The sequence below is a fragment of the Camelus ferus genome, chromosome 17 (genome assembly GCF_009834535.1).
Source record: "Camelus ferus isolate YT-003-E chromosome 17, BCGSAC_Cfer_1.0, whole genome shotgun sequence".
NCBI lineage: Eukaryota > Metazoa > Chordata > Mammalia > Artiodactyla > Camelidae > Camelus > Camelus ferus.
In genome coordinates this window covers 27221377-27341219 of record NC_045712.1, presented here as the reverse complement: position 1 = coordinate 27341219, position 119843 = coordinate 27221377, and the positions used below count along the sequence as shown (strand labels likewise).

The 119843-nt window shown below is 44.4% G+C and overlaps 3 protein-coding genes, 3 non-coding genes and 1 pseudogene across 16 annotated transcripts; 3 read left to right on the top strand and 4 right to left on the bottom strand.

The window, feature by feature from the left end:
• Window positions 1–1000: 1000 nt before the first annotated feature.
• KIF9 (kinesin family member 9) lies at window positions 1001–44405 on the bottom strand. 6 transcript variants are annotated; one of them, XM_032458649.1, is made up of 22 exons: window positions 44272–44398; window positions 43039–43288; window positions 39558–39655; window positions 37880–38045; window positions 36014–36120; window positions 33825–34049; window positions 26443–26526; window positions 26254–26346; window positions 25337–25484; window positions 24195–24259; window positions 22098–22175; window positions 18941–19009; window positions 17981–18085; window positions 16716–16771; window positions 15855–15945; window positions 15264–15397; window positions 13524–13700; window positions 12091–12305; window positions 9196–9372; window positions 8777–8892; window positions 8260–8364; window positions 1001–3587 (listed from the first exon to the last, which is right to left on the bottom strand). In XM_032458649.1, exons 2-22 carry the CDS (start codon window positions 43073–43075, stop codon window positions 3537–3539), a joined length of 2397 nt encoding a protein of 798 aa, XP_032314540.1. In that variant the 5' UTR covers window positions 43076–43288; window positions 44272–44398; the 3' UTR covers window positions 1001–3536. The 6 variants fall into 6 exon arrangements, with proteins under 6 accessions (XP_032314540.1, XP_032314542.1, XP_032314541.1 ...); XM_032458651.1 differs by having other exon boundaries at window positions 39558–39651; XM_032458650.1 differs by having other exon boundaries at window positions 43039–43285; window positions 44272–44380.
• Window positions 31113–31216, top strand: LOC116657334. Its single transcript, XR_004312455.1, has one exon. It is a non-coding gene; the product is annotated as a U6 spliceosomal RNA (small nuclear RNA).
• Window positions 41809–41880, top strand: TRNAP-AGG. Its single transcript has one exon. It is a non-coding gene; the product is annotated as a tRNA-Pro (tRNA).
• Window positions 44406–44527: 122 nt separating the features above from the next.
• KLHL18 (kelch like family member 18) lies at window positions 44528–92281 on the top strand. Of its 6 annotated transcripts, XM_032458660.1 has the most exons (13): window positions 44738–44874; window positions 48496–48640; window positions 49824–49927; window positions 57166–57275; window positions 70013–70143; window positions 71497–71637; window positions 78339–78537; window positions 79733–79893; window positions 81112–81248; window positions 83042–83279; window positions 86458–86562; window positions 88173–88284; window positions 89020–92281. In XM_032458660.1, the coding sequence occupies exons 5-13, from the start codon at window positions 70079–70081 to the stop codon at window positions 89404–89406; spliced, it is 1545 nt and encodes a 514-aa protein (XP_032314551.1). In that variant the 5' UTR covers window positions 44738–44874; window positions 48496–48640; window positions 49824–49927; window positions 57166–57275; window positions 70013–70078; the 3' UTR covers window positions 89407–92281. The 6 variants fall into 6 exon arrangements, with proteins under 6 accessions (XP_006173534.1, XP_006173535.1, XP_032314551.1 ...); XM_032458659.1 differs by lacking the exon at window positions 57166–57275; XM_032458661.1 differs by lacking the exon at window positions 48496–48640 and having other exon boundaries at window positions 44739–44874.
• A 9660-nt stretch (window positions 92282–101941) lies between these two features.
• LOC102514492 (15 kDa protein B) lies at window positions 101942–104974 on the bottom strand. The gene is made up of 4 exons (XM_014557973.2): window positions 104795–104974; window positions 104051–104155; window positions 103281–103397; window positions 101942–102636 (listed from the first exon to the last, which is right to left on the bottom strand). Exons 1-4 carry the CDS (start codon window positions 104972–104974, stop codon window positions 102544–102546), a joined length of 495 nt encoding a protein of 164 aa, XP_014413459.2. The 3' UTR covers window positions 101942–102543.
• A 1112-nt stretch (window positions 104975–106086) lies between these two features.
• TRNAA-UGC lies at window positions 106087–106159 on the bottom strand. Its single transcript has one exon. It is a non-coding gene; the product is annotated as a tRNA-Ala (tRNA).
• Window positions 106160–115298: 9139 nt separating this feature from the next.
• LOC116657329 lies at window positions 115299–115476 on the bottom strand (annotated as a pseudogene).
• Between the last annotated feature and the right edge of the window lie 4367 nt (window positions 115477–119843).

The following is a 119843-nucleotide window of genomic DNA, read 5'->3' as shown; positions in this document are numbered from 1 at the left end:
ATGTTTTCAGGGGGGAGAGCAACTGAGCATTTAGGGTTTTGGTTAGTTTGTTTGTTTTTGAGCATTTAGTTTTAAACACAATGATTTATAGATGTCTTAATAGACATTCAACTGGAGATGCCAAGTTAGCTATACAGGCATACCTTGTTTCACTGCCCTTTGCTTTATTATACTTCACAGATACTGTGTTTTTTACAAATTGAAGATTTGTGGTAACCCTGCATTGAGCAAGTCTACTGACACCATTTTCCAACATTTGCTCACTTTGTGACTCTGTCACATTTTGGTATTTCTCACAATATTTCAAGCTTTTCATTATTATATTTGTTATGGTGATCTGTGATCAGTGATCTTTGATGTTACTAATGCAAAAAGATTACAGTTCACTGAAGGCTCAGATGATAGCATTTTTTAGTAACAAAATATTTTTAAAATAATATATGTACATTTTTTAGACATAGTGCTATTGCACACTTAGTAGACTATGGTGTAGTGTAAACATAACTTTTATATGAACTGGGAAACCAAAAAATTCATATGACTTGCTTTATTGTGGTATTTGCTTTATTGCAGTATTCACTTTATTGCAGTGGTCTGGAACCAAACCTGCAATATCTCCAAGGTATGCCTGTAGAGGTTTGGAGATCAGGAGAGCAGTCTAGGCTAGATATATAAAATTGAGAGTTGGCACATGGCTGATGTTTAAAGCCACAAGACTGGACGGGATCATCAAGAGAGTGATCTCCCTGTTATCTCCTCTGAATCTGTGATTAGATGTATACTGGATCTTCTCATTCTGCCCACCATGTCTCTTATCCCTACTTTCAGTTTTCTTTCTCTTCCTCTCTATTCTACAATTCCTGGTAATTTCTTCAGATCCAACATCCAGGTCATTACTTCTCTCTTTTACTGTTTCTAGTCTGTCATTTTTAACTTTTAGAGCTACATTTTCTTTATTCCTAGGAAGTCTTGTTTTTAAAAAATATGCACTGTATTTTGATAGCCTTTATCACATTTTTTATTCCAACTTGTCTTTATTTAAAACGTACATATATATTGTATAATCTTTATCCAGTAATTTATCTGGAATTCTTATAAGTCTAATCTTTCATTGTGCCTCCTCCGTGATAGGTTGTTTCCATGTACACCGTATGTACATGCATGTGTATGTGTATTTAATCTTTGGAGCTCACGTTTACTAGGGTTTGTGGAAGTGCTGTGTAGCTGGGTAAAGGGGATGTACAGTAGTTTTTTTTTTTAATTTGATTCTACTAGGTATTTCAGCCATGGGCTAATTTTTATGTTAATTCCTTAGCCTGGTGGTTCCTGGCCCACACAGTGTAAATTTGAATCCCAAACCTGTGCATGGTTAGAAATTCTCACAGGATCTATTCTCCCTCATCCTTGGGGAAAGTTTCCTTACTGTTTCTCCATGTCAGCAGGGGAACTTTTGCTAGCTCATCTCTTCATCAAGTGCCACCTTTATGCAGGGGGTCTCATTTCCAAATTCCTATGGCACATGGGCCAAAGACTTATTTCTCACACTTATGTAGACATTAACGCTCAAGAGCAACCATCCGCTCACATACCTTCTCCTGGCTCTAGTGGACACAGCTGGTTAACATGCTGACCATTCTGGTTTTCAGTCCTCCAGCTCCTCGCAGTTCCCTTTCTTTTCTGCAAATTTAACTTTGCAGTTAAAAGAATGTTATACTTTAGCCGGCACCTCTGTTTGTAGCCGGAGTGTTTTCAGGTTACCTTATCTGTCACATTGACGGAGTTGGAAGTCCCTTCAGGGGTGATTTTGATGGTCAGATTAGCTCAGAGGGTACTATTTTCTAGAACCCATTTTTAGGCCCATTTAAGTGAACAGAATGCCTCCTAACTCCCCATTATGTTGGAGGTGTCTGCTCCTGTGCAGAGTTTGCATGGAGGGTGAGCACCATCTTCCTTTATTCCTGTGGCTCTCCCCACACTGATGATCACATTTCCATTTGCACCAGAACTGACCAGAGAGGCTTATGTGGGGAAGCATGAGCTAGAGACAAATAGGACCAGCTGCCATGACAAAGGCCCAGCTTGCCCCGACCTGTAGGCCCCCAGGACTGGCTGTTCAGGAGTTCTGTGGAGGGACATCCTGTGTGCCACATGCCATTCTAGCCAGTGATGGGGGATGAAGGGAACGGGGCATTGGTAATGCCTCAGACAGCTGTGTCCTGTGACCCCAACAAGATGATGTACCCCCTGTCTGCTGTGTCCTATTTCCTGAGCTGCCCCAAAGACCTGGGAACCCAAAACAGGTCCTGGTAAGGGCAAGGGCAGCCAAGAAGGGAAAGAATCAGAACTCTCTGTCCAAGGCCTCCGACAGCTAAGAGGATGAGTAGAGCCTGGACACATCTGTCTGCTTGGCCACAATTAAAGGAAACATGAGGACTGACCAACAAGGCTGTGTGCACATCATTAAGTGCTGGTCAGTGACAGCCCCCATGTGTCATCTAGGGGAATGAAGTCAGGGACTTCAGAGCTGCTCTGGGAAGCCTTAGCATAGCAGGAGTCTCTAAAAGTTGCTTCAAATTTCACACAACATTGTAAAATGACTATAACTCAATTAAAAAGTTTAAAAAATAAAATTAAATTAAAGTTGTCTCAAGACCATTGTGTATCAGTCAGTGAAAGAGAAAGGGGTAGACAGGAGAGAGGGCAGAGACTTCAAGGAAAGCCTTTCAGCTTTCTCCCTTCAATTAAAGCCCCATTCGGCTGCTCACCGATGGACTGAAGAACACAATCACTAGGTCTTTGATTGGACAGGTGCCATTTAGTTCAACCTTCCATCTGATGCAGGTTCTGCCATCTCCTTGCCAGACAGCCTCCCACCATGGGGCTCTCACTGCTAAGTTCATGGTAGGACTGATCTCATTTTAAGCCTCTTCTTATTTTGAGATAAAAATCTGCCTTTCAGTCATTTCCACCTACACCCCATCCTCTCCTGGTTTCTGAGGAAGGAAGGCCTCCTGCCTTCATTGGCTCAGGAACACAGAGGATGCCCTGAGACAACCTATGAGGGAGCTGTGGGAACCAAGGCTTCGCAGACCCAGGTCATTCCCAGGATGGCCATCCAGGAAAGGAATGAGGTTGACCAGTGGAACAGAGGCCTGCTGGGGGAGCCTGGCTGAGCTACTTTTTCGCTTTCTTACTGGAGACTCGGTTAGGATCCCATCTGTTTACAGGGAAGACATCCTCCCAGACAGGAAATTAAATAAAGTTCTTGGATGAGCACTGAAAGTCCAGACTAGAAAGCTATTTTATCCTGTTTCTGCACATAAGACAGTGAACTGAAACCAAAAGTACTCTGTGAAGATAGGCAAGAGTGTCTTTTGAAGGCTGTCCCTCTTGGCAGGCAGGCCATTGTGTGTTCTCTGTGCTGGGCCCCAGCCTTGGAGCAGAGGGTTGGAGTCTGGGCAGGTGCTTTGGCAGCTCCACTAGAGCAGGCAGGAGTTGCTGGGGGTGTGGTCCTTCAAGGCACTGGCGATGAGCCCTTATTTCCTCTGTGTCTGCTGGAAGCCCATCATGGTTTTCAAATAATTTTGCTGGACACAGAAAAGGGGAGAAAACAAGAGTTGATTAGGACATGTGGACTTAGGGAAGACTCAGAAACCATGCCATTTACATCTACCCCATCATTCTTCCTGCAGACATCACCATTTAGGTACAAGGATTCCCTCCAACTAGCCCTAACTCTGTGAGAAATAATGTTCCATTCAATCCTTTTCATTCTTTTATCCTAAAGAAAGTGTGTAAAGCTGTTTTTAAATGGTGGGGCAGGCATGCTTAAAAGGAGACATCATGTTTCAAGGGCCCCCTTGAAGGCTTCTGACAAGAATTAGGTTTGAAAAGATAAGAAAAGGGTTCTTTCTCTAGAAGATGGGGGCCTATATACTCTGAAGGGCCCTCTCTCTGCAAATCAACTAGATGTTCATGAATCCTAGCCTTCTAATGCACTGCTAAGCTCTCAGAAAGCTGGTGGAGAAAGTAAGCTGAAGCTGAATCAGTGGGCAGTAACCAAGCAAATGCTAAAACCAACTTGGAATATGGAGGTGAATCTCAGATTCCCCACACAGTGAATCTGAACAGAAACTGAAGGTCCCATGTTAAGCTGGAATTCTTTCTTTTCCCCTAATTTTTTATTGTGGTAAAATACGCATAACATAAAATTTACCGTCTGAACTATTTTTAAGTGTACAGTTCTGCAGTATTAAATACACTCCTCATAATGTTGTGTAACCATCACCACCATCCATCTCCATAACTCCTCTCATCTTGTAAAATGGAAACTCTCTGCCCATTAAACAGTAACTTTCCATCCCACCTACCCCCAGCCCCTGGCAACCACCATCCTTTCTGTTCCTACAATTTTGACCATTTTGAGTATGTCATATAAGTGGAATCTTACAGTATTTGGTTTTTTTGTTTTGTTTTTTTGTGGATGGTTTATTTCATTTAGCATAGTGTCCTCAAGATTCATCCATGTTGTAACATATATCAGAATTTCCTTCCTTTTTAAAGCTATTAATACTCCCCTTGTATGTATATGCCACATTTTGCTTATCCATTCATCTGCTGATGGACACTTAGGTTGCTTCCACATTTTAGCTACTGTGAATAATGCTGCTAGGAACATAGGTGTACAAATATATCTTTGAGACCCTGTTTTCAATTCTTTTGGGTATATACCCAAAAGTGGAATTGTTGGATCATATGGTAATTCTGTTTTTTATTTTTTATTTTGATTTTTTATTTTTAAATACTCTTTTTCACAGCAGTTATACTATATTTTTCCACTTTTTTACTCTGGCAAAATACACAAAATTTATCATCTTAACCAGTTTCAAGTATACAGTTCAGTGGTATTAAATACATTCACAATGTTGTGCAACCATCACTACCATCCATCTCCATAACTCCTTTCATCATCCCAAACTGAAACTCCATACCCCTTGAACAATAACTCCCCATTTCTCTCTCCTACCAGACCCTGAAATTCACCGTCCTACTTTCTATCTTTATGATTTGACCACTCTAAATACCTTATATAAGTGGAATCATACAGTGTTTGTATTTTTGTGACTGGCTTATTTCACATAGCAGGTGTACCATCTTACATTCCCACCAACAGCACACAAGGGTTCCAACTACTCCAAATCCTTGCCAACATGTGTTATTTTCTGGGTTTGTTTGTTTGTTGACAGTAGCCATCCTAATGGGTATAGAGTAGTATCTCATAGTTCTGATTTGCATTTGGTTTGTGACATTGAACATCTTTTCATGTACTTATTGGCAATTTGTGTATCTTCTTTGGAGAAATGTCTATTCAAGTCCTTTGCCCATTTTTGAATTGGGTTTTGTTTTTTGGTTGTTGAGTTTCAGGAGTTTTCTATATATTCTGGATATTAATTCCTTATCAAGTTGGAATTCTTGAAGGAGCTTAAAATGGTCCTGGATTGGTTATGCCCCATGGCTAAAGGCAAAAGTAGGTCAAACTCTTTCAGGAGGAGAGTAATTTCACCTTATGCACTCAGGACTCCTAGAGCTTCTTAAGTTCAATCACATTTATGGTCAACTGAATTTCAACAAGGGTGCCAAGACAATTCAATGGAGAAAGAATCATTTTTTTTCAACAATTAGTGCTGGGAAAACTGGATATCCACATGCAATGTTTGACCTCTACCTCACATCATATGCCCCCTCCTCTGATCCCAGAAGGGGTAGGCCTCTCTGTGGTCAGAAGAGGAAGCCCCTGCATGGTGGTCACAGCCAAATGATCTCTGAGACTGGGCTGCCTAGGCCTACTTTCTCCTACTCCATTCTCTCCCATAGAGCTCTACCTACCCACAGAGAGATTTTCATGGACAACCCTGAAGGAGCTCTTTGGAATCAGCCAATATGGTCCATGGAAGCAATCTGGCCAGGGTCTCCTTCCCCAGCCTCAGTGGTTGGGTTCCAGCAAACCTTTCCAGAGGGGCAGGGCCCTGTCCATTGATTAGGGCCTCCCTCTGGGGACCAGGGTTAATAAAGCTTGATGTTCACAGTATAAGGCTAAGTATAAGGCTACCTAGGTAAAGCCATCCTCTGTCCTGCTGAAGGAGCCCAGGCAACTGGGATGGGCAGGTGACCCTGCCTCAAGCCACAGCTGATTACTCTAAGAATGTACACTTAACTCAAAAGAGTCAATTATGCAAAAGAGACACAAAGTAAGTGGTCCAGGTGATATTGGGCCCTGGGACTATGAAGTCTGGGAAAATAAGAGCATGCTAGGGCCAAGAATGAAGCTACAAATTGGGAGGTGGGGTGCAGAGAACAGATAGGCGAAGGAGCAGACCTCAGGGAGAAACTAAGGCCAGGTCTGGAGGGAGAAAGGCCTGGAGGAAGAGGAGCCTGGGGCCTGCTTCCTACAGATGAGTTCTATGTCCCGCTACTCAAAGTGTGGTCCTAGACTAGCAGCATGGGCATCATCTGAGCACTTATTAAAAATGCAGACTCTCAGACTCCACCCTAGAACGGCTACATCAGAATCTGCAATCTAACAAGACTCCTGGTGACGTGTACACAGCACAGGATGAGAGGTGCTACTCTATGAGACCTTCACAATCTGTGCTAACAGATCCCTTCACTCAAGCCTCTTTGAGTGGGCTTCAGCTCCTCACAGCTATCAGCATCAGTAAAGGTATCAGCTTAACTGTAAACATAAAGAATGATCTCAGTCAGGAGGAGGGCTTTCTAATTACAACACAAAATCCAGAAGCCAAGAAAGAGAAGACTTCATAAAATTCAACAAAATAGCTACAAAAAAACATAAGTAAAGTCAAAAGACAAATGACAAACAGGGGGAGATATCTGCAACTCATATAATAAAGAGCTATTTTCCCCAATATATCAGAGTTCCTACAAATTAATAAGAAAAAGACCAACAACCAAGAGAAAAATGGGCAAAAAATATGAACAGGCAGTTTACAGAAAAGAAATTAAGATGGCCCTTAAACATATGAAAAGAAGCTCAACTTGACTGATAAGAGTAATGCAAATTAAGACTACACTGAGAGACCATTTTTTTACCTTTCAGATTGAAAAAAAAACACAAAAAGTGCGATTCTACATCTTGTGGGGTAGCTGTAGAAAACAAACATCCCATATATGCTCCTGGGGGGGCAGGGGGTGTGATGGGTCCAGCTCTAGGTAGGCAATTTGGCACCATCCATGAAAAATCCTTTTGGCCAAGAAATTCACTTCTACAAACAAGCCTCTCACATACATTGACTCCTGTGTGAATTCAGATTTGTACAAGGTTAATTATTCCAGCAATGTCTGTCACAGTAAAGAAACAGAACCTCCTAAAAGTCCCTAAATATGAGATGTGCTAAATGAACTGTGATACACCCTGGCAGTGGAGTATTACTATGCAGAGTGAAAAATAACACAGCAGCACCGATGGGTAGACGTGGGTTGATCTTCAGGATATACTGTGAAGTGGAAAAAGCAAGATGCAGAACAACATGCAAGAAGAACTCTAGAAACAAGTGATGGTGGTTCCTTGTCAGAGGGGACTGGTGGGAGCTGGACTGACAGGGAACTGGGTATTAGTACTTTCATGCTTTTTAATGTTTAAACGGAACGAATCACCTATTGGAAGTGTAAATGAGTACCACAAAAATGTTTTTTAAAGGATGAGTTCACTTGCCGCTGCCACTTGCTGTATAAGAACTGCTTCTGGGCACAGAAAAGCACACAGCATTACAGGCCATCTGTGTTCTAGCGCCAGGCTGGGCCTCAGCAGAGTGGAGAGCCTCTGCTCCAGCCCAACCTGCTCAGGAAGGAGAATACCAGGCCTATGTCTACTTTGCCTCAGCTGCATGTGGTCCTCTGGTCCCCTGCTACCTGTGCAATGTGGCTCCCGCTGAAGAGGTTCTCTCCAATAGGCAGTGGCCTCAGGGGATCCCCAGGACCTCTCTTGGGCTGTTAACCACACATCGGCTGGCTTAGCATTCACCAGCCATGTCCAGGCTTGACCATAGTGTGTGGGACTCCTGTTGGGTCCAGCCCAGTCCCAGGACTCTGGAGTTGGCAGAAGACTCTGCATGACTCCGGATTTCCCTGGGCTGGCATATTCCTCCTCTGCCTCTCTAAAGTGGGGAGTATAATCCTGGGTGTCCTGGTAACGAGGTCCCTGAGGCCTTGCCTTCTGGAGACGTGAATCTCCCCAGTTACCTTCTGTTCTGTCTTGACTTTGGCGTTGTAGAAGGAGATAGAATCAGGGCCCTCGGGAAGCACCGTCTGCTGTAGCTGGTTGAACTTGTCCTGGTCATCTTCTCCCTAGAAGAGGCCCAACTCAGCACAGTCCCTTCAGCCTGGCTTTGCTGGGATCCACCCTGACAGGGCCTGTGGTGGGCATCAGGGCTGCACCTTGCTGGGTCTGCAAACCCTCACACAGGGTATCTCACAACCCCTCAGCCCCATGTTTTCCAGTGTCATCACAGACACCCTATATCTGCCACCTGAGCAGGATGAGCCACTCAAGAAAGGTGGCAGCAGCAAGTGATATTTCTGTGTCCTCATCCTTGGTAACTGAGAAAAGATCTGAACTTGCCCCCCTGCCTGGGTCAGCTGGAGGAAAGGCTGGGAGAAGCCCATACACACACTTTGTGGCAAGAACATAGCACAACGGGCACTGCCCACTGCCCCTGTGTTCATCCACCATCCCCACCCCTGCCCTTGTACCACTCACCAGAGACACAATCCTGCTGACAGGCATCATGCCTGGCCTGATGCTGCAACCTGGCTTCACTGCCACCTGCAGGTCCTCAGGGACGAAGAAGGACTCATTGTACCAGATGTCAAATTCTGCACAGGGAGATAGCACTGTGAGTTGTGGAGGAGTCCCTGAGAAAGCTGGTCAAGGAGGTGTGTGCCTGTCTGTCTTGTTCCTGTCACAGGCTTGCCCTCCATTCCTGCTGCAGGATCTCACCCTTTCCCATCTCCATCTCCTGCCCTCAGAGTCCTGGAAACACACACATCTAAAGCCCCTGCCCAGCCCCTGCCTCTGCCAGAGAGAAGTTCTGAAACTGCTTCTAGAACCCAGGCAGTGGCCCTGACCTGTGCCTCCTGGAATCTCAGGTGGCCGGCCAACCTTCCCAAATGGTGCACCTGTAAGTAGGCGGTGGCGACACTGATCCACCAGGTGCTGGCAGTACTGGATCTCAGCCCTGAGGTCGCGCAAGTCCTGATACTCCGTACGGTACTGCTTCTTGAGGTCTTTGAGCTTTAGGATCAGCAGAAATTCCTCCTCATCGATGATCATCAGCCCCTTGTTCTCATACTCGCCTGCAGGGGGATGAGGAGGTCAGGGAATGAGGTGCCCACCTGGGGAGCGGGGAGGAAGGCATTCGGAAAGAGAGGACAGGGCTGGCAAGGCATGAGGAGGCCAGGCTACCAGGACGTGTCTCATGGGGAGAGGAAGCTCAGATCAGAGGATCACACTGGGATTTTTAGAACAAACAGGAGGGGTGGACAGAGGAAAGGGTAGAAATGTCCCATGTTCCAAGCTTCTTTTCATCTTAAACATCGTTAGACAAAGATATCCAATAATCACCTTTATTATACATGGATGTTTACCTTTTTGTAAATTACATACATAGACTGCCACCTCTGGCTAGTACCTCAAGGCACCTGGGTAAGATTCCTTATTTATATCAATAGATGTAAACCCAGCTGTCTTCTTGATGATTTCAGTGTTCACCAGCTACCTTCTTGTTAGAGACTATTAGACGTGTTTATCATGCTGGGTGGCTGTCAGAGAGCTCCAGGAGAAGAGGGGTCAATGGTGCTACTAGTCATCTCCTCCACTCATGATCTCTCTGCATAGACCTTTTAAGGTCTGTCAGTTTGATGAGGGTTGTTGGGTTAAGACAAAATAGCATGGTCTGTAGAACCACTCACCTGGCTCTTCACTGCTCACAGCACCTTGAAAGTTCAGCAAAGGCATCATGTCAACCCCCTCCAGAGTATGGGGCTTCCATCCCCAGAAACCCTGGAGGGTGAGTCCTGTGTGTGACTGAGGTGTATGGCCAGGGTGCACAAGGCAATCCCAGGTACTGGAGGAAAGCATTAGCACTTCTGCTGATGTTTACAGGGGAAAAGTAAGGCACATTGTGTCACTGATACCATAAATGGAGAGGCAAGGGTTCCAATTCAAGGCGTCTGATATGAGGGGGTCCAGAGTCACCCTCACCAGGTCCCTCAGTGCAGAGCAACCTGGTTTGTGTACTGTGGGCCATCTCTGATGTGGTCACTTTGATAAACACAGATCCTTTACAGAGTTGAGTCTTTTCAGTACTCTGCTGAGATGGGGAGTGACGCCATCTTTTGTACTATTCAGAGGTTCTCTATCTTCAAAGAAAAAACTTAATGAGAGTTGAACTTAAGATGACTTTTTCATTTTTCTTTCATGAAAGACTTATTAATGTTTTAAATTCACTGACTGCTCTAGGCAGATAAGTGGCTACCAGTCAAGGTGCCAGCAGATATTTAAAAAAATGAATTTACTTGATCTGTTCCCTCAAGATGAAGGTATTTTATTCGATGTTTTAACAACCAACTGGAAAATAAATGCTTTGTGGGGAAAAGAGGAAAAAAATTTTTTGATATTGAAAAAATTTTAAAATATTTAAAATATTGTTTATCTCTTCTTGATCTCATCTTTTAAAATATCCATTTTCATGTATAGTGAGGGGCAAATGATATGTCAGCATAGCATGCATATGTGTTATTTAATATATATAAATATGTAATAAACAGTTGCATATTCCAAGAAGGTATGAGCAGAAGGGACAAAGAAGTGCTTCTTGTTGGTCTTGCAAGGCCTTCATTCTGGAAGCTCTGGGTCGGGGGCATGTCTGGAGCCACCATCACCTGCCTTACCCTGCTTCTCAAACCCATGGAGGGCTTTGCCCTGTGGAATTGTCTGTTTGGTCTGTAGGGTACAAGCAGAATGGCTCCAAGCATTTGGAAATACAGTTTACTCTCTGAAAAATGAATGAGTAAAATGCAACCCCTGTGAGTGAGAAGATCCCTCTGACCAGCAGAAAACCAACTGCCATCTGGAGATCCCAGGTGATCAATGAGATCATTCATGAAAGCCAGCCCAGAATAGGGTTGTGATTTACGAGGGAAAGCCCAGTAACTGGTGGTATGCCCTGTCCCTTTCTATGAACAAGGGGGTGACCTCTGAACCAGCAGTCTCACTGTTGGGATGGTCAATCATTAAAATGCAGGTTCCAGACCCTGCTCCAGATTGTTGAGTCAGAACCACTGGTTGGAGCCTAGGAATCTGCACCTGACCAGCCGTCCCAGATGCTCACTTAAGCTTGAGGGTTCTTGGTGCACAGTGCAGTGTGGGCAGTGTCTGCCACTGGGACAGGGCACTAGGTCAGGGTAACCAGGTGAGCACCCTCTCCATGCAGGAGTCCCTGCTCTTTGAGCCTGAGGGTCACCCCACAACCTACCTTAGGGGGTGAGACTTTGCCAGGCCAGCATGGGTGTTGGGGGTTTGGCATGAGGAATGGTCTTAATGAAGTTAGTCCCTTGGCCCCTAGTATCCATATTCTCATTTCCCTCCTCAGTTTCTTATGTCTTGACCAGCATTCCCACCCCAAGCAGACTACCATAGGCATTGAGGAGACCACACCAGGACCCATGGACCTTGTGGGGGTCGTCAGCCACCCATCTTCCTGAGGAAGCCCCTACAAGACCAATGACCTGTTTCTCCATGAGCAGCAGCACATAGCAGATGAAAGGTCCAGCACCTGGGTCTGAGATAATGCAATAATGCAGGACCCACAGGCAGAGGCTAGCTGACACGGAAGGACTCTGTGACTCCCCAGGGCTCACTAGAGCCAAGTTATGATGCAGGGATGAAGGCTGCACCCCAACATCTCCTGCTAGCCCCCTTCCTACTCAGTCCTCCAGTGCCCAAGGCTGGCCCATTTGGAATAGGATGACTCAGATCCCATAATCCCTTAGCTATCTTCCCATCATGTTTACCTTGCTTCTCCCGTAGTGACTTCTGGAAATTTAGCGCCTCCTTGGTCACGTCAATCTCCCGCTTGATGGCATTGATGCGGTGTGTGGTCTCACTGGCCTTTTTCCTCCTCTCATTCAAGATGGATTTGTTTTCTTTGAAGATGCGGTTGATCTCACTACCTCGCTCGTTCTTAAAGTCCTCAAAGGCCACAGGCTTGGAGGGCGGGGTGCTGGGCCTGAAGACGGAGGGAGAGGAGGAGGAAGAAATGAGGCAGTTGTCTTTGAGCAACCAGGCACTTCACCTTTCTTCCCTGGGGCTTCTGTGAGCAGGAGGTCAGAATTCCTGGGCACCACCTACCCCAGACGGGAGCTAAACTGTATGGGAATCATTCTCCCATCTCTGTTTTACTCAGCACACAAAGGCATGTGACTATTGCAGAAAATGAGGAAAGCAAGGAAAAGTAGAAAAAACAAAACAAAAACACGCACACGCAAAAACAGAAAACAAAAAGAAACCACTCACTACCTATTGGCAACCACACTTTGATGTATCTCCTTCAGGGATCTCTTTGATAAAATTTTTAAATGTTTGGGGTCATGCAGTATATATAATTTTATATTTTACTTTTTTCACAGAAGCATTCTTTCATGCTATTAAAAACTCTTTGAGGAGTCTGGTTAATGAGATGTCAGATGAAGTGTTGTACAGGGGAAAGTAGATTGTCTGCAACTTACTTTGAAATCCATTAGGTAAAAAAGATGGGTGGAGGGTGAAGAGAAAGATAGATACATGATGAAATACACATAGTAACATTAATTGTAGAATCAAGAGAGTTTTCACTATACAATTCTTTCAGTTTCTCTGAATGTTTGGAAATGTTCACAGGCTGGGGAAAAATTCTTCATGTGCATCTTTGTACTTTTCAAGGGCAGAGATAATAATTCACTTAGTGCCCTTTTCCTAATGTTGGCTACTGAAGGTGTAACCAAAAAAAAATTTTTTTTCTTTGTAAATTAGTGACACAATGAACATCTTTTTGTATAAATCTTTGTCCACATCTCTAAGTATTTCCTCAGGCTAGACCCCTAAAAACTTAATTTCTGACTCACCAGGAATAGGAATTAGGTGGCTGGAGGAAGGGGTCTCATACCTTGAGAATTTTGTATCTTTTGAATATATTACTTATCCAAAAACATGCAAATTTAACTATTTAAATAATTGCTATTTGGAGGGTCTAATGATTCTGTGTATAATTACGTATCTTGGATGACTCGTGGTCAAACCATTATGATTGTGTATAAGCCACTGTGTTTCTTCTTTTTGGACTGTGCTCCTAGTCTTTGCTCATTACCCCCTATTTTATTTCTCTTCTATCTGCAGGTGCTCTTCCCTTGTTGAAGATCACATTCTGGCTTTGTATGATCTAGGGCAGGAGCTAGCATTAGATGGTCACCTGAGTGGGCGTAATTCCTCCTTTGGGGAGTCTGAAGTATTGGAGGTCTCTCGGTCCCGCAGAAGCATGTCTTTGACATCCCCATCCTTGGAGGATGGGGTCAGCTGGGACTTGGAGGCGGAAACTTCCAACTCCTTGCTCACAGGGCTGCTTGCACCTTCCTTTCTTGCTGAGGAGCTGGAAGGAGAAGGCAGAGAGACCCCAGGCTCAGTCATGCAGTGAGGGGTCTCCAGCGCTGAAGGGAGTGACCTCACTCATCACTCAAACACCAGAAGCCCCATCCCACTCAGGTCCTCTTAACCTAGGCCAAAAGGTAAAGAGTACAACCCTAAGCCATGCAGATGGGGAGGAAGAGAGCATCTCTCCCTTTTGTCAGAACAAGAAGCCTCCCTCCAGCAGTCTGGGCAGTAGACAACTGGGAAGAATGGGCAGTCTCCAGGTTTGAATGCATGACAACCTTTAGGGTGGGCAACAGGCTCTAAGGAGCATCATAGCTGCTGAGGTATTAGTCACACAGGCATCCCTGGGAAGAAGTGGCAGAGCCCCCACCCAGGGTGCATCTAACTGCGGACCAACAGTAAAGCAGGACACATCTGCCCTGCTGCTCTGACAAGTCCATGACCTGCTTCTCCCCGCCTCCATCAATGGTTCCAGGAAAGTAGCCATCCTCCCTCTCCAAGTGATGGCTCCCGAGATCCTCCCTCCCAGAGAGGCACATGCAGGCAGGACTGTACTGCAGGAAAGATGTCCACAGCTCTTCCCACTGTTTCTTTCTCTTTTCTTCTTGCAGCAAGTGTGGCTTAGGGGTCCAAGCCTCAATCCATCTATTACTGCACTGATTACCCAATGGCAGAACAGAGGGGGTGGGGCTGTGACTGCCCTTCCTGAAGAGGCAGTAGGAAGCCAAGGCATCCTGCTACCTGACCCCAGTCCTGCATGTGACAGTTTTCTTCTACAATCAGCTTTGGCCCATGACATTTTACAAGTGATAATAATGGTAACAACATATTTCTATTGAGTTCTTCCAAGTACAGGGACTGCATTTACTCACTTATCCTCACAACCACGCCAGTGACTTTGATGCTATTATTATTATTATTATTCCCATTTTAGGGATGAGGAAACAGAGGCAGAGAGGCTCTCCTGCCTCACACAAGGTGACCCCTTGGGTGAAAGAAGTACAGCACAGAGACAGGAGCCCAGGCATTACCTCCGGAGCTGGTGCTCTTGTCCACCACGACATTCCAGGGAGGCTGGCTCATTAAGGGAACATTGACCCTCTTCCCACCCTGCACCCACAAACAAGTCTTGCCTGAAAGGGGAATTGGGAGTTTTTAGGTGACAGGGGTGCCAATCAGCTGGGTCACAGAAGGAATTTGGTGGTGCGGGATGGGTTTCCACATGCAGTACCGGAGGGCGAGTGCTGGCAAGCTTCTCACTTCCGCTCTACCACTCCTCAGCAGTGTGACCTTGGGATGACTTCCCCTCTCTCAGCCCTGGCTTCCTCATCAGTAAAATGGAAACATCAACTCCCACCTCATGGAACTGCTGTGAGGATGACAGGTGATCAGCCCCACCCCTGGCTCCACAGATGCTGCTAGTACTGGCAGGAGTGACATCCATTGTGAGCAACCAGTAACTAAGATACCAGGAGGAAGGGAGGGACAGCTTTTGTCCTCCCCTTTACCAGCCAGGCAGGGCCAGGTGCTGAACAGCCAGAACAGCAAGAAGGTCACTCACCTGAAATGCTCTTTGAATGTCTTCTTGGACTTGGATTTCTTCCCAGGTTTGGTAGAGAAAGGGGCAACTCCGAGTCCAAAGCCTTGCCCGTCAGGCTCGCCGACTAGGTGGCCGTCAACGTCTATGAGCCCTGCCTGAACAGAGGCCAGTTACAGGTCTGTGGGTTAGGTTAAGGGTGCAGGTCCCTGGGGGCCCAAGTCCAAAGGCTTAGGTGGGCATGTTCATCCCACACACTGCGATGTGGTTCCTGCTGATGTCAGCTGCAGTCTGTCCCCAGAAGAGCTGTCTCTGACCCCCTTCCCAATTGTCCACTTTCTACATCAACTTCTATCATGATCTGGTGTCTCATTCCATACACTGAGGCTCTTGAGGCCTGTTTCCAACCTACTCTGGGAACTGGTCTTGTCTCCAACTTATGGAGATCATTTTGAATTCATATGTGGTTTACTATTGCTTGAGTCCCCCATGCCCCTGGTGTTGCATCCCACATCTGCTCTAATGTAGGATCTGACTGCCTCTGGAAAGGTCTGGGAATGGAAAAATCTGTCCTCCTCCTGTCTCCTCTTGTTGGCAGGAGGTAACCGTGCTTACCTTCTGGACAGCAGAGATGGTTGCAAAGTCATTCTTGTCTACAAGGGTGTACTTTCTGCGCAAAGAGGATTCCACTTCCTGTTCCTGTTGTCTTGGGAGAGAGAGCAAAAGAACCCCTTACACCTGGGGCCATACTGAACCCACAGGGGCAAGAACCAAGTACTGGAGTTAGAAGTCCAGTGGCCCCTTGTGATGGAGCCACACCCCCCATCATGAACCAGACCAGACCAAATAAGCTCATTCTCAGCTCCCCACTCCCCAGTGCACATACCGTCCAGTCCCCAGACCTGCTGTGGCCACCCTGGGTGCCAGGCACAGTTGCTCTAAGACCTTTAATAAGGACTGTAAGCCTGCCTTGGGACCAGGCTTTCCCACCCATCTGTCTCTAAAAGCCCCCTCAGAACCACATGCCAGCTATCACGTGATACCACCCACTATGGGCCAGTCGGGCTACAGGTACATCTGTACTCAAATAAACCACAAATGCCTCCTGAGGTGGGGAGGGAGTGCAGGAAGTATTCAAAATACACTTCTCCAGCCATGCTCAGGACTGGCACTTCATAAAGACCTCCTGTCCAATTAACAAACTCAGGAAACCAGGGACAGCCTTCTCTCTGAGGAGCCGTGGAATGGAGGGCTGTCCTCCTCACTTCCCCCAGGGGAAGGGAAGGGCAGGAGGATCTGAGAGCTCAGGGGCAGAGACTGTCTGGGACACCAGGGGCCTGCATGTACCCAGAGGACTCGGATGTGACTCCTCACACACCAGAGAGAAGGTGGTGTACTTGGAGGCTAGCGCCCAGACCACAGGGAATAAAAATGGCAGCCTGATGTAGGAGTAGGGTGGATGGGTAGGTCCCTTACCTCAGAACCACCCGGAACTGGTTGAACACCTCTTGGATTTGTCTGAGGTTGATAATCTGGTAGTAAAGAAAGCAAGGCAGAGGTTAGACCAAGGGCACCATGGGACCGAGGCTGTGTCTGTGTTAGTAGAGAAACCAGGACTTTTTGGCTAATCCTTGGACCACCTGTCGTGAGAATGTGACATCTGAAAACAGCCCCTCAGCAAAGTGGCAATCAAGCCATCTTCAAGAACAGAGAAATACCTGATTAATAGTTTTAAAACTATTTACTGAGGCTATAAAAATCACCTTTTCTGAGTGAACATCTCTCTATACACTTAAAATGATTCTAGTTCTTGAAAATGCTAAGAAAAATTTTAAATAAAATTTATTGTCCTCCTGCTTCCAAAAGGTGCCATTATAAATCTTTCTGTGTGGGCACAGACACACACACACGTGTGGCTGGAGGAAGGCCATCAGCCTCCCTCTCAGCCCCGTAGCCTGCCAGTATTACCACAATGCCTCTGTCAGCGGGGGGCTGCCCTTGCTAGGAAGACCAGAAGAGGCTGCTCCTCAATTGTCCCAGGCCTGCCTTTTGCAGCGGCTCACGGTAACAGGCCAGGCCAGGGTCTGCCCATGAGCTCCCTGATGAGGGACTTGCTGGCCTGTGCTATAAAAACAGAATGCATCTTTCCACCTGAGAGCACTTCCCTGTGTGCTGTCTCCTCCTTGGCCTACTCCAGCATGGGCCCTGGGTCGGGGAGGGGGACAGTCTTCCTTATAGACAACCAGCATGACCATCATCCTTTACTGCCTTCACTCTGCCTGGCACAGCCAAGCACCTGAAATGCTACACCTCAGTTCATCCCCATTTGAAACTTTCCCTCCCCACTGCACAGGTCAGGCCACCAGAGTACACGAGGTTGAGCATTTTCCTGAGGTCACTCGGCAAGGAGACAGCTGAACTGGGATTTGAGCCAGGGTAGCCTGGCTCAAGGGTCTGCGCTTGTGCCCTGAGTGATGGACCCCCTCCAGTGTGTTCAAAGTTGTTTAAGGCCATTGGCCACTCTGTAGGGCACCCCTAGCCCTGCAACCCCAAAATGTGAATGCTGAGGCCTCAGTGGGCTGAAGAGCCCCTGAGGCCAGGAGTCCAGCACCACCTACCCTGCACCCCCTGTACCCACTCAATGTGAGGTTCTGAGGTTAGCAGGACATGCATCAGGGTGTGGCTGGGAGAGGGAGGCCCAGGCCAGCTGGGCATGGTGGTCCCAGGGAGGGGATCCTTACGTCAATCTCATCCAGCGTCCCCTCCAGGTACCTCCGCACCTGGGAGTTGATCTCAGCAATCTGAATTTCATCCATGGGGTCATAGTTCACAAGAGTGCGATTGGCCTTGGAGGAGAATAAGGAACATGTTAAGTTCCAAGCACTGGAGCCCAAGCAGGGAAGGCAGGGACCATCCTGAGAACCAAAGTAAGGAGATTGGGCACAGACTTTGGCCACCCAAGCTGGTGCCATTCCCTTCATCACCAGGTCCTGGTGGGGCCAGAACCACCAGCCAGGTACTCACTCAGGTCTGCAAGGGACAACCAAGTGGGGCAGGGAAGGAAAGGCTGCCCAACACAGGGCTTGCTACTCTAAGCAAGGGGGTTCTACTGGTTGAGTCTCAGCAGACTCTGTAGGATGAGGGTCACAGGAAGGAGGGGCTGCCTCTGCCTCATGGCTCCTCTGGACAGTAAGCATCAGCTCAGACAGCCTATTGGAGGACTTCTGCCCCCATCCACTGTCTTCATGGCTCCCTGCTGCTGCCCTTCCCCCACCAACTAGCCTGCTCCACCTCCCCTGACCTTCACCCATCATACTGTCTATCCTTGTACCCCTACCTGCCAGGCGTCTGGCCAGTGCCCCTCATCCCCCTGCCCATTGCCTGGCTCTGCTCCCTGACTATCTGACACCCACATCTTCCTGTTCTTCCAGTACCCCTGCCCTCCAGACATCCCTGGCCCCCAAGTCTCTCTTCCCCACCCCAATCTCCATTCCCTCAGTCTCCCTGTCTACTCAGCCCCTTTACCCATCTGGCCCCCTGTCCACCAAGTCCCTCTGCCTGCCCACCCCACTGCCAATCCAGCATCCATGCCTTGATGCCTTGCCCCCTCCCTACCTAGTCCTTCTGACCAACTGGTACCCTGACTACAGTTCCTCTAGCATTCCAGCCCCCGCCCTCCACCGTAACCTTTAGCCACTTACCAGGCTGTCATGGATGGCTAGCTCCTGCTTGAGCAATGCCAGCTCCTTCTCCAGGTTCTTGACCATTCGCTGCCAGGGAAACATATTAGGGTGGGGGGAACAGTGAGGACGGTCAGAGAGGCCACCTTGCCTCTCCCATATCACGTCTACAATTCCCCACACTGTGCTGGGACATCCTGGCCCTTCCTGGTAATCTATGGAGTGTGATCTCAGCATTTAAACAATTCCCTCCCCACTGGTGACTTTTCCCCAACTGGGTGAGTTTAGAGACTGAAGGGGTGGTCTCAGCAGTCCCCTGACCTCTGCCTTTTACCACACAGGAGACTGAGAACAGAGTGAGCACAGGCAGCCATGGGGCCACCTCAAATCCCAGCTCCCAGGAGCTACAAGATATTTTCTGTCCACCAGGGTAATGGCCCTCTCAGTGCAGCCCATGCATCCAGGATGCTTTCCACCCTTATCCTTCCCAATCACTGCACAACTATCACCGTTTCTTACTGATAATCAGGTATGCCACCTCCAATCTATTGCTGCTACAGACAGTGCTGCAAAACATCTTCGTACTTCTATCTTTGTGTCCTTATAGGTGCTCTACGAGGCTCTGTGTGGTCTGCCCCCTTACTCCTTTCCTACCTTCTCCTCCTGCTCACTCTACCCCCACCAGATTGGCACACTCCTGCCTCTGCATTCCCTGTTCCCTTTGCCTGAGACACTTTTCTCCCAGGTATTTCCATGGCTTACTCCCTCACCTCCTTCAAGTCTTTGTTCGAAAGCTTCTAAATTAGGCGCACCTCAGTCATCCCATGTCATACTGCAATCTCCTTACCACCCCCATGCCACTCTTTTTTTAAGTCTTGCTCTAATTTTTTTTCATAGCATACATCACCAACATACCCTAGAGCAGTTCTGTCTAAAAACTTGCTAGAATGATGGAAATGTTCTATATTTGTGCCACAAGCCACATAAAGCTATTGAACACTTAAAATGTGACTAGTATAAATAAAGAAGTGAGTTTGTAATTTTATTAACGTTAACTGATTTCAGTAGCCACATATGAGTAGCAACTACTGTATTGGACAGTGAAGCTCTAGAATTTATCTGTCTTGGTTTTAAGAAAAGTTATATATATATTTAAGGGGTATGACATGATGTTTTGATATACATGTATACAGTGAAATGATTATTGCAGTCAAGCTAATTAACATACCATCTCCTCATCTAGTTACCATTGTGTGTGTGGTAAGAGCATCTGAGATCTACTTTCTTAGCAAATTTTCAGCATAACGTACAGTGTTATTAACTATAGTCACCATGCTATACATAAGATCCCTCAAACTTACTCATCTTATAACTAAAAATTATACTCTTTGACCAACATCTCCCCATTTCTCAGCCTGCCCTGCTCCTGGTAACCACTGCTCTACTCTGTTTCTATGAATTTGAATTCTTTAGGTTCCAGACACAAGTGAGAGATTATGCAGTATTTTTTCTTTTGTGTCTGCCTTATTTCACTTGGCACAATGTCCTCTAGGTTCATCCATGTTGTCACAAATGGCAGGATCTAGAACTGACCTATTTCTTATGTTTATTATCTCTCCCTCTCCCACTCTCAGCAGACTGTCAGCTCTTCAAGGACAGAGGTTTGTATTTCTGTTGGTACACTCATGTATTCCAAGTACTTAAAAAAATGCCTGGCACATAGTAAGCACTCCGTAAATTTTAGCTGAATGAATAAATGACACATTTCTAGAAGCAGAATTGCTAAGTCATTTTGCAGTTGATGATACTGCCCTGGTGTCTTTCATATAAGAAGCACAAGGGACTTCATGCTGAGAACCTTCACTGTGAACAAAATGGCTTCTTTTAGTTGTCAAAAAAGGTCAGTTGAGGGGGCCCCGACAGCTAGTTCTCAGGCCTGGTGACCAAAGCATGACCAGTCTGTAGCAAGGGGTCTTGGTATCCTGGTGGCTCAGTGGCAAATCAGGGCACAAAGCCTGACTCAAGACACACAACTGGGGTCCAGATTCTCTGGACAGCCTCAAAATGGTCCTTCAGATGGACTTCCTAGAGGTGAGCAGGAGAGGCTTGGTGGCCAGCCCCATCTCCATCCCCTCCTCCCAGCTGAGGGATCTCAGCTCTAGAAAATGCACCATGCCCCAGCTAGGAAAAGTCTGGCTGTGCTGCTGGGGACCTCCTGCTGGATGACTCTGTCAAATGTGGCATGAGGAGCTAGGCTTAGACCTCTGGGCCAATCAGGTGATGTGTGGAAATGGGCCATCTGCTCCCATGGGTCACCAGCGTCCATGTTGCACCCTGAGAGCATGAAGACCACTCCTCCTACTGCCTGGTAGGCTTTGTGGCCTGAGGGGAGGGGATGGAGATGAGTAAGGGCTGGCCACCAAACCATGGGGTTAGATCCACAGAGCCCCAGGGGCTGTTACTTTCCTTCAGGATTTAGAATCTGGAAAGTTTAGGAGTTTGTCATGGGTTTAGGCCACACATCTGCTCCTCTCCAGTAACTACTCCATAAGTTTCTTAAAGGAAACCCAAGTTATTGGTGTGTTTTTACTTTACTAGATGTTGCCAAAATACTCTCCAGAGTGGCTGTTGATTACACTTTGACCAGGAATAAATAAGCATTCCTGTTTCTGCACATACCCACCACTGTTTTGCATTGTCAGAAAATTTCTAATTTTTGCTAGTCTGAGGGTGGAATTCCACTAAGGTTTTAATTTGCATTTCCCTAGTTAATGGTGATGCTCAGCATTCCCTCTGATTGGTCAGCTCTGTTTGCTGGGAGGGATCACTCCAACTGGGAGGAAAGAGGTTCTTTAGTGACCCAGCTAGATGAGTCTGAGAGATGGTCCACACCGATTTAGCTCAGAAACAGTTAGCTCTATACAGAAACCGATGGTACGCAGAGGTCTTGAAGCCCCATATAAAAACTGAGTGGGAGCTCTTTCACCTTTGTGGCAGCCTCCAAGGGGGTCTTCAGGGTCTCCGAACACTGGCCCATCCCATAGTGGAAAGGGAGTGAGCCAGGATTGCATGGGTATCTTTGGTTGAGGCAAGAAAGGAAGCCAGGCTCGTGTGATCCAGGCACCAAACCCATACACCTCCCCCACAGTGAGATGACTGCCCATAAGCCCCTTCATACCTCAGCGTCATACTTTTCATTGATGGCAGGTTCAGTGGTGACCAGCTTCATCCTGCTGGCGAACCGCAGTGAAGACAACTGAAAAACAGATCAGACCTGTGTTCTTGGCCAGTTACTGATGAGTAGAGATATTTGCAAAACAGGTAAAAGGAGCCCACTAGGAAAGACAAATCCCTGCACAGAGGCATGCTCCACAGTGGACTGAGGGGGTCCCCTGAGTCCATGGAATGACGTCTGGGGGGTCCTGCCTGAGTCCCTCTCAGGGCACAGGCAGTCAGGTGTAATTATGGCTGGGAGCCCAGCAGGCAACCACAGAAGCAGGCACTTGGGAAATGGCCTCATTGCACTAATGTCCCATGAGGAGTGGAGGGCTGCTCCCTGGCAGCAAGGAGAAGCCAGTGGTGGCAAGAGGCAGGCCTCACACCATGCTGGGTTGACTCCGTCATACACACATGCAGTGAGTGTCACTGCATAAAGCAACACAAACCATGACAAACAGTTTGAAGGTTTTCAAACATTTGTAGAAGAGAACCATGAGCTTCCACACCCCTAGTATGCCTTTATCCCAAACCCCTGAAACCTCTCCAGCAGCATCTTGGGGCTCTGTAGGCTCAGTCCCGAGCAGGATCCCCAGTGGCATTGGGACAAGACTCTGGGGACGGCAAGAACTAGGAGAGTTGCTTCCTGTCTGGTGACATCTCAGGGGATAAGGGGATAGAGGGTCTTCAATGGTCTTGGAGAACATATTTCTTAAGCAGGCACCTATGAGGCCCAATATTCACATGAGTTCAGTGAACTCTTGGGGTTCACTTGTGCTTTGCTGTACTGAGACCAGTAGGGTCCTGAAGCCTTCCTCTGGGGATGCTGTCTGCATGTCAGCTGAGCTACCCTCCTCCCTGGCCTCTCAAGTCCCAGGGTGTGTGGCAGAACTCCCCCTGGAAGCCAGGATGGTCCCTAATGCACAAACCTGGGTGGCGATGCAGGAGCATTTTGTTCTGCAGTGTCCCTAGAAATGACCTGTTTCACCTAAGTGGATTCTCCAGATGACTTAAGTTTGCCCTGAATGCCCACATTTGAGCAAAATGTCTAGGGAGAGCTTTCAAATCTATCTTACTTATGAAGGGTACGGAGGAGAGGCAGGGAGCCCCAGACTGAGTGCCCAGCTGTGTGGACTCACCTGTGTCACTGCCTCAACCAGAATTCCTGCCTCTGGTTCCCGTAAGCTTCTTCTCTCCCCAGATCACCTGTGCCCTGATGCTGGGTTAATCTCTCTGAGTCACAATGCTGGCCACAGTCCTAACCCACTCAAACCCTGTAACAACCCCAGCCACCTGCAAGAGAACAGCCAAGGCCTCAGCCTGGCCACCAGGGCACATCCAGCCCCTCTACCTTCTTCTTCTTCCTCCCCTTCCTGAGCTCCCCACTGCAGTGGCCAGATGTTCCTGGCACGGGCCACACTTTCAGGCCCACAGTTTCCTCTGCCAGGAACATCTCTGCTTTCCCTACCACCGAGCCAGCTCAGTGCCCAAGCTTCAAGAAAAATGCCCCCTCCTCTGAAGGACTCCTCCATCTGGGCCTCTCTAACTACTTAGGGCCAATGTTGGGGACTCCAAGGCCTAAGGCCACATATGCCTCATCTCTACTGAGCTGCTCCCCCCACTGCTTTGCACACGGCAGGTGTTCGACCCCTTTCTGCTCACACCAGCCTTATAACCCCAGTCTGGAATCCTGAGTTGTTTCCAAGATTTTTAAACATGTGATTATGAAGAATGGGGAATCAGCTATCCTCCTTGATTCCAATTCCCAGGAGTAGCACCCCTGAAAGCATGGTCCTTGCCCCACAAAGCTGGCTCTCAGCCTTCTCTCCTCACACTAGCCCCCACACTGAGCTTGCCTCCTGCCTTGCCTCTTCCTCAACATAGCTTCTGCCCCTTGGTACTTGCATCCTGGCTGGGCCCCCCTCAGCAATTTTGGCTCAGACCCATCCCCTGGGTCCCTCCACCCTTAACAAAGTCTATGGCTGCTGTGCCAGCTTACCCAGCCCTCACACTCATGAGGAAGGGTTATAACCCTGCTGAATTGGCTGTCTTTACATACCGTCTCTTCTAACTGGGCGGCTTCTCCATAGATGTTTGTCACGAGGACCAAATTGCAGTTTCCCCCTGCAGAAAACAGGACACAGAAGGGCCATGAACCATGTGGACTTTCTGCCAAGAGATTTCTCTGAGGCTAGTGGGGTCTATTACAATCTGAATGTTTGTGTCCCCTCAAAATTCATATGTTGAAGTCCTAACCCCCAATGTGATGGTATTTGGAGGTGAGGCCTTCAAGAAGTAATTAAGTTTAGATGAGGTCATAAGGGTGGAGCCCCATGATGGGACTACTGCCTTATGAGAAGAGCTCTGTGTCTCTTTCTGGTCTCTCTTTTCTTTCTCTCTCTCTCTCTCTACCATGTGAAGACACAATGAGAAAGCAGCCACCTAGAGACCAGGAAGAGAGTTCTCACCAGGAACCATTCCCGCCAGACCTTGATCTGGGACTTTCAGCCTCCAGACCTGTGAGAAATAGACGTCTGTTGTTTAAGCCACCCAGTCAGTGGTATTTTGTTATAGCAGCCTGAGTTGACTGAAACAGGGTCAGAGAGGACATGTGCAAGCATGCACGTGGCTGGGAGGCAAGTGGAGGAGGGAGAGAAGAGGGAGAGGCTGCTGTCTGTACCTAAAAGGAGAGCCAGGGGAATGGCAAGGAGAAATGGCCTGGGGCAGGGCAGAGGGCTTTGGGCCAGGGCTTTGCTCAGAGGGGCACTCAGTTAATAATCACACACCAACTATGTGTCATCAGGCCCAACACGAAAGCCTGGGAACCCAAGGATGACAGGACACAGCCCCAGCTCCTCAATCGGAGGCTGTAGGGAAGGGAAGACATCATGGGAGAGGCCCTCTACCTGGGTCTTCAAAACAATGAAGGATTCTGTCAGCTGGTTCAGGGATGAGGGGAGATGATAAGGTATTCCCAGTAGAAGCAAAAGCTTAAGCAAAGATTCTGAGGAGTGAACAGAATGGCATGCTGTGGGTGACATCAGAGGGCACTATGCTTGATTCTGCCTTTTCAAGTGTGTCTAAGGTCACTGTGAAAGGCTGCAGGTAAGTCCACGCCACCAGGAGGGAGCAATTCCATTATCACCAGTAGCAGATGTGGCAGACCTGTCCCTCCTCCCTGGGCACCAACCACACCCTCACCTAACGAGTCCTTCAGGGCGTGGGTGAGCTTGCACTGCCGGAAGGGGATGTGGTCTCGCTTCTGGTCCCCAAGGGCAATGATGGCCTGCTCCAGGAATGACAGCGACTTGTTGATGTAGGTGGCTTCCTTCAGGACTCGGCCCTCTGACTACAAACCAAAGGTCAGTTCCTCTTCAGACCAACTGGAGAGGCTGCCCCACAAAGAACACTGCAGGTCTGTGGGTAGGCCAGAGCCTCCTTCCCAGAACCAGGGTCTTCTCTCACTGTCATGAGATTGTATTCCATCTTGGGCTAATACAAACCCTCACAGGAACATTCACGCAAATACTCATGTGAATGCTCATGCGAATATTAATACTTATGTGAATATTCATATGGATACTCACTTAAGAGTCACACTAAATGAATGCACATGGGTATATTTGTGTAGACACTTGAGCAAATAATCCTGGCAACTTACAAACATTCATACAATACATAAACGCATTCATATGAATACACATAGGAATGCTCATCTGAATGCTCTTGTGAATGCTTATGCTAATACACTTCATCTGAATACTTATGTAAGATGAAATACTTATGCAAATATTCATCATGTGAAACTCACACTCACACAGAAAAATGCTAACATGAGCATGGAGCATTTACTGAGCTCTGCCTGAGTGCTAGGTCCTTGCTAAGAATTTAGGAGCCATCATCTTATTCAATGTTCACAAAAATCCTGTCAGGTAGGAGCTGCCTCTCTGATGCAGCTGTTTCACTACTGCCAGTTCTGTCCCTCCAGCTCCACTGCGCCTAGCTCAGGACTGTGCTCACAAATGCCCAGTGAGTGATAGCCCACATGCACAGGCACTAAGTTGGAAACCAGGCCATGGCTTGTCTTGTTAAGGAAGAACTTCCTGCTCCCCACTTACCCCAGACTTCCCCAGCCTTTCCGAGCCTGCTAGATCCACCAAGTTGATTTTGGAAGTGATGTACTTTTCATTTGATAAGGTCCGCGAATGGGCCTATGAAACACCCAAACAGAGGTTAGACTGCCACAGTGAGCAGGTCACAAGGGGATCAACTGCCCCTCCCAGGCTATTCAAAGAGCCTGCACCTACCTCCATGTAGATGGTGAAAATGCAGTGTGACCTAGATGAGCTCTTGTTCATCGTGTGGGAAGCTATAATCCTGTTGGTCTCTCCCTGAAGAAAAGGGAAAACACAGACGTTTTGAAAAATTAAAATAATAAGGCATGGGGGGAAGGTATAGCTCAAGTGGTAGAGCGATGCTTAGCATTCAGGAGGTCCTAGGTTCGATCCCCAGTATCTCCAATAAATAGCCTTACTTACCTCCCCCTCCCCGAAAGAACCCAAAAAACAAACAAAAACAATAAAATAATAAGCTACTGGGGTCATTTTTCAACCATATACAAGTGATCTTTGTATCACTGCAATCAGCCAGGCCTTCCAGGCGAATCTCATTTATAAACTAGTAGAAGAGAAGACAAGTTGGAGTCCAGTCCTGCACTTTCACTTCCTGCTAGAGATGTATGAATTTATACAGCTTTCTGAAAAGCAAAGTGGCAGTAAGAATTAAGAGTCTTAAAAATGTTCATGAATACTGAATCATAACCAACCTACATATCCAACAACTAGGGAATGATCTATCTGTACATGGAATGTTATGTAACCAGGAGAATGTTGATAGTTTTTAACAACGGAAAATGCAGAATCATAGCAAACTGACTTCAACAGCACAGTAAAAGAACTGTACACTACAACAAAGTGGCGTTTATCTCGGGATGCAAGGATGCTTTGACATATGCAAATCAGTCAATGTGGTACACCTCAGTAACACAATGAAGGATAAAATCCTATGATGGTACAATCTAAGGAATACAAAAGCAATCACAGAAGAAAGAATAAACAAATGCTACTACCAAGATGTTTATAATGGTCACTTCTGAGTTTGGGGTTTATAAGTAATATTTTTATGTATACAGGTTTGTGCTTTCATTTTTTTTTTACAGTGGATGTGTATTAATTTTGAAAATTAGGAAAAATCAATATTTGTATTTTTAAAGGGACAGCAGGTCCTTGCCTCTAAATCACAGGATTGGGCACTATGACCACAATACACTTAAAAGGAGATATGGCAGAAGGGGCTGTTCTTAGAGAAAAAGATCCTTGTGGGAGGGACTCCCTCCTCCTTATAGGCCCCTGGGAAATGCTGTGAACAAGCTCCAAATCAGTGATGCCACATTCCTCTCCCCATCCTCCTTCAAAGAGGAAGGGAGGCCTTGGACTTTGGAGCGGGCCTGGCTGACCCCCAGGCTCTATCTCTATAGCCTCTCACTGTCTACTTGTCTTTCAGATTCACTGACATCTGCCAAGAGTTGCAGGGCTCACTTCACCTTTATCCTTTAGTCCTCTCTTTCTGAAGTACCCTCTTTGCTTGTCTTTCTGGCTTCTAATTAAGCAAACTCTGGAGGCCAGAGAAGTGCCTTTTCCTCCACAAAGAGTCCCTTGCTGGCTGTCCCCACCCTGGCCACATCCATCCAGGTGTCTGTCACTCCTGGAGCACAGCTCACACTATGTCCTGGTTGTCACTGGTTTCCCTCCCACCCTTCCCTGTTCAGTAGTGAACTCCTTACGACTCCCATTTAACCTTCCACCATCATTGCCCAGCAAGGATGTGGCCCTTGAGGAATTACTGTTGCAAACAAAATGCCTGGTTCAATTCTAAATATGAGTGCTTGAGCAGTACCAGTCATGCTTTTGAACAGCATCCACTGAGCACTTATTTTATGCAAGGCCCTGTGGTCGATGCTCAAAGTGCCTGATCCCATTTGGTGTAGTCACTATGGAAAACAGTATGGAGGTTCTTCAAAATTTTTTAAGTAGAACTACCATATGATCCAACAATTCCACTTCAGGATATTTATAAAATAAATGAGTCACAGGGATGTGTGTACAGCATGGTGACTATTAATAATACTGTATTGCATATTTGAAAGTCACAAAGAGTTGCTCTTAAAAGTTCTCATCACACACAAAAATAATGTGTGACTATGTATGGTGACAGATGTTAACTAGGCTTATTGTGGTCATCATTTTGCAGTGTATATAAATATTGAATTATGTTGTACACTTGAATCTAATATAATGTTACAAGTCAATTATAAAAATACTTGATCCCATCTGATTCTCATAACAACCCTTGGGATAATGATAGGTTAAAAAAAAAGTGTCTCCACTTTTACAGATGAGCAAACTGGGGCTTGGAGAGATTCATGGTTTGCTCAACACTAAGGCTTCAGAGCTTGAAAGAAATCTGGACTTGAGCCTAGGTTCCCCAATTCCAAGCCCTACACCTTTTGCACTGTATCTCAGCCCAAAACTTAAAGGGGCTTCTCGCAATACAAGGGACTAAGTGTTCAGAAACCTTCCTACTGCAAATCACCTAAAAATAGTAGACAGAATATTTTAAACTTCCTTTTGAATGCATGGCTGAGATTGCAAGAAAGTAAGGCAAAATACCTAGGGGCCAGACACAAAGCAGAAGCAGGAATCCAGGAATTATAAACAAGAACCAATGTTCTTAATGTCCTGAGAGCAACCTGCAAACTGGGTGTTGTCAGACATTCCTTGCTGAATTTCTTGGTGTTTCTCTGAGCAATGAAATTGACCTGTTATAAAGATAGAGAAAATCTCCTCTTTCTCCCAAAGCTCTTCACATTCTGAAGGTGGTAGACCTGGAGCCACCTGTCTCCTTCCCCATCTCCCTCCACTTCCATCCCCCTACCCAAGCTGTCTGCTCCAATACAAAGGGTAATAAAATCTTTCTTCCTCCTTCAGAGCCAAATGCTTAACTTTCAGTGCAGAGGCCTTCCCCTCCTTTCCCAAGAGAGAATTTACTTACATTCCAAAATAAACCACACGCTCTCTCTCATTCTCCCCTTTTGTCCCTATCTGCCCCTCTCCACCTCCAATCTCTCTCTATCCCCACAGAGGAGAAGAGAAGTAAATGTAGCAGCTCCTATATAAACCCTGAGATTCACAATTTTGAAATTCCTCTCCAGTAAGATAGACACCCCCTCCCTTCTGTAAACATATGTGACATCTGCCTTCACTGTGTTGCTCTATGGGGACCTGGGGTGTAGGAAACTGTGCTACAGTATTATTAAAACCACTGCGACCACTGTGAGGCTGAGTAATAAAGGTCTGATTTCTGATTCAGAGGCCTGGTGTTTCTAGGTGTCTTTGTCTATCTGTGCATGTGTGTGTGTGTACATGTCTTTGTGGGAGGGGTCCTTCACAGGTTTGGACTCAACACCGTGTAATGTAACTATGCAGATGAAGTCAGAAAAAGGTTTGGATCTACCCAAGGAAAAGTGTCTGCTAACCCATGTCCCTGAAGTCTATAACTTTTAGCAAAGGGGAAATAGAGGAAAATCTGCTGCAGAAAGTGGAAAGGAGGGAAACTATTTCAGCACTGGCATTATCTCTGGACAGAACAGGGAAATATATACATATACATATACATATACATATACATATACATATACATATACATATACATATACATATACATATACATATATATTCCAAGAATTTACAATCACAGCCTCAACCAAACATGAGATTGGGGCACAAGTATATACTACTTTAAAGTTCTGATAACCTTAAAATAAACATCTGATTTAAAAAGGCCCTGGATTGGGAATGTCCCCAGGCACCTGAAAGAAAAATCTTCTCTAAAGTAACATATTCTCAACCCAAGCATCAAAGAAGACCCACTAATAAAGGTCCAAGGGAGTAGAGCTTATAATCAAATCACAAAACATAGATGGAAACAAGGTACCATAAGCAAGAATCAGAAAGAATATCTGCAGAAGTGACTCTCAGAATGTTAAGATAGTGGAATTATTAGGTAGAGAATATAAAATAAGTATGTTTACCATGTTTAAAGAAATAAAGGAATCAAAAACACAGGAAATGAACAAAATTCTATAAAATAACTAGCAAGGTTTATAAAGAACAACATAGAACTTTTGGAAACGACAAAATAGAATACTTTAAATTAAAGAGAAGATTAAATACTAATCTGCAGAAGAGAGAATAAGGAAAATAGAAAATAAATCTGAAGAGATTACCGTTCTGCTTTCTGGTTCCATGTGGAAGAAACTTGAAAGTCATCACTTTATCCTAACAACAAGTAAAAAGCTAAACACACTGAAAAATCAACAACCCTTCTTAAATCTGTAAGAGAAATGAGGTCACAGGGCAAATCGCTGACAAAATTGCAGAGACAGACAGGCAGATACAGAGAATGACATCTCAGACCAGAACTGTCCATGGGAACTTGTGTTAAGAATTTCCTTTTATCCAGTACTTTATGTCCAGCTATCAAGAAAAAATTACAAGACAGCAACAGCAGAATACACATTCTTCTCAAGTTGACATGAAACATCACTAAGATAGACCATATTTAGGGCCATGAAACACACCTTAACACATTGAAGCGAATAGAAATCATACAATGTCTGCTCTTAGACAATAATGGAATTAAACTAGAAACCAATAACAGAAATATAATTAGATAATTTCAAAACATCTGAAGATTAAATGATACATTTCTAAATAACACACGGGTCAAAGAAGAAATCTCAAGAGAAATATTTTGAACTAAATGAAAATAAAAACATGACATCAAAGTTTGTGGGATGCCATGAAAGCAGTGCTTAGAGGGAAATTACACTGCTGAATGCATGTATTAGAAAAGAAGAGTGCTTGCTTAGGCAGCACATACACTAAAATTGGAACCATACAGAGATTAGCATGGTCCCTGCACAAGGATGACACCCAAATTCATGAAGTATTCCATATTTTTAAAAAGAAAAAAAAAGATCTAAAAATCAATCATCTAAGTTTCCATCACAGGAAATCAGAAAAAGAAGAAGTTAAATCCAAAGTAAGCTGAAGAGAAGAAATAATAAAAATTAGAGCAGAAATCAATGAAACTGAAAATAGGAAATCAATAAAGAAAATCAATGAAACCAAAACCTGACCCTTTAAAAAGACAAATAGAATTGGTAAGCCTCCCCAGGCCAACTAAGAGAAAAAGACAACATAAATCACTAATATCAGAAATCAAAGAGGGGATATCATTGCAGATCCCATGGATATTAAAAGGATAATATTATGAAAAAGTGTAAGCCCACAAATTTGATAACCTAGATGAAATGGACCAACTCCTTGAAAGACATCATCTGCCAAAACTCGCAGAAGGCATAGACAACCTGAACAGACCTGTATCTATTAAAGAAATAGAATTAATAATTAATAACCTTCCAAAATAGAAATCACAGGCCCAGATGGATTTACTGGTGAATTCCACTGAACTTTTAAGTTAGAGATAAAAGGATAAATAACAAGAAAGAAAGGTTAAGAGACATGGAGAACAGAGTGAAGAAGACAGAAGTCTGTTTAATCATAATTCCAGAAGGAGATAATTGGGATAAAAAAGGACGAAGTAATATTCAAAAGAATTATGGCTGAGATTTTTTTCAGTTGATAGAAAAGACATGAATCCTCAGATTCATGAAGTATAACAAATCACAAGAAAGATTGCTTCCCATCAGTGACTGAATATAGCAGGGATACTAATACAGATCTGTTCTTACTTGGCCAACTTTGGCTCAAAGATTCCCAACTTATTTACACTGAACCTTCTTTACACCGCATGGCAGTCTAGGATGCTTCTACCCAACTTTCCCTCCCTTCACTTGAGGTAAGACTAGCATCATGGCTTGATGGTTATCCAGCCTTACCTGGCTCCCTTCCTACTTCCTTGACACACAAATTTCCCCTCATAAAATCTTTGCACATTTAATCCCATCCTGACATCTGCTTCTCAGAGAACCCAGACTAACATAATTTTAAAAGACTGTTGAATAGACCAACAGTTGACTTCTCACCAGTGACAATGGAAACCATAATTTTGCAATGATATCTTTAATGTGGTAAAAGAAAACAAATGCTAAAATAGAATTTTATGTCCAGCAAAAATATTTTTCAAGATTGAGGGGAAAAAAAGCAAGCCACAGGAAATAGAAATTATTTATATACATATAACTGCAAAAAGAACTAGTTTTCAGAATATGTAAAGAATTTATACAAATAAGTAAGAGAAAGAAAAAGGATATCTATAAAGAAAATAAAAGACATGAGCAGGGAAACCCAACTGGTCAATAAACACATGAAAAGGTCCTTAATCTCACCAGAAATCAGGGAGATGCAAACCAAGACCACAGCGCGAAACAACTCACGCCAGTCAGATTAGTCAAAATTTTAAGGTCAGAATAATGAGGATTCTGATAACCTGTTGTGGGAGTACACCCATTATGGAAAACAGTTGGCATCATCTAAGAAATCTAAAGCCATACATATTCTATAATCCAGCAATTGCAGTTCTTGGCTTTACCTAGAGAAATTCATGCTATGTGCACCAGATAAACATACAAGAATGTGCAACCATCAGCACCACTCTATTTTAAAATGTTGCATCACTCCAAAAAGTTCCCTCAGGCCTATTTGCAGTCACTTCCTGCCCTCTTTCCCAGGCAACCACTAACCTGCTTTCTGTCTCTATAGATGTGGCTATCCAGACATTTCAAATGAATGGAATCACACAACAGGTGATCTTTTATATTTCTCTTACTTAGCATTTTTTGGAGATTCATCCATGTTGTAGCATGTATCAATGCTTCATTTCCTTTTATTGCTGAATAGTTTTCCATTGTATGGATGTACCATATTTTGTTTATCCATTCTCCAGTTGATGAATATTTTGCTTATTTCCAGTCTCTGGCTATCATGAACAATCTTGTTATGAATAGTTGTATACAAGTTTTTGTGTGCACATATACTTTCATTTCTCTTGGGTAGATTCCTAGGAGTAAAATTGCTAGGCCCTATGATAAAATTAATGTTTAACTTTTTGGGAAACTGCCAAAATGGCTGCATCATTTTACATTACACCAGCAATGTATGAGTTTCAATCTACATGACTTTTAAAAGAATAACATATCCCGGGAGTTTTTTTCATTGATTTGTAAGAGCTTTTATATACCAAAGACATTAATTCTTTTTTTTCTATATTATAGATGCCCATGATTTAATGTAAACTAAAAAAGAATAAAAAGGACAATTTCAACTAAGTAAATAAAAAACACTGCACAGGAAAAAAGACTGGAAGGAAATAAGCAAACCTACACATTACTGTTGCCACATGTGGAAAACAGATGAGTGAATTCATTTTTTGCTCCTATATGTTTTCATTACTATCTGAACTTGCTAAATGAGTATATATTAATTTTCATTCTGGTTATCAAAGTGAGTAAAAAACTAAAAAGGAGGGAGAGAGGAAAAGGAAAAAAAGAGAGGAGGGAGGGAGGAAAGAAAGAGAGGAAGGAAGGAACCCTTAGACTTCATCTCACCTCAAAAAGAAGGCTGAATGCATCTTCCTCCTGACTTGTGAGGTGAACTGACAAGCCCTTAATGAAGACCCCCTGAGGATTTTCCACAATGGTCATTGGTGTGACCGAGGGTCCAACATAGGGTAGAGTGGACAGGAGGTCAAACAGGCTCTCATTATAGATTTCCAGGTAGGAAACACGCACAGTGATGGCATGCGTGGGGCGTTCTTCAATCATCCTAAAAACCTAGATGGGAGATTGGACAGAAGTCACCAAGAGCAGAGCTCCAAATACCCATCAGTATTAGGGGAATTTCTTACCTTAGGAGGGAATCCTTGCACTAAAGGAATTCAGAGTCTAGTGGATGTGACGATCATCAAAAACAACAATTATTAGTAGCTCCATCGGGTGATATTTATTATCATATTGTAGGTTATTGAGGCCTAACTTGCAGATTGAGTACAGCCTCAAGAAATAGAGGCATGGTGAACAGAAAGGACTCAGAAGTGAAGGTATCTTCTTTGGTGGAGTTTTACCACATATAATCCTCTTTGACATCCATTGCTTAACTCCAACCACATAACTCCATTGTGATTAGAGCAGAGCAGGGGTAATACCCATCTATGCTCACTCAGCTAGTAAGGGAAGAAGCCAAGCCAGAACTCAGCCTTCTCAACTCCTAATAACTCTCCCCAGTTCGTATCATCAGGTGACTTTGGGCTGGTCCTTTCCCCTCTCTGGACCTTAACTTTCTTATCTGTTAAATGGGGAGTTGGGCTGGATGATCCCTGAAGTACCCCCTTGCTCTAACAGTCTAGATCTATGCTGTCCAATATGGTAGATACTAGCTCAGTGGCCACTGAGCACTCGAAATGCGGCTCATGCAATGAGGAACTCAGTTCTACACTTTATTTAGTTTTAACTAAAAATATAAAACTAATGCTAAATTCAGTTATTGGTAAACATTTAAGTATGTTTGGAACAACTTGGGTTTATATATCTGCTTTTTCAGCTGTAAATTTCGTGAAATCTAAATACACATGTAGAATTTGTTTTAAACTTTTCTTTTTTAGGGGGTGGGAGGAACTATGGTTTATTTATTTATTTTTTAAGTGGAGGTACTGAGGATTGAACCCAGGGCCTCATGCAAGCTAGGTATTCATTCTGCCACTGAGCTATACCCTCCCCACCAAATCTAAATACAGAGCCTACTATTTCTGATGAATATTTAGTGCCTAAATTGAAATGTGCTGTTAAGTGTAAAATACATATCATATTCCAAAGACTTAGTGTAAGGAAAAGGAATGTAAAATATCTCAATAATTCTTGTATTGATTACACTTGGAAATAATATTTTGGCTATATTGAATTAAAGTATATTATTAAAATTAGTTTCACCTGTTTTACTTTTTGACCTGTGGCTACTGGAAAAGTCAAAATTGCATATGTGACTTGCATTATATTTCTATTGGGCAGCGCTGGGCTAGACTATTAGAGTCTAAGAGGCTGAGCTACTGAAGCTTTGACAGTGGGATGTTAAGGATATTGCTTCAAAAAATTACAGCATGGATGGTTATACACTAGACAGACATTTTCACTTCTTACAGGACAGAGCTTTAAAACCTCAAGATGCTTTTAGGGAAAAGTCCTTTGCCTCCCACCTCCAAAAAGAGGGTCCTCACAAAACCCAGACTAGCAGAACTCAAAGGTAAGCCCTTCTGTCCTATCTTAAGTCACACTTCCCAGACCCTCAGGGCTGACTCAGTCCTGAAAGCTCATGCCGTGCCTTGCTTCTACCCTTTGCTCTTTTCTGGGGCTGAGGTGGTGGAAGAAGCCAGAGCAGGCCAGTAAGGAAGCTGTGCAAGGGTCCATATCCCTCTCATTAAAACCAGGAAAGAACACGGTTAGGACTCCTAATTCCTCAATTACAAGGTCACAGATCATCAGAATAGCAAGAAACCAGTCAGCATGTCCAACTCCCTCTTTCACAAATGAGGAAGCAGGCTCAGCGTGAGTATAGGTCAGAGTCTGGAAACCAAACTCCTGGTTTTCACACACACCACCCACCACGTATATCCTGTCTCCCCTACAGGCTGCAACTCCTTTGAGGCCTGGACCCCTCTTTCTGCAGGAGCTGGCCTGGGATGGGCAGCATCTGGGGTAAAGACAGCGGACCTGTGTGGCATCCCACCCATAGGCCCACTCTCTACCTGTTGTAGCGCACGAGGGAGGATCCCCCGGTGCTTGTAATTCTCAGTTGCCCCCGTCATGGTGTATGTCTTGCCAGCTCCCGTCTGCCCATAACACATGATGGTGCCTGCAAACATTTCAAAACACATCTTGGTGACATCCAGGAAGATAGCTCCAAGGTGAGTTCTCCTACCCTGCAGCATCCCCAGTGCCAGCCAGAGCCCTGGTGTGAAGATGGCCATCAGGAGTAGCCAAGGACATCAGGAATTCCTGCCATGGAGGCAGCGGGGGCAGGGAAACAGAGATACAAATGTTCAAAACACAGAAGGCTTCTCTGAATCTGGGGTCCATTGTAGTGCTCTACTCCTCAGGATTCTGAGGAGAGCAAGGAATCCCAGGGAACAGAGGAAGTGAGGATTTTCCTAGAAAGACAAGGGAGATAAGTGCACTAAACTTCAGCCCTTCTTTAGCAAGGTCAGGAACTGCCAGGTTCTCTGGGCTGGGCCTCCCTGCGGGGCTGGCCAGGCAGGAGGAAAGAAGGACTTTCAAAATCACCAGGAAGAGATGGGAGTGAAAAGGGCATTTCCTTTGTAGACTGCAAGTTCCCACAGGACCAAACAGGGCTGCCAGGCCACTTAAACAGAGCACTGTGAGCAAGTCCCGATCTAGTCCCATTGCCCTCTCCGGCAAGACTTTCATTTGGACCTTTCATGTGCTCTGGGTCTACCATCACCACCAGGCTGCTGGGACACAAACCGGTCACCCTGGGCTCCAGTTCCTACCTGCTCTTCTTCCTGGCTTGGGCAGCCTGAGCCTGACCCCATCCCAAATGCTGCTTCTGGGCATTTTCACAGCAGACCTGCCCAGGCAACACTGGGCTGTGGAAATCAGTGTTTGCCCTTGCCACGTGGATGCTCTAGTTCCTGGGATTGGTAGATTTTTACACAAGGGGCCCTAATTCAGCATCTGAGCTGGAGTCAGAAGCAGTGTCTAATAGATATTAATCCTGCACAAAAGTGCAGGAAGTAATCAGCTCAGCCGGGACTCAGAGCCCATTTATGGCTCCACAGCACCCAAAACTCTTAACCTCCTGGGGTCTCTTAACCTCCCTGGGCCTTAGCTCCTCTGTCTCCACTTCCTCAGGCCCCCGTCCCCTCAGGACCAGTGAGGACCACACCTATGTATCACACACAGAATACAATATTTGGGCATCTACACTGAACGGATTTTTAAACAGAAGATCTAAAACTTGCAAACAGGGAACATTCTAGTCAGGAGCCACCAGACTATGCAGGGCAAAGTCTATAAACTGTGATATATTTTTTCTAAGGACTTTTAAATCTTTTCAAGATTTTCCCAATAAATTTTAATTTGTTAAGAAAGCTTTTTTTGGTTAAGCTTTTAAGAAATATCAAGCTGTACTCAAGTTTTTAGTGAAATATGTAAATAATCCCATACTAGAATATGAACAGATTGATTGTGCTGGTAGAGTGAATGGAAATAGCTCCTAGTGGGTAACCAAGAGAAAAATGTTTTGACTACATCAAATTTACCATAAAGACATTATGTTAAAAACTAATATTTGAGGGAGTGGAAACAGGATAATAATTGAATCCCCATGACCTAGACAGAGCCAGGCTCATTAAATCTTCCTGTGAAGGTAGGCTCCCAGGACCACAGATCAAGCCATGCCCACAATGTCACTGAGCAAATAAGTTTTCCACCATAAGAACATGGAAATAGACAAATAAGCAAACAAAAATTAGCAAGTGAAGTTATATTTTATTTTATTCACCATAAAATACTTGCACCTCATACTAGGGGGTAGGTGGGGAGGGGATCTCCGCAGATTCTTATGTAAAACAAAAGTTAATTAACTAAATTACCATTATAGCCATCAAGGGCCTGAGAAACCACGTCCTTCGCAACTGTCTCATAAACCAGGTCCTGGGAGGCATCATGGAGAACCCCATCCAGCTTGAATGACCAGTCTGTCTGCTGGTTATTGACAACTCCTCTCCGAGTATCTTTTTTTAAGTGAATATCAATGGTCTAGGAAGAGAGAGAGAGCGAAAACTTGTTATGAAACTGGTATAAAAAAGTCACTGATAGCCAAGGCCTGACCTGGAAGGAACTTTAGGAAGGTTTACTTTAGGAAGAACAGGGACTCCCATGTATTCTGGACGATCTTTGGGAGTGGGGAAGGAAGCTCCTGCAGGGACACCACACCCCCTCAAGGTGGAAGGATCAGGAGACTGGAGCACTTGTTAGTTTCCACACCTCTCACCCTAATTTACAGGGTGCTGTCTGTCTTGGTTCACCCCATCTATGATATGGGGTCAAGAACATTTACCATGTTCTCATTAAACAAGCTTTAGACAAATTCAGTTAAGCACCAGGAGGCCTTCAATTGGGCCAGAGAGAACAGTGGGCTTGGTGACAGAGGTCTGGGCTTGAGCCCCATCTCTCTGGATCCTGGCGGTAAGGACTTCCTCAGCACTGTGGTGAGCACCTACTCCCACATACATGCTATGGGCCAGTGTGAGTAATGATGAAATGAGGGTCACAGAACAGGCTCTGGACTTCTCAGTTACTCACTGGTATTAGAGTAGATTGAGGGTGACTACCTTCTTGTCATCTGCAGATTTTTAGATGTAAAGATTCCTAAACAACTTTTTTTTTAATGTTTTTCATCCCTCTATAGCAAACCACTGTGGTAGCAGCTGGATCAGAAACATACTGAGTTAGGTCATTGGTAGATTCCAATCTTTGAAATGGGGGCTTCTGATATAAACAGACATTCACTGGAATCTTATCCTGGATGCCCTAATCCAAAGCCAAGACACAGCCACATGCAGAAAAAATATCAACAGAGAGAGGCTTGGTCCATTCAGGTAAGAAATGCTCTGTGCTTCAGTGTTCACTGAAGCCATGTCCAGCAGGGTGCACTTCACAAGGCTGCAGGTGAGTTTCCTTTTGACTGCTAGGACTTTCGACTCTTGAGAAGGTGGCCTTTGAATTCCTCCCTTAAAGAATGTCTCAATGTTGCCCATAGGAGATCCACAGACATCTGCTGAATGGAACCATCCCATACTCTCAAGGTGTCTGAAGCCTGTCATAGGCTTCTGAAAACTTCTCAGGACACTGGTAGGGACATGGGGATGGATAAATCTTTCCAGTTCTCTTAGTAAGAGTTTCGCCATCTGCTTTGGTAAGTTTAACAGTAATCAACTTAAGACATTCCTACTGTACTTCCTGGGAGATTGTATAATGGCAGATCTGGTCACCAGAAAGTTTTGTGAGTGTTGATAAGTGTTAGTCTTGTGTCAGATACAAGGATAAGGTAAACTTACTAACCAAAAAGGCAATTTAAAATGGGAGTTTCATGAGCTTCCTCAACAGCATTGTAGGGGAGTGCTTTGGACTTGAAGGACTCTAGATTCCATCTGAACTTTTACCAATTCTGTCTTGGTCCTTAAAAGGTTGTTTGCAAACAGGGTCATACTGTAGCAAGCGGGTACAGAGAGATGCCCAGACAGGTGAAGGCAAACACACTGCACTTACTTTGTTGTCATCTCCATATGTGATCATTTCATGAGCAAAGTCATCGGTGGGTTTGACACGGACAAACGCATGAACTTTTTTCCTAGTACCCATTCTAGCTAAAAAGAAGACAGCAAACATTTTCAGTAGTCAATCATCAAACAACAATTAGAAGGGAGGTGTCATTCATATCAGAATATCAGAAAAGGGTGATATGTGGTCCATGTTTTCCTCTCCCACTGAGAGCCAGTCTTCCTTTTTACCCCCTAGCATTCTCAGTGCTCTGCCCACAGGCTGCTGCTCCACAAGACCATGTACTTCCTACTTTATAGGGGGTCTCACCATTTTCCACCAATGACCCCCTAAGAGACTGAAATTCAAAGCAAAAAGAATGCTCCCTTCAGTGGCCTAACTTTAAATATGGTTTCTAGAAATGTTCTGAATTTGAGTCCACTTATACTTTGCCTTATTCATTATATTTTCCTCTAAAATACTATGAAATGAATTAGAACTGATTTTTTTTCATGAACATACCTTACTTCAGATGTAGCATCTCCTCCTCTACCTCCATTAGACTAACTTAGATCAGAAAAAGATTCCCTGGAAGTATATTTAATCTAGCCTATATAGTCAAATATCCTTTTTTCTCTGCCACTCCATTGAGAGAAAAATCACAGTCCCCTACCTCCTCTGCCTCTCCTAAAACCTAGCTATGTATATACATTTTCTTTCAGGTAGACACACATATATTTGTATTCCTTCATTTATAGTACCACAAATAATTACCATGTATAATAAAATGTTAAAATAAATGTTGAATGTAGCATCATCAAATAGTATGAAAGCTTATAGATATAACTGACAGGGAGGTACATAACTTTCTTATTATATAGAGTTGTCCTATAAGAGAAAAGACTTTCTCAAGGGAAGGGCCATAAATACCATAAACACTCAAGCAAAGTCAAGATGCCAACTAGTAGAGATGCTACAAAATGGATTGTTGTATTGCAGGGAGAGTTAACTGATCTCTAATATCCTGTCCAATTAAAGTATTTCATAAACATTTTTAAAAATTCAATTGTACACCCTCCAAATGATAACTAAGAAAGCTTACATTTTATTGGCTACTAGTCTCATTGGTCAAATTCGCACCAGGCCCTCTCCTGAGACTGTCTGGGTAAACCTATTTAATACTATTACAAGGTAAATTCTGGTTCTAACCAGGATGGATATAGGGTGGATATTTGGCGGGGAAGCAAAGAGGGTTCTTAAACAGAAGTAATAATTGCACTGATTTTTATTGCATTAAGGGGGACTTAAAACTTAATTTGCTTTTTAGGTGCCTCTTATACACTGATGACAAAGGATTAAGTATTGAGAGAAAATGTCAAAAGCTCTGTGGAAAGCTAAAAATCCATCTGTAATCATCACCAGTTGTGATAAATCTAGCTAAGTAATACTAGAAAACAAGTTAAAGGTCTATGAAAATATGCCAAATAACTTAATTGTTCAAAACTATTGGGCAAATTAACATAATACAATTTTAAATTGTTCCAAGATGAAACATTTCAAATTTTACATATAAGTTTTTCTAAGATAATTCTAATTTTTTTTCTTTTTCCTTTCTAAAATATAAGTTGAACAATAGCATCAAGGAGTTTATGGCCATGTAGTCCTAAAACTGGGCTCTCAGATTTCAGTAATTTCACTTTTATGGAACCATGAATACAAGGAATGTTAAAAACTCATTTAGAGTTAATGTGCCACAATACACAAAACAGACTTTGAATCGAGACAAGACCTGAGGGTCAGGACATGTGCTGCGACATACACTTCTCTTTTGATGTCCCTGGTTGGGTTGGGCCAGTTCAATAAGAAATGAGGCATTTACACCTAAAATAACCTGTACTTTCATGGGGCAGAATAGGGGAGTTAAGGCTAAAGAAAACTCCTGGACACTTGAAAAAGCCAACCAGCAGAGGAATTACTGATTTTATGAAGAGTTAGGGAAACATGAGGCATAGGGAGGTGACTTGATTTCATCTTCAAACTGGAAAACAGCAATATCAACACAGTTGTTAAGGGAAAAAAAATAGCTTGCTCGTGCTATTGCAAAGCCTCTAACAAATAAACTGATAAGATGTTTAATATTTTTAAAAAGCTAATTTTCAAGATGGACTGTAAAGAAAAAGTCACGCATGACAGATTTCTTTTAATTAGGTAATTATTTCACTTAAAAAAAAGCACATTAAATAAAGAATATTAACAGGGGGAGGGTATAGCTCAGTGGCAGAGTGTGTGCCTAGGATGCACAAGGTACTGGGTTCAATCCCCAGTACCTCCACTAAAAAAAACTAATTAAAAAATAATGAATAAACCTAATTACCTCCCCTCTAAAAAAAAGAATATTAACATGTTATAGATATTATCTAAGAGAGGTTAAATGAGTGTTACCTGATAAACATGATTCCAGATATTTAAAATATTAATGTCCCTCCACATTTCTAATTACAACTTGTGATCACCACTTGATTTCCTCTCACAATTATCTTAACTATCATGAAGTGGCCTTAAGTATCTCTACAGAAGCAAGTTAAGTAGAGACAAGCCCTGCCCTTTCAGTTTACAGCTTCAACAAGTGGGCAAAATAAAACTCTAATCCCTATTACCAGCCCTTCAGATGTCAAAGCAAATAATCAAACATGTTACTTTCATATTTGCCTGCTGTAGGGTGTGTGACCACTTCTCACATTCCTCAAGAAATTATTTTATGGATGTATTTTCCAGGCCACTATGGGATTTTTGAAGGCCAAATTCAGATCTTTTAATTTTGAGAAAATGAATCTGAAAGGTATTCATGTGAGTAAGAAGAATGGCTTGTCCAATTTCAGTTCTAAAGTTTTTGTTTGCAGAATTGAGCTCTAGAAATACAAAGTCACATATAGCTCTAACATGACTCCCCAACTGAGGAAACTGAAGAGAGTATCTCATCTTCAAGTTCACTTTGATCTAGGCTATTGGAAAATGGAGAGTAGGGGGGAGGTGTGTTTGGACTCAAGCAAACATTTACACTCCATCTCTAAAGCTCTGGGAACCATTCCCCAAACCAGTCCGAGGGCTCATCCTGCTGCCCAGGAAAGCTAAGATGCTGCCCAGGGACCATGAAGGGCAGCTCTAGGGGCGGATGTCCAAGCCTCCCTCCCAGCGGCCCCTACCCACTGACAGCCCAAGGTCAGCACAGGCCAGTTCCAAGAAAAGCCCTCCCCTCAGAGCCTGTCCCTTTTCTGCCCAGCACTTTGCCAACATGCACATGCACATGCAATCATCCTACCTGTGCTTCCCAAGGCCCTCCCCATGCTTACACCCATGGCTCCACCTGTGCCACGAGCCATATCCACCTAAGGCAAGCCCTCTCTGTTAACTGCATCCCTCCTGTGAGTTCCCTACCCAGTGGTCCCTCAACACCCAGACATTTGGGGACCCCATGCCATCTTGCACTTACTGAAATAACGCTTGTCACCGTTCTTACGCCGCATCATATGAGTGGGTTTCAGCTCCCAAATTAAATTATAAGCAGCTTAAGGGGCAGGACTGTGCCTTTTATCTCTTTTGAATCCCCCCTCAAAGTCCAGAACAGTGCCCAGCACAGGGCAGGTGCTCAAGAAAATGGTGATTGGTGGTGATGGTCATGGTCATGGCTGGAAGTCAGAGGGTGGCTCAATCTCCACATGTAGGTCCATCTTCAGTCACTACTGAGAGAGTCCCAAAGGGCGCATGATGTCACTCCCCTCCCACACCACCTCCAATCCTGAGCCCACAGCCCTTCCAGGAGGACACTTGGTTTCCAGGCACCACGGCAAGAAGCCAACTTCAGCCCCTCACCACACTCTTCCTTTTTGTAAGTCCTTCCTTTTAGTAGGGTCTTTCTGCCTCAGGACCTAGTAGGGAATGCCTCTCTCTCATGGGCACCACCCTTAGATATTTCTGGTGTAAATAAGAGAACCGCTGAGGCCACCAGAAGACCTTCCTGCTGAGAGGCTCATGGTTTTCTCATTTGTTTTAGGGGTGGGAATGAACAGAATCGCCACCAAGCACCCCTGAAAGCTCGGTAAAGGGAGAGGACCAGGTAGGACCCTATCTTCCAGAGCTTCTGTCCAGAACAGAGTCTTTCATGTTGAACTCTCATAGCCACCAGAGAGGCAGCAGCATCTGAACCCCGCCCAAATTCGGTCCAGGTGCATTTGCACCTAGCCTTGAGCTAAACAAAAGACTCAGATCCAGGTAGAACTGACCTTTCCCCCTTTTCTAACCCAACATGCTGGATGCCTATGTGGAGTCTGGGAGGCAGTGGGACCTTGGGACCATTCCTGTCCCTCTCTAAAACGGTTTCCGTGTCTGTAAAGCGAAGGATTGGGGCTGGTGATCCCGAAGCCCCTTCAGTTAGAAAACCGACGAATACAGAAGGGTTCAGAAGACTAGAGGTCTGTAAACCTCAGGAGCGACGTAGGACCCTCCTGGAGCTAGGAAAGTTAGATCCGAAGACCCTAAGCCGCAGCTAGGCTGAAAGTGTCCCCGCGATACCGCCCCCTCCCCGGTCAGGGTTTCACAGATCAGCGAACCAAGCTGGGGGACACTCGGGCTGTGTTCAGATTTCAGCAACTGCTTGCCGCCCAGGCGGACAACCCCCTTCCGGCCTCCCTTCTCCCAACCCCAGCGGCGCGCGACCCCCGCTCACCGCTCGGGAGGCAGAAGCCCTCCAGCAGCACGACCGCTGCGTGAGCAGAGACCCAAAACCAGCACACTGCCGCTGCCGGGCTGTGTACACAGTCGCCGTGGCAACGGGCCGCTTCCGGAGATCCCGGAAGTACATCGTGGTGGCGGAAATGAGATCCGCGGTCCTCTGCTGAGTTACAGGCAGGGTCAGGGCCGAATCAGGAGGACGCGAGATGGGACCAACTAGTCTAGAAAGACTTCGGCAGCTGCAAGCACGAAGTCAGGGTCGGGGTAGCGAGGGAACTAAAGATGCGCAAGAACCAGGAAGCAGGGTGGCTGGGCTTCCGGCGCAGAGTAGTCTGAGACTACGGCGGCCGCGCAGGCCCGTCTAACTCCAGCCCTGCGCTCCGGGCTGCTGTCCGCACGCGCCCTCGCCCCGCCCTGCTTAGTCTGGAGTCGGCCGGCCAGGCCTGCGCAGTCGCGGCGTCCGGGGAAGATGGTGGAGGACGGCGCGGAGGAGCTGGAGGACCTGGTGCACTTCTCCGTGTCCGAGTTGCCTAGTCGCGGCTACGGCGTCATGGAGGAGATCCGGCGGCAGGGCAAGCTGTGCGACGTGACGCTAAAGGTGCCGGGGGCTGGACGGCGCGAGGCTGAGGGCCAAAGGACCCAATGGGGAGGGAAGAAAGGTGGGGGATAGGGGAAGAGAGGTCTAGTGCGCAGAGGGGTGGGGAAAGGAGGTTGGAGGGAGAGCGAGTAGGGGAGAGAGAGATGCCACAGTGGGAGAGGGGGATTGGGGCCGAATGGGGAGATGGATAGGGACAGCCTCTTAGCCCTTAGAAGGAAAGGCTGAGAACGGCGCCGCTGAGGCCCTCAGAATGGATGGAGACATTGGGGTGCCTGCCTCCCTTTTCTGTTACACAGACAAGAGAAAATGGACTTACAGCCCCTCTAGGTAAGAAGGGGCGGTGGCCGTGGCCGTCTCTACATTCTGACGGGCACCGCGGAAGCACCTTTTCTTGCCACCATAGACGTTTCTTTATGCCCCTCGAAGTTAGCTGCGCTGTTGTAGAGGTGTAGGCTTTTCCTTAGGAGTCATTCCTTGCCCTTGATTGTTAGATTACTTCCTTGTCTCTTAAGAGCTTTTAACCTCGGATCTGGAAATCTTTTGAGGTGGGCACCTATCCTTCCCGACACTGAAAGGCACACTCCCAGCACCACCACCTCAAAGGTCTCGGAGAATGGATTGATGGGCTGCGTGGGGAGAGGGATTTCTTGACCACCTGTTCCCTGTTGGCATTCTGGGCACAAGAGCCAGACTTCGTCCTGTGCTTTGCATCCGTTCCCACTGGAGAGGCATGCTGTGCTACTCCTTAGCTCAGCTGCTGAGCCACGTGAAGAAGCCCTCCAGGTGGGGAGATGCTGTTGCAAGCCGTGTTCCGTGGTGGGCTTTGGCTAGAAGGCTGCCAGCATTTGTGAAGGACTCTGTTGGAAAAAAACAAAACAAAAACAAAACTATGTAGAGATCTCTTTGTTCTATAGGGTTAAGGAAACTTTTCCTTTTTCACTTATTTGAGTCAGACCTCTGGAGACAGTCGAGTAGAATAGTTAAGAGTGCGGCTTTGGAGATAGAAGGATTTGGATTACAATCCTAGGTATAACCTTGGGCAAGTTACTTAATCTCTCTAAGCATCAGTTTTCCAAATGTAAAAATAAGGATGATTCCTAATTCTTAGTATGAAGGTTAAATGAGAAAATTTGTGGTATTATTTGCATAATGCCTAGCCTAAGGTTTTTGTCAGTCTAAACCCCTCCTGAAGGAGATTAGTTTTCCTGGAGAGGAGTCAAGTGGACTGAGAGGGAAAAGCATCTTTAGTGTGGAACCAAGAGGTCTGAGGAAAATGAGCTGGACTAAAGGAGGAAGAGGAAGTAAATATAAATGAGAAATTTTTGTCCACTGTGATTGCATAGTAGTAGACTTTGAGGCTACTAGAGATTTGTAAGCAAAAGAGTGATCTCGTTATGGCACTAACACTTGGTGTGAGTAGACTGGTGAAAAGCAGTAATGGGGGAGAATTTTCAGATTAAGATTTAGGCTGTAAGGGTGAGCCAGGGAAGACACAGAGAAGTGAAAAAGGCCAGATCGCCTGGGTTTGAATCATGGCTCTGCCACTTATTAGCCATGAAAACAGCACTGGTGATTCTGTTCCTTCATCTGTAAAATGGGGATTGTCACCTACCTAGTAAGATTGCTGAGGACTCCACTAGTTAATGCACTTAAAACGATCATGTAATGAATACTCAGTAAGTAGTAGATATTTATGAATAATAACTTAATGGGGTAAACGCATATGTTCAACCTGCCACTTTGAATTCATTTTAGCTTCTGATTAATTTTGGATGTTTCATCTAAACATTATGTTCATTGCCTTAAAAGAGTTTGCAAACCATTGATCTACTTGAATAGCTTGCATTTTACAGATAAGGATCAAGTCCACAGGGAGAACAGGCTTGTCCAAGGTCACAGATTGAACTGAGCAGAGCTAGGACTAGAGACTAGACTCCTGGAGTCTGGACTCCAGGTCAAGTGTTCTTTCATGCTCTACTGTTGCCGCTTCTATCACTGACATGACTGAACTGATTTCAGCTGATAGCATGTGATTTAATCTACCTCAAGTCAGTTGTACTCATCCTTTACAACATGTCACCTTTTCTATCTTCCCAAGTTTTAGGGAGAGTGTGACAGGCAGCATTAGCAGGCATGTCACTTTCTCAGAATTCACTGCCAACTCCTGAACCTTGCTTAATTTTCTTTTTGGGAAAATCTGTTGTTTAAATTCCTTGGGTGCCTGTTGGATAGTTAAGTAGAGGCATAACAGAAAAGAGTAATATATTAGATTTTTCAATCACATTCTGTATCTTTGGTGACTTGAACCTCTTTGAAAAACTGAAAGTGCTGAACCCTCTCAGAAAAATGCACATACTTTTTCAAACATGCAAAATTTTCCATTTGGTCATGGGAGCAATTCCCATGAAGCCCATCTTTGGATCTTGGATGATGAATCAAACTGAATAGTATTTTCCTATCAGAAAAAGCCATGCTACTTCTCTTTGGCAAGTCATTTTATCTTAAAGTTTAGGAGGGTAGTAGTGCAAGACTTCTTGGCACCCTGTAGCATAAGGCTTAGTCTGAGTAGAGAGGTTTTCATCCACAGAAGTTCTCGTCTCCTCTTCTCAACAATTGGTTTCGTCTCCTTTTCCTCTGGGCTGCCAGGAGCCCAGTGCTCAGGCCTCATCTGTCTATTCATCTGGGTCCAGCAAATTTGGCAGACTCCCCAGATGCAATGAGTGTTCTCCAAACCTCTTCTTATTCATGAGATTTATACCTACCAGATTCCTATATTTCTATTCTTCTCTCACATACTCCTTTCTTTTTATTTGTGAGAGCAGAATGGGATCACCAAACCTGCATACTATTCACTGACCCATAATCTTAGAAGAGGGAGGAGCCTCCTCTCCACACACACACACACACACACACACACACACACACACTCACACACTTTGTTTTGCAACCACTAGTAAATGGTTCCTCAAAGATCTGCTGGCATCAGTCTTCCCAGCATTTTGCCAAGGCCCCTGCCAAAGTTTTGAACCCACATCTGAGCATTTAGCCTTCAAAAGGAAATGTCTTTTCCGTGGGTGAAAGGCACAGTATTAGAATACTTCCTTTTGACCCACTACACTCAAGTACACAGTTTTCACTGAAACTGACTTCAAGAGCCACACATTTGAGTCTGGAATCTCAGCTAATTTGTTGTCACACTCATTTTGTGATGAAAGAGTAGGTGGAGGAGGATATGGAAGTGAGGGAAGGACTTGTTGATGCACATCATTTTTATGTTATGTGTAGTGTAGAGAGTTACGCAGGTATAATTATAGAGCTGGAATAATCAGTATGAAAAGGAGGCTTAGAGGTCCTCTATCAAAGCCATCCATTTTACGGATGAAAAAAACCCTGAGGCCTAGAGATATTAAGGGATTGCCCAAGGCACAAAGCTGTATTATCTGAGATCCACCACAGCTGTTTGTTGGTGGAAGCGATGCTTTTACATCCTTTGTCGGATTACTCACCTGCCTGCTAATGGTACAAAGCAGAGCAGGGGACAGACAGCATCTGCAGTGTCATCTTTGAGCATGGAGGACAGTGATGTGTATGGCCAGATGCAACACCACTGTTCTATTTCAGGAGAGAAGACAGATGCAGGCTTTTTCTGCTATTCTTCTGGACACATGAATTTTTGACTCCTTTGATTTGGAAATGACTCCTGATTGGGAAATACAGTGCTTCTGAATATCATGCATTCCTGGGACTTTCTTCTGACTTTTTTCAGGTAGTTGTGTTTATTTTCAGCATTGCCTCTTTTTAATGAGTAATTAGAACTAAAGGGAAGAATGTGCTCCTTGATGAATTCATATTCATCAAAAAGTCAGTTTTGCTCTTTCTTCTTCTTCGAGTTATGCTGTGGGTGATACTGTTAAAGTCGGACACTGATGAGATGTATGAGAGAGCTTGATGCTGCCTCACACGTAGGTGGGGAAAGAGTTGGAGGTATCTTGGAAAATCAGTTAACTAGCCCGGCAGTATTCATGAGGTTCACCCTTGGGCTGCTGGAGCTTGGCTGGCTAGCTGGGTGTATTTCAGAAGCCTGTGTCTGGGGATGCTTCTTACTGCAGGTGGTTCCTTTACTGTTTTGTACATGAGACTCCATTGTTTGCACCTTGACCACTGCCTGGTTCAGTTTGTAGGCTGGTTGATTGAAAATGAGACCACATTGTTTTTCTAGAGGTGCGTTCCTAGCCCCTCCTAAATTATAAACCTGGCATCTACCTTCCTCCTGTGGTTTGTTAGGGTTTGACACTCCCTTTGCCTCTTTGGCATGGAAAGCAGCCAGCTTCCCCACAGTTAGTTTAGACCTTTTTCTACCCAAACAACTGATCATATCATTACTTGTTTCCAGCTGGGAAGAAGAGAGAATGAATCAAAATGTGTGAACCAAGAGATGGCAAGCATTTTCTGTAAAGAGCCAGACAGTAAATATTTTAGGATTTGTGGGTCATACAGTTTCAGTTGCAGCTACTCCACTCTGATGTTGTAGCACCAAAGCAGCTGTACACGATACATAAACGAATGAGTCTGGTTGTGTTCTAGTAAAACTTTATTTACAAAAACAGGTGTGGGCCAAACACGTTCATATACTGATACAGTCTTTGTAAAGTTTAAGGCTTTTGGAGTGGATTACACTTGCTTTATTGCCCCAGTATGTGCTTCTGTGGTTTCAGAAACTAGAAGCATCTCTTGTTAAAGAGTGCAGGTAAACCAGAAATGAAAAACTCTTCTTCCAGATCACTGCAGGTGATCATGGAACTATCCTGGCTGGTGACTGAATAACTGTCGTAGGAGAAGTTTTTGTTCTGTTTGCATCTCATCTTTAAAGTCTTGTAACTCTGCTGAAGCTTGAAGCAGACTATTTCCAAAGCATTAACTAAAGACAACATGCTCCCTTTCTGTCTCAGTTGAAGCTGAGGATGCTCAGCTGCTTGCAGAATGGCAGGCCAGAGGAGACCGTGATGGCTCCTGTGTTCCCGTGGACCTGACGGCTGTGTTCAGGGCCGTGAAGGTAAGGGCCAGAGTTTGGGCATTTGGCAGGCAAAATAGAAGATCAGTAGTTCAGATATGGCCCAATATGTCTGGGCAGTGTGCTGCATATCTGATGAGAACATGCCTTTCAGAAAAGAAGCTCCAAGTGGGAGGGAATAGCTCAGTGGTAGAGCTCATGCTTAGCAGGCATGAGGTCCTGGGTTCAATCCCCAATGCCTCCGTTAAAAAAAATAAGTAAGTAAGTAAATAAATAAATTACCTCCCCCTCCCCACAAAAATAAATAAATAAGCTCCAGAACAGATATTCACATGACATACAAGCGTGTTCATAACAGCATTGTTCACAGCAACCAAAAGATGGAGGCAACCCAAGGATGCATTGATGGTGAATGGATAAACAAAATGTGGTATGTTTTGTTCCATTCATACAGTGGAATAATATTGCATACACGCAGTGGAACATCATTCAACCCTAAAAAGAGATGGACATTCTGACACATGCTACAGCATGGGTGAACCTTAAAACATTATGCCAAGTGAAATAAGCCAGTCACAGAAGGACAAATATTTTATGATTCCACTTAAATAAAGTAACTAGAGGAGTCAAATCTGTAAAGATAAAAAGTGAAATGGAGATTGCTCAGGGACTGGGAGAGGAGGGGGTGGGGAGTGAGTGTTTAATATGTAGAGTTTCATTTTAGGAAGGTGAAGAAGTTCTGGAGATGGAGGGTGGTGATGGTTGCACAACAGTGTGAATGTACTTATGCCACTGAACTGTCCACTTAAAAATGGTTAAAATGGTAAATTTTATGTTATGTATATTTTACCACAATGAAAAAAAAAAAAGATAAGCTGGTGAAGACTTGTTACCAGGTGGGCAAGTGAGATTGGATTGCTTACAGTGCAGTGGGGCTGGAGAGACACTAAAGAGAATTTGTCTCTGTATCCAAACCCACTGATCAGAAACATTTCACACTAAGGAGTGATCTTTCTTTAGCTTTTGCAATAAGCTGCTTCAGCTGTTGAGAGCTGAATTTTACTAGCTCAGCCCTGTGGCTGCACTTCAAATGGTCACTTAAAAGGAATCAACCTCTAAGAGATAGACATTTAAGTGATGCACACGTTATAAGCTTATTTTTCCCCTGGGATGATTTGTAAAAATCTAAATGTATGTGACCTTGACAGAGCTATCTTGAGGATCAGTGAAACACATTGTGCTAACCTGTCTTCCAACTAAAGGTTTGTTGGCGTAGTCTGCAGATTACAAATGACTTTCAAATCTGTATTTCAACCCCTTGTTTTGTCCCTAAACACTCAACTTGCATTTCCATTTGTCCTGTTGATCCTCATACTCATTAAGTCTGAAAATGAAGCCTTTTTCTCTTCTAAACTATATTTTCTTTTGTTCCCTTCGTGTAAGGATCGCACACCATCCACCTAGTCACATAGGATTGAAACTCTGAGGTTGGCTTTGATTCATCCTCTCTCTTTTACACATATGTTGTGGCATTTATCACAGTAATTGCCACATAATTATATACAGTATTATAACTCCAGAGAGTGGGAGCTGTGACTGAATCCTTTACTGAGGTGTCTGCATGACAGGTGCTTAGTAATCCACTGTCCTAATCCAGACCCTCTCCACCTTTCACCTAACCTGGGCTTTCTTTACCTCTGGCAGTATGCTGAGAATTCTTCCAGACCCATTAGGGGAGGATGCTGGTACAGTCAACAGATTGTTTTTCCTCAGGCTCAGCTCTAATCACGTCATTCTGCTGCTCTGTGTGGCTTCCCTTTCATTCCCATTTGACAGGTTATCAGCAGATATGTCGGTGCCCCCCATGAGCCCAGCACTGTCCTAAGTGCTGGGGCCACAGCAGTGATCAGAGTTGGCAAAGCCTGTGTGAGTGTTAGCTGACCTTCTAGGGGGTAGCAGATAATAAATAAGTAGATATAACATGTCCAGTGACTCATGCTGTGCTGTTTTTGTTAGAGGGACCAGAGCCAGGCCCTCTGAGTAGAGATCTGATGAAGTGAAGGAGGGATCCCTGAGCATAACTGAGGGAAGAGTATTCTAGGTGGAGGGAGTGATGAGCACAGGTGAAGCAGGAGCACAGTTGGCACTTTGGGGAAACAGCAAGCAGCTGGTGTGATAAGAATAGAGTGACCCAGGAAGAAAGTGGAAGGACACGAGGTCGGAGAGGTAGCCCCCAGGCCCAACATAGTTCCTTGCACAAGACAGTATGGCTCAGGAAGTAACTTGTTGAATGAGTGAGTGATTGGATGAATTAATGAAGCTAGGCAGTATTTATTTGTGAACGAAGAATCAGGGCAGGACAGGGCAGAGTGGGTCTTAGAGTTGTACCTAAGAGAGGTACAATGCATTTTCCATAGTTCATGAAGCAAGCACAGGATTTCACGGGACTTTGCCCTTCTTGTCCCAGTCAGGAGAGATGATGCTAACAACCAGAGCAAGAGAGACCAATTCTGGCTTGTTCTGGGAGGAATGTCTGTTCCATACCACAGAGAAAATCAGAGGTCAGAAACTTGTCAGGCAAGCAGGAAGTAGAACAGAGCTGCTCAGCTCTTGGTGGTTTTTAAAGGCACTCCTGCCCACGTTGGGTAAAGTTTGTCTTTTTTCCACATGTCATAGGCTATCACTTTAAGTCAGTGAGACATCTGGGCAGGGCTGTAGGGTAGTGGGAGTGCAGGAGCAGCAGGTGGTGGCTGGTTTTCGGTAGGATTAATGGAAGGACTGCTGATTTAACTGAATCTCTGATTATTCTAAGCTGCTCACAGAAATCCGTCACTGCCGTCTATGAGATACAAGAGGGAGAAGCTTAAGGATGTTCTGTTGGTGTTGACTGCCACTCCTGGGTGACTTTTCTAGGATCTCCAGCAGTGTTCTTGATACTCCAGTTCCTCCAGACTTGGCCCCTCTCTTCCTTTCTCTCCTAGATGCCCACGTTTTCCACCTGATGACTCGCTTAAGATCTATGCTCTCCAACTTCTGGTCCTTTGCTCCAGTATTCCTTTGGCTTGGAGTATCTGCTCCCCTCTGCCAGCAGAGTCCTACCCACAGCTTCAAGGCTCCTTTTGTATTTTTCTCTTCTGAAGGGAAGAGAATCGTCCAAACACTCCTTCTGTTCTCGTAAAGCACTTTACATTTGTGTCTGTTCAGCATTGTCTTGCGGTCACAAGTTTGCACAGCTGCCTCCCTGCCAGGCTGTATGCTTCTGTTGGGCAAAGACCCGAGCCATTTTCTTTCTTTTGCCCTGCTGTGTCAGTGGAGAGTGGCTGTGTGAAATCCCAGCTCTCTCAAGACACTCTTCTCATGTCCCTCCAGGTGCAGTAATCCCTCCCTCTTCCACTTTACTTCAGCCCCTTGTTATTCAGAGTGTCCTCATTGTACCTGTAGTATCTGCATTGCCTGAGAGCCTGTAAGAAATGCAGAATTTCAAACCCCACCTCAGACCTGCTAAACTAGAATCTGGTGAGTCTTACATCCTGTGCACACGAAAGTTTGAGAAGCATTGTCTTAACACTTTGCACTCACTCCCCTTGGCACACTGAGCAGTGAGTAGATGTGTCTGAGAATTTTCCTCCCCATCTAGATGTTGAGCTTCAGAAGCATGTGAAGCACCCATTATCCAGCACAGTTCTTGGCATGTTTCAAGTGCTGAAAAGTGCTGAGTTATCTGCAGGGGCCCCTGGCATTACGTTTGAGATGCTGCTTCAGTCAACATATTATTGAAGTGCATTCCACTGTGTGTGGTGCTTTGCTTGGTGCATGAGTCACCCTACCATGAGTAGGAGTCAGCCCATATCTTTGGCATTTAAAGATTGGTAGGGGAGATAGATACACATCAGCTAACTATGAGACAAGGCAGAGTGTGATATAACTGCACAGGTATCACCAGAGGCCTGAGGAAGCACCAAAGGGGTAGCAGTTATTGGCATCTCAGAGGGTTTGATGGTTTCATGGAGAAGATGGTGTCTGATTGGTACCTTGCAGGATGAATAGGACTTTGGCAGACAGACATGGTGAGAAGAGGCACTCCAGGCTGGGGAGAGCCTATTCAAGGGCCCAGGCATGAAAGTACACGTGCAGGATGTTTCTTGACATGAAGGAACAAGGTGGAAGGTGCGACTGGGGAGATGGGTTGAATGTGGACTGAACTCCTTGAACACTCATGGTCAGGAGTCTGGATTAGTAAGAAGCATTTGTAAATCACATGTGGTTGGTATAAGTAGGTGTTTAGTGGTTTCTGTCTCCCTGTCTCCCTCTTTCCTCCCATTCTACCTTGCTGGATATGGATGTGGTGGGGGAGGGTTTGGAAGAGGTGGGGACAGGCCTGAATGTTTAGCCAGCTCTTTTCATGGGACCATAGCCCAGGTCTTTTTTTAGTGCTAGCTGGTCAGCCACTTCCTCCCTCTCTCCCTTCCTGAATCACTTACCCAGTGGGGCCCCCTAAAGCAGAGAGACCCAAGCTCCATCATAGTGGGTTTCACACAGTGTGCTTTCAAATGCCATCAAAACCCCAGACTGAACCAGTTCTGTATGTTTATTGTACTTTGCCTGTGTCCTGGGCTGGTGGGCAAGCTATCCAGCATTCAAGATGAAGGGACACACTCCCTACCCCCATTTCATTACATGACACCTTGTTAGAAATGCACCTAAATTGGGCAACTGTGGTGTGGCCTGTTTATTCTTCTAAGGTTGGGACTGCACTATGAACATGTAAGTCAAACCCTCAGCCAGTTGGCCCTAAGCCTTATCATCTTTTGTTTGAGGCTTTGACTTCAGCTGATGAATTTTTGGATAAGGCTAGAGAGTAACGCTCCTTATGCTTTCTTCAGTCAAAAGCCAGTGCCTTCCTCCCACCAGCTCCACCAGTCCTGAACCAGGTTAAAAATAAGAGGTGAAATTTATCAGAAGTTTTGTTATTTGTTTGTATCTCAAATGAAGGACTAAGAGCTACCTTTATGATGAAATCATTTTAGGATTCATTAAGAAGGCTTGAGAATAAGGTACTGTGTTAAGTGCTAGGATACTAGCTTCCCTTTCCGTGGGAAGGATATTCCGCCTGGATGAGGAGACATTCATTAGGGACAAATAGGATGCTATAATGTGTGCTGGTGGCTTGTACCAGGTGCACAGGAAGGGGAGAGCTGACTGCCTGAAAGTCAGGGAAGCCCCTTGGAGGAGGGAGCATTTGAGCTGGATCTTCAAGGATGAGGAGTAATTCATGGGACAGAAAAATACAGGAGAAGGATCCAAGTAGAGGGAATAGGATGATGTAGGAGGGAATTGCCAGCAGCTTAGGCTAGGTGGGGGCCAGTTTAGAATTCGGATCTGACTTGTACGTGGTAGGGAGCCCAACAGAATGGGGACTGCCATGACCAGACTCAATTATAAATCGGGATGATTCCTTCAGAAGGTTCATTCATTCATTCAACAAATACTGAATGTTAATTTCTAGACTATTCTAGAAAATATGAAAGAGTACTCCTTGGAATGGGGAGGGTATAGCTCAGTGGTAGAGTGCATTCCTGGCATGCACGAGGTCCTGGGTTTAATCCCCAGCAGTACCTCTACCAAAAATAATAAATAAATCTAGTTAGCTCCCCCACCAAAGAAAATTTTTTTTAATTAAAAAAAAGATTGCTCCTTTGGTGGAACTTATGTTTTAGTAAGACAGGTAAGTTAGCCATATCAGGCCACACCATTTGCTCTTGTCAGGGTTATCAGTAGCCTCTCCATACACAATGACTCACAATGTAGAGCTATTCTACAACCCCAAAGATCTCTGTGGTGCCACCCGTTTATAGTCGCACTGCACCCATCCCCCTCCCACCCACCACCCCTAATCTCTGGCAACCACTAATTTGTTCTCCATCTCCTCACAAGAATGTTATATAAATGGAATCGTAGGGTATGTGACCTTTGAGATTGGCTTTTTTCACTCAGCAGAATGTGTTTGAGGGCCATCTGAGTTGTTGTGTATACAGTTTTATCCTTTTTATTTCTGAGTAGTATTCCATGGTATGGATGTCACATTTTGTGTAACCACTCACCCACTGAAGAACATTTAGATTCTTTCCAGTTTCTGCTTATTATGAATAAAGCTCCTGTGAACATTCATTTGCAGGATTTTGCATGAATGCAGATTTTCATTCCTCTGGGATAAATGCCCAAGCATATGATTGGCATGCCACATGGTAAATTCATTTTCAGTTTTTGAAGAAATCACCAAACTATTTTCCAGAGAAGCTATACCATTTTACATTCCTGCCAGCACATATGAGTGCAATGGTTAATTTTGTATGTCAATTTGACTAGGCTGTGATGCCCACTTGTTTGATCAAATACCAGTCTGGATGTTGCTGTGAAGATATTTTTTAGATGTGACTAACATCTAAATGAGTAGACTTAAAGAAAAGCAGATTACCCTCCATAATGTGATGGGCCTCATCCAATCAGTTGAAGGTCTTACAAGCAAAAGCTGAGGTTTCCCTAAGAAGAAATAATTCTTCAAAATTTTGACATAGAAACCCTGTCTGATTTTCCCACTTGCTGGCCTGCCTTGCAGATTTCAGACTCTAGACTGCAATCTAGAAGTCTTACCTGAATCTCTGTACACACACACGCACGCACGCACGCATGCGCGCACACACACACACCCCCCCCCCCCGTATCCTACCCGTTCTGTTTATCTGGAGAACACTAACGTAATGAGTTATCCAGTTATCCAGTTCTTCTGCATCCTCACCAACTTTTGGTATTATCACTGTTTTTTATTGTAGCCATTTGTGAAATGAGTCGTGCTATCTCATGACCTAAATTTGCATTTCCCTAATTGGTAATGCTGTTAAATATCTTTTCATGTGTTTGTCACCTGTATATCCTTTTTGATGAAATGTCTCTTTATGTCTTTTGACCATTTTCTCATGGATTGTTTTTGGTTTTTTTTACTACTGAGTTTTTAGAGTTCTTTATATATATAGATATGAGTCCTTTGTCAGATAGGACTCATATTTGACAAATATGTCAAAAATATATTATTAAATAGTATTAAGTCCTATTATTAAATAGTAGTATTTACAAATAATAATACAAATTTTTCAGTATATTTTGCAAAAAAATAATACTCTTGTTTTTGTTTCATCACACACCTCTCAGAGTATGTAGTGGGAAGATTTCTACGCTAGTGTAGTCTACCGTTTTTATGAAACTGGATTCTTCTGCTTATTCAGATCTGGGGAGGCCCGTTCACACCATCCAGAAAACATACTCTGCTGATCCCCGTTCCTTGGATTCCTGCAGAGGAAGGACAGGAGAGCCAAGACCTGCACCCTTAAATGAGGTCCTACTGAGTCTGTCTTTAATAAGATCTTTCATTTCTTTTGTATCATTCAATTTTGAAAAAGTCTTTCTTAAGGGTAGTATAAGTGTCCCCCATTTTACAAGCAGATAAAGTTGAGGCCAAGAGACACTGGGCCTTCAATTTGTAAATATAATCTATTTATTTATATTGCAAGTTTGCAAATATTTCCCCAGGCTTTAGGTTGTCTTTTAATTGTCTTAACAGAGTCTTTCACAGGGCAAATGTTTTTAATTGATTCAGTCTGATTTATCAATTTTTTTCCTTATAGATTGTATTTTTGGTCTCATGCCTAAGAATTTTCACCACCCCCTAGGTCCTGAAGATTTTCTCCTGTGTTTCTTTCTAAAAGTTCTATATTTTAAAGTTTTACATTTAAGAATCTATGACCCATTTTGAATTAATTTTTGTGCAAACTGAGATGTATGTTGAAGTTCTTTTTTTTTTTTTTGCCTAAGGATGTCTAATTGCTTCAGCCCTGTTTGCTGAAAAGACTCTCTTTCCTCCATTTGGGGTACAAATGCTTTTGTATCTTTGTCAAAAATCATTTGGCTATACCTGTGTGGAGCTACTTCTGGGTTCTTTGTTCTGTTTCATTGGTCAGTGTCCCTATCCCTGAACTAGTACAACACAGTTTTGCTTATTCTAGCTTTATGTATAATAAATCGTGAAATCGGTAAGGTTATATTCCTCCTGCTTTATTCTTTCATTTATTTTACTTTTTCCCTGATTTTAACCATTTTTTAGTGTGCAACTCACTGGCATTAAATGCAGTTACAATGTTGTGTAACCATAACTGCTGTTTACAAAACTTTATGACCCAAAGCAGAATCTTATAAACATTAAGCAGTAATTTGCTATTGCCCCTTCCCCCAGCCCTGGTAGTCTTTATTTTATTTTTTGTCCCTATGATTTGCCCTATTCTAGACCCTTCATATAAGTGGAGTCATAAAATACTATCCTTTTGTGTCTAGTTTGTTTCACTTAGTATAATGTTTTCAGGGTTCATCCATGTTACGGTATGTATTCAAATTTCACCTTTTTTAAAAAAAATAGTCTTTATTTTTTTAGAGCAGCTTTAGGTTCACAGGAAAATTGGACATTTAGATGGAGACTTCCCATACACTCCCTATTTCCACAGCACACACAGCCCGCACCTCTATCATATCCTGCACCAGAGGGTAATCAATAAACCTACACCAGCACATCATTATCACCCAACATCCCTAATTTACATTAGAGTTCATTCTTGATGTTGTATGTTCTATGATTTTTGAGATGTGTGTATGACACGTATCCACCTTTATAATATTCACATAGAGTAGTTCCACTGCCCTAAAAATCATTTGTGCTCCACCTGATCATCCTCCCCAACCCCTGGCAACCACTGATCCTTGTACTATATTGCCATAGTTTTGCCTTTTCCAGAATGTCATGTGGTTGGAATCATCCAGCATGTAGCCTTTTCAGATTGGCTTCTTTCACTTAAATATGCGTTTAGGATTCCTCCATGTCTTTTCATGGCCTGATAGCTCATTTCTTTTTAGTGCTGAAAAATACTCTGACTGGATGTACCACAGTTTATTTATCCACTCACCTACTGAAAGACATCTTGATTGATTCCAGGTTTTGGCAATTATGACTAAAGTTGCTGTAAATGTTCATGTGCAGATTTTTATGTGGACATACATTTTCACTCCTTTGGGAAAACACAGGGAGCGTGATTGCTGGATCATACAGTAAGAATACGTTTAGTTCTGTCAGAAGGTACCAAACTGTCTTCCAAAGTGGCTGTACCACTTTACATTCCCACCAGCAATGAATGAGAGTTTCTATTGATCCGCATCCTTGCTAGCATTTGGTGTTGTCAGTGTTCTGGGTTTTGGCCATTTTGGTAGATGTGTATTCTCTCTTTGTTGTTTTAATTTGCATTTCCCTGATGACATGGTGTGGAGCATCTTTTAATATGCTTATTTACCATCTATATATCTTCTTTGGTGAGATATCTGTTAAAATCTTTTGCCCATTTTTAAATTCAGCCGTTCGTTTTCTTACTGTTGGGTTTTAAGAGGTTTTTGTATATTTTGAGTAACAGTCCTTTATCAGACATGTGTTTTTCAAATGCTTTCGTCCAATCTGTGGCTTATCTTTCTCTTGATTTCGTTCTTTTTAAAGCTGAATAATATTCTGCTTTATGTATATAATATTCTATACTACATTTTATCCATTTAGCTATTGATGAGCACTTGTGTTATTTCCACCTTTTGGCTACTGTGAATAATGGTGCTATGAATATGAGTGTAGTACAAATACCTCTCTGAGACTGCTTTCACTACTTTGGGATATTTACCTAGGAGTGGAATTGCTGTGTCATACTGTTATTCTATGTTTAACTTTTTGAGAAACCACCAAACTCTTTTCCATAATGGTTACATCATTTTGCATCTCACCAGCAATGCACAAGGGATCCAGTATCTCCACATCTTCACCAATGCCTATTGTTTTCTGGGTTGGTTTTTTTGTTTGTTGTTTGTTTTTGTTTTTTTGATAATAGCTATCTTCATGAGTGTGAAGTGGTATCTCATTGTGATTTTGATTTGCATTTCCCTGATGACTAACGATGTTAAACATCTTTTCATGTGCTTCTTGGCCATTTGCACTGAATTCTTGTTCAAAATTGTTTTAGCCATTTTAGTTCCTTTGCCTTTCCATATAAAATTTAGGATAATATTGTCCATATCTATAAAAATAATCTTGCTGGAATTTTGATTCCAGAAATTGCATCAAATTTGTACTCCAATTTAGGGGAGAATTGATGTCTTTATTGTGTTGAGTCTTGTAATCCTTGGACGCAGTATGTCTCTCCATTTATCTAGACCTTTAATGTCTTTTATCAACATTTTGTAGCAGATAAGTCCTGTAAATCAGCTTGTTAGATTTATACTAAAATATTTAATTTTTTAAGCAATTATATAATTATAAATTTTGGTTTACACGTTAGTTGATAGTATATAGAAATACAGTTGATTTTCTATGTTGATATTGTATCCTGTGACCTTCTGTACTGACCTTACTGAACTCAGATATTCAGGTTAGTTCTGGACAGGGTTTGGCATTTTTTGTGGGTTTTTGGGTAGGATTTCTGCATCTATATTCATGAGGGATATTGGTCTGTAATTATCTCTTTTTTTGTACTGTACTAGCTTCATAAAATATATTTGAGTTGCCCCCTCTTATTTTCTAGAAGAGATTGTTTAAAATTGGTGTTAATTCTTTTTTAAATGTTTGGTGGAATTCTCTAATGAAATCACCTGAGCCTGGAGATCTCCTTTTTGGAAGTTTTAAAATTACAAAATCAATTTCCTTATTAGCTATAGGGCTATTAAAATTATCAGGGTATCGTTACGGTGGGGGAAGGGGAAAGTGGAGTTGTGAGGAAGGAGTAACTTTCTTGAGAATCTACTGTTCACACTTACAGAAGAGGACACTAAATGGCCCTAGTTCTTGTCTGTCTGACCTCAGACACGTCACAGACCCCAGTTATGATGGAGAATCAGATACTGGGTTTGGTTATCCTCTATCCAAAGTTATGGTAACTTTTCCCAGAAAATAAACTGCTAGGAATTCAAAAAATGAGTCATCCATGCAGCAGATATCTGTTGACCACTTCCGTATCCCCTGCAGTGTTCCCAGTCAATGAAACATTGTTTGCTTTATGCCTTTGATGCCTGTAGCAGATGCCGTCACCGTGGTATTTTTACACATGAGGTCCTTTAAGACTTAACTAGGGATCAGACTGGGGGCCTTGAAGCATCACCAGGGCCCAGGCACAGCTGAAACCTCCTTTAGTTAGAGCTCATCTATTAAGGCCAGGAAGGAGGGATCCCCCTTTCCTGCACTCCCCCAGGGCTTTCTGCAGACCACAGTGTTCAGAATGTTGGCTCTTAATGGCAAAACTAGCCTCAGTAGTCTAGAGCAGTCATTTATTGGCTTATGTAGTCAAACAGGAGAAAAGACAGGGGTGATGACGGTCCTGGGGGACTAAAATACTGCCAAGACTCTCCCTCTTTGGTCAGCATCCTCCCCACCCTGCAGACTGGGTTCATCACATACAGAAGGTGATGGAGTGCCTAATGGCTCCTTGCTGCCTGGGGATTGTCCCTCTTCCTTCTTTCTCATTTGAAGAATCCTGAGGAAGGGTCTAATTGGTAGGGCCTAGGTCGTATGTTTTACAGTGTGGTGGGAATGAAGATAGGAGGCATTCCCAGGAGGGAAGTTATGCTGGATGGAGCTAAACTAGCTAGTCATGTTTTGGGAGGTTTTTTAGTGGCATGTATTGAAGCCACAAGTGTTTTCTGTTGACCTTCAAGTAGCCTAAAGTCATTCCTAGATCATCATCATCATGTTATAGATGATTCACAGTTAATATACTAGTATAACATTATTAATATATAGTTAATAGCTATATTTAATTATAAAGATACATAGAAACCATATTATATCTAGTTTAGTAAATAATAATAGATTGTTGTTGTAATAGCCCTCAAATGTTGTGGTTATTTGCAGATTTATTATACCTATTTATACATGTAAGAAAATTTTGGGAAAAATGAGTGGAAAATCACAATGCCGCCTGCTCAGTCTTCCATATCCTTTTCTAAATTTAACTGAGAGAACCTGCAGTCCATTTTAACTATAACCTTTAATGAAACTGCCACCTTTTCTATGGGGTTAATTTATTTTCCCAGGGAATTATTGATTTTCTGGGCTGCTATTAATGGTAGAGTTGGTATTTTCATTTCAATAAATATTTACTGAACTACTTAGGGGATATACAAGACCCTTACTACCTCAGGGAGTTTGAAGCCCGCCAGGGTAGGTAAAAACAGAAAAGTGCAATACTCGAGGCTTCACATCTCCAACATGGCATAGTCTTACTGGTCTAACATGTGGATAAGATTTTGGTTGGGGATAGAGAGCTGGGCTAAGCTGGCTTTGTACTGGGTGGTAACTGAATAACGTGGAGGATTGGTTGGTACCTGAAGTTGGAAGGCAGATGCTTCCAGTCATCTCCATGCAGTCCACCTCCTACATTTCTGATGGACAAGGCTGCATTATTCCCTGAGGCTAATTAGCGTTGAAACTCCATGGGGCATTGGAGAAAGAATAATTGTGTAACTATGGTTAAGAAAGTGAAGTTGTAAAAAAAAAAAAAAAAAGGCAGTTGGTGGTGGCAGGCCCATATAGGCCATTAATGGCTCCAGTGTGAATGCCTCTATTTCAGGCTTAGCTCACTTCCTTTTTAAAAGGAGCAAGCGTTTTGTATAAGACACTGTTTATATCAGGAGTTCACAGAGTGCTGGCAGTTCACACTAGTTCAGCAGGGGAGTCTGTGAATACCAGCAGCAAATCAGATGTGATGTGGGCAGAGAATGGAGGGTCTTGAATAAGTGATCAGCATCTTCTCCTTTCTAGAGAATGTGTTCACATCCTTTTTCATAATATTTGTTCCCTGTGACTCTAGAGTGAAAGTCAGTTATCTTTTTCTATAAAGAAGCAGACAGTAAATATTTTTGGCTTTGCAGGCCATTGGTCACTACCACAGCTACTCAACTTTGCCATTGTATGAGCATGTCTGTGTTCCAGTAAAACTTTGTCTATGGACACTGAAATTTGGATTTTATATAGTTTTCACATGTCATGAAATATTTATCTTGATTTTTTTCAACCATTTAAAGATGTAAAAACTACACTTAGCTCATGGGCCGCACAAAAACAAGAAGGAGCAAGTCAGATTTTGTCTCATAGGCCATAGTTTGCTGACCCCTTCTATAAGTGCCTTAAAAATAACTTCTACAAAGTTCTGAATGTAAGGACATTTTACTTATTTATCTAATAAGCACTTAATATATAGCACTTAATATGTGCCATGCACTGTTTTAAACGCCTTATTTTAAATGCTAATTTAATCCACACAATAACCCCACGAGGGAGGTACTGTTTACCCCATTTTTGCAAATTCATATATTTAGGCACAGAGAAGTTAAGTTACTAGCCCAGAGTTACACAGCTTGTAAATGGCAGAATCTAGATTTGAACCCAGGTACTTTAATTCCCGGGTACCTGTTCTTATCTATGATAATGTGCTATCTCTCTTAAAGAACTTGGAATTGTTGAGTTTCTACCCTAAAGGAATTTTCGAGATTAATCCATCCCTACTTACTCTTATAGACTCTTCCTTACACACCAGATTCATGGTCTTAATGATTCAAATATATGCCTTAGTAAAATTATGAATTATTACTTATCATGCACTTTCAGCATCTCTTGTGACTGCCTAAAAGCTTAGTCTTAAATCCCCTGATCCCAAAGGTATTCTGTCTGCACAGGCAGAGCACTTAACCGTTCACTTATTGTTTAATTTATGTTCATTGTGGGCTCCTTGAAGCAGTAGTATCAAAATGTTTTCCATCAAAGAGGAATCTATTCTAGGTATCTCTTTTGCTTTCTTTGGGAACACCTGTCTCAGATTACTCCCAACTCAGATTTTGCCCTGCTGCTTTTCCTTCTTGAATAAGCAACTGGTTGAATCTTGAGCCCCAGCTGCCTGTGATGGGGAGCAGAATTTGTGGTGTCATGCTACATTCTCCCTGTTGATCCAAAGATACCACCAGGGCAGAGCCGGGAATGGAAAATTTCCCAGTCTTTTCAAGAAAGAAAATGGGAAGGGTGTGTGTGTGTGTGTATATTAAGGCAAATCAAAACTCAGGTAGACATGAGGTGCTTAGGACTTCTAGTTCCTTTTGCTTAGTCATGGTCTCAGACTCTACTAACCAGGAGGGACCTCTGAGAACCTGTGATGCAGGGGTTCCCATGCTACAGGGATTTTGAAGAGTTATTGCAAGGGGCCCTCAAATCTGCGTGTGCACCAATCTGTGGTCCAGATAATTGATATGTTTTAGGTGTATGTACAGTTATTTTTCGAATGCATGTAGATGCCAACATGATTAAAGAAAAGCTTTACTGAATTCATGTTAGGCTACTGTTACTAACCCAACTACTACCTTTTGAGAAATCTGATCCAGTTAAAGCTCCTTATTTACAGATGAAGAAACTGAGGCTCAGAGGTGAAAGGAAGAGTCATGCAGAAAGGGAATAGCTGGCCTTAGACACTTGCAGTGTATATGTACTCTGGCTTGTGCTGTCTGCCTCCCCTGGGATGGACACGGGTAGAGACTGGCAAGTATTTTAACCTTTAATGCCATGCTGAACTTTCTAATACTGTCTAATAGAGTGGTTGGTTGTGATATATTTTCCAGTATTTATAGTGCTCTTTTGAGAATCTCAAATTTTTTTTACTAGTATATTCCTTGCCATGCCCCCGTAAGTAATAATCCTACATTCCAACCTGGAAACCTGAGCCATGCTAACATTAAGCAATTTGCTTACATCTATAGTAGAGCTGGCCCTGACACTGAGAATTTTAATCTCTAGACCAGGGTGGCTGTGAGGAGTAAAATGAGAAAAATATGTGTAAAGGGGGGTACTTTGCAAAAGGAACTCCATAAATGATCATCTAATTTTTTTTTTTAACTGAGATTACAAATGAGAGTATTTGGGGTGTTTTTTAAAGCTTTTCACAAAGTGTATTATCCCAGGACTATAGAATTAGAAGGTCCCTTAATAGTTTTAGAACCAGTCAAGGACTTTCCCTAAACATTTTTAGGTGATAAGCTGTTATTCTTTATGATAAACCAAAATCTGCCTCCCTGTAACTTCTAGATCTGCCTCATCCTTGTGATAGCCCTTCTAGTCTCTGAGGACAGCTATAGTCCCTGCTAAATTACCTTTTCCAAACTATCCTTTAGCTTTCCCTCGCATAAGATGTAGCTTCCAGACCCTTCCCCATCTTGGTCCCCCTCTTCTAGAGGAAGACAAATTTGTTGTTCCCCTTAACTGAACATAGAATTCAGATGTAATCTGGCCAGCATATCCCAAGATAGGCCTGTCTTCTCTTTAGCTGAGCTTTTTTGGGAAATCAGGTCACCTAGTTCATGCACATATGGCTTGTTTTGTCTCCTGTTTACTTTCTAGATGAAAAATAAATACACAGCAGCTTAACACAGCAAATTGAATACACATTTCAACCTCCATTCCCTGCTGTAATTCTACAATGAATAGTAAGAGGAAGAAGAGGGAGAAGAGAGATCAGCAAATGAGAGGTTAATGGAATGTTGAAACCAGAAAGCAAGTGTGATGAACTTGGTGGCCAGAGGAACTGAAAGTGCCTGCTATGTGGGAGAAACTAAGAAAGAGGATTTGTAATGCAGGACCCTGAGATAGCTTGAGTCTGAGAAACCACAGACTGAAAACAGGAAGATTAGTTGAAAGTCTGTGTGAAAAGCAAGCAGATGCCTGCAGCCTCTCCCCTGCTCTCTCAGGAGACAAAGTATTAGTCTTAGATATTGAACCAGAGGCACAGCAAGCACAGATGATGGAATGGAATATGGAGCAAAACTGAAAATAAGGGCTTTAAGACAAAGTTGTCAATAGTGATTAGTAGGACCATTCCCCTCTCTCACGCAGTTTTCAGAATATCTGCAGGAAGGTGCTCCCATGCAAGAGATTGGAAGATCATTCTCTGATAAATTTAGTCCCAGAGAAGAAGTCCTAAAGATACTGTCTACTTCTCAGGGTCCTCCATAAAATGGCAGATTCTTCACCCTGAGGTGAAGTCCAACAGTTGACAAGCTTTTAGCCCCCATACTCAGCTTTGAAACAACTTTTGAAAGTGTGAGCATTAGCCAAGTGTCATGAGATGTTTAAAGAACATAAAAGACAGGGACCAGAACAAATAAATGGGAGAGAAAAGAACTCAGAGAGACAGTAAAAGAAGAGAGGAGGAGAAGGAAAAATTTTAACGATGCTATCTTGAGAGAGAGTAGAGAAAAAATACTGCATTCATGAAAGATGAACTAGATTCTTTAAAAAAAAAAAAAAAAAAAGGAACCTCCAGAACACAACAAAGATCTCTTGGAAACTAAAAGTATCATAGCAAGTATGAAGAATACAACACAGGAATACTGAAATGTAAAATTGAATAAGGTTCCCAGGAGACAGACCAAATGAAAGAGGTGGAAAGCTGGGGAGAACAGATAAAATAAATTATAAAGGATCATTCCAAGAGTTCTAACACCTGACTGATGGAAATTAAAGAAGAGGAAAAACAGACAGTGGAGAAGAGGAAATTATCAAAGAAGTGGTATGAAAAGATATTCTCAGAACTAAAATAATGTCTATTGATTGATACAGCACAGTGAATAAAAGAAAACTCCCAAGTTCCAGCCCTGTGAGATTTCAGCTCTCTGAGAATACAGAGGAAGTCCTAACAGCTTCTAGAGAGAACAGGCACATACAGAGGGTTATTATTCAGAACGGCATTAGCTTTCTCAAAGGCAACAAACCAGAAGACATTGGAACAATACTATTAAAATTCTGGCAGAAAAAAATCCTCAACTTAGAATTTTATAGCCGGGTAAACTTATCACCTGAACTTAGGATAATAGAGACATTTCTAGACATATTGTGCATCTGCCCTCTGGTTGAGTGGTGTAATAAATATATATTTGGCCTTTGTCCCTGGTTCCTGGCACAGAGATTCTAAAATCCTTATAGTTTCCTGAGTAGTAAGGGTGAAAAAAGCATTTGTGGTTGTAATATTTGCTCTTTGTTCCTAGTTGCTGACACAAGAGCTTCTAAAACCCTTGGAATTCCCTGAGTGATAAGGGTGAGAGGAGATGCTGTCAGCCACACCTGAGTTTGTGCTAATGCGGTAACTCCTGATGAGCCCCTAGATAGTGGCAGGTTGGGGCTGGTTGCTGGAGGAACCAACCATGTGGTTGGAACTTTCAGCCCTACCTCTGGGGCGGTGAGAGGGGCTGGAGATTGAGCCAGTCACCAGTGACCAATGATTTAATCAGTCCTGCCTACTTAATGGAGCCTCCATAAAAATCCCATTCTAGCAGATTATCAAAGCTGAGGAAGGGGTTGTGGGAAACCCCCCGACCCCAGCCTTACAGCTTGATGGGTCAGAAGTACGAGTGGCCCAGACATGAAACTGGCATCTGGAACAGGGGGACAGAGTCTGGTGGGACTGAGTCCTTAACCTGTGGGGTCTGCACTAATTCTAGGTAGTTAGTGTCGAATTTAAATTAAATTGTGAGATACTAGTTGGTGTCTGGAGAGTTGGAAAACTGGTTGGTGTGAGAACAAAACCTACACGTTTGCTGTGAATGAAAACAGTTTCTAGTACATCCTTTCTTAGGAAGCTTTACTAGGAGACACTTTCCACCAGAACAAGGGAATTAATGAGGAAGAGGACTAAATGGGATCCAGGAAACAGGGATTCCAACATGGATGAGGGGAAAGGAATTCCCAGAAGGATGGAGTTCCAGTACGGGTGTCCCAAGAACAAACTGACAGGGTACCTGGTGGAACATACTAAAGGGAGTTTTATATATTACTTGTCTTAAGGAGAGAGAGAGTGCCGAATCCTAACCACTAGACCACCAGGGAACTTTGTCTTAAGGAAAGATAAAAATTATACCGACAAAGAAATGTAATCATAGTGTGTACATCATGGCTTGGCTACAAATAGTATTCATGTAGACCTAAAAATGCAACTCTTAATACTGATTTAACCAAAATTTGTCATAATTCTGTAGAAAGATGGAGAGAGTAAGTTGAGTAGTTTGTGAAGAGTGTGTCAGAACAAAATCCTAATCTTCCACCATAAGAATTAAATAGATAATATAATAGTTATATTTTGCTGCATAACAGATTACCCCAAAACTTAATAACTTAAGGGGGAGGGTATAGTTCAAGTGGTAGAGAGCATGCTTAGCTTGCACAAGATCCTGGGTTCAGTCCTCACTACTGCCTCCAAAAATAAATAAATAAACCTAATTACCCGCCCCCCCACCAAAAACAAACAAAAACTTAATGACTTAACAGATATTTATTATCTCACAGTTTCTGTGCATCAGGAGTTGAGAAGCAGCTTAAAGATCTCTCCTGAGGTTGCAGTCCAGGTGTCACCTTGGGCCACAGTCCTCTGGGCCTCCCCTCAAGATATGTTATTATCTGGCTTCCCTGAGAGCAAGTGATCCAGGAGAGACAATAAGAAGAATTTGCAGTGTCTTTTATGACCTAGCCTTGAAAGTAACATACCACCATCACTTCTACGTTCACACAGACCAACCCTGAGACACTGTGGGAGGGGCATGCACAGGGACATCAATGCCAGGGGTCTGTTGGGAGCTGTTTGGAGACTGACTACCACAAGTAATAACTAAAAGTGAAAATTCAAGAAGTAATATTATAGGCATATTACTTAGAAAGGTGGAGATAAATACCAGAGGGAAAAGGTTGCCCTTGGGAGCAGGAATCAGGGAGCCAGAAACTTTGGTTTTTCATTATAGGCCTCATAGAACAACTTTAAGAAATATTTGTGTGTATTACTGTGATTTTTTTTTTTAAATTATGAACAACCCTCAAAGCATGCAGCCATTTAATGTCCCCAGCACTGGTAGTAGAACAACACATGGATTATATGAGCTCATAGAATCTGAATCTGCTAAGGATCCTTTGGTATTTGGAAGATTGTGTGTATGTGATCTTGAAGGACAGTTTACAGATAGTAAACTTAAAGTTTAGTGAGAAAGAGGACATAGTGACAGAACCTGAACTAGAATCCTTCAGTAAATGTGACGCAAAAAATTGATGAGCCTCAGGTAGTGAGATGGCTCTGGCATTTCACTAATGTGGAACTTGGGTGAGGGGGTGGGGAAAAAAATTCTTTTGCTCTTTCTGAAGAGTAGAAAGTTCTTAAGTGGAAATGTTTGTATGTCTTGGAGCTATAAACGGCAAAGCTTGTTAAAGGGAATATCCTTTTGGCAGGTAGTTGGAAAGCACTTTAGAGAACTCCCCAGACTAAGGATGTGTCCACGAGGATTTGGTACAAATTCGTCTGCCTCTGTCCCCGTGAGCTCTGTGAGCTGTGCAGAGCACTGGCCAGTCCACAGCCCCAGTCCTTCTGGCTGGCTGCCTCCAGGGTCATGTTCCTAAGAGAACTCTGGGCCCCTTGTGGTCTACTATGGCCTGATTGGTGCCCAGGGACCCCCAACACCTGTGCCTACAATGCCTGCTCTGCCCTTGATCCCCTTGATCCCCTGTTTAAGCCTGATCTTGTTTCTCCTCATCTCTTCCTGTCACTACATGTTTATACTCTTCTTAAGGAGCCTACTGTAGGTGCTTCAGGGCTCTTGGCCAGGTTGTCTCTTCCATCTGCCATTTAATAAAACTCAGATTGGGATAAAGTGTTAGAGAAATCAGGTCTTTGAGTTGGTGGGGGGAATTTGGAGGGGTGCAGTAAAGACTTCCGTGTAAATAAAAACTGCCACTTAAAGCATTCAGGCTTATAATTTTTTAACCATTTTAATACCTCATTAAAATGTGTTGTCTGCATTCCCCTACTGTAACTGAGTATGCTGAGTTTAAAATACCTCAGGGTCTCCGTGAAAAGCCTTGGCTGTCATGTCCTGGGATGCCTTCAGTACCACTCCAGCGGACAGAGGGTTAAGCTGTGGAAGGAGGGGGCAGGGTGGGTTTTTGTATTTGCATTCCTCAGTACCTGTCTTTGTATTTTACTTTGCCCACAGATTGGGGACCACAAATTCAGTGCTCACCGGATCGTCTTAGCAGCTTCAATCCCGTACTTCCACGCTATGTTTACAAATGACATGATGGAGTGCAAGCAGGATGAGATCGTAATGCAAGGAATGGACCCAAGGTACTAACTTCCTCCATTAGGTTCCACGATCTGCTTTCTAGGTGCAGCTTCAGCCTTGCATTTGGTGCCATTTGACAGCCTCCCAGCAGGACCCAGTATCTCACACAGCTCCATACACATAGTAGGTGACCAGTAAACAAGCTAGAACTTCAGTTGGCCTGAGACAGGGTTAAGATGAAGAGAATTTTGATGTGTTTTTATTATATTAAAGTGTAACGCATCTCACAGGAACTAAAGTCCAGGATTTTTTTTTTTAAACTAGGACTCGGTACAAAGTTCATGGTGTATTATTCTTTCTACTTTTCTGTGCTAGCCCTTTTGCTGGCAAAATAGGTTTTTAAATAAGTGTCTTCATTCTATACCCTTCTCATCAGTCTAGAACAGTGTTGTTCATTAGAACTTTCTGCATGAGTGAAGATGTTCTGTTTGTAATCTCCAAAATGGTAGCCACTAGCTCATGTAGCAGAGTAAAGACTAGCAAATGATGGTAGAGGTCTGTGCTCTTTCAGGGTGATCAGGGAAGCCTTCTGTGATGATGTGACAGCTTGAGCCAAGACCTTAATTGAAGGGAGGGAGGGAACCATCTGGGGGAGGAGCCCTCCAAACAGAGGGAGCAGCCAGTGAAAAGGCCCTGAGGTGAGTGTGTGTTCACCATGTTGGAATAGATTGAGGAGGGAAGAGTGGAAGGAGGTGAGGTCAGAGAGATGTAGAGGGGCCAGAACACATACAACCCTATAAGCAGAATTTGGATTTCATTCTTGGTGTGAATTGGAAGGCAGGAAAAAATGTTGGAAACCTCATTCTGGAAGTTTATCCCAAAGAAATAATACAAAAACATTATTTATAATGGCAAAAAGATGGTAATGGCTATTATACCTACCAATAAAGGAAGTAAATTATAGCATATTTACATGTTGAATTACTGTATAGCAGCCACTAAAAATGTTAAACCTGAAGACAGTGTAGCAACATGGGAAAGGACTTCCTAAGTATGACATGATTCTATCCATACAGTTTATGAATGCAGGCAAACAGGAACTGAAAGTGAACCTAGGACCCATTCAGTAGTGAGATTGTGGGTCATTGCTTTCTCTTTTCAGAACTTTCTGTAATAAAATTATTTGGACAGTAGAGACAACCTAAGAAGTAGAAGTAGATGTGTGGTGAAGTAACTATTCCATTTAGGTAGATTCTCAAAGGACATGGACTAAATGTATTTGAGAGCAGGGTCCATCCATTCCTCAGGTAACAATGTCCATTTAGGCCCTGAGTCTCCTGTGGGCCCAGACCCATCTCTGAAGAACATAAGAGCATCTTTCCTCTTTCCTCTTTCCTCTTTCCTCTTTCCTCTAGCGCCCTGGAAGCTCTGATCAACTTTGCCTACAACGGCCACCTAGCCATTGACCAACAAAATGTCCAGTCGTTGCTGATGGGGGCGAGTTTCCTGCAGCTGCAGAGCATCAAAGACGCCTGCTGCACGTTCCTCCGAGAACGGTGAGGTGATGTGATGGGCCTGGCCCGTGGCAGGGAGCAGACCATTTCATTGCTGGAATCCCCTGCCAATTTGCTGAGTCTTCGAGGCATAGAGGGTCTTAGGAAGGGAGTGAGCTGGGAAGTTAACTGCAAAAATGACATTTCTTGAAATTAGTATCAAGTGGTACCCAGTTCTTTGGGATGAACCTTTGAGGAACATGATTTATAGAACCCCTCCTGCACTCCGCCTTGGTCCAACATGTACCTCTTCTCCTGTCCTCTCTCCAGTCCGACCAGCCACCACCCAAGGTATTCACTGTTCCACAGCTGTCTCCATGTTTGTTTAGGTCCTTGCTCTTCCTTGAATTTCTTGATCTTCCTTTTTCCTTCTGCTCTGTAAGAGCCCACCCCAGTTTCACTTCCTGGAAGTCTCTGTCCCCCTCAGTCCCCTGGAAGCAATCACAGTATGTTCTTGTAGAGAAGGACCGTGGATTATACCCCTACCTATGTATGTTCCAACACTTGGCTATGACATTTTGAGGACTGAGCAGGCAAGAAGGCTCTTCCTCTCTTTCAAGAGACAGCTCTTAGTCACAAGGTAGAAGCCGCCTTTAACCCCTTGAGGCTTGGGAGTGAAGGTCAATGCTGGGCTGCACACAGGCAGGGAGAAACCAGAACAGCACCCCGTGTCGTTGGTGCTCTCCAAGGCCTGGCTTCTCCTGTGCTTCTCTGAACACAAGGCCCCTGGCCTGAAGACCAGCATTCCTCTCTCCTCACATCTGCCCTCCTGAGCCTCATCCGTTCTGAGAGCCAGGCTCTCCCTCTCCCTTTCCTGCTTCAGCAGCCCAGCTCACTGGGAAGCTCTGTGGACCCTGCCCACTGTCAACGTCCTGGCCGTGTGGTGCTCAGGGGCATCAGTGAGCACTGCTGTGTGTGTGGCTGGTCGTAACAACCATGGTAACGATGCTACCACACAGGGCACGCTGTGCTGGGCTCAGGGTGAGTGGTTTCATTGTGAGTTAGGTGGTCCTATTCGGTTTTGTATCTGGAGGCCACGTAGTGAGAACGTAACCCCAGAGTCTGGCTTGACCTGCCCTGGGATGCCTTCTGGTTGGGCTGGAGGGCTGAATGGGGAGAGGGGGCAAACATTGTGAGCTTCTTAGATGCTGACTGGACTTGGTTCATCCCTGTGTTCCCACAGAGCTTGGAGAATGACTAAGGGATGCCCTCTGGAAAGGGTGAAGTTGGCCACTCTCACAAGGGGACAACAGCTCCACCTAGGGGCTTTTGAGGTCCTCACTGTCCACACTGGATCCAGGCTCTGTTATAAAGAAGTGTCACCTCAAAGATGCTTAGAAAAGTGATTTTTTTAGACCATTGCAGTTTTTACATGCACCAATGCTATATTAGGCAAAGGTACTTAAACACAAAGGCTGATATTTTGAGTTCATTCTTGACATTTTTCTGTTCATCCCTGCAAGTCCCCTTCTGAAGCCTAAACTCACACCTTATTCCTATTTTTATTCCCTGTCACAGGCTCCAGAGGCGTGGCTGCTTTCTCTTTCCTTCCAGCAGGTACCATCACTACTTCTGTTCCCTGGGTTGGTTCTCCCTGAGTCCGACTGCAGAATGTTATGGGGACTCCCAGCTGCTCCCTTCCTGTGTGCTCTTGAAGAGAGCCCTTCCGTTTCAGGGTTTGCTCACTAATAACTTGAGGGAAGCCATCCCAAGCAGTAGTGGGAAGGACCGGGAGTGACGGAGCACAGAGACGCTGCAAAGCCTTCAGAATTCTTAGAGCAGTTCCTGAGGCCACTCTGCCTGTTAGGTCTTTAGCCGGCTGATTTTCTTTTTCCCTTAAGGTTGGGGTTGATTTTTCTTGTGGCCCTTTCCCTAGCCTTCAGGTGAATGGGCCTCCTCTGTTTTAGGTGAGCACTGTAGTGTGCAAAAAACTCTTCTCTCAGAACTGGATTGGAACATCAAATGCATCAGTGAAACAAGCCAATAACTTATTTAATTCAGGTCACTGCTTCCTGCCTCTGATGTTGCATTACATCTTTTTTTTTTACTTTAGTAAATGACTTTATCTGTTTATATTTGTTTATTTATTTGTTTTACAATATCTTTTTTTTTTTAATTGAAGTACTGTCGATTATACTGTGTCAGTTTCTGGTGTACAGCACAATGTCCCAGTCATGCATATACATACATATATTCATTTTTACATCGTTTTTCGTTATAGTTATTACAAGATACTGAATACAGTTAGTTTTTTGAGGAATCTCCATACTGTTTTCCATAATGGCTGCACTGGACTACATTCCCACCAATAGTCTAAGAGGGTTCCCTTTTCCCCACACCCTCTCCAGCACTTATCGTTTGTACACTTTTGAATAATGGCAGTTCTGACTGGTGTGAGGTGATACCTCTTTGTAGTTGTGATTTGCCTTTCTCTTATAGTTAGCAATATGGAGCATTATTTCATGCGCCTATTGGCCATTTATATGTCTTCAGTGGAGAATTGCTTGTTTAGGTCTTCTGCCCATTTTTGGATTGGGTTGTTTGTTTTTTTTGTTGTTAAGTTGTGTGAGCTGTCTATATATTCTGGAGATTAAGCCTTTGTCAGTCGCATCATTTGCAACTATTTTCTCCATAGGTTGTCTTTGTTTTGCTTATGGTTTCCTTTGCTGTGCAAAAGCTTTTAAGTTTAAATAGGTCCCATTTGTTAATTTTTGCTCTTATTTCTATTGCCTGGGTAGACTGCCCTAGGAGAACATTGTTAAGATTTATGTCAGAGAATGTTTTACCTATGTTTTCTTCTAGGAGATTTATCGTATCTTGTCTTATATTTAAGTCCTTAAGCCATTTGGGGTTTATTTTTGTGTATGGAGTGGGAGTATTCTGACTTCATTGATTTATATACTGCTATCCAGTTTTCCCAAAACCACTTGCTGAAGAGTTTTTACAATATCATATTTTTGTAATTGAAGTATAGTTGATATACAATATATGTTATAGATATACAGTATAGTGATAGACAATTTTTAAAAGTTTTACTCCATTTATAGTTATTATAAAATGTTGGCTGTATTCCCCATGTTGTACAGTACATCCTTGTAGTTTATTTTATACCTGATAGTTTGTACCTCTTAATCCTCCACCTCCATCTTGCCCCTCCCTTCTTCCCTCTCCTCACTGGTAACCACTAGTTCCTTCTCTACATCTGAGAGTCTGTTTCTTTTCTGCTATATTCACTAGTTTGTTGTATTTTTCAGATTCCGCATGTGATATCTTACAGTATTTGTCTTTCTTAGACTGACTTATTTCACTTAGCATAATGCCCTCCAAGTCATCCATGCTGTACACGAGAAACTAATACATTTTAAATCAGATGTACTTCAGTTAAAAAGCAAACAACCAAACAACCAACCCATTTAAAATATGAGCAGAAGAACTGAACAGACATTTTTCCAAAAGAGGAAATGCATATAGCCCACAGGAACATGAAAAGTTGCTCAACATCACTAATATCAGGGAAATGCAAATCAAAACCACAATGAGATATCATCTCACACCTGTCAGAATGGCCGTCATCAAAAAGAACATAAATAACAAATGTTGGCAAGAATGTGGAGAAAAGGGAACCTTTGTACGCTGTTGGTGGGAATGCAAATTGGTGCAGCCACTATGGAAAACAATATGGAGGTTTCTCAAAAACCCAAAAATAGAACCACCACATGGCCCAAAACTCCACTGCTGGGGATGTGTTTGAGAAAAACAAAAACATTAACTCAAAAAGATACATATACCGTACTATTAAGAGCAATATTGTTTATAATTGCCGAGATAAGGAAGCATCGTAAGTGCATTATCAATAGATGAATGGATAAAGAAGACGCAGCATGTATTTGTAATGGAATATAACTCACCCTTAAAAAGAAGGATATTTTGCTATTTGTAGCCCTTCATTCACTTTTTTTCACTTCAAAAACCAGAATTTTATAACTGGCATAAACATTTCCATTGCATCAAAAACAACGAAATACCTAGAAATAAACTTAACTATGGAGGTTACCTATACTCTGAAAACTATAAAACATTGATGAAGGAAAATGAAGATGATACAAAGAAATGGAAAGATATCTTGTGCTCTTGGATTGGAAGAATCAACCTTATCAAAATGGCCATACTACCCAAAGCAATCTACATATCCAATGCATCCCCTGTCAAAATACCCACAGCATTTTTCACAGAACTAGAACAAACAATTCCAAAATTTATATGGAACCATAAAAGACCCCGAACTGCCAAAGCAATCTTTTGCAGGTTTTTTTTCTCTTCTTTTTGTTCTCTTTTCTTATGGCTTGATGCCTAGAGAAATTCCTTTAACGTTTGTTGTAAAGCTGGTTTGATGGTGCTGAATTCTTTTAGCTTTTGTTTATCTGTGAAGCGTTTGATTTCTCCATCAAATCTGAATGAGAGCCTTGCTGGATTGAGTATTCTTGGTTGTAAGTTTTCCCCTTCCATCTCCAAATAGATCGTGCCACTCCTTTCTGGCTTATAGAGTTTGTGCTGAAAAATCAGCTCATAAACTTATGGGAGTTCCCTTGTATGTTATTTGCTGATTTTAATATTTTCTCCTTATCCTTAATTTTCGTCAGTTTGATTACTGTGTGCCTTGGGAACCATTACCTCTTATCAAGTTCTCCTTACCAAGTCAAGCTATGTCAGCAAGGAAGAAGGTTGTGAAGGGGCTCTTGAATGATGTGGGTCTCTACCTGCCCCCCTAGGTTTATTTTCTCTCTTGTCTCCCTGCTTCTCCTGATGGTCCCCTCTCCTGCATGGCAGCTCTCCCTCCTCCTTCCTGACTGGTTGGCTTACAAACAGGCTCCCCACATCCCGTCCTCTGAGATGGGAAAGCCTAGTTAAGTGGAAGGTGTATTCTGCGATCTGTATTATGCTAAGGCAGTCAGAGACAACCAGAGGTGAAGCACAGGAATCCTAACCTGAGAGGGAGAGGATGGAAATGTGCCAGTCAGCAATATTGATCATCCTTTCCCATGTCTTTGGCCTCTTGCAGTTCCCTGTCCATGGCATTTGAACCGTCCTCTTAACTTGATGTCAGAGCATCCTGGGGATGAATGACACACTTGCTGTAGAGGCCCGGGGGGGGTTGTCCTCATATCTGACCTGCCATACACATGTAAAGCGCTTTTAACAAGTCTCATCCAGGAGAAAGGCTGACGTTATTTGACGGATAACCGAGCTAATGTTCTGACTTGAGACTCGTGTTCCTCACTGGCCATGCTGCTTGCCTACGTGTGCTCAGTGCTCCTGTTTCCTTGGCCTTTGGAAATGCACTTAGGTTTTCAAAGCAATGAACAGAGCCAGTTGAGGCTGGACTGAAACAACAGCTGTGTAGAATTTAAAGTAGTCATAAAGCTAGGCTCCTGAGATGCTCTGCCCTTTCTCTCCCTGCCAGGTCTGCTGCTGGGGGCATTGGCAAATATTGATTAATAAGTATAACTTACTTTAAGCCTTAAATCAATACGGGGTTGGGGAGGAGAGAGAAAGCATTCTTGCAAAGAAAAGTAAACCCGGGCAGTTTAAATCTGATACATACTATCTCCCATTGCAAGATTGTCAGTCACAAAATCAAAATGAGGGTCTACTGCTGTCACCAAGGGTCTGCTGTCACCAAGATTTCTGAACTACATAGGATTCATTTGAGATGTTCTCAGATGCAATAGTAGTAAGGAAAACAACCATAATAAAAATTAAAACAGCAGCTAACTTCATACCAGGCACCGTGCTGAGTGCATTTTCTGCATTCCTACTTAATCATGGCTACAGCCCTAGGAGTTGGGTAACTATTGTCATCATCTTTTTCCAGGTGAGGCTTTTACTGAAACTTGAGGAGCCCAAGGAATCCACCCAAGTCGCCCAGGGCGGCAGGGCCAGGATTTACCCAAGGGTTCCCTGGCCCTGATGAGTGCAGGTCTGCCCTGGGGCTGTGGGACCATGTACAGAAGACCCAGGTTCAGTCTCAGCAGCACCACCTGCTTTTAGAGAGACTGTGAGCACGTTTCTTAGTTTCTCTGAGCCTCAGTTTTTGATCTAAAAATAAGAGCAATTACTACTTTGGAGTGCTGTTAAAAAGATTCTAGGAAATGTGTATAAAGGGCCTGGCAAAGTACTTTACTCCCTGATGGTGCCACGTACGCGATAGCTGCTGCTGTTTCTCTATCTGAGTTCGGCTTGAATGGAAACAGGAAAGAGTGTAAGGGTCCCAGTGTTAAAGAAGTCATCTCTCCAGGTGGTTTAAACTCTCATTCTACAACTTCAGGGCCTTCCTGGTGACCAGAGGTGGACACTCAACCAAGAATGTTTACAGCTGAAAAAAAGCAAACGGTTTTCTAGTATGTGCTCTAGTCTTCTCTCCTGAGAGCTGCTTGCCGGGACTTCCCAGAGAGTTCACTTCACCTAGACACACAGAGCACTAGGTCCAAGAGGTTGGGACCCTTGAGGATAATGTGTCTTAATTTTATACCTTTACGAGTTGAGTCCACAGAGGCTCACCTGATGTCACACAGTGGATGTCAAACAAAGCTGAGGGCCAAGCTTGTTTTTTTCCATTCTGCAGCCCTGCTCAGAACCAGCTTGAGAATGATGGGAGAAAACATTCTTCTTCTGAATTTTCTTTTCATATCCTCTCCTGCCAAAAGGCTTCACCCCAAAAACTGCCTGGGTGTCCGCCAGTTTGCTGAGACAATGATGTGCGCCGTGCTGTATGACGCGGCCAACAGCTTCATCCACCAGCACTTTGTGGAGGTGTCCATGTCAGAGGAATTCCTGGCCCTGCCCTTGGAAGATGTACTGGAGCTGGTGTCTCGGGACGAGTTGAATGTGAAATCAGAGGAGCAGGTCTGTAGAGCATGGCGCAATCCACAGGTGACACCAGGGCTGCTGCTCTTCCTGGTCTTCGTTTCCTGTTTCACTCTTTTCAAAATGTAGATCCTGGTGTGTGTGCAACTGTTGTCTGTTTCGGGTTTGTTTTATTATACCATATGCGTTTTTCATTAACATTTTAAAATACATTTTAGTGTCTTTAAGTAATATTCAGCTGATATTATCAATCCCGTGTCCCTCATTCTTCAATGTTTGGGTTAGTTCCAAAATTTATTATTAGAAATGTTTCTGTGAACTGGAAATGGCTGAGCAGTGGATGGTGTTGGATGTGGGGATGAATCGGACCTGGCCCTGCAGGCACCCAGAGCACCACCACAGCAAGGTCTCTGCCTGTTAGGCCAGTTGATCAAGAGTCCTGGCCTATCATGAGGCTGTGCCTGGGCAGTCCTAGGCTCCAGGAGGCAAGCCCTTGGGATGTTAGTCCCAACTCAGCTCATTTCCTTAATGTCTGAAGAGTCCTCACTTCTGCGTATTAGTGACCATTAGAAAAGTGGATCCTGAGCTCAGCAGCGTGGGTGCTGAGATTTGGGGAAAAGAGCCCCATCCCAAGGGCAAGGAGTTCTGTCCCTGGCTCTGCCACTAGTTCACATGACCTAGGGCAGCTCACATTTATTCGAGTGACATATTCTGCAAGGGCTGCGGGGCTTTAGAGGAAGATACCCTTGTGACTGGAGTCATTAGGGCAGGCTTCTTGGAGAGCATGGATCTGTAACCAAGCCTTAAAGAAAGGGCAGGAGGTTTAGATGAAAAGGAAGAGATGGGGGCATTCTAGGTGAAGGGGGCAGCCAGCTTGGCTAGAGTAGTGGAAGGAATTTAGGAAGAGGGTGCAAGAGCAGCAGGAGAGAAGGTCAGCAAGCACTTGCTTGCAATATAGAAAGGAAGAAGGAACCTTTGACAGGTTTTGGTGAGGAAGTCATAAGCCAAGAAGATGTTACAGTAACCTAGGCTTGCCTTTCAAGAGACTGGACCCAATGGGATAGCTGGGGAAGTGGAAAGAAAACAGTGGATTCAGGAGAAAAGTAGAAGGAAAGATTGCTGGGCCCAAGGGACTACCTCAGTATAAGGAGCAGAGGGTTTGTGATTAGGGTACAGGGACGTGGCCTCTGGATGGAGGAGTTGCTGCCAGAGCTTCCTCTCTCTCTCATGGTAGGTCTTTGAGGCCGCGTTGGCCTGGGTCAGATACGACCGAGAGCAGAGGGGGCCCTGCCTGCCTGAACTGCTGTCCAATATCCGCCTGCCCCTCTGCCGGCCCCAGTTCCTGTCCGACCGAGTGCAGCAGGATGACCTGGTGCGTTGCTGCCACAAATGCAGGTGAGCAGAGGTGGGCCTGCATGGAACACTGCCGAGGGTCTGGGCGGAGAGGAGAACCTGGCCACTCAGCTCAGGGGAGAAAGGGTTTGGAGTGGTAGTTCTTAACTCATGGCACACAGGTTGATCTGCCTTCTGTCTCCAACCCGGAAGAGCCCAAGTCTCACGCCTTGGGCAGAGAAATGTGCTGCGTGGGAGCATCAGGATAGAAGGGGCTCCCTCCCCTACGTTATCTGGTAATTTTTTGGCATCTCCATCCATTGAGCTGTTTATGGCCTACAGCTGTTTGGACTGCCTGCCCTGACCCCAGGGCACACCAGCAGCTGACTTAGTGGTGACTCCAGGGGCTCTTCATCCTCTTCAGTAAACATTAGTCAATGTGCTGGCCTCAGGGGGGTTGGCCCAGCTACAGCAATGGGCTGGGGTGGAGCATGTTCTCCAGAGTAAATCAACAACAACCTGATGCAGCAGAGGAGCTGGCAGCCCTGAAGGAGGGTTGTTATAAGAGTAGAGCAGCAGAGGGAAATGTTCATCCTCCTCCAAATTGCTTATCACAGTCACAGCTGGCTCAGGAGGAAGTCAGCGGCTTGGTGCCAGCGATGTGAAGGTGTGTGTCAGGTGGGGGTGGAAGTGTGGCTGGAGGTGGCTGAGACCCTGTGATGAGCAGTCTCAAGGATGCTTTGGGGAGTTTGAGCTTTGTTCTGTAGGCAGTGGGTAGTTATCAAAGGTTCTTAGAAAACCAGCTTGGACTCCAGTGTGGAGAGGGGGTTAGAGGGATGGGGCTGGAGACAGGGAGATGTGTCAGGAGCAGTTGGCTTCTGCTGCCATAGCCCAGGTGAGAGATGGTTAATTGCAGGGTGTGAGCCATATGGATGGAAAGGAAAAGCTGGGTCTGAGGATGCAGGCAGCTTGTTGAACCTCCCCAAGGCCAGCTATTCTAGGAACCACCCTGTTTTCCCTCTGCCAGGTATGTGCCTGTTAGAAGTTACTCATCTGGATTACACTAGTGGAGGTGGGCTCTGCTCCTCTTGCCACTCCGGTTTTGAGGATGTCTCAGTAGCTCTGTCTGGTTTGCCCTGGACTCACCTGGGTTCTTTGAGACCGAACCTTCCAGAAGGCTTCTCCTCCCAGTTTTCCCCTGCAGTTGCAGGTAGGGGACCAGGCTAGCAACTCCAAATGTGGAGAATACTGCCCGTTCTCACATCTTGTACCTCATTCCAGGGACCTGGTAGATGAAGCAAAGGATTATCACCTCATGCCAGAGCGGCGGCCCCACCTGCCAGCTTTCAGAACTCGGCCTCGCTGCTGCACGTCCATCGCCGGGCTCATCTATGCTGTAGGGGGCCTCAACTCAGCAGGTATCTTGCAACTCCCCTTTGTAGAGCCCTGTCTTGGACTTCCTGGTTGAGGAGGCACCAAACAACCTAACCTGGCCCTCTGCTTCCTCTCCTGTGTTACCACTCATGTCCCTCTTGATTTTATACAACTGTTCTGCAGTTAAAGCATGTCAGATATTAATACCTTGAAGCAGAATATCAGAGCAAAAGAGGCCTTTAAAAATCCTGGAGACCTACCCCCACCTACTTCACAGATGGGGAAATTGAGGCCCAGAGATCTTTAGCTACAGTCACATAAGTTGTTTTGGCTGAACAAGGACTAGAACTTGGGTCCTGGTTCCTGAGCCTGCACTCCTTCCCTGATAACACGTCAGCTGTGGGATTTACTCAGCCCTGGATAGGATCTAATCAGAGCCCCAATTCTTTTAGCAGGCTAATGACATTCGGTCACGTGGAGCTTGGGCTTATACTGTGAGAGTGTCACCATAAGAAGGAAATTCTCCAAATACACAGGGTCGGCACTATCAATACTTTTTACTCTTCACCTCTTACCTCTGATGAAACACACACGCCTTACAGTCCGTGTGTTATTGGCAGCTCTTGTATCATATAGTCAAGTTTTCAGGAAAGCTCCAAGGGGCCCTTGTCCCTCCTGCCCACCCCAGACACCATTGCAGGCCAGTAGTGATCTAGGAGAGGGCAGTGTGGACATCTGAGTTTTTACAGTGCAGTGGCACAGGGAGTTGTCACCTCAGATGTAAAGGCCTTTTCACAGAGTCAACCCAGGTTTGCGGGAGGTGCAGTCAGTGGGCAGTCCTGGGAAGTTTTATTTTTAACTGAAAGTTAATGAGAGAGTGGGGTACATCTCTGCTGCCTGTTAACCATATGACCTGGGAAAGGTTAAGTCCTCAACTAGGAAATGCTAGAGGCTGGCATGTGGTAAGTGTCCCAAAGGAGAATAAAACAGGCAGGGGGTAATTTTATTTGATCCTAAAAAAAACTGATGAAAACAGAAGGGTTGGAATTAACATGCCTTGCTACTGTGACTGCTATATATTGTTCTAGAATTATGCTAGGTGTTTTTTTTAAATTTTTTTTAATTTATGTATTTATTTTACAATAATCATATTTTAAAAATTGAAGTATAGTTGAAATACAATATTATATGTTACAGGTATACAGTGTAGTGATTCATGATTTTTAAATGTTGTTTTCCGTTTATAGTTATTATAAACTGTTGGCTATATTTCCCCATGTGGTACAGTACCTCCTTGTAGCTTAGTTTATACCTGATAGTCTGTACCTCTTAATCCTCCACCTCCATCTCACCCCCCCCCCCACTGGTAAGTACTAGTAGGACTATGCTAGGTGTTTTACCTGTTATGTCATTTAATCCTCATGGGAGCTCTGCCATAGAGATTATCTCCAGTTCACGTGTGAGAACAGAAGCTGGGGATACACAGCAGCTTGCCCAGGGTCACCCACTAGTAAGTGAAAGTCGCCCTGGAAGCCATGCTCTGCTCTGTGGGTCTGCCCCTGCCTCGGGGAAGTAGTGGATCCAGTCGCCTTCACCTTTGCCTTTAAGCTGGTGAAGTGCTTCCTTGCCCTCTCTAGAAAGTAAATAAATGCCTCCTGTCTGATTCTTATTTTCCTTAAAGGTTTGAGATTATCATGGCTGCAGTTTCTTAGTGGGCCATCCTGGCTTGAGTTAATTCTGTGGGAAGAGCTGATAGGATCATGTCAAACGTTCCATATAATCACTGCCCAAGAGCTGTGATCTAAACGAGCGGTCTCATTTGTTTTAATTTGAGTAGCAAATTTTTATGCAGGTGATTCCCTGAATGTGGTGGAAGTGTTTGACCCCATCGCCAATCGCTGGGAGAAGTGCCACCCTATGACCACAGCCCGCAGCCGTGTCGGTGTGGCCGTGGTGAATGGGCTCCTTTATGCCATCGGCGGGTATGACGGCCAGCTACGGCTGAGCACTGTGGAGGTCTACAACCCAGAGACGGACACGTGGACCAGAGTGGGGAGCATGAATAGCAAGAGAAGGTATTCTGGACGCACACACACTGGCATCTGGGGAGCGCTATGCTAGACAAGCAGGACACATAATAAAGTAGACACAAGCTCTGGCCTGGGAGTTTCCTGCAGCCGGGCTGACCACCGCCAGTGCATCCCGGGAGCCGGCCCCCATCTGCTTAAGAGTAAAACCCCTGCCTTGTCATTTGAAGAACTTGGGGAGATGAGACACAGACATGTGGAAGTTGTACTGTTATTTAAGTGCCAGATAAAGAAGGAAAGAATGTTTTGTGGAAGATGCGAGGAGGGAGAGAAACTGGACCAGAACATCTGGGAGATTTCAGGAAGTGGTAGGATCAAAGTTGAAACTTGAAGCATAAGAAGGATTTAACTTTATTAGTCACAAAGGGAAATGCAAGATGTTTCTCTTTATACTTTCTTTCCCCCAGGATCCCTGCCCCACATGTGCTTTCGCTGCCAGGGAGTATGTGCAACAGCGCAGTGCACCACACACTGCCCAGGCCTAAGCACACAGCTGTCTGTGAGGTAGACCAAGTTTATGTCTCTTAACACCTTCCAGCCGCCTGACTCCTCCATCGCTTGCCTGCTCACGTTCCCGAATAAGTTGTGAGACTAGAGAATGTACACATAGTGCTGCTGTTTAGCCTTCTTAGTGCTCAAGTGACATGGCGTCCTCCCTTCCATCCGCCGGGTGTGGAGTATTGACATGGTTGGGTGATGAGAGCTTTGAAGAGAGGGCGTTTAACTGGACAAGTTGCTCTGTTCTGCCCTCGGGGCGCATCAGTGGTTTCAGATGCCTCTGACATTTCTCTTCCAAGACTGACGGAGGAGAGGAAAGCAGCCTTGGGCCCCCTACCCCTTTGACCAGAATATCTCTGCATTTATCCCTTTTACGTATTGAGCTTCTTTGACACATGCCAAACTTTAGGGGGGAAAAGTTAAAAAAACCACTGGACCAGTTGCTCTTTAAGAGCCTTTCTGCTTTGTAATCCTGTGATCTGAGTATTTGCCTTACAGACCCATTTGTCTGGCCATGCTTTGGATTTTCTACTTGTAAGATCACGTGACCACCATTTAAGACAAGATCAAGTAGCTGCACTTGGTGAGGAAGAAGAGTCCTGTTTCAGTGTGGACGTCCTTTGCCACACAAAAGTGTTACGGCCATGCTACACATGGTCCGTGTTCAGTAGGGTTTGTGGGTGGCTTTGAACTGGGAGGAATCCACCTTTGTACCAGTAAGATTGACAAAGAGGCAGAGTAGGTTCGTTTTGAAAGAAAAAAATAGTATATAAGATCTGCTCCTCCCGAAGCCGTAAACAAACGTTCTCATGGTTCCTTCTTCCCACCACGTCCACCTCCAAGCTTCCCCTTCTTGCTCCTTGGATACTTTGCAGTTTTCTGTGGCCTCGAATGACTCGTTGCTCCATATTCCCCACCAGCAGGGCTTTTTTTGCTTTGACAGCAGTCATTTGTTTTTCCTGGCATGTCTGCTCTGGGCCACTTGCTCGCTGTGATGTCACAGGGTTTGGAGGTTTGTCTGGGTGGAGGCTCTGGGTATCCCTCCCCCTCACTGTGGTTAATGCCCTGTTACTAATAGAGTGGACCCAGCTCCATTTCATCCACTTTAAATTACCAGCTACCTTGACATGTTCTTAGTCACTTCTGTCCTGATGTCCCACATGCCGTCCTGCCAGTTGGTGACAGCCTCCTTTCCGCCATTGTCCCCTCCCCTCCTCCAGTCTTCCAGGATGCTTCTGTGGAGCATCCCTGCTGGGCCGTCCCCAGTCCTCACTGATGAGCCCTTATCTCTTCACACCGTCTTCCCTGTTTCATTCACAGTTAATCTCACACTGTTCACTGGCACCTCTCAGTTCTTTCTCACATCTTTGTTGAACTCCTCAATTGTTACTTGTGTCCACCTCTGGAAGGATAGTGACATGTCTAGTGATCTGTGACCTTCCCACAGCCCTCTCCCAAGGCAAGTCCTTTTCCTCTTTCAGGCTGATTCAGGGACATGATGTGGACCACTTTGATTTGCTCTATACATTCGAAAAAGGGCAGTAAAGCCTGGTATATTTTTATTTTCCTGTTTGCTAGACACCCAGATTCATTTTAATCTTCTCCAGTATCAGGTTTGAAAAAAGTGAGTTGGGCAGCTTGGCACTTATGTTTAATATTTTATGAGGCCTTGGGTAGAACAGAAGATGGCATGATTACACCAGACCCCTGAGTCTTTGATGCTAGGAAAGCTTGGCATGGCAAACAGCCTAGGGGTTGGGCCTGTCTCACTGAAATCCAAGGCATTCACCTCTCTGGGCCACCCTGAAAAGAGAGCCCAGCCTCCCTGAGCCACAGCTACTCACTGGTACAGAGATGTGGTAATGCTTCCTGCAGGATGTGGAGAGGGTGGAAAATGGCACATATAGAGCGCCTGATGTGTGTAGTAATTGCGCAGCAAGCAGAAGCTGTTGCCTCGCCTTCTGAGACAAATTAAGGGACATGCAGGGCCAAGTGTATAATAAAAAGATGTCTATCAGACTTTATAGTGAGATGAGAGGGAAGATCATCGGGTAACACAAACATATGTTGAGGGCTTCTTACATACAAAGCACCACTCTGAACACCGTCAGGGTCACACTGATGGAGACCCCTGTCTTTGGGGAGGTCTCCATTTGTTAAGAGGTGGTGGGTCGATTCTCAGTACCCCATGGGCAGGAGCCTTGGCTAGCTCAGCTCTCTAAACCTGGTGCCTGGGCCAGCATGCCTTTGGAGGGCCTGATGAAAATCTGCTGAACAAATGGATGACTGCCAGGGGCTGCAGTAAAGGAGCGGCTCCAGAAGTGTGGGGTTGGGAGAGTGATTCTTGCTGGGGCATCCACCATGAATTTTGAAGGAGGAGAGAGGAGAATTTGACCTGGGCCATAAGGGTAAATCAGACCCTGATCTCAGCAGGGTGGAAGATGAGCATGTGAGACAGATCTGGGACTGAGGCGGGAGGGGTAGGAGGCCAGAGGAACCGCAAGGCAACTCCTTTCCCCTCAATTTTACACGCTGCTTAGTCGTACACCTGGGATTTAGATGTGTACTAGAAAGAGGCAGTTGGGGGTTAGGTTTACTTCTCAGTGAGCATGAGCAGTTGCCCTGGGAGGTCTGAGGCCCATGGGGTTGACAGCCCTGTCTGTTCCAGTGCCATGGGGACGGTCGTGCTGGACGGGCAGATCTACGTCTGCGGGGGCTATGATGGCAACTCTTCCCTCAACTCCGTGGAGACCTACTCACCTGAGACAGACAAGTAAGGATGCCAGCTCCCCCGGGGCAACTGGAGCTTGCTAAATAGAGTATAAAAATTCAGAACTGCAGTCTTAATCACTCTGCTCCAGGGTAGGGCCTATCTCACCTATTTAGCTCCTATGGTACCTTGCATATAGTAGGTACTACATTTAATAACCTTTGGCTCAGTGAGTGAATGATTAAATAAATTTTAAAAACAAATAGACTGCGTAGATACTTGGAAGCATTTATTAATGCTTGTACCTCTTAACTAAATCAGCCCATTTTAATGGAAATGCAGGTGAAAGGGGATGAGAAATAGATGATCAGCACTTTCCAAAGTGAGTAGGATATGATTTTGGGGGAAAAAAGTTAACTGGCAGATTGTCATAGAGGTTTGGGAATCACTGATGTCTGTAACACCAGAAACCTCACCTTTTCATAATACATATTAACATTTTAAAGACTAAAATATTCTGCAGTGAAGAAACCTTTTTAACTTCATTTTACTAACATCTATCACTGTCTTGTGGAATTATTTTGCAAACACCCTTTCGAAAACACTGGCAAGGTGAGCCCAAGTTTTTCATTTCAGCATTTGAATCTTCTCTGCTATTTAACAATGTAAGCACACTAGTAGAATGGATTCATCATTATGCTTTTAAGCCAATCCAATATTCCACTCACTTAACCAATTTATTATGTATCAGGCAGCAAGCAGGGTGTCTTAAGATCCTTAAGTAGCACCCAGTCTGCTGGGACCATGGCACATTGTGAGCGTCCCCCCCAGGAGGCCTGTGTCTGGAGCTCTTGGGCACAGAGTGGGGAGGGCTTTCATCTTCCTCGTAGCTGGAGGGAGAGTCAGGTTGCAGAGAAGTCTTCTGAGGGGAGACCTGTCCTGGGTAGTGGGAGATGCCCATCCCAGGCGGGAGACAGCAGAAAGAGAGGGTTGGAGATGAGAATGTGCTCGGTGTGGCTGAGGAGCAGGCGTGGGTGGCGTGTGGCAGGAGGTGAAGCTGGAAGGTAGATGAGGACCACGTGGTAAAGAACCACATTAAGGAACTTGGAAGTCTGCCTGAGAGGAAACAGTGAGGAGGCACTGGAGGACGTGCTGTGCAGGGTTGAGATGGGAATGATCTGAAAGCCATGCCACCTGTGAGGGGGCTATTGAGGTGTCCAGGTGAGAGGCCAGAGCCAGGGCAGTGGTAGTGGGATGAGGACAAGCAGTGACTACGAGGCAAACAAGAGGGAACTTGGTGACCACAAGAATGTTGAGGATGTTGGAGAAGAGGCCATAAAACCACCGGAATTCTAAGTATAGCAAGTGGCTAGCTGGTGGTCCCATTAACAAGACCAGGGAGTGTGAGGGAGGAACAGATCTATAAGAGAGAGCTTGTTTGGAACGTGCTGGTTTTGAGTGCCAGCAGAGATGATTGGCTGTGGGCCTGAAGCTTAGGCAAGAGGCAGCCAGAGTGAGCCATCTGCAGAGGTGGTGGGAGAGTTGATAAGTGGGGAGATTGTCCAGGGTGAGACAGAGCATGGCATAGTTCGCCTGAACCATTCTAAGCTGTCTCGGGGGGACAGGAACATGGAATCTCACAGCTCCCCTTCTGCTTTGCCTCTTTCCTGAAGATGGACAGTGGTGACCCCGATGAGCTCGAATCGCAGTGCTGCGGGGGTTACAGTCTTCGAGGGCAGGATTTACGTGTCCGGCGGCCACGATGGTTTGCAGATCTTCAACAGTGTGAGTCTAGGCTCCTCCTGGGCTAAGGGCACCTACCCCTTTCGTCTTTGAGAGTTATTTTGAAAGGCAGCTCTTTGGGAAAAAAACCTCAGCCTTGCCATTGCTTAGGCAAAGCATCACCTAGAGGTCTCTGGCCACCTGCCACGTGCTCCGAAATTCTTCTAATGGGAGCCAGTGTGCAGAAAGGAAGTGGGTAGAGTGTGTCCATGTCACCCCCAGCCTCACCCTGTTCAATTCCCCATCAAATGCTTCATGAGACCTGATAAAATTCCTGCCCCAAGTAAGCCCAATTGTATATGGAGTGTGAATTTGCAAACAGTTGCATTCTTCTGGATAACTTGTTTGAAATTGGATTTATTCTTTAAACAAAACCTCAGCAGCCACTTAGTGGTCATTCCAGAGTCAGTCAGTGCTGTAGGGGAACACAGTGCACAGATCTCAGGAGACCCCCACTGTCATCTTGGCTCTGTCACTACATAGCAGTACATCCTAGGGCAGCCCCTTAATTTGTTTCCTCAGTGGTAAACAGAACTAGTCAGGTTAGGCCATCTCTCACCTGTCCCTGTAAGCCTATGAGCCGGTGTGCAACTGAAGAAACCGGGCATCAGGGCAAAAATGCAGACTGGCAGAGCTCATGGTCCCCAGGCCTCTCCTGGGGCCTGACACCATGTGGGCCGCCGGGGACCGAGCTTTGGCTCTGACCGTCCTGAACCCTTGCCTCTCTCCCTGCTGCAGGTGGAGCACTACAACCACCACACGGCCACCTGGCACCCCGTGGCTGGCATGCTCAACAAGCGCTGCCGGCACGGAGCCGCGTCCCTGGGAAGCAAGATGTTCGTCTGTGGGGGCTATGATGGCTCGGGCTTCCTCAGCATCGCTGAGGTGTACAGCTCTGTGGCGGACCAGTGGTGCCTGATAGTCCCCATGCTCACGCGCCGGAGCCGGGTCTCCCTGGTGGCCAGCTGTGGGCGCCTCTACGCCGTGGGAGGCTACGATGGACAGTCAAACCTGAGCTCAGTGGAGATGTATGACCCAGACACGGACCGCTGGACGTTTATGGCCCCCATGGCCTGTCACGAGGGAGGGGTCGGTGTGGGCTGCATCCCTCTCCTCACCATCTAAGGCAGAAGGTGGGATGTGGTGGGGTAGGGATCTGGTACAAACCAGGCACTTCCTTCTAGGGGCAGTCCCCCTCGGGAGAGGTGGTGGACCAGAAGACGGGGTGAAATGTGAGCTCGCCAGAGGTACAGTTTTTCCAGGTGCTTAAGTCCTCCCTCACTGTGCGGCCCTTGTGGCCTCCAGGCCTAGGTCACCAAGATGTACAGAGTGGGACAGAAGCCCCTCTGGGTCCCACAGCCGGTGACACAGGACTGCTTTGCTGGTCCACGCGTCCACAGGCTCCACCCAAGCCCAGCTCCCACCCGCCACAGCTCTGTAGGCCACCCACCTGCAGAAGACCTTCCATCTGACACTCCTCACCTGCTGCTCACCAGCTGTGTTGTGGCCAGTTTGCGATGGGATGGCTGCAGTGGCCAAGCCTGTTGGAATGTGTGGGGTGTGGCTGGGAAAGGAGGGCCACGGTCCAGGCGTCCTCACTGCCTGTGAGGCTGCAGCCACCACAGTGATGGCTGCACATGGCACCTCCTTCCCTCCGAGGGCACTGAGGATTTTGTCCACATCGCTGAGTAAGCAGGGAGAACAGAAGCTTTTCCTGTTTCTAATTTTGGGATTTCAATGAGGACTTTTTCATCTTGTTCAGGAGAAACAGAGGGAAAGAAAAAAGATACTTGAAAGAAACTGAAGGAAAGTTAAATGAGGAAACACTTGAAAGAAACTGGAAAGAAAAATACTGTTTTTTAAAGTGAGCTTTTTTTTTTTTTTTTGCAAGAAGAAAACATAAAAGACACTAAAGGCAAATGTGTGTTTAAATGGAAAAGCACCCAACCCATGAAGGGCGGTATCCGCTCCCATATTCGGATCCCAGGGTCCTGAGCTCCCGCATGGCACTCAGGGTTCCCTCTGAGACCCCGCGTGTCTGGAATCAGTGCACTCTAGACTAGTCCTGTAGCAAGGTGCTTGTGGGGTTTGTCTTCACACCCACTATCAGAGGACTTTTTTAATCGTAGTCTTAGCGAGTTGGCTAAATTATTGCCGCTCTTCTAGGTGGGAGCTCCCAGCTTGTCGCTGGAGGTTCCAGATGCCCCTGTGGTTACTCCCTCTGCCACCTCACCATAGCGCTCACTCAGATTTCCACCCCCTGCTTTCCTTCCTTCTGTATTTGACCAGCAGGAAACAGCAGGTCTGGCCAGATTCTCATTTGCCCATTTATCATTCTTAGATAGTTTTCCTCATCGTGATGCTTCTGAGGCACATTGACCATTTGTACCTCTAGAACCTAACCAGGGACTTGGTCCTTCCACCAGCCATGGGCTGGCTTGGTCCAGTAACCTCATCTACCCTGCCAGTCCACTATTCCTGTATCTACTCGCCAATTCCAGGGGTCTGGCTTCCCCTCCAGCCCTTGGCAGACCGACCAGCAAGGTGGACCTTTACGTTCTAGCAAAGCTGGCTTTATGACATAAAGAACTAAAAGCCGAAAGAATCTCTTGCTGCTGCAACGAACAGATTTTATATTTCTTCCTGTGATCTTAGCAAATGACCTCTTAAAGGGACTCCATGCTCCTCCTTCCTCCTCCCTGGATGGGACCTTGGTGAAGCACAGCAGGATCTGAACAGTAGGACACTTCTGTTACCAGTGCACTGGGCAGAGGGGCTGTCCTTCAACTGCTGCTGCCAAAATCTGGTTTTCTCAAGTTCTTCCAGTAGAGACTGAAAAAGGATTTGATTCCAACGCAAGATTGGGTCTTAGGGTCCCCGTCTCCACTTGGTTGGTCTCCTGCCAGTTGCTGCCTGCCTGCATGTCCTGGAAGGCTGTCCAGAAAGGCACCACATGGCACCTGAGACGTCTCTCCCATCCTGGGACCAGGAGGTTTCCCAGTGTGTGCAATCGCCATGTTTCCAGAGGAAAGTACCTTTATTACCTGCCACTTAGGAGCTGGGTCTCTGCTGCAAGCACTTGAAAATGGTATTTTTATTTTAAAAGACTTAGCAATCTGATAGAATTTAGCCCCGGCTTGTGCTGGCGCTCCGCCACTTCTCCCTCCCTCTCAGTTTGCCTGCAGTGGTAGACTTGGAAGGAGGATGAGGCCCACGTTTCGTGTTAGGAGTTATCAGTGCTCCTCGTCTTATCATAAGCCCCTTTCTCTTGTGAATTTGAAACAGCACCAAGGAGCCAAGGTTGTGAATGTGTTAAGAATCAGCAAGTGGGCCTCGCCAGGTCCTTAGGATGCTGACCCCGATTTCACCATTGGGGTTGAGAGATCATTTTCCCATGATCTGCTGCTCTTGTAGTGGCCTTCCTAAGTCCACTCCCACCTCCTGGTGTAGAAGTTACTCTGCTGCACCTGAGGTCAGTGTTTCCAAGTAAGGTGAAGCCAGTGATTTGATCTGGGCTCTGAGCACAAGTGAGCAAACACCAGCATGTTCACACTCTGCATTTGGTTCTTCCGTCTGATGGTGGTAACTGTTTACAAATGGCTGGTCTGGCCCTCTGATGGTGGAGCCTTTCCAATATCAGCATGAAAAGAAGAGACATCAGCCAAGGATATTGTGAAACGGGTGTAGGACAGACATTGTGGACAGTGGGCCTCGGTCCAGCCCAGCTCTGAGCAGGGGACTGTGGCATTTGCTGTCCTTGGGTGTTTCCCCTTCTTGGGTAACACAGGGAGCCTTCTCTTCTGGGTTTCATCTGAGAACAAAGCCAGGATGGGAGCTGAAGACCAGCTTTTTGATGTGGCCACAGAGATGTGAGTAGGTGGGAATTCTGATCCTCCCCTCCAATTTATTGTTCCCCAGAAAACCTTAATTCCTTTTATTTATAGAACGCATGTCTTTTGTGTTAAGAAACCAAAGAGAAATAAAGAGTACACTCCTAATATCTCCTTGCCCTTTACTGATTTTTTTTATTATTAGAGGTAAATAATATTTTTAATATAAGTCAGTGAGAAAAAACCTGGACAATATGGAAAGATTACCGTGAAAATAAGAGAAGAGCCCAGCTGGTTAGCAAAAGTTGTCTTTGAGGAGACGTGAGTATTTTATTTTATAAGAATGGGTTCTGGTCGGGGGAGGGGTGTAGCTTGGTAGTAGAATGCATGCCTAGCATGCACAGGGTCCTGAGTTCAATCTCCAGTACCTCCATTAAAAAAAATTTTTTTTTAATAAATAAACCTAATTACCTCCCCACAAAAAACATACAAAAAAAGAATGGATTCTGGTGAAAAATACGCAGAAGAATTCATGAGAAGCTTGCATATTTGCTACTGTCCAGATTACCGCTTCTCTTAGATTTCCCCCTTTCTTCAGTCACTGCTGTAAACCTCCATTGTTCCCCAGTGGAATGTAGCTGGCCTGTGACTGCCTGGAACCGAAACCCTCAGCTCCTTTTTTGTATCGCAAGCTAGATCTGTTTAACTTTGGTGTGCATAAGTCACTGGAAATTTTTTTAAACCACAGATAACACTTGTAGACCCCTCCCCAGAGACTGATTTCCCAGGGCTGGAGTGTAGCTCAGGCCCTGATGTGGGCAAGTTTCCATGGTGGTTCATAATGCTCATCCAGGTGTAAGAACCGGGCTCCTGTGTTTAGTTTCCACTTCCTCAGATACAGCCACATTCCAGATCTGCCTTCCTGCGATTGTACCCTGTTTACCATGGTAGCAGATGTTAGGAAACTCTTCATTCATACTTTTCCAAAAGTCACCTTATGGTTGGCCTCATCCAATGGGTAATGGTTACACTCTTGGATGGCAACTTTTTAAAAAAGTTTTTGGGCAAATACCCACCAGCACAGGTTTCACACATGAACACTCTGTTGAGTCTCTCTTGGTATTCTCAGTAACCTCCCCGGAGTAGGTAGCATAGCTCATTTGAGCATAAAGAAATTGCCTCAGAAGGGCTAACTGATCTGCTTCATCAACTGGTAGTAGTATCAAGAATTGAGATAAGATCTCTACTCTCACAATCCAGTTTGCCTGAGGGGAGCAGTGTCTTCATCCTCCGAAGCAGTTAATCCATCCAGCCTCCCAGCCAGCCTCACAATGTGGAGGTCTACTGCCCAGTACTGTGATGGGTCTTGGAGAAGCAGACTGGGCAGTGAGGGAGAGAAGGAACCATTTTTGGATTATGGAAATAAGCCCCTTTGTGTTGAAACAGAGGAAGTCAGATTATCTGCAGGCCCTGTGCTATGGGAGAAAGGTCAGATGCCTATAAAGTAATAACAGCCCTTTGCATGTAACCTATACACTCTTACTCAGAACCAAATAGCCCATGGGTGGAGAGTGGACTGGTGAGTTTTAGCTGGGCTCATCTGCTTGACTTTCCATCTCTTTGTTGTTGTTCTTTGGATGCCTCTCCCCTCACAACTAGCAGCAGAGCCCACTCCTCTTCACCCCATAGATGAGCACTACTGGTTTTTACTGCTGCTCACAATAGCATTACCCACCCCCCCCCAAAAAATGGCAAGGTAATCTCACTGTTCTCACAGAAATTATCCCAGGCTTATAGTTCCCTATTTCATCTCTAGTGATACACAAATCTTTTTCTCTTTAATGGAGCTCAGTTCCCTGTTTAATTCTCTTTTTCTGGATTTGCAGTTCAGGATAAGAACCCAAACTACATAGCATGGCATAGAAAGCTGCTGTGGTCTGGCATCTCTGGTCGGCCTGGTAACCCTCCTCCGTGCTTGTCCCTGACTATCCCACCAGGGCAGTGGCCTGTTTGCTTGTCTTACTGGCTAAATGGTGAGCTCCTTGACAATCTCCATTATTGGTGTACCAGCACCAGGCACATAGAAGAGACTCAACACTTAACGTTTCTTGAAGACCTTGAGGACAGTCAGGTACGTCCAAATTCAAAGGTCTCCTAATCTGCTTCCTAGTCTCCCTCTGTTTTGCATCACTGTTTCTAAAATAATTTTATTGAGGTATAATTTACATATCTTAACATTCACCCGTTATAAGTGTGCAATTCAGTGCTTTATAGTAAATGTGGGAATTTGTGCAACCGTGACCACTATCCCATTTTAGAATATTTTCACCACTATGTCCATAAAGTTCCCTCATGCCTATATGCAGTTAATCCCCATTCTTACCCCCATCTTTGGGCAACCACTGTTTTGCCTTCTGCCTCTATAGATTTGCCTGTTCTGGACATTTTGTATAAATGGAACCATACAATATGTGATCTTTTGTGTCCAACTTCTTGTTTTTGAAATTCATTCATGTTGTAGAATGTATCAGTAGTATGCTCCTTTTATTTTATTGTTCCTGCATAGTATTCCACTGTATGGATACTTTTGTTTATCCACTTTTTTCCATCAATTGATGAATATTTAGATTGTTTCCAATTTGGGACTATTATGAATAGTACTGCTATGATACACAAGTTTTTATGGATATGTATTTTCATTCTTGGATAGATTCCAAGGAGTGGAATTGATGGGTCATATGGTAAGTTTATGTTTAACCTTTTAAGAAACTGACAGTTTGCATTTCTGTAACATGAAATGCATGTTACATCATGTTATATGATTTTTGAGCATCTTCATGAGCTTGTTAGCCATTTGTATATCTGTAGTGAAATATCTACTCAAATCTTGCCCATTTTTAAATTGTGTCATACGTCTGAGTTATAAGAATCCTTTACATATTCTGGATACAAATCCTTTATCAGATACAATTTGCAATATTTTCTCCCAGTCTTTGGCTTGTCTTTTCATTTTCTTAATAGCATCTTTTTTTTCCTTAATTGCATCTTAATAGTGTTTTAGAAGTTTTTAATTTTGATTAAGTTTAGTTATATTAATTATTTCTTTAATGTATATATATGTATTTATGTATATATGTATTTATTTATTTATTGAAATATAGTCAGTTTACAATGTTCTGTCAATGTCTGGTGTACAGCACCCAATATAGGAGCACCTAAATATGTAAAACAAACACTAACACACATACAAGGAGAAACTGATGGGACTACAATAATAGTAGGAGACTTTAACACTCCACTATTTAACACCCCACTAACATCATTGGACAGGTCTTCCAGACAGAAAATCAATAAGGCAACAGAGATTCTAAATGACACAATAGAACAGTTGGACTTGGTTGATATTTTTATGACATTACATCCCCCCAAAATAGAATACACATTCTTTTTAAGAGCTCATGGAACATTCTCTAGAATTATTTCTTTTATGAATTGTACTTTTGATGTCATATCTTAAAAACTTTACTAAAGCCAAGGTCATGAAGAAATTGGTCTAAAAATTGTATGGATTTAGCTCTTGTATAGGTGTATGATCCATTCTGAGTTAATTTTTTTTTAATTCATCTTTTTTTGTGTGCGTGGATATCCATTTGTTGTAAAGACTATCTCTTCCTGCATTGAATTGCTTTGGTATCTTTGTTGACATCAGTTGACCATAAATATAAGGGTTTATTTCTAGACACTCAGTTCTATTCCACTGATCTATATATGCCTGTCCATGAACCAATACGACACTGATTGTATGGTATTGAGTTCTTCAGCTTTAGAGTTAAGTCTTAAAATTGAATAATCTAAGTCCTCCAACTTGGTTCTTTATAAAAATTATTTTGAATATTTTAGGTACTTTGCATTCCTATATAACTTTTATAGATTAGCTTGTCAATTTCTTCAAAAAGTTTTCTGAGTTTTTAATAGATACTGTTTTGAATTTATAGATCAGTTTGGGGAGAATTACCATCCTGACAATACAGAGTCTTCCAATCCAATGAATATAGAATGTCTGTCATTTGTTTAGATCTTCCTTGATTTCTCTCAGCAGTATTTTGCCATTTTTGTTGTGTAAGTCATGCACTTTTTTGTTAAAAATAATCCTTAAGTATTTTTATTCTGTATGCTGTTGTGGATGGAAATACTTGCTTAACTTTATCTTTGGGTTTTTTGGGGTGTTAGTATATAGAAATGCCATTGATTTTTGGCATTTTGATCTTGTATTCTGTGACCTTACTAAATTCATTTATTGTATCTTTTAAAAAAATTTTCCCGTATATGTATTACTTGGGATTTTCTGCGTACATAATATGTCATCTGTGAATAAAGACAGTTTACTTTTTTCTTTCCAATCTGGATGCCTTTAATTTTTTCCTGCTTTATTGCACTAGCTAGAACCTCCAGTACAGTGTTGTATAGACGTGGCAAAAGTGGACATTCTTGCCTTCTTCTCAGTCTTAGGGAAGAAGACATTTAGTCCTTAACCATTAAATATGTTAAGCTGTGGGTTTTTCATCAGTGACCCTTTTTCAAGTTGAGGAAGTTTCATTCTGTTCTTACTTTGTTGAATTTTTGTCGTGACTGGGTATTAGATTTCATCAAATGCTTTTCCTGAATTCTATCGAGATGATTATGTGGTTTTTGTCCTTTAACCTGTTAATATGTCATATAAATAACAATTGATTTTCAAGATGTTGATCCAACATTGCATTCCTGTGATAAATCCCACTGTCATGGTGTAGAATCCTTTTCATGTTGCTGGTTGGTTTACTGATATTTTGTTAAGTAATTTTTGCATCTGTGTTCACAAGAACTATTTTGTTTTCTTTTCTTGTGCTATCTTTGGCTGGTGATACTGGTTTCACAGAATGAGTGAGGTGTTTCTTCTCTATTTCTGTAAGAGCTTGTGAAGGATTGGTGTTATTTTTAAAATATTTGATTGAATTCACCAGTGAAGCCATCTGGGCCTTTTATTTGAAGGAAGATTTTAAATTTCTAATTCAGTTTTTTAATTTGCTTGGGGGGCCCCCTGAGGACAGGCACCCATAGGAGATTCAGGAGATTGGATCCTTGTTATTGGGGAAATTCTTGCCCCATCAACAGGGATTGATACTACCGGAGTGGGCCTGGGCTGTATCCTTGCAAGCCCTTCACTTTCCTTCTCTCCCTTGTCTGGAGATGCTCACTTCTCCTTGTTTCAAAGATTATCTCTTTTCTCCAATCTGGTACTGCCTACCTTCACCTCTTTCTAACTTCCAAATATAAAGAGGCCTCAGAGCTCAGAATGAACTCTCCCTAGCTGTTGCTGCCCTTTCCCATACGTGAGGAAGGCATCTGGATTCTTATCTGTGGCCGGCACACATTCACATGTTCTCTTGTAGGTCTTGTTTTTTTATCTGTTCAGCCACTCTGTGTTTTTTGATTGGAGCATTTAGTCCATTTACATTAAAAGTAATTATTGAGAGGTTTGTACTTAATGCATTTAATTCATTGTTTTCTGGTTATTTTGTAGTTCTCTTTGGTTCTTTTCCTCCTTTGATATCTTCCCTTGTGATTTGATGACTATCTTGAGTGTTATGTTTGGATTCCTTTCTCTTTTGTATGTGTTTACCTATTATAAATTTTGTTTTGTGATTACCATGAGGTTCATATGTAACAACATACATGTATGGTTAGTCTACGGTGATGATCTCTAAAGTTCAAATGCATTCTAACAACCTAGAAATGCAATTTTTACTACCCACCCCTACACATTTAATGTTTTTTACATCATATTTTACATTTTTTGTGTGTGTCCTTTAACTACCTGGCATATATACATGATTTTACTACTTTTATCTTTTAACCTTCCCACTAGCATTATGAGTGGTTGATCTACTACCTATACTGTATATTTGCCTTTACTAATGAGATTTTTCCTTTCCTAATTTTCATATTTCTTGTTGTGGTCTTTTCCACTTAGAGAAGTCCTTTTAACATTTCTTATAAAGCCTATTTAGTGGTGCTGAATTCTTTTGGCTTTTGCTTCTCTATAAAACTCTTTATCTCGCCTTCATATCTGAATGATAGCCTTGCTGAGTAGCATGGTTGTAGGTTGTTTTCTTTCATCACTTTGAACATATCATGCCACTCCTTCTGGCCTACAAAGTTTCTGCTGAAAAGTCAGCTCATAGTCACTTGGAAGTTCCCTTGTGTGTAACTAGTTGCTTTTCCCTTGCAGCTTTTAAAATTCTCTGTCTTTAATTTTTGCCATTTTAATTATGTGTCTTAGTGTGGACCTCTTTGAGTTCATCTTGTCTGGAAATCTCTGTGCTTTCTTGACCTGGATGTCTGCTTCCTTTCCCTGGTTAGGGAAGTTTTCAGCTATTATTTCTTCAAGTAAGTTCTCTGACCCTTTCTTTCCCTTTTCTCCTTCTGGACTCCTATAATGTAAATGTTAGTATGCTTGGTGTTGTCCCAGGAATCTCTTAAACTATTGTCGTATTTTAAAATTCTGTTTTCCTTTTTTCTGTCTGGCTTGGGTGATTTATCCTACTCTGTCTTCCAGTTCACTGATTCATCCCTCTGTATCATCTAATCTACTGTTGATTCCTTCCAGTGTATTTTTTTATTTCAGTTATTGTAGTCTTCTGCTCTGTTTGGCCCTTCTCTGTATTTTCTAACTCTTTGTTAAACTTCTCACTGTGTTCATCCATTCTTCTCTTAAGTTCATTGAGCACCTTTATGATCATTACCTTGAACTGTTCATTGGGTAGATTGCTTATCTTCACTTCACTTTGTTCTTCTACTGGCATTTTGTCTTGATCCTTCATTTGGAACATATTCCTCTGTCTCCTCATTTTGCCTAATTTTTTGTCATTTCTATTTATTAGTTAGGTTGGTTACGTTTCCTGATCTTGAAGAAGTGGCCTTATGTAGGAGACATCCTCTGGGGCCCAGCAGCACACTCCCCTCTGGTCACCAGAGCTGTATGCTCCAGGGGTGCCCCCTATGTGGGCTATGTGGGCTTTTCTGTTGTGGTTGACATGACTGCCGTGGCTCTGCTGGTAGGTGGGGCTGGCCTCTGCTCCCATTGGCTGCCAGGCCCTGCCTTGTGTGGTGGCTACCAGTCTGCTGGTCCTAGCATGGCTGGCTGCATGGCCCAAGGGGTCTTGGGGCTGGTGCCAGCCCACTGGTGGACAGGTTAGCCCTGGCACTAATAGGCTAGAGGGAGGGCTCTAAAATGGTACTTTCCAGTACCAGTGTCCTCATGGTAGAACAAGCTCTCCAGAATGGTTCCAGCCAGCATCTTTGTCTCCAGAGGGAGTCCCAGTTGCCTCCTGCCTCTCCAGGAGACTGTCCAAGATCAGCAAGTAGGTCTGACTCAGTCTCCTTTCAGATTCCTGTCTCTGCACTGGAGCTCGAAGCATGTGAGATTTTGCATGTGCCCCTTAAAAACAGAGTCTCTGTTCCCTACAGCCCTCCAGCTCTCCTGAATGCAAGCCCTGCTGGCCTTCGAAGCCAGATGTTTTGGGTCAGTTGCCTTTCCAGTGTAGGACCCCCAGATTCACAAGCCTGTTGTTAGGCTCAGACCCCTTGCTTCTTGGGGAATCTTTGCAATTGTGGTTATCCCCCTATTTGTGGGTTGCGTACCCAAGGGTGTCGGTCTTGACTTAATGCCACATCTGCAGCCCTCCTACCCATCTCGTTGTGGTTCCTTATTTGTATGTTTAGTGTGGAAAATCTTTTCTGCCAGTCTTCAGGTCATTCTCATAGACAGTTGTTCTGTAAATAGCTGTAATTTTGGTGTGCCCATGGGAGGAGGTGACATCAGGGTTCTCTTACACCACCATCTTAGCCACACCTGTGTTCTATCTTTAAGTTTTACTATTAAGTGTATTCTGAGACTAAGAAAATGAATTGATGCACTTTCCATATTTTTCCTTAATTTTGAATTCAATAACTATTAAACATAAATATATAATTTTATGTAAATTTTATATAAACTACAAAATTTAAATAACTTTGGAATTATATATCCTTTAAAGCCTTGCTACTCCAAGTGTGGTTCATGGACCAGTGGTGTCAGCATCACCTGGAAGCCAGTTACAAAAACAGATTCCTGGGGCCCAACCCAGGCCTACTGAACTGGAATCTGTATTTTAATAAGACTCTTCAGATGACTGTTGTGTACCTTGAGAAACCCCACTCAAAACACTAGGTAAATCTCAGCTGTGGACCATCTGGTCCTGGGACTCTAATCACTGCTCCAGACTCACCTGAGAAAATTGGTCTTTTCATGTGTTCCCTTTCTGGTCCTGGGTCAGTGCAGATAAGTCATGTTTAGCTAGGAAATCACTCATTTCCTCCAGGTTTTCACATTCTCTGTGGTAGAGTTGTAAGTAGTCAGTCAAGAGGCTGAGCCATATTTGGAGCCTTGGCGCTATCTCCGGGAGTGACAGTGTCGGGACTGTGAGAGTATGCAGCAGTATGGTCCCCACAGAGCTGGGTCCTATAGGCCCACCTCTTTTGCACGGTGCCGCACAATGGGCCAGTTTCCCCAGACCTTCTGGGATGTGGTATTGACCCCCATAGGTGAGCTTTGAGCTTCCTCGGAGAGGGTGCTCAGCCCAGTCTCATAGTCCAGGGCCCAGGCAGCTGGGCCTGGCATCCCCCAGAAGACCTGGATGAGGCCTGGAAGAACTCTTTGGGGTAGGGGTCTGGCAGAGGAGTGGTATGTGGTGGTGGGCTTGTGGTGCTGGTAGCTTCTGTGGGGCTGCAAGGGTTTAAAGTGGCCTTCTCCAGCTGAACATCATTTCCTCACCATGGGGGGAGGATCTAGGTTCTCAATTTATCCTGCTCAGCCCAAACCTGCCCCTTTTCCAACCCCACCCCAGGGTCCTCCCTGCAGCATCCCCCTACCATCTTGCCTACCAGTGGGTGCTACTCAGGATTTAGGTGGCAAGGGAGTTGGTGTGGACTGTAGGCAAGTCAGCCAACTTTCTTGAGACTTTGTTTTCTCACTAAAAGTTGCAGGTGATGCGTGCATCTTGCAAGGCAGTTCTGAGAACTGAGAGGCTGTGTGGGACGTGGCATTCATAAGTGATGGCTATTATTGTCAGTAATAGAGAGGAGTTCCTGGGACTATTACTAAAAAGCCCATTTCCCCCAAGGGCTCTACACCATGGTCCCTCAAATGAGAGAGTTTCCTTCAGATATTTCTAGAGCAAAGACTAGTAGGAGCATACCAGTGAGGGAAAAAAGGGCATCATCCACTCAACAATTATTTACTGAGCAACTACAGTGTGCCAGGGTCTGTCCTCAGGGCTGGATGTATCCATGACAAAGACCAGAGTTTACTGATGGACCAGATGCGGTTGTGAGAGACAGCAGGGAGCCAAACACTCGGGCATTTGTATGGATGAAGCTGCCAACAGCTGGGCTAGGGTGGGCTGTAGGAAGGGCAGGGTTTGGAGGGAAGATACTCAGTGTATGACACCCTTTGGACATCCATGAGGAGGTGTCCAGGAGGCAATCTGATATGCAAGTCTAGGGTTCTGGCTGGAGGATACATAAAGGAATGAAAGGTGGTCGAGGAGGCCGGGGGCAGATTACTCTGTCTTATTGAGCCTTCAGATGCCCCCCCAACCCCCTGTTTCTCTCCATCATCCTGCCCTGACCTCAAGGAGTCTGGGTCCTAGGAAGTACAGTGGAACTGTCCCCAGGGCCTGCCTCATTGGTCTCCTCACCCCATGTCCAGCCGGTCCAGCTCTAACCCTTTATTCATTCACATACTGACCTAATCATTTACTTCAGAAACATTTTATTGAATTTCTCTCCTGTGGCTCTCACCAGAGGGTGAAATGACCCCCCCCCCCTTAGAGGTGCCTGGATATATGAATTTAGTTGTCACAGTAGGCAGGGAACAGGGGAGCTCAGTATCCTGCACAGAAGGAACTGCCTTCCCAGCATTCTGGGAGCACCTTGCTGAGAAACTCATTCACCAGCCACCTTCAGCTGGCTCAGGAGGGCCCAGCTATTGAGTAGACACAGTGCTGTGTAGCAGGGGACACAGCAGGTATTGCCACCGTGGTTTGAGGATTGTGAGTGCACAGATGAGGGAAGGACAGTTCTGCCCAGGGAAGAGCAGAGAGGCTTCCTAGAGGAGGTGACTTTGCAGCTGCGCCTTGAAGGATGAGTAGGATTTACAGACACAAGATAGGCAGGAATTCCAGGCAAGGTGTACAAATGGGCTCTGCCTCTGCAGGAGAGGGGGTGCTGAGGGCAGCAGAGGAAGGGGACAGGCGGGAAGAGGAGGTCGTGGTGAGAATGCAGGGTCTCCGGTCCTTCTCCAGCCCTAGAAACTCCTCAGGATGTTGGCGATGATGTCATACTTGGCCCTCTCTTACTGGTCCCTGACCACCGGTGGCAATTTGTAGCTGTCACTCTCCAGAGTGGCTTCTTCAGGCACCTCAGCAGGACGCCTCACCCCGGGGACCTAGAGAAGTGATGCTGGATAGTCACTCCCATCACCGTCATCGATTGGCCCCCTTTCCTGTTCTGCCTGTGGCCTCTCTCTCCAGGTGGGGACCAGACTGAGACACAGGCAGTGACCTTGGAGATGGGGCTGGAGGTGGTCCCAGTCAAGCCCTTCCCCTCAAGGGTCCTGAGGGTCTGGGCAGGCCTGGGCTCTGCCACTCATTTCCACCCCGGCTGTTAAACTCACTCGCCAGGAAGCTCCACCTCTGGCTTCAGTTTTCCCGAATGTGAGGTGGGAAGGAGGGTCCGTTTCCAGAAGTCGCTCAGGGCCCAGAGTAGAGCTAGTGTCCTGAGAAGGCTGAGTACCCCTAGCCCACCCACTGGATGCCCCTCAGCCCCGACCACCAGTCTTTTCTCCCTTCCCCTCCCGCCAAATGTCTAGCAGTCAGTTATCAAGGTCCAATCCCGCCTCACACCCCAAAGCCTCCCCATTCCTGACGACTTGCGTTGAGAAGGGCTCAATCGGCCTGGTTTCTCAGATGAGGAAACCGAGGCGCCCCGGATGGTGGCCTCTCGGTCATCGGTGGTCACCGGGCAGAGCGCCGCCCACGATGGGAACAGACGGGGACAATGTGGGCGGGCTCGGCGGGCGCAGGGGCTCACCTGTACCGCCGGCCCGGGCTCGCGCTCGCGCTCGCGCTCGCTGTCCTGGGGGCAGTCGACCGACAGGAGGCGGACGTGACGCAGCCTGAAGTAGTTGCCGGTGCAGTTTCGCTCCTCCTGCGGGGCAGCGAGCACAGGGGCTGCAGCGGCCCGGCGCCCTCGCCCAGGTCTCCGGGCTCCGGCTCCAAGCCCGTTGCGGTCCCTCATCTCCCGCCACCAGTCCCTCGGGGGCGGCGATCACTGGGAGGACCCGGCCGGGCTCCGTGCGCGCCCAGGAAAATAAAGGACGTTCATGCAAGTTACCAAATGGGAAAAGGCCTCCATAAATTAGCCTCAGAGGAAGCTATGTCTGTTGAAGGCGTATATGTGTGCATTAAAAAGATACGGAAGATGATACACCAACGGTTACTGTTGTCTCTTCCTGAGTAGCGGGGTTGCAGATTTTTGTTTTATTTTCTCCACGTTTTGTTTTATTTTCTCCACATTTTGTTAATTTGCTATAATAAAATGTTATTTTCCTAATTTTAGAAAAGCTATCTCTAGGTGGATTATGGTTCCCCTTTTTTCTTTCACTTTATTTAGTCATTTTTTTTAGCTTTTTTAAAAGGATTGATAATAATTTGTAGTGAGAAAAAACAATAAGGAAAAACCTGCTTTTCAAAAAGGCTCCCACAGTCAAACGTCACTGTGTCAGATGTGGCGAGTGGAGGTAAACACAGCCTCAGGGAGGCAGGACAGGGGAACTGGGACCCAAGGGATCGGAGACTCACCCCGCCCTCCCTGAAGGCACATCCTCGGGGCTGTCTGCGGAGCCAGGTTGAAAAGCACACGGTCTCTTTAATCCTGAAGTTAAGCGGGATAGTTGTGGTCGTGTTCTAAAGAAACAAGAGAAAACTCATGATTATCTCCCTTTTACAGAGGAGAGAGGTCACAATTGCAAGTTGGAAGGGGCTTAGCTGAGGTCAGCACTTTGCACCTAACAAAGGAAGCCTCTTCAAGCAGCCTCAGCAGAGATTAAGGTGTGCTTTTGGAAACTAGTCGGAGGACATCACTTCATGGCTGTATCGCCTTTCCATCTTTGCCCATCAATTTCCTCTTCTGTGACAAACGAACAGGAATACACCCTTGCATGCTCAGCTGCCAGGAGAGAGGTAATGGGGTGGGAAGGAGACACTGGAAAGCTCTGTTGAGGCACTGGTGAGACCAGTTCAGTTCCAGTCTGTCCTTTGAAACAGCTCTGCTTATTCCTTCAAGCCCAGGGCCTCAGTGCAGGCTGGACTACTAGACCCCATATTTCATCCTTGGGCGAAGCCCTGAATTGACCAGCTAGCCAGCTGTCTGGCCCGAGAGAGATTACAATCTTTCTTACCCTTGTCTTACTTTCCAATGGAGAAACATTGTAATAACAACAACAGGTAACGTTAACCAAGCACTTTATGCCTGTGCCAAGCATTCTCCCCTGCCTGCTGCCCTCACAGGCAGGTGTTACCACTTCCCCAGCTTCTGACACTCACCAAAGTAAGCGGCGGCGGAATGGCTTCCAGCAGGCCAAAGAGGCGCTGTCCTCGCCGCCCGTAATTGAAGAACCGCAAAGCGTGGTTTACAATCTCTTCATAGCTCAGACTGCGCTGGGCCACACAGGCCATGGCTGCCAAGCCTACCACCAGCACCAGTGCCCTCCAAGCCCCTGCCATCGTCCCCTCTCTGCTCCACTGTGACTTGCAGCCCCTTTTAGGTGCTACTCCAACCACCTTGCCCAAGGGCTTCTGGCGACATGCAGGGCTGGTGCCTTCCTGAAAGGGGCCTCTCCTTTCCTGTGCTGGAAACCCATTGTTGACCAACACTCCAAAATATCACTGGCTAAGAGGCAAGTAAGATTAGGCAACTGGCCAGGGCCTAGGAGTGAAGTGAGAGCCCTGACCTAGAGGCAAGAGACCTGTGTGATGCTGGGCAAGGCCCTTCACTCTGGTCTCAGCATCCCTACCTGTGCCATGAGGAGGCCGCCTCCAGCTCTGACAGCCCAGGACTCTGGGCCATCTCTGCCTGGCTGTTCTGGTTTGATTCCAAAACAACTGCCCAGGATCCATGAACTCTATGTGACAGTTCCTCAGCGGAATGCACAAAGAAGTAGTCCAATTTGAGGCTGTGCTCAGGCTAACATCCACCAGGTCGCATACATTTTTAAAAACTGGTTGTTAACCTTTAATAATCTGGATGCCTGACTGACTTTGAAAAATCACCAGATCTGATAGTCCACAGCTTACAGCCCCTCATGGCAGCAGCCTCTCCAGGAAGAGACTCACTGTCTGCTTCCCCCCCGGGAAGCTCCCTGCCCGCAACGCTGGGAGGCTGTCCCTGACAGGATCCAGGCAAGGATTCCAGGCAGCTGGGACAGGCAGCCCTAGGCAGCAGCTCAGAAGGGGACCAACAAGGGCCTCACCTTCCTCCAAGGGCTCCCATTTTCCTTGGCACCATCAGTTACGGGAGAGCTGCCTGTTAAGGTCCCAGCTCACCCTTGGCTATGGGGCTCCTGTTCTCCTGAAGGAGACTCAGAAACTGGGGGGAAAGGACAGCAAATACCAGGTGTTCCCACTGAAGCCCACCAGTGGGGAAATCAAGGCACAGAGCAGCTCAGGATACTTCCTCCAAAATGTAAGGGTGAAGCTGAGCAAGTCAGAGCCAGAAGTGGGGAGAAGGGGCAGAGCAAGAACAGTCCTCCATAGGCCCAACCGGGCCTTGAAGCCCCATCTCGTCTTTTTTTTTGGGGGGGGCAGTTAATTAGGTTTATTCATTTATTTATTTTTAGAGGAGGTACTGGGGATTGAACCCAGGACCTCATGCATGCAAAGCATGCTCTCTACCACTTGAGCTATACCCTCCTCTCAAGGCCTGTCTCATCTTTAAAGCCAGTCAGGCATGGTGTATAATGGTGAAAAATTGGAAACAACGTAAGTATGCTTCAAGAGGGGATTGTTAGAGCAGTTGTGGTATGTCCCCGCATGGAATACCACTGCTTACCGGAATACAGGTCCATTTATTGGTGGGTGATTATGTTCATTATAGGTTCTTAGCTGAAGAATGAGGGTTCTGGTGCAGCTGGTCTTGCGGGAGCTGGTCTGTGTCCATCATAAGGAGCGCGAATAAGGAAAGATGGTGGGGTGCTCCCTGTGGAGTTCTATGTAGCAGTTAAGCAAAGATTCTCAACTGGGGAGATTTTGCCACTTGACCCCCAGGACAATTCTCAGTGTCTGGAGACAGTTTTGATTGTCACAACATGGGAGAGGGCGCAACTGGTATCTCATGGATAGAGGCCAGGGGTGCTGCTAAACACACTACGATGCACAGGACAGCCCCCACAACAAAGAATGGCCCAGCCCCCAAAAATGTATATATAGATATGTATGCATATATCATTTTGCTGTACGCCTGAAACTAACATTGTAAATCAACTACACTGCAATTTAAAAAAAAATAAAAGAATGGTCTAGCCCCAAATGTCAATAGTGCTGGGGTTGAGAAATCCTGAGATAGAGCAACAGACCAGATGAACATACAGCAACCAGATGGATCAATCTTAAACACATGGTGCTTCGTAACAAAGAGAAGCAACAGAATGAGATACGTAACTTAACTCACTCACACTCTCACTCCCTCTCCCTCTCTCTCTATGTGTGTATGTGTGTATATATATGTATGTATTAGAATACATCCTTCAAACTGATAAACATTTACACCCCCAAAGTACAGGTAAGAATGACTGATGGTTGAGAGGGTAGGAAATGGGATGGGAAAAAAAATAAAAGCAGAGAGAGAGCTTGCACAGACCAAGGAAGATAATGTGCCAATGCAGCCCCCAGTTTAAGGTGTGATTCCTTGTACAGAAAATTGTGCACGAATCAATATCCATAACAATATCACTAGCAAGGTGCCTGAAAAGATGTTCACTAAAATGTTAATAATGATTATCCCTGTTTTTCTCTGTATGGAGGTGGCAAAGGATTTTGACTTTGGTCTTCTGACTTTTATCTCTTGAAAAAAAATTTTTTTTACAGTAAACAACTTTGTTTTAGAAAAATAGTAGAAGTATTTTTTTAATTTAAAAATATTTATTGAAGTATAGTCAGTTATAATGTGGCAATTTCTGGTGTACAGCATAATGTCCCAGTCATGCATATACATACATACATATATTTGTTTTCATATTCTTTTTCATTAAAGGTTATTACAAGATATTGAATATAGTTCCCTGTGCTATACAGCAGAAACTTTTTTAAATCTATTTTTATATATAGTGTCTAACATTTATAAATCTCAAACTCCCAAATTTATTCCTTCCCACTCCCTTTCCCCTGATAACCATAAGATTATTTACTATGTCTGCAAGTCTGTTTCTGTTCTGTAGATGAGTTCATTAGTGTCCTCTTTTTTCTTTTCTTAGATTTCACATATGAGTGATACCATATGATTTTTTTTTTCTCTTTCTGGCTTACTTCACTTAGAATGACGATCTCTAGGTCCATCCATGTTGCTGCAAATGGCATTATTTTATTCTTTTTTATGGCTGCGTAGTATTCCATTGTATAAATATACCACAACATCTTTTTTTTTTTAACATTTTTTATTGAGTTATAGTCACTTTACAATGTTGTGTCAAATTCCAGTGCAGAGCACAATTTTTCAGTTATATATGAACATACATATATTCACTGTCACTTTTTTTTTATCCAGTCATCTGTCGATGGATGTTTAGGTTGCTTCCATGTCTTGGCTATTGTGTATAGTGCTGCTGTGAACATTGGGGTGCACGTACCTTTTTGAATTAGAATTCCCTCTGGATATATGCCCAGGAGTGGGATTGCTGGATCATATCATATTTTTAATTTTTTGAGGAATCTCCATACTGTTTTCCATAACAGTTGTACCAAACTACATTCCCCCAACCAAACTAGGAAGGTTCCCTTTTATCACACACCCTCTCTAGCATTTATCATTTGTGGACTTTTGAATGATGACCATTCTTACTAGCATGAAGTGATACTTCTTTATTGTTTTGATTTGCATTTCTCTGATAATTAAGGATATTGAGCATTTTTTTCTATGGCTATGGGCAATAGAAGTATTTTTTTGGGGAGTGATATAGCTCACTGGTAGAGTGGATGCCTAGCATGTGCAAGGTCCTGGGTTCAATCCCCAGTACCTCTATTTGAAAAATGATAATAAATAAATAAACTTAATTACCTCCCCCCAAAAGTTTTTTAAAAGTAAAAAATAATTTAAGGAAAAGATTTTTTTTAAGTATTTTTAAAATATCCACATGGAGTCTACATTTTATTCTACATCTGCAACTGTTTTTTTTAATATCAATGAAATTATTGAGATAAAATTCACATATAAAATTTACCCTTTCAAAGTGTACAATTCATAACATTCTCATCATTGCCCCCAAAAAACCTTGTGCCCTTCCGCTATCACTCCCATTTTTCTCTCCCCCTGCCCCTGGCAACCACTAATCTACCTTCTGTCTCTATGCAAAAACCTCATATAAATGGAATCATACGATATGTGGTCATTTGTGTCTGGCTTCATTCACTTAGCATCATGTTTTCAAGGTTCATTCATGTTGTGGATTCATTCCTTTTTACAATTGAATAATATTTCATCATATGCATATACCATATTTGTTTAGCCATTCATCAGTTGGTAGACATTTGGGTTGCTTCCACGTTTTTGCTATTATGAATAATGTCACTTCTATTCACAAACAAGTTTTTATGTGGACATATGTTTTCAGTTACCTTGGGTATATATACCTAGGAATGGAATTTCTAGGTCATATGGTAACTCTGTGTTTAACTTTGTGAGGAATTGCCAAACTGTTTTCCAAAGAGCCTGGACCATTTTACATTCCCATCAGTCAATCTGTGAGGGTTTCACTGTTTCCACATCCTTGCTAATAATTGTTATTGTCTTTTTTATTATTATTACAGCCATCCTAGTGTGTATGAAGTGGTATTCCACTGTGGTTTTAATTTTTATTTCCCTAATAGCTAATGATGTTGAGCATCTTTTCATGTGCTTATTGTCCATTTATGTATCTTCTTTGGAGAAATGTCTATTCAAGTTCTTTGTACAATTTTTAATTGGGTTATTTGTCCTTGTATTGTTGAGTTGTCCCCAACTGTTTTAACATTAAAATGTTTTAAATTTTCATTAGGGAAAGAAGCCTCCAGCAAAATCAAGGCTTTAGATGTGTAGAATATTTTTTCAGGGACTTTGAAGCCCCCCATTACATGGTTGCTACAAGTCTGAGAAACTCAGGTTGTCCCCAACATTGATAGATGAGGAAAATGAGGCCTGGAAAAGTTAGGAAACTTGCCCAAGTTACACAGCTGAGTCCTATGTAGAAAGATGGGAAACTGGGAAGCTTTACCTCGAGGAGAGGACACAATTTCCTATTCCGTCTCTGCAAGGCTGCCCCAAACAAGAGGACAGGTTGTTCTTGTCAACTCAGAGGGTGGAGACAGGACCAAAGATTGGCTTCCCAGGGGGAGATATGTCAATAAGAAAGATCTCCTGACAATAGTTGGAGTCCAGCATGGCGGAGGTGGCCTGGGATACATTGAATTGAGTCTGGACAGCCTCTTAGCAGGGGATTGTAAAGACCATTCGATGCCTGGCCTCTCGAGCATCCATTTTCTTATTTTTTTTCTTATTTTTTTTTTTAAATCCAGGTGATCTAACTTCAGAGCCCACTCTCTCTCTCTCTTTTTTTTTTTTGAGGGGGGAGGTAATTAGGTTTATTGATTTTATTTTATTTATTATTTTTTTAGATGGAGTTACTGGAGATTGAACCCAGGACCTCTTGCATGCTAAGCATGTGCTCTACCACTTGAGCTATACCCTCTCCCTCTCCTGCATCCATTTTCCCTACCCCTTCTCCCTCCCAATCAGTCCCCAGTTTCCCTTTGAGGAGCTGCATAGTTCTGGGAGAGGAACAATGGACTTAGCCTCTTAGTCTAAGTCAAGCAGTGCTGCCCATCTCCCCACCACCACTGGTGATTGGTTCATGGTGCACATGTGATTAAGCTCATCCGCCTAGAATACATCTCAGAACTTTTGGTGGGAATACAAGGCACTTTCCTTCCTCCTGGAAATAAACAAGAAAGTGTGACTAGATGTGACAAAGAAGACATTTTGGGATGTGAGGTGTGTCCCTTAAGATGAGATCAGGACCACAGAAGGCAAAGAAGAGAAAGAGAAAAACAGATTTTTATGACATCACGAGCTTCTGGGTCACACCTTGCCTGAAGGTGGAGGGCCTCTGGAGTTTACTGTTTGAGCTAGTTTGAGTGGGCTTTTCTTTTACTTACAACATGACGTTGCAACAAATGTAATGGTCAGGCATCCAATGGAAATGGGTGGGGAGAGACTATGTTACCTTTATAATCCCATCAAACTAAGACTCTGCAACATGTCTGAAGCTTTGAGGTTGGAAGGCAGTAGTCAAGCCCGGGAACTCAGGTTGGGGTCTCTCAGGTAGAAGAAAGTGGGACTTTTTTTTTGACAGGTAGACTTTACAAAGTATAAGTTTGTTATAGCTACATAAAAATACTTCAATAACTTGTGCTTGCTAAGTGACCCAGAGCAGGGGTACAGCCATGTGAGCCCCATCTCAGGGTCCTGGGTTCAAATCCCACCTCCGCCAATTTCCCACTGGTTCTTAGCCAAAGTTTCTGGGATTCAGTGTGCCTCATCTGTAAAGCAGAGATAACTCTTACTTTGTATTCCTGGTGATAAGAGTAAAGCTAATGTGGGTGAAGGACCTGGACCAGTGCACGAGGTCTCAGGTGTGGTATCTTTTAGGGCAGTGATAGCTCAGAGATGCAGCTAAGACAGTTAGCAAGCACAGAGCTCTTACCCCTCTAGGCTCTGATGAGGGGACCCGATTTTGCAGATGAGAAAACTCAGGCACTGGGATGTTAAGAACTGGGCCCAGGCACAGAGCTGGTAAGTGGAGGTACTGGGATTCCAACCCAAGGTAGTGTCATCCACCACACTGCTCTGCTTTCAGCATGGGGACTGTGGGTCTGGTCTCTGGCTGTTGAGGGCTGAACTGCAGAGGGTGAGGGCAGAATTCCAGGTGTCCAGCAGGAGGTTTCTCCAAGACCCACCCAGTGTGTAACTCGATCCTTGGGCCTAAGGTTGGAGCAGAGAGTAGGTAAGGCTCTGGAGGGCAGCTGAAGGATGCAGGGAGCTGGAAATAGACACTCCAGGGGAAAATCTTCCACCTTTGGGAGACAAGAGATCCCATTTAAGTGAGCAGTTCTGCACCACAATTATCTACTCAGCCAGCACCACAGGCAGCTGGGATCTGTGACTCCTCCTGAATGTCCCCACAGCTGCCGTGCCTCCTTTAAAAGATTTTTTTTTTTAATTTTAAAGACTTCCATTGAATTAAATCAAAAGTTTTTGTTTTTGTTTTTGAAAAGATGGTTGGAACAAAAAGCTTTCACAATGTGTGGAGAATGATGAAGAAAGGAGCCTGGTGGGCCCTTGGGCAAGCTCTGCCCTTCTTGGGTCTCAGCTTCCTCCTTGCTGTAATGGGGTGGTCAGGAGTGGGGCACAGATTCCGGAAACCCTTAGCCCTTGCCCAAATGGCCTGTGCAAGTCAAGTGGGGTGGAGAAAGTGGCTCTGGCCACACCTGTCCTATGAGGACACACACCTGATGTTCTAAAACCAGCAATGTGGACACAAGTTGCCCCACAGACACAGAGACTTTGACTAGGAAGACCCTGGCATCTGAGAGTCCCACAGGTTGACCTCAGCCCTTACCCAGCAGATTTGTTCTGGGGGGTGCTGCCCAGCCTCCAGGCTTTCACTGCAAGGTCAGGATGTCTCAAAATTCTGCCACATTTGGCTGTGCTACCGCTCAGTGCCTGGCACCACGCAATCAGGAGGGTGTATCTGGGCAATCTTGAAGGCCCCATCTGTCCTGGAGGCCCTCCCTATCAATGGCCTGAATCAGGGAATGTGTCCTAGGCAGGGACGAACAAACAAATCCCCTGTTGCTCCCTTTCCACTCACAGACACTGGGACAGGAGGGCCCCCCCCCACCCCACATCGCCCCACGAAGTAAACCTAGTTCTGAGCAACAGAAAAACATGATTTCAAATCTGCTGGGCATTTGTGCAGCCAGTGACCCCCAGGATTGCAGCTATGTTGTCACAACACTGTGGCCTTGGTGCCATCTGCTGGCCAAGTGACTTTTGGGAGCTAGGAAAGGGTTGTGGTTATGTGGCTGGGCCTCAGAGATCCCCAGTCTTCATATTTGCCAACTTGTCTTGTTGGAGCCTTTTCTAGGGAGAAAGTAGCCAGGGATCTGAGTGTTCCTGGATGGCCCAGGACCTTCTGGAGGGAGGAGCACTGCCTCAATGAGCAGCTTACCCTTTGCTGCTCCCATAGGAGCCTCTTTCTGAATCAAGGGAGGAGGGCTGCCTCAGAGTTCCCTCACCAAGTCCCAGGACCCCGGACGTTGGCTGGAAGGGAAGGGATACCCTGGGATCCTTGGCTCTGGCCTCCAGTCAGCCAGGTCTGAGACCAAGAGAGCTTCCCTCTTCCCCTCTACTCTCCCCTCCCAACCCTTCCCTTGCCACACCAGACTTCTCACTGACTGTCCCTTAGAGGCCACATGGTGCTTTGGGCAGCCTCTTTCTGTCATGCAGTGACTCTGGATTCTCATCCAGGGAAGGTGATAGCCGGGGAGGGCTCCATGTTTCCTGTTTGGGTATCTATGATCATTCTTTCTGGACACACCTCCTGGTGCCTGTGGTAGGAGTCTTTCCAGGGTATACAAACACCCAGCAATGGAATTCCTGGGGCACAAGGGACATATGGGGTTGTAAACTGAAAAAAAAAAAAACCCACAACCTAAAAGTTGAGAATTATGATTTATTCACCAGACTTAACTGAGGACTTAAGCCCTGAGAGAGTGTTCCAAAGAGGTAAGGAAGGAGCCAGGATATATAGAAATTTCTGCTGAGAGAGAGAAAAAACAAAACAACATGTAGAACATCTAAAGATTACTTCTAATCACAAAAACAGATATGTCAAGTTAATGATTTTAGCACTTTTCTGTGTATGGGAATATGCAAGAGTCTGGGCTTGTTGAAATCATTCCTTTGACATGCACTTTAGTTATCCAGGGCCAGTGTCCTATTTTCCTCCATCTTGAATCCCCTCAGGGCCCATGGTCAAGGGGGCTGCAGTGGCTGATGGCTTTATAACCACAACATCCTTTGTTTACTGAAATGGCAGGCGAAGAATTCTTTGTCCAGTGTCAACCGGACTAGATAACGGCCAGTTTTCCAAAGTGGTGGCACCAATTTACAACCCCATCTGCAGTAGGTGAGAGTTCTTGTTGTTCCACATCCTCACCAACGCTTATTTTTGACAGATATATACTCACTCGTCCTGTGAGTACCAAGTGGCCCTCCTTGTGGTTTGGGTTTGCATTTCCCTAATTACTGATGAGGTTTGACATCTTTCCATATGTTATTGGCTGTTCCTGTAAGTTCCATGTAGGTTGTGTGCCCATTTCTCTATCGGATTGTTTATCTTTCTTGAGAACTCATGAGAGTTTTTATGTATCCTAGGTGGTAATCCTTTGTTGCTTATGTCTCACAAATATCTTCTCCCACTTTGGTCTTGTCTTTCCACTTTCTTTATGGTGTCCTATTATTCTTTTAAGTGTTTTCTTTTGGCATAATTTCAGACTTACACAGAAGAGTTGCAAAAGTAGTGCAAAGGATTCCTTCATATCCTTTACTTAAATTCCCCGAATGTTAATATTTTACCACATGTGCATATTTTATATTTATATTTTTTAAATGTTACATTTTTATATTTATAGAATGTTATATTACATATATTATATACAAATACATGTACACACACTTATTTTCCCTTCTCCCCTCCTGTCCCCACAAGACACTTAAGGGTAAAGGGCAGGGGCAGAATGATGCCTTTTTATGCCTAGATACTTCAGTGTATGTTTCCTAAAAATAAGAACATTCTCCTATATGTAAACATAACCAATGAACAAGCCTCAAAATTAGGAAATTAATACTGATACACTACCACAGTCTGACTGACAAACCCTATTCAGATTTCACCAGCTGTGCTAATAATGTCCTTTACAGCAAAAGAAAATCCCTTATCATGTGTTATTTTCAGTTGTTGTGTCTCTTTAGTGTCCGTTATTCTGGAACAGTATTTCTTTGTGTTTCATAACACTGACATTTTTAGAGATTACAGACCAGCTGTTTCATAGAATTTCCCTCAGCTTAGGTTTGCCTAGTGTTTATTCACGATTATATTAAGGTAAAGCATTTTTTGATGCTGTGTCCTTCTCAGTGCTTTGTACCAGGAGGCACATGATGTAGATTTAGTCCATTGCTGGTGATAGTAAATTTCATCACTTGATTGAAGTGGGGTCTTTCAAATTTCTCCATATAAAGTTACTATTTTTCCCTTTGTAATTAAGAAGTATATGTGGGGAGATACTATGGGACTATGTAATTACCCTGCTACTTTACTTCTCAAGTCCATTAGTTTTATGTCCATTGACAGCTTTCCCTGAATTATTAATATGATAGTTGCTGACTATTGGTTTTCTAATTTCATCCTTCCTTTTACATCTAGTACAAGGCTTTCTACTGTAGAGAAGAGCTTTTCTCCTCCTCCCCCAATTATTTACTTAAATCTGTGTAAACTCATACATTCTTTTGATGGGTTATAATCTCTTACTGTCCTTATTTTATTTTGATGCTCAAATTGTCCCAGATTTGGCAAGTGAAGCCTTTTAAGTTGCTTCCTGTGTTTTATGATGTCTTTTATGCAATAGAATTTCTTAACTCAAATGAAGTTTAACTTAATTGATCTTCCTTTACAGCTAGTGCTTTTTATAGTTTAAGAAATCCTCCTCTACTCAACTTTGTAAAGATATTCTCCTGTATCTGCTTTTTAAAAGTTATATATATTTGCATTTCTCATTTCACTCCTTAATATACCTGGAATTAACTTTCAATGCCGGCTATATTTCAAGTCGTCATGGCAGGGTATTGGGAAGTTTTCAATTAGCAATAATTGTGCCTTGGATAAACCTCACTGACTATGATACTGCCACTGTGCAAAGCTTGTGGAGTTAACTTTTTATGTTAACTTTTTTATTAAACTGTAACATATATACCAAAAAATGCTCAAAAGAGAAGTATACAGCTTGGTTTGTTTACCTCTTACAGGAGGAAGTAAACCAACTCCTATAACCAGCAGCCTGATTGATCAAGAGACAGAATTTTTATCAAATCCAAGCTCTTCCTCTGTCCCCCACTTCCAACCACTTCTCTCCCCCAACCCACAAGGATGACCACTTTCCTGACTTCAAACACTCCTGGAGACAAGGTGTGGAGTAGGCTCTGTATCAGTCAGGGTTTTCCAGAGAAACAGAGGAGTCAGACAGATAGTTGATAGATAGACAAACACATAGATAGACAGAATTATTTTAAGGAACTGGCTCATGTGATTGTGGGGTTTGGCAAGTCCTAAGTCTGTAGGGCAGGCTGGCAGGCCAGAGACTCAGGCATGAGTAAATGTTGCCACCCCGAGGCAGAATTTCTTCTTTTAAGGACACCCTAATTCAGGAGGACCTCATCTTAATTTAATTATATCTGCAAAGACCCTGTTTCCAAATAAGGTCATGTTCACAGATACCCCGGGGGAGGGGCGGAGGTAGGACTTTAATGTATCTTTTGGGGGATACAGTTCAACCCATAACAGACTTCAGTTTAATTTTTTTCATCTGGATGACCAGCTGACCTGCATCATGTATTCCCTAGTAGCCCCTTTCCTCAGTGGCCTGCAACACTACCTCTAGAGTCCATTCAGTGGATGTGAAAGTCTTGAGTCTGTTTCCGGGTTCTCTGTTTGGTTCTGATGGCTAATGTTGTGTTCTTGAGCAAATACCTACATTGTTTGAATTATTCAGCTTTCTAATAGGACTAGACATCTGGGGGAACAGGGCTTCTCATTTTGTTTCTCTTCTTTAAGACTTCTAAGGCCTTTGGTTTCCCATATAAATTTGAGAAACACCTTGTCAACTTCCACACACACAAAATTGGGAATTTGTCGGGAACTGCACTGAGTCTATGGGTCACCTCTGTTCTTCCAGGAAACCTTCTCTCCTCACCAATCCCATTAGGCAGTAAATCCCGTCTGGTTCACACTCTCCCCATCCCGTTCTATAGAGATGATTTGGCCTCTTTGGCTGGCCTAATCCCACCAAACCCCGCTCTGATTCTGCCCCTGTGGTATATTATTTTTTCAAGCCCCCCTCACATGTTTCCTGTGTGTGTCCATATCCCAGACGCCCTAAGAAGACCCTGAAGGAGGATCTGAGTGGTGTAGTTCTCTTGTCTCCACCCTCCTCTCTGTAGCGTCCAGAACAGCGTCCTGGGAATCCACAAACCTGGCTGTGGGCCCTTCCTCCTAGTCACCACCCACCTCCACAGTCCATCCCACAGCAACCAGTATAACCCTTAAACTTACATCAGATAATATTCCTCCTCTGTTCCAAATCCTCCCATGGTTCCCCCGGTCATTCAAGGAAAAGCTTGAATCCTCATTACAGTCTTTGAGGCCCTACTCCATCTGCAACCCTGACCCACTGCCTCTCTGACCCTTTCCTGCTCTTTTCCACGCTTGCTCAGCCTCAGCCACTCTGGCCTCCTTGCTGACCTTCAGGCATGCCAGGCACAGTCTTGGCTCAGGGCCTTTGCATCTGTTAGTCTCTTTTTCTAGAACACTCTTCCCCTAGCTGCGTCCCTGGCTTGCTCCCTCACGTCCTTCAGATCTCTGCTCAAATAGTATCTTCTCAGTGAAGCCTTCAGGGATCACCCAATATAAAAGGGAAAACATTGTAAAAGTCCCCCTCCTCATACTCTCACCTCCTTTCTCTTTTTCTTCTTACCACAGCAGTTACTGCCATCTTATATACTGTATAGTCTTTGTTGTGTTCCTGTCTGTCTCCCCTCACTAGATTGTGACCTCATGAGGGCAGAGATCTTCGCCTGTTTTACTCAGTAGCGTCTAAAACAGTGCATACAGCACAGTGGGTGCTGAATAAATAGTAGCTGAATAAATGAACTGGAAGGGAGGAGACCCAGGCCTAGCCCGGACTCTTCCATTCACTTGCTGGGAGACTTAAGTGGTCCACTCCCCAATTCAGGCGTCAGTTCCTACATCGTAAAATGGAGGAGGATGTCTTTGTGTCTCTGAGGCCCTTCCAATTCTGACAGGAGAGTGAGTAGTCTTGAGAGACAGATGAACTGACCCAGCTGAATGCGGTGTTTGCTTCCCCCTTGTGACGGGGCCTACCCTTCTCCAGTACTGTTGAGTCTTAGACTTCCCCAAACTCCCAACTCTGCCTCTGTGAGGAAACAGATGCGTTAGGAGGGCACCTGTTGCCCCAGAGATATTCTTTCTGCTGTTTTACCTCCGCTGACCCATCCTCACTCATTGCCTTCACATTCTAGGGCTCCTCACAGGGGCTCTTGGTCTTCGATGCCTCACACACCAATTGCCCTCATGTCACTGAGACTGTGTGTTAGGGGCCAAATTTCATATGTTGAAGTACTAACCCCCAGTACCTCAGAATGTGACTGTATTTGGAGATGGAGTCTTTAAAGAGATAATTGAGTTAACATGAGGTCATGAGGGTAGGCCCTAATCCAATATGACTGGTGTCCTTATAAGAGGAGATTAGGACACAGACACGCACAGAAGACCTTCTGAAGACACAGGTAGAAGGCAACTATCTACAAACCAAGAAGTAAGGTCTCAGAAGAAAGCAACCCTGCTGACACTTTGATCTCAGACTTGTGGTCTTATCCTCAATTCTTCCACCTCTGAGCAGGTGACCCTAAGATGGTCCTCCTGAAACAAGCTCTTTTAAGATGCTGATAATTTTTTTTTCCTTAAAAAGTCATCTACAGGGTCTTGCATTTTCTTAAAAATTTTTTTATTGTGGTAAATATACCCAACGTAAAGTTTACCATTTTACCCATTTTAAAGTGTCCAGTTCAGTGGCATTAAGTACATTCACATTTTTGTGCAACCATCACCACCCTTCACCTCTAGAACTTTTTCATCTGTACCCATCAAATACTAATTCCCCATTCCTCCTCCTCTCAGCCTCTGAGCAATCACCACTCTACTTTTTATTTTTATAAATTTAACTACTCTTAGTTACTGCATTTAAGTGGAATCACACAATATTTGTCCTTCTGTGTCTCACTTATTTCACTTAGCATCATGTCTTCAAGGTTCATTTTTGTTGTAGCATGTATCAAATTTCCTTCCCTTTTAAGGCTGAGTAATAGTCCAGTGTATGTTATACTAAATTTTGTTTATCCATTCATCTGTTGATGGATAGTTTATTTCCACCTTCGGGTTACGGTAAATAATGCTACTACAAACGTTGGTGCACTTGCATTTTCTTCTGCTCTAACTTAAACTGGCATGAAGGCAGGTGTGAAGGGAAGCTAGGTCCTTGGTTGTGGGTGAACACTCTCTTCTGAGCCCAGATCCCACATCCCATGATCTCCTCCACGTCTGCTCCTGAATGCCTCAAAGGCATCTATATGCAGCTTAACACAGTCCTGAACCTTCGCTCTTCCCTTCCAAACCTGTTCCTCCCCTTGTTTTCCATATCAGTAAACAGCCATGCAGCCACCTAGCTATACCAGCTAGAAACCTGTAAATCATATTTGACATCTGGACACTTTTTTCCCCAAAACATTTCTCAAATCTGCCCACATTTTACCTCCCCCGCCCCCCTCTCCGTGCCAACTCGACATCACATGTCTCCTGGAAGACTACCAAAAAAAAAAAAAAAAAAAAAAGGCTCCACACTGGTTTCCTTGCTTCCACTTTTGCCTTCCTGTCTAACAAACCATTCTCCATCTTATTTACTTCTACAGCTAGGTAGTATATACATGATTTAAAAATCTCTGCTCTACAGGTCACCTTTCCAGAGGCAGTAACTGTTCTCTGTTCCGTGGTCCTCTTCCAGACAGCCTCCAAGGTACTCACGTGGCAGTATATATTCATTCCCACTCCATCTATCCACATTGCTCTGGGCCTCTTTTTTTCACCTTACATTCTACCTAGGCGTTCTTTCCCCATCATCACAAATGGACGTGCCAGTCAGTCTCTTAGGCAGTGCCCGGCCGAACAGGTTGGACCCAGTGTGCCAGTCTCCGACTAGTCACTCCTCTGTTCCACAGCTCAACACATGGGACAAAACCCCTTTCTCTCTTCTTAGTCCTATCTCTGTCTTGGCCAGGCTGGCCCCTACGTCAGGGACTCTGTCTTTATATCACCTTTTCTGGGCGGCCCGCCGGCCACGTTATCTCTACCATAGCACCTGCCCCCGTCATCCATAGCCCTCGACACTACTTGGGTCTACAAGTCTGAGGCAAGATTCTCTAATACCCTTCCCGTGAGTG

Coding starts and splice junctions, on each gene's coding strand:
- KIF9 (XM_032458649.1), bottom strand. CDS start 43,075: ATGATGCGGCGTAAGAACGGTGACAAGCGTTATTTCA. Junction 26,347..26,442: donor TTTTCACCATCTACATGGAG/GTAGGTGCAGGC, acceptor GGTGTTTCATAG/GCCCATTCGCGGACCTTATC. Junction 15,398..15,854: donor CCATCTCTGCTGTCCAGAAG/GTAAGCACGGTT, acceptor GCCTCTGTTCAG/GCAGGGCTCATAGACGTTGA.
- KLHL18 (XM_006173472.3), top strand. CDS start 44,746: ATGGTGGAGGACGGCGCGGAGGAGCTGGAGGACCTGGTGCACTTCTCC. Junction 70,144..71,496: donor ATGCAAGGAATGGACCCAAG/GTACTAACTTCC, acceptor TCTTTCCTCTAG/CGCCCTGGAAGCTCTGATCA. Junction 81,249..83,041: donor AGGGGGCCTCAACTCAGCAG/GTATCTTGCAAC, acceptor TAATTTGAGTAG/CAAATTTTTATGCAGGTGAT.
- LOC102514492 (XM_014557973.2), bottom strand. CDS start 104,974: ATGGCAGGGGCTTGGAGGGCACTGGTGCTGGTGGTAGGCTTGGCAGCC. Junction 103,398..104,050: donor GTGCCTTCAGGGAGGGCGGG/GTGAGTCTCCGA, acceptor GCTGCCCCGCAG/GAGGAGCGAAACTGCACCGG. Junction 102,637..103,280: donor AGCCCGGGCCGGCGGTACAG/GTGAGCCCCTGC, acceptor TCACTTCTCTAG/GTCCCCGGGGTGAGGCGTCC.